Here is a 144,179-nt window from a genome sequence, read left to right as displayed (position 1 = left end):
TATTACATGCTCTAGAGACCTCTGCCTCATTACCACAATCAACAAAACAAGCTGGAGGGACAGGTTCATAACCCAGAAACTGCCCATGCTATGGAATAGACTTCCCATACATGTCAAGCAGAGCACCTCGCTGACCCCCTTCAAAAGAAATCTTGATGAGTGGATGGGAAATAGAAAATTCACCCTGGGGATAATTCCAGTGACTCTACTCGACAGAGGCACTGGGAACTAAGGTCGGGTGGCATGCTGCCAGGGTAATCCTATGGCTAGGCTTGTAAAGGCCCCAGGGCCATTAGCTTAGTATACATCTATGAACCTATGAACCTATGAGAAAGAGGAAGAGTGTAATACAGTATCCTGTGTTTGACTAAAGCATAGGGGGTACCTTCTTTCAACAGGATGTGAGTTCAGGAGGTCCACTGCAGATACATAAATGGTTGGTATATATATATATATATATATATATATATATATATATATATATATATATAGATAGGATTTTAGTTGGGTTTTGAAGGTGGATGTACATTTTGTAGTCTGATGTCAGGAAGCAGGGTATTCCATATTTTTTCAACTTGGTGAGTGAAGAGAGATTCACCAGAGCTGTTTTTTCACTAGATATTTTCTATTAAAGCTTTGCTACTGGATCATAACTGCCTATTTGAATTGTAGAAGGTTACGAGGCCGGTCAGGGCAGGTTTTTTTCAGGATAATATAAGATTTGGTGTTCCAGATTGAGTTGGTGGTATCGTAGAATTGGGAATTCTAATCAGTGTAGTGTATTTAGGGATTCACAGTGATGACAGCATGATCTAGCAATGGTAGTGAATCTACCAACTTTGTTATAGCATGTGGAGAGTTTACTAAAGTCAGTTTTATTTAGGTTTGTTAATACTGGGCATGCATACAGTGGTGTTGCTAGCAGATGGGCTCTGGCTATGGCGATTCTAGCTTTGAAAGTTAGCTATCGTTTACAGCAATAGAGGGTCCCTAGCTTCTTGTGGATTTTGGAGACAGTGAGGGACATATGTTTGTTGTATTTTAGTTGGTGGTCAATGGTAAATCCTAGTAACTTAGCTTCTGGGACTGGAGTGATGAGTGTCTTGTTAGCTGAGGATATGGAGAAGGTAGTATCATGGGCTGTTGTAGGGTGGAACAACATATGCTGTGTTTTATTTTGGTTTAATATTAACTGGGATTTGTTTAGCCAATTTTCTATTTCAGTGAAGGATTGTTGGGTTTTATGTTGGAGAAGTTCAATGTTGGATGCGGAGCAGATTATGGTTGTATCATCAGCATATTGGACTATTTTGGTGTCTGTTGTTGAGGAGTAAAGTTGATTTGAAAAGATGTTGAACAGGAGGGGACTGAGGATTGAGCCTTGGGGTATGCTGACAGTGACTGGGAGTGGGGGGATAGGGAGTTAAGCCATTTGACAGATTAATGGCAGTTGTCTAGATAGCTTTTAAAACAGTATTGGGTGGGGCTGTCAAGGCTGACATCTGAGAGGCAGGTTAGGAGTTTACTGTGGGAAACTGTATCAAAAGCTTTGAATAAGTCTAGAAAGGTGGCAGAGACAAGATTACCTTGGTTCCTGTATGTGTTTATGATGTTGGTGAAGTTAATTAGGGCTGCAGTGGTACTGTGGGATGGGTGGAAGCCATGTTGTGAGTTGGATAGAAGGTTGTTAGAGAAAAGGTGGGTGAGGAGTTGATGGTGAATGCATCTTTCTAGGATTTTGGATAGGGGTGAGAGGATTGCGATGGGTCAATAGTTGGAGAGATGGGTAGAGGGACCGCCCTTGTGGTGGGGGATAATGAAAGAGGTTTTCCACAAGGTTGGGATGCTGCATTCAGTAATAGATCTATTTATTAGAAGTGTTACAGGGTAGACTATGGTCCTAGATGCTAGTTGGAGGTATTCAGCAGGAAGACTGTCAGCAGCGAGGGTGGTTGCTTTAAGTTTTGCTAAGAGTTTTTGGAAGCTAGGTATTGATACTGATTTGAGTGAAAAGGGGGTAGAGTTAATCTGGTGTTCAGGAGGTTGGGGGAGGTTATTGGGGTTTGCATTGTTTATTAGTTTAAGTATAGAAGAAGTAAAGTAGCCATTGAACCTGGAGGCGATATTTGTGTTTGAACCGTCTATATTAGGTGGGGGAGTGGTTGCTTTACCGGGTTGGAGGATGTTGTTCACTGCGGCCCAGAATTTTAGAGGGTTGTTACTATGCTTTCATTGTAGGGAAATGTGGTGTATTAGCTTGTCAGTCTTAACTTGTTTCTTAGCTTTATTTCTAAGCTCAAGGTAGGCTTGCCTAGCTGTGAGTGCTTTGTGTTGGCGCCATGTTTTCCAAGCCTTAACCCTCTCTTTTAGTAAAGCCCTAGTGGTGCTTTGTAGCCATGGGTCAGGGTTGCTGCATATTCTAATTGTTTTAATTGGGGCTAGATGGTTGAGAATGTCTAGAAATGTAGAGTTGAAGTATTCTACTGCATTGTCTAGTGGGAGGGTTTTGATGGGAGACCAGTTACAGGATTCTAAGGCTTCTAAGAAGTGGTCAGTGGGGAAGTTTTTGTGGGAACGGGTTTGTAGTAGGGAGGGGGAGTTAGCTGATTTAATTTTGTGCCTGAGGATGAAAGTGGGGTTGTGGTCAATTAAAGAGTTAGGCAGTGCTCCACATTGGTGGGCAGTGTTGGGCTGATTTGTGAAGATCATGTCTAATATGGATTCCTATTTTGAGGACTTGTCAGTGCGTGTGGGTGATTGAATGAGTTGGGTAAAAGTATGCAGATTTATGTGATTGGTGGGTGTTGGGGAGATGATAGAGTTCCAGTTGATATTAACATCACCTAGGACTATGGTTTCTTGGGGAACGGAGTGGGAGGCCCAGTGGAGTATTGACTCTAATGTAGTTCGGTTGTCCCCTGGGGGTATATAGATCCCAAGTATGTTTAAGTGCTTGTGCTGGTTTAAGAGGAGTTTGGTACATACGATTTTGGCGTTTTTGGCATTAGGGAGTTCTTTTTGGAGTAGCTGGAGTGTTAAGTTGGTTTTGTAAACTAGAGCAATACCTCCACCTTTTTTGTGGAGTCTGTCTACTCTCTGAATTTTATATCCGGGAGGGGTTATGGAGTTGTCCTTGATATGTGGCTTAAGCCATATCTTGGTTATGAATATTATCTCAGGGTTGTATAGGGTGATGGCTGAGTGCAGTTCTTCTATTTTGTTCATAATACTGCAAATGTTTAAATTGAGTATTAGTAGGTCAGTGGGTTTGTGCTTAAGTGGTAGTTCAGTCTGTTAATAATTGTTGTTGGGCCGGGGTTGGGGTGAATATCTCCTCCTAGTAGTAGTTGGGTGGCTATGTTGCTTATTGTTCTGAGATATAACATCATTAAGCTGTGGAATTGGTGGCATGGCTGTTTTTTGGAATGTGGGGCATAGTGGATTGTGGAGGCAATTTGAAAGATGTTTTGGCTGCAGCTGGATGTGGCTGTGATTGAGGGTTTGTAGGGGTTTGAAGTTGTAAGGGTAGAGTGGGGGACTTTGGGTAATTATATGTGATGGGTGAGTAGAGATATGAAGTAATAACAGTGGTTGTGTAGAGGCATATGAGTAGGGACAGTAGTCAGAATGGAGTATTGTATGAATGGGAGTAAGGTGTATAGGACAGTGTTGCAGTGGTGTGTGCCTTTGAGGAGGGATTGGGTGGATTGATACTGAGGGTAGTGTTAGACTTATGAGGGGGTAGGTGTAGAGAGTAGGTGTGGATAGGAGGACAGAGTTGTGTGTTTTGTGTTTACGATTGTGGGGTGGAGTATATATTGGAGTGTGGAAGAGTTGTGAGTGTGACTGGGAGTTGGGCAGGTGGGAATTGGGGGCAGGGTAGGGAGCAGAGTTAGCCTGAGCAGTAGTGAATATGAACAGAGCGGGGATGCACCAGCAATGCAGGTAAGTGGTCACAAAAACAATCAGTGTGTTGGCCAAGAGGCTGTGTGAGGAATTTGGAGAGCACTTGACATGCTTGTAGTGACTGTTGGTGGAGCTTGCCTGTAAAGTAAGGTTTGAGTGCGCAGAAGTTCTATTAGGTATTGTCAGAATGGAGGTGGGGGGAATCAAGGAAAGACCGTGCTGTGGAATGGAAGGTCTGAGGAGGGTCCCAGAGTGATTGCAGTAGTATGCCTGGCAGGGGGAGTGGCTGTCTGGGGCTTGCGAGATTAGGGGGTTTAGGCTAATGGCTTAAAAAAGTAGTGCACTGTGGGCAAATAATAAACACTTTCCACTGCCAACCCAGTTGGTGTGCTTACAGGTACAAAAATAGATAATAACCTTGAGTAGTGTTTTTGATTTGGAAGCTTGGGTTGCTTTCTGACTCTTTTTGAAGTTAGGTGGTTCCTGTTGATCAGTTCTTTATGGGAAGGTGCTGGGCTGTTAACATGATCTTAGGTGCACTCAAGTAGTGTTTTTGATTTGGGAGCTTGGGTTACTTTCTGATTCTTTTTGGAGTTAGGTAGGTGGTTCCCGTTGATCAGTTCTTTATGAGAAGGCGCTGGGCTGTTAACACAATGTTAGGTGCATTAAGCAGGATTGCACATGCTGTGGGTCAGCAGGGCAGGGAAAGTGTTTTGCAGGCCTGTACAAAGTCTGTTCTGCTAATTGTATTTATGCAGGATTTAATCTGTAACAATTGTTAATGAAATAATTGAAATGGGATTTACTTCTGTAAATACTTTATAAATCTATTAACATAGTTTCTAAAGGATACTATAATGATCACTAGAACAGTTGTAAAATAATTTCTCTTTATCTGGTAAATAAACTTGCAATTTTAATTTTGGACACTAGGTGTCACTTGAGCATTTATGGTCTGTTAATTATTTGAAAATCTTTTGGATTGAAGTCTCTTAACTTTATCATTTATTTATAAGTGGGTAATCATTTAACACCTGCTCTGCCTAATAAACTCACTTTATTATATGCATCTTGAAGCATAATTACTATGTACTGTATCAACTTGTTCCTTCAAATCGTCAGCTAGATTTGTTACTAATAATCCTGTCTATTTACCTTTTTAATTTCTATGTGCTGTAATAGATGTCTGCCTTTTTTTAAGTTTGTGTCTTAAATATCCTATAAATATCTATGAGCTGTAATAGTAAAAGTGCATTTACTAAAAGCTATGCTTTCTACATTTCTGATCTATACCTATCTATTAACAAATTACGCCTGACCTGTCACGCCTTGAGTATATTAAATGATTATTAATGGCCTAAACTGCCCATCTCAATACTGGAAGATTGCCAAATTCCGGTAATAACGGCCACACAGGTAAAATACACACTCTCCAAAGCTAAGAATACAGCATCCATGGGACCAGATGACATCCCGGGCTGTGTATTACATGAACTACAAAATGGACTGGCACCTCACCTAAGTGTCATATTTAATCATAGCCTCACCTCAGGCTTTGTACCCACTGAGTGGTGCACAGCTATAGTTATCCCACTCCACAAAGGGGGATCCACCTTGGATCCCGGGAACTACCGCCCCATCAGTCTGACAAGCCTGATCTGCAAGGCCATGGAACGTATTATCATGGACCTTATAAACAAAGACACTGGCAACCTTCAAACACTGGATCCCACCCAGTTTGGGTTCGTGAAGGGCCGATCTTGTCTCCTGAACCTGACTGACTTCTTCAAATCAGTCCCCAGAGCCGTGGACGAGGGTAAGGTGGTCCACACAGCCTATCTGGACCTTTCCAAGGCCTTTGACACCATCCCCCACTCTGGAATCATAGATAGACTTACTAAGCTGGGCATTAATCCCTACGTCACTTGAGGGGTTGCCAACTGGCTTACTGACAGAACCCACACTGTAAAAGTAGCCAACTCCAAATCCAGCTACAGACAAGTGACAAGTGGAGTACCTCAGGGTTCAGTCCTGGGACTGCTCTTGTTTGGCATCTACTTCTCTGAAGTACAGGCCAACACTAAGGGACTCTGGCTAACAAAGTTTGCAGATGACTGCAAACTGGGAGCCATTATTGAAACACCAAATGATGTGGATATTCTACAAAAGGGCCTTACAGAAACAGATGCTTGGTGCCAGAGCCATGGGCTCAAACTCAATGCCAAGAAATGTATAGTTATCCCTTTTGGGAAAAAACATGTACCCATAACACCGAAAGTGTGATAAGAGACTTAGGGACACAGGTGGACAGTGGTCTCACCTTCGATAACTGGAGACAGTGGGAGGTTGGTGTAATGGTTAAGGTGCTTACCTTCAAAACACAAGGTGCAGGGTTTGATTCTGACATGGGGTAATTGGATAGGCTTAAAATGGCCCATAAGGTCAGTTAGCCTAGTACTAACCTACAGACACAAATACAGACACAAAACCACATCACCACAACAGTCAGGAAATCCTTCTATGTGGCACACCTCATCACTAAGTGCTTTTCATCTAGAAAAAAAGGAGGTCATTGTCCCACTGTACTCATCCCTCATTAGACCCATTATAGAATACAATGCCCCATTTGGTATGTACCTCTCAAGACATCTGCAACAACTGGAAAGGCCGCAGAAATACCTCACTAAAAGAATCACAGTCCTAAACCTGATGCCCTACACTGACTGCCTTAAAAAACTCCAGCTATACTCTGTCACTTATCATCTACTCAGAGATGATCTCTGCTTAACATACAAGGCCATGTCAAGCCCACAGCTGTTGGACATGCTACACTTAAAGAAATCCCAATCCCTCAGAGCCACATGCTCCAGGGAACTAAACCTTGTTATCACAATAAACAAAACATGCTGGAGGGATAGGCTCCTGACCCAGAGACTCCCCAGACTCTGGAATAGACTGCCCATACATGTCAAGCAGAGCACCTCTTTGGGCTTCTTCAAAAGGAACCTTAATGATTGGATGGGAGAAAGGAAATTCACCCCGGGGATCACGTCAGTCACCCTGCTAGACAGGGGTCCAGGGAAGTAAATAGTGTGGGAAGAAATAGCCAGGGAATTGTAATGGCTAGGCTTGTATAGGCCCAAGGCTGATAGTCTAGTACCAACCTATGAACCTATGAATCCTGTTAAAAATGTATAACTATGAATAATATTTTCTGAAATCTGACTGAAATGTACTATACTGAACTCATAACTGAGTATGAATGTCATATTCTGAAACTTGACTGAAATTTACACTAAAGTGATGCATATTTATACTGAACATCTAACATAGCTGTGTATAAATGTTATACTCTGGAAACTAACTAAACTAATATTAATAAATACCTTTTCTGCCAGTAATATCTGAACATAGATAAAATCATAAACTGAAATTTGGTAAATGTTATATCCTAGAAACTAAACTATTAGTTAAGCAAAATAAATTCTGCATACTTGGTTTAACTCTAGTCTGCATAAATGCACATCTGTTATATACACATTTTAACTCTAAAAAATATTTTTTGGATAACTGAAACACAATTACTGTATGTGTACTAAAAAAACAAATAGTGAAGAAAAAGCGTAATCCTTACCTCTGTCTTTGGTGGTCTTGCTTTTCTGTTGATACTTGACATGTGCACCATAGCTCTTGCCATATTTAGGTCTTACTCTGCATTGTCCCAATCACTGCAGAGGTATTGGAAGAGCCACCTTAATTTCCAAGGATCCCTTGATGTGTCTTTTTAATAATTAGGTTCTCCAATCCTCTCACCCATCTCTGGTGCAAGTCTGGGTGGCAGATGAAATGATTTTTCCTGACTGTATTGAAAAACATGTATTATGAAATATCAAACTGAAAATTATTCTAATATACAAAACTGACAGCGTGTCTTTTAGGAGCAATATTTGCAAAGCACAAAAAAGCATTATCAGGTCCTTAAAATAATATTTGCAGCTTTAACGATCATAAACCAGTATCATTGCTTTTTACCCTGACTTTATTTACATTTTATTTTTCTGCATGAAATAAACCTATGTTAATAATAAATAAAATCTTGTTAATCTGTAAGCAAACTGATAATGTACTATACTGAAACAGACCTATGCTACTAATAAATAAATTCTTGCAAGTCTGCAACTGAACTGATAATGTACTAAAGTGAAATGGAATGGCTATATCCTCATTATTAAACCATACAAGTGGCATTGTTTTTCCCTGTCACAAATTCAAATGAAACTAAAGTAGTAATCTGACACTATATTAATTTTTCAGCATTTTTTTGCATTTCTGCACCTTTATAAAATTAAACTTAACTGTTGAATTTTCTATGTTTACTGTGCGATCCTCAGGTCATAGTTTACAAAATAATTTCCTCAGTGTACAAGTCTGCCCACTGCCTTGCATGTAGCTGTTTTTTAGCGGACATCATTAACTCTTTCAGTACTACTGAATGCTGCAAGGATTTATCATTACTGTGTACAATTTTCTTGGCTAAATAGTAAGAGCTGTTACTGCATAAACGTGTCACTAATAATATTTATGTGATCTTTACCATGTTGTTTTACGGCATACAGTACTGCCTTTAATTAAACTTGCTGAGCTGGCTTGTAATCTGATATCTCAATTACGCATGTCTGTACTTCTGGTGTGCTCTGGCAAGCTGAAATTTCTGCATGAAAAATATAAATTCTTGACCCTTTTACATATACACATGTATTACTGTAATTAAACTGAGCTGATGCTGGAAATGTACTTATCTGTCCTTTACAAGTATGTGAAGTTTCCAAATATAGTAAAAGTACATTGCATTCTACATTTTCTTTTCCTAATGGCACTGTATTTAAGGTATATGGCTTTCTTTGCATGCTATTTTAAGTGTAATGGGGATTGCAAACAGGTGCTGTTGTTTTTCTTTTTCTCTCCTCCTCTCTCTTTTTTATTGTACAGTTTTGAGAAATATAGGCAATGCAATATAAAAAAGAGCCTGGTTAAAAAGGCATGACAAAGTTAAAATTAATGTGCTTTTTCTCATTCTCAATGGGGAAATGACTGGATTAAGGACCTCAGATTGATTAGTTTTAACAGAGAGCAAGTAAATGAAAAAGAATATTGAATATTATGAGGCTTTTTTCCCAGCAAATGTATGTATATTTAGTAGAAATTCTGCAGCTGGTCTTAATGTTTCCATGGAAACAATCTGATAAAGAGAAACTGGAGACAGTCTGGTAGAAGGGGATTGGCTGAGGGAAAAGAAAAAATAAAGAAAAGAGAAACTGACTAGGACATAATATTCTCTGAAAGCAATCAGGGAGTTTCCTAGCTGGGTTGTATTTAAAGAAAAGACTAAACCAATTAGACTTGAAGTAAAGTTTTCTCAGTTACTTATTTAAATGCAATGGAAATACTAATATAAACAGGTGCTTTTTACTCTCATCTCTTTTTCTTTGTTCAGTTTTAATAAATGTAGGCACTGCAATGTAAAAAAATGAAAGCGGAAAGAGGGAAGAGGAGAGGAGAGAGGAAGGGTAAGAGAGTATGACAAAAGAAACATCAATGCACTTTTCCCATGCTTGCATATGGAAATGACTGGGTTAAGACCCTAAGCATTATCCAATGACAAGTTTATTGCAAAGCATGCAAATGAAAAAGAATACTGAATATTATAAAGCTTTTTTCTGGCAAAAGGTATCCTTAGCAGTTTTGTGTCTGGTTTGCATGTCACTAGAAGACAATTTGATAAATAATGGCTTGGAGACAGTGGTAACTAAAAGCATTCAAGTGTTTTCTCAGCTGAGCTATAAAGATAGACAAAATCAAATAGCGCTTACTAATAGCACAGGCTGTACCATGTATCTTAGCATGACTAACTTTTCTTTTACTCTAGCCTGTCTGTGTGGCTATCAACTTTTGTTCTTATTAGGAAGCAACATTTTCAATATTTGAAGATATACATAGTTTTGTGTGTAATTATTAAGTTAATATGTTTTAGGGGGATTTTTAGGGGTTGTTGGTTCTGTTTGAGGGCTTTCAAAAAGGAAAGTTATGTAAGATGTGGCATAGGCTCAAATGAATATGACAAGAAACAACTGCATAAAATACCAAACTGCAGAACAGTATATGCATATAACATAAAAGGTGGAACTAGACATTTAACAAAAAAGATGTTGTATATAAAAGGTGGTAATAATAACTACATAAGAAAATTATGCTTTCTGTACTGTCTTTTAATCTGAATGGTGTATCTTACAGATAAATATAAAAAAGAGTAGTAAACTATATTAAAAATGTAGACTGCAAATAGCTATGCTACAGGAGACACAATTGGAAAGAAATGAACATAAGAATTTGATAAAGAATGTTTTCAGGGTGGTTATTCATGGAATATCTGGGACAAAGGAAAAGAGGAAAACTTAGAGTAATTGCAAGAGGAGCTCCAATAGTGATAGAAGAGGGAAAAAAGATAATAATGGAAGCTATGTAGTACTAAGGGGCTACTGGAAAAGGAGGAGGATTATACTGGCATACATTTACATTCCACCTAAAACTCCTATAATGGAGCTTAAGAAGATTCTGGAAGAAATAATCAACTTTCAGCAAGGAATATTACATATAGGTGGAGGCTGGAATTTGGTTTGCAACAGTGACAATGCATCTGGGGGTCTAAAAGGGAAAATATAACAAAGGAGGGTATATTTTTGAAGAAATTTATGAAAATATTTGGCAAGGAAGATGTGAATTCAGTACTAGGAGTTCACAGTGAATTAACATATTATTTTGCAAGATACAAAAAACTGGGCTAGGCTAGACAGAATTTATACTGAAGGTCTTGAAACACACCCAATAACTATTTCAGATTATGCACCAATAATAACTAAAATAAAAATGCAAGGTAATGAAATAAAAATGAGACACTGGTACTTTCCCACCTATCGGTTGAAAAGAGAGGAATTTAAGGGATGGGTTTTGGAATTAATTCAGGAGCTACTAGAGAAAACAGAAATTTCTTCTGAAAATATAGCTAGGCAGTAGAATAAAATTAAAGTGGAGTTTAAAACTAGGGTAGAAAGAAAGGAAACTGAGATATGGTTAAGAAAGTAACAAGAATTATTTAAAAGGACTGACAAATGTTAAGTATAGCAAAATAGGGAGAATCTCTCAGAACAAGAAAAGGAACAACTGTAGAATGCTAAACAGAAAATAAGGGATTACCTTGATAATATGCACGGGTTTAAGAATATTGCTGTTAAGCAACTGTTTTGATAATAATTCTAGAGCACAAAAACTTTTAGCACAATGACTCAGGCAACAGAAAGTGTAAAGGGCTGTCAACAAGCTTAAAGAGCCTATAACAAGGAAGGTAAGAGATCCAGTAGAAGTATTAGAAATATTTTGAAGATTTTATGAAAATTTATATAAAACAGAACTATGGAAATCAAGAAAAGGTACAAATGAAAATGTTTATGGAAAAATTAAATAAGCTAAGGTAGATGAGGCTCAATTACTAACAGGATATGAACAGATGAGATAAAAATGGCTATGTATAACCAATCTACAGAAAAGTCCCCCGGAATAGATGGTATTCCTGTGGAAGTTTGGAAGCTAGGAGCAAAAAACTGATAAAGATCTGGAAAGTTTTGTTTAAAAGTATTTTAAGACGAGGAGAAATACCAGCATCCTGGAATAAAGCAGTGGTCAGGGTAATACCTAAAGAGGGTAAAGATCCATCAGATCCAGCTTCATACAGGCCCATTTCAATACTAGACTATGATTATAATGTGTTCATGTCTATAATGGCTACAGGAATGGCACAAGTGATACCAAAATTGATAGATATGGATCAGTGGGGTTTTGTGGAGGGGAGGCAAACATTTGGCAATATTAACGGAACATTGATAATTCAGAGGGAATCAAAATGTAAGAAAATATCACTGTTATTGGTGGGGCTTGATGCAGAGAAAGCGTTTAACAGAGTAGACTGGAATTTCATGAGCAGGGCAATGGAAGCATTTGCTTTCCCTGATACAATTATAAAGCTGATTAGGAGTACATATGAGAGATCGGAGGTGAAAAATAAAGTGGGTGGGGTCCTCTCTGATAACTTCTGCTTGAATAGAGGAACCAGGCAGGGTTGTCCACTTTCCCCTTTGTTGTTGGAATTATATTTAGAACCATGGCAAAGAAAATAATGCACTCAGAAATTCAAGGATATAATTGCTATCAAAGGGGTTGGGAGGATGGCCTAATGGGTAAGGTGTTTGTCTTACAAACACAAGGTGCAGGGTTTGAGTCTCACAAGGGATAATTAACTAGGCTTAAAATGGCTCGCAAGGGCAGTTAGCTTAGTACTAATCTATGAATCTATGAATATGGTAGTCATGAAAAGCTGACTGCATTTGCAGATGATATTATTTTATGCATGTCAAAACGAGAAAGAGACATCACAGTGTTGTGGAATATTTTAAGACAGTTTCAAATCTTCTTGGGATACAACATTAATGAAGCTAAAACAAAGGCAATAGCGATAAATTATGTACCCACACATAAATTGGTCCAACAATATCCATATTTATGGGGACATGATAAAATGAAGTATTTAGGAGTATTGATTAGAATTGCCTCTGTTGTGGCAGCTAAGGATATGTGAGAAGAGACTAAACAGAAGATAATACAAAAACTGAGAAACTGGAAGCTTTGTTATATGGATATGGATATTATGACACAAGCAATTAAAATGTTTTTAGTTCCGTTAGGGGAGAAGCTGTGGATAGCAATTAAAAAAGAGTTGAAGGATTTTATCTGGGAAGGGAAGACAAAAAGGGTCAAGTGGGATAAAATGATTCTTCCAATAGAACAAGGCAGACTAGGATCACCCAATTTGAGGTGGTATTTTAGAACAACACAGTTAAGGATCTTGTACATAGCACAAGAAGAAAACTATAATTCAAAGTGGAAATGAATGATGATGATATGGGGAGAAATAAGGAGAGATTGGGATTTTGGATGCAGCCTCTTAAGGAGAATACCAAAAATTATATGGAGTATTATATTCATAAAAATAGCAGACAGTATTCTAAGAACTAAACCAGCACAAGAATGGAGAAAAGAGTGTCTGCCAATAGGGATGCCTGTGGTTAGGGATACAGATAACAGGCAAGAGGGGGCTGGAATTTATTGGAGAAAACTGGCAAAGGAACCAAGGTATTGGGAGGAAATAAATAGAAAGGGAAAAGTAATAGAATGGGAAGAGACCAAGAATTTATGTGGACTGTAGGTTAGAGATTGCCTTCCCTGTCAAGGATTGATATCAGAGTGTAAGCAAAAAGAAAGAGGGGGGTCCTAAATGAAAGACCAACACTAGTAGAGTTTTTAATAGAATCTAGAACAGGAGCTGATGTTAAAAAAGGAATAATTTGTGCAGAATATAAAATATTGCATGATAATTATAAGAATAAATCAGAGGAGCTTAGAAAGGATTGGGAAGAGAGATTTGATAAGCAATTCACAAAGAGATAATGGGGGGATATGTGTACATCTCCCAAATATGCAACAAAGTCTAGAAGATTTAGGATATTTGCCTGGAAGTCTTTACATAGGTATTTTTATACCCCAAGTAGACTCCAAAGGATTTTTCCTTAGGTGGATAGCAAATATTGGAGGTGTGGCAGACAAGAAAGAGGTGGCTGGGAACATATTTTTGAGGGAGTGTAATGAGCTAGCAGACTTTAGGGATTCCCTGTGGACCCCTCTGTCGGAGACACTGGGTGAGCGGATTGGACTGACTGGGGAGATGATTTATTTGAGCTATGATACAGAATCAGAATTACGTAGACATAGTAAAGCCTTGCTGAGCCTAATTATGGTGTCTGCCAAAAAGCAATTATTAGAAAATGGAAATCAAAGTCTAGACAAACTTTTCTAGAAGTAGTGAATATAGTAACAGTGATAAAACAACTGGAACTGGGACCTTTAGAAAGTGAAGGAATAAACTACATAGAAAAAATAGGAATTGTGGGAACAATATATGCAGAGATGGAATGAGGTTTAAATGGCAGCATTTGAATGAGCCATATAATGCTTAACTGACAATGACTGGATAGATTATAAGTGATGTATAATGTTTGCAGCTACAGTTGTTTCAATGGTGTCTGTGATGTATAATGTCTGCAACTAAAGTGGCGTCAATGTTGTTTTTCATTTACATAAATGTAAGATTGCCTATGTCATACATGATAATTTAATAAAGATGTTTATTGAAAAAAAAGTACATCGCATTCTTTTCCTGACACGAGATTTGAACTTGTGACTTTAATGACATATTTATGCTGCACTCTTGTCTTGCATGGGATCCAAACTTTTGACTGTACTATCACTTTTAAAATGCAACACTGACTTTAAATTCTATATTCTATAAAACTAGCAAAATTGCATTTAATATCTGTAAATGCTCTTCTGTCTCTGTCTGTACCAAGACATTATTTATGAATTGCAACACTTTACTACCATAGGTCTTAACAATGTCTGCTAAAACAAAACAATAACACATAAATTTAATTTGCTAGCTCTATAACTGTAAGCCATTTATTCTGTGAATTAACTTGACTGTCATTTCTGGTATACCATACACAACATGTGCTTCCAGAATGGTAAATACGTATACCAGTTTTAAATCTAGTACTAGCCTGAAACTGTTACCATTTTTCTTACTGGCCATACCAGTGAATAGAAATTTCCTTTCCAGTCTGTCTTTGCTTCTCTGAGAATAAGATTCCAAAAATGTGGTAACTTGACTGCCTACTCTTCAATTGTGGCAACTGAACCAGAATTTAACCCATGAAAATGCATGTTACTGTCATAACTGATTTTTCATTCAGATTCTCTACATTATTTGCAGAATCTACTACACACAAATTCTTAACAAGTATTGTCTGTGCGCACTGCTGTACATTCTGTAACATTTTTATTTTTCCATAAAATCTTGTTACTGAAGTCTAAAACAACATATAACTCTGATGACATGTCCTGACCTAGTACGCTGCTGTTATATGCAGAACTGCTAACGGATGTAACCTTTGACCTTTCAAATCCTGATTTAACTGCATTTGTGTCCTCTAGTAGAGATCTAATATAGACACATCAATTTCAGTTACAAATAATCAGTAGATTATTCCATAATTATTTTCTGTAAACAATGAAATATTATCATTTCTCTCACCCTAAATCATAAATAATCTGATTTGGTGCTAGACTGCCACACCATTTATAGATAAGCTGAAATAATTTTTATAGAACTAGCAACACTAACTTGAGCTATGGTATGTGTTTCTTCTTTATTTTGTCCCAAAACATTAGTAATAACACTGACTTCAGCTATGGTATACATTTCTTCATCATTTTACCCTAAAGTCTACATATCACTTACGCTGGTGGTTTACTTTATCACACTGATCAAAATCTGCACTACTTTATCAAAGTGATCAAAATCAGCACTCTGATCCCTCTTATTCCCATTCAGTGTAATACTTGCAGTGGCTTCTGAAAACAATAAACTAGAATTTATTACATTCTGATCATCTGTATTTGAAATAACGTGAACTTGAAACATTGCAAATGTTTGCTTTGCATTTTGTCTGGAAATCTGGGGTTAGGTACACTGACTGTGTTTATGTCTGCATCTGCATTACTGTGACTTAACTCTGTATTTTGAATTTCATGTGCTGTAGCATTTACACTGATTTCTGCAGACTGTAAACAAGAATTTGTTACAATTTCCATGTTGTTTAAGTCTGAAACCATACTGAAATTTGAAGCTGAATCATAACTGTAAATCATGCGAAACTGTGTCCATTACAGTGTATGTAACAGTGTGATCCTATGTTTTAACCCTTTTGCATCTAGAAAGATTTAACATTCCTGAAGTGATAACATTGAAGTTTAAATAAACATTTCTGGAACACAGTTTTTAGACTGCTTTACCTAATTTTTAACTTTAAACCACATATTCACTAGTACCTGTATTGTAAAAGTACTGTTTGACATATCTATACAATTTACATTTATTAATGTATTTAAACTTTTCTGAGATTTACTATCTGAATTAGCTAGAAAATGTATTGTAATAAAGTGAATGCTCATATAAGGAAAGTTGAAGTTGCTTTAACAAGGTGGCCAGGCATCTTGCAACTTTGTCAAACTCCATCTTATAAGGATTCCCTTGGCTCTGTGATATCACACTGGAAACTTGAAAGTCTGTTGCCTACTTTACAGATGGTGGAGTTGTCTGATACATTGCTGTTAATTAATAATGTCCTTTAAACTGGTACCTTGGAGACTCTGAAGTTCTTTGAGACTTTATTTTAGGTTTTCTGAAGTAATGTTCTGAAAAAATACTGCTGATCTGTAAAATACATGTGATCTATCTGCTGATAGATTTGCAAGGTTGCTATGGAGTTTGGGGCCTTCTTTTAACTGCAAATATTGCCCCCACCCCTGCATTAATGTTGGCTTGACATTGTAAGAATTAAAAGGACTGTAGAATACTGGAATAAACTGGAAATAACTAGAAGAAATAGGGATGATACTGGAATAAATGTCTTTATCTTTTAATTACCCAGAACTGTGCTGAACAGGTGCCATTCTCTTCTTTTATGCACCAAATCTTCTCAAACCATTCAGAATAAAAGTCTGCATACACTGTAGTTTGGTTAAGAATGTTTTATTATGTACAGTGGAGTTAGATGTCAACACTATCCAAATCAAATCTGTCTCCAGTAACAGTGAAGATAAAATTAATTAGATTGAATTAAAATGTTTATAGCTTCTGCACTCATTGTACTGTCCATAAATACTGTACTCAGAATATCAAATCTTACTGTCTCTAATACCAGTGCTGATAAACTGAAACAAACTGAGTTATAATGTCCATGGCTTCTGCACTCATTATACTCAGAATTATTTCTTTTCTCCTGAATAATATAATTCCAAACTTCTGTGGACTGAATCACAGTGACTCTCTGCTTATCCATCCAAATGAACTAACTCCCTGTGTCTGAAGTATCTCCTAATAATACCAAAACCCTGTAAATTTCTACATGCCTCTTTAACCTTGGTTCCAAAGCCTGTACTTAATATACTGCACATTCTGTTAGTACATTTTATTCTTATCAGTAGTCTTGACTGAAGGTTACAGAAACACTCCTTTCTTATTGAGTCTGCATGTAAAATGTGCTTTAATATGGCTGCATTTCTAGACTTATGAAGGAGAGCACTGTATTCTTGTTTAATAAACTACATTTAAATGAAACCTGATCTGACAACAACAACAAATAAATTTACTCTTTTAATAAAGATAAGTGCCATGGGGTTGTTCACATCTGCCCAAGTGACTATCAACTTAAGCAGATCCAGTTCTTCAGGTAAATGAAATCTATTTGTAGTTTTGTCTGCAAACCTTTTCTCCTCTATTCCCACAGCTAATCATCAGCTGCCACCAGCTCTTCTCATTCACAAGGTCTACTGGACTTGCCTTAGCCTCTCCCAAGCTCAACCCAGCCCCATATCAGAGGCTGGTAAGGAGACTGAGAATACTGGTGCAGCATCATACTGCTGCCAGGGGATTGCATCTTGACACTCATTTTCTTCCCAAGGCAAACTTTGCAAGCTCTGTACATCTGCTGTATTGGTAGGTTCATGTACAATTCAGCACATGCTCACCATCCGAATATGCGATATGCCAGTTCGCAGCATTGAGGCCACCAGGATTTCAGTGCTGCTACTATATTGCAGTAAGCCTAGAATGCCTCCCTCCCCAGGATTGAAGAGCCAATGTTGGCTGCTCACTACCACCCAACGAGACCCTTCAATGCCCATGCCTTTAGTCATATATGGTCATCTATGCTGCAGTAAGGTCTTTATCCTCCATGCTGTGGGACCTTTGCCTGCAAACTGTTGAGCAATATGTTAGAACTACAAAGGAGGATATCATCAGCATGCATAGTTAATTCAAAATGGAGGTCTAATAAGAACATTAAGGAAGAAAGATGATAGTATGGGTCCAAGTGTGAACCCCAGAGGAACTCTGCTAGTAAATGTATCTATGTCTGAAGAAGGAGATATCAGAAAAGTTCTCTTTGAAAGATAATTACAGAAACAGAAAACTACACCAGGTTCTAAGTTTAGTAAGGTTCACAGTATCAAAAGTTCTTGTCATGTCAAACACCTTACCATCAAAATGCCCATTATTCATGCTATTGTACAAAGAACTTGTTACATTATGTAGGGAAGTAGGGAAGTCAGGGTACTAAAGCCAAAGCTAATGCCATGTTGTGTATTCGAAGCCTCTGAAGCCTGAGAAAATTACCTGCAGAGTAATCTTAATGCCTGAGACATTGGAACTGTTATTATGAAGGATGGCAGCATCTTATCAGAAATGGCATAACTTTTTCTTCTTGGCTTTTCCCGGTTAGGGGTTGCCACAGCAGAACAATGGTCTGCAGAAAGATTGGTAGTGGAGTTTTACGGTTTCGAGTTGCCAACCTGGTGCCCAACCTTCCACAGACGGCACACACACGCACACCTAGAGCCAATTTAGAGTGTCCAGTCCACCAAGCATGTCTTTGGGATGTGGGAAGAAACTGCAGCACCCAGAGGAAACCCATGTGACCACAGGGCGGGCATGCAGACTCCACACAGAAGGCACCCCAGCCGAGAATCAAACTGGAGAACCTCTTGCTGTGAGGCGGCAACACTAACCACTGCACCACCGCGGCCGCCACAGAAATAGCATAACTAATGTCACTAAAAGTAGATATTTGGGTTAAATTCCCAGTATTATCAATATTCTCCTACAATAAGAAAAATATGATAAAGGTTTAAAAGACATGGTTGCCATGAGAGGCAGTCTTAGCAAGAAACAGATCCATTGGAGGGGAAATATGGAAAAGAGAAATAATAAAAACAGATTGGTCTTTCCGGCACACATTCAGACTACAACCCACGCAGATGAGAACATGGTCCAATAACCTTAAAGACGAACCACTGAGAATGAATGCCCTATACTGACTGTGCAAAAATAGAAATGTCCACTGCACACAAAGAAAAAGTGGGTAGAATATTAAGGAGGTCCTGATTAACACAGCCACAGAGCATAATCCCAGAAAGGAGAAGACCAGAGGAAGTTATATAGCTCAGTTAATGCAATGACAGAATGAAAGGACCAGCCTGGGGAGTCACCACCTATCAAACAACATGGACCTGGTCCTGGACTTTGACTGAGCCAGATACATAACTAGATACAAAGACTTTCTGGAAGTAGAGCTGTAAAGAGAAAGCATATATTTCTATGGGACTGATGCTACAGAATCCTGATAGTATACAGGATATGCTTGGTAATTACCTGGATACATGGAAACCTCTTACAAATAAAAGGTTACAGGTATGAGAAATAGGATAGACTTGTAGGTTCAGTTCTAGGACCCCCAAAAACTACGACAGTTGGCAAAGTAAACTCTAAAATGTTTAGGTCTGAAGAGAACTCATTTCATCCATATCACATAATGACTTATGCCCCCTGGTGTGAGTGAGAGAGAGAGAGCAAAAGAGAGAGAGAGAGAGAGAGAGAGAGTCCATGTTAAACAGAAGCTCCACTAAGTCAAAGGCCTAGTATGGTATAATATGGACATAACCATCAAGAAAGCAAATGGTCCTTTTCAACTGAAAAAGTCAAGGATAACAGGAAAAATCTACACCTAAGAGAGATCTATCCATCCATCCATAACCCCCTTTTTCCCATTTTTACACATGGGGTCGGAGTGTCACATCAACAGTGACCATCATCTAGAGTCAATGTTCACATTTAACACAGAGATGCAAGTGACTAGACTGTGCAAACCAGAGTCAGATACATTTAAAGATAATGCAAGCAGGCAGATATAGTATGCAAACTATTAAATTAAGGGAACAAGGCCTGGGAAACCAAAAAAGTAGGCCCAAGCTATGTTAAGCATAAGACAGCAATACAGCAGTCAATTGTTGAATTCAGACTGAGACAGGTTAAGCTACATAGACTGGAGGACTTGCATATTAACTGAGCACAGAGCCAGCCTTCTCTTGGTCCTCATGGATGGAATAAGGGAACAACTGCTTAAATATGGCATGTTGACCTATTCTGGGTGTTAAATGAAAGTTATGTATTGCCATAATGAAAGATCTATGCTGTCTGCTTCTGTCCTTCCTCAACAAATGGGTCTTCATATCAGAGTCAGATCTGACTGCAGCCACTCTCAGGCATTGGATGCAGTGTCCAGGCTCCTCCCCTTACTCATAATCCCCTTTAAGGAGAAAGATACCTCAGATCGAGTTTGCCCCCAATACCAGAGAAAGAAAGACTGCCCTCAGAGTTAATAATAACCAAGAAAACAAATAGTACAAGGAAACCATCTGTTATGCACAGACTTTGAAGAGTACATGGTTAAGTCAAGGCAGCTCAGTATGGTCACTCCAGGAACCAGCTGAAAAAGGATAAAGGACGGGGGAAGGGTGGGGAAGTTGAGGAGGGACAGAAGCAAACACAGCACTATCATTATAATAAGTACAGAAATTTCATATCTGATGTCTATTCCGTCCATTCCTCAATGTATGATACAGAGTCCCAAGCTACTGGAACACCTGGAAGGTCTCATGGAAGGATATAAAAAGTGATATAAAAGAACTTGAACAAGAGGGAGTGTATAATTATTTGGGAATTGATGAAGGATCAGCAATAAAACATGAACAAATACTAATAAAACTTAGTAGAAGACTTAAATTAATCCTGAAAACAGAGTTGACATCTAGGAACGAAATCCAAGCTATAAACCAATTTGCTCTTCCTGTCCTAGCTTACAGCTTTGGAGTGATTGATAGGCCCCAAAATGTGTTGGATAGATTAGATATTAAAACAACAAGGATGCTTCATACACATCAAATGATCTATAAAAATCAGTGCATATGAAGATTATATATTCCCCCCTTCGAAGGAGGGATTGGGCCTCCTTGAAATTGATTACATGTATAGATCTACAATCGTGGGACTCCACACATATCTGCTGACCTCATAAGACCCAAATGTAGTGAAAGTATTGAAACATGAGGAGAATATATCTAAGATGACTTCTCTGCTTAATCTAGCAGAAGCATATCGGCATCAACCACGAATGGAAATTAAACCAGAAGTAGATAAAAGTAAGGCGGCAACTGAATGTGCCAAAAAGCAAAAGAAAGAATATAAGGTGAAGGACCAGATGAAAAGGCAAGAAATGTGGAAAATGCATAAATATAGTTGCAAGTATAGAAAACCTCTGGAAGAACCTCATGTTGATCAAGAATGAATGCCGGAATGGTTAAGGTGAGGTGACTTCAAACCAAGAGATGAAAGGTTAATATTGGTGGCCCAAGATAGTGGGCTATGTACACGCTAGTTTACAAAGTCCATTGAACATGTGGGAGAAACAGACAAATGTAGGTTTTGTAAAACCGAATTAAAAACAGTCGCACACCTCGTTGCTGGTTGTGACATACTAATGGCAGAAGGACTGTATACTGAAAGGCATAATAATGTGGCAAGACTGCTGCACTGGGGATTGTGCAAACATGGTATTGAAGTGACTGAAAAACACAGGAAACATGAGCCATAAAGCATCACAGAAAATGATGAAGTCTACATCACATGGGATCATCCATTACCAACAGTTCAAAAGACAGATGCTAGAAAACCAGATATAGTGGCCCAAGAAAAGAAGACAAAAATAGTACTGATAATTGAAATCACCACACTCAGTGACTATGGTATCTTGCATAGAGAGAGACACAAAGTTATAAAATATCAGGATTTGCAAGCAGAAATGAGAGCAATGTGGAAGAAAGATACCCAAATAGTTCCAATAGTAGTAGGAGCAATGGGTCTTATATAAAAGAGTCTACAATCATATTTAGATATGCTACCAATACATGTAACTCCATACAAATTGCAGAAGACGTCATTACTGGGCACAATGCGGGTGCTGCGAAGAGCACTTTTGGCTGACATCAAAGAGTGAAACAATGCTAATTTCATGAGCTTTAATTGTATTCTGTCTTAGGAATGGGGTCCATTCCCATCATGGTATTAGAAAGCCATACGATTTGGAGAAATTAAAAAAGGATATTACAGAGCAAAGTAGGCTCTTAGCTTTTATTGTAAGCTCAATTTATATTAAGAAATGAAGGTAATGACACTGAACCAGTTAGAAGCAGCACAGATGTCATCAAGAGGTACTCTGGAGAAGAAAGCTGTAGCAGTAGCTAAAGATCTTGCTAGGTGAGCCTTAGGTAATCTGGATAAGGCTAAGCCCTTTTCTTTGCAGACATGGGAGATACGGTCCAAGAGCCAACAGGAAAGCATTACCTTAGATACTCCTTTACCCATCTTGGCTGAGGAAAAGGAGATAAATAATGATTAGTCTTTCTGATTATCTTTGTATGATGTAAATAGAAATAAAGCTGATGATGCCATCCAGCAAGTGTAGCATGTATTCACCCTTACTGGAGAGATTCAGGAAGACTACAGGAAGGTTGATTGATTTAGAGATGATTCAGAAGACAACTTAGGGAGAAAAGAAGGATTTGCTTTTAGAGATAGTCTGTCTGTGTGGAAGATCAGATAAAGGGACCTACTAAATAGGGCAAAAAGCTCTGAAATGTTCAGGGCAAAGGTGACAGATATCAAATAAAAGTTTTCAATGGCAAGAATTTTAAGTCAACTTTAGCCACAGGTTCAGGGGGATAGTTAAGGCCTGCAACAGATTCTAAGGGGGACTAGTTAATGCCTGCAACAGATTCAAAGGGAAGAGTAGTTAAGGCCTACAACAAAACAGTAATGTACCAAGGAGGTACTGGGTTCCTGAGTGGGGGGTGAAGAAGAAGGGTACTCCTGAGAAATAATTCTGACAGTCTGAAAGAAGTGACAGGGAGTGATTTTCCCCAGTATGAAAGCTGGATATAGCAGCTAGATGAGCTATGTGTACCTCAACAGTGGAGAAACTGGCTCCATCATGAAAGAGAGATGTTCAAAAATCCAAAATGTCCAGGAAAGGGGCTGAAAGAGGGGTTAAGGTTTTGCTGGAAGCCCAGAAACAGAATCGTTCTCACTTACTTTTATTGACACTCCTGGTGGAAGGTCTCTGAGAAGAGGTCAAAATGTGAATAACCTGGGAAGAAAGCTTGGACTGCCTAGCCATCACTAAAATTGGAGAAACCATGGGGTTAGTTTGAGTCTGGGTGAGGTGACCCTGACAGGGTGAAACGGGAGATCTGGCACTGAGCTCAGCACCCAGGGACGGTGAAAAAGGTGATGAAAGATGAAGGGGAAACCCAATCTGTCAAGGCCAAAAGGGAGTGATGAAGATCACTGTAATCTTTCTTGCCAATACTTTCTGAAGGAATTCCTTGTATCAGAGGAGTGGAGGAAAGGTGTACAGGAGTCCAGAGGGCCAGTTGTGGCACAGACCATCCCTCAGTGAATCATCCTCCTGGGGGATCAGGGCAAAGTACCTGCTGCATTTGGTGTTGTAGGCAGATGCAAAGAGGAGGCAAGGATGAACACATCTACTGAAGATCCAATTTTCTACTTCTGGATTGATGGACAACTCATGAGGGAAAAGGAAAGACCTGCTCAATCTGTCCAGTAGAACAGGAAGACTTGCATTACTATCAGAAAGCAGTGAGAAGACATCACCCATTGCCACACTCTCATGGTCTCTTGACATAAACAGTAGGACTGTGTTCCTTCCTGTTTGATGTACCAGACCACAAACATGCCATCCATCTGAACTGAAATCACACCTGAGGGGAGAGTGTCCTGGAATGCCTGCAATGCTAGAAGGACTGCTTACATGTCTGAAATGTTGATGTGAAGACTTGCTTCTTTTGAAAACCACATGCCTTGGACTGTCCTTCCCAAGAAATGTCCCCTCCAACAGGAAGTGTCCATGGTCACTGTGGCCTGAGGTGAAGGTAGAACAAAGGGGCATCCTTGAGAGACAAGTAAATACAGCCACCATTGGTTATGACACCTGCAGATCCTTCTCAGCAAAACCTGAAAATTAATGGGTTGATGTGTAATAGACCGCTATGTTGACAGGGGTTCACTAGAGTATTCTCGTGTGATACATGGCAAGAGGACTCAGAGTGATAGCCACAGCCATGGAATCTAGAAGGCATAAAAGCAGACTTTCTGATGTCTTCTGGCATGAGAGAACAGCCAATGCCTATTTGTAAGCTGCAAAAATCCTAGCTTGAGAAAGTTTTGTGTCCAAAAGTGCTCCAATAAATTCCAAGGTCTGAATAGGCTGAAGCTTGGATTTTGTTGTGTTCACTGTAATGCCCAAAGTCGAACAAACATGAAGCAATGAGTCCCTGGCCTGAATAAAGAGATTCCTAGAGGACGTGGTGATGAGCCAGTCATCCAGGTAAGGGAACACCTGGAACCTTTGCAGTCTGAAATGAGCTGCAACCACCACCATGCACTTGAACATCCATGGGACTGTAACTGGACCAAAGGGCAGGGCTCTGGATTGAAAATGGCTGGTGCCCAGACAGAAGTGAAAAAAAAAACTGGAGCATCTGTCCATCTTTATATGGTGGTACTCTTGCTGGAGGCTGATCAAGCACTTCCAGTGTAATCAGTTTGCAGATTTAAAAAGTTCCCTACAGAGTACTGTCAGAAAAAAACTGGGGAGCAAATGGCTATAACTAAGGAGAATATTCATTTTAGCTAGGACACAGGATGTGAATTGTTGAGACATAGTGAGTCCTTATCATAGTAGACCTTAGGCTGGATAAATGAATGGCTGGTTAATCAGATAAAGCTCACAAAATAGCATTTATAGCTTGTAAATCAGATTAAAAATTTATGTATGTATGTTGTACATCTGTTGTGCCTGCACAGCAATTTGCACAGGTTTCTTTCCTGAGTGACCCCCCCCCCACACCCCACCTGGGATTCACTGCATAAAGCAATTTCTACCTTCTCCACTGAAGTTGGCTATCTTAACTAAGTAAAACCTCTGGGAAGCAAGAACCTGACTCCCTCCAGCTTTTCAATTGTAATAGTTTGCATGGGTTTCTTTCCTGAGTGACCCCCCCGCCCCCACCTGGGATTCACTGCATAAAGCAATTTCTACCTTCTCCGTTGAAGCTGGCTATCTTAACTAAGTAAAACCTCTGGGAAGCAAGAACCTGACTCCCTCCAGCTTTTCAATTGTAATAGTTTGCATGGGTTTCTTTCCTGAGTGACCCCCCCGCCCCCACCTGGGATTCACTGCATAAAGCAATTTCTACCTTCTCCACTGACGCTGACTATCTTAACTAAGTAAAACCTCTGGGAAGCAAGAACCTGACTCCCTGCAGCTTTTCAATTGTAATAGTTTGCATGGGTTTCTTTCCTGAGTGACCCCCACCTGGGATTCACTGCATAAAGCAATTTCTACCTTCTCCACTGAAGCTGGCTATCTTAACTAAGTAAAACCTCTGGGAAGCAAGAACCTGACTCCCTCCAGCTTTTCAATTGCAATAGGTGAACTACAATTAAGTTTTTGTAAACTGTTGAGGCTTAATGGTGTATGCACAACAACAGTGAATGGATCTAGCCAATTGCCACTGGATTGGGCTATGCTACTTTGAATCAGCCTTACACTCACACAGTGTTCCAGTCCCAAGCATTTACTTTTTAATTTGGTAAAGTAATTTCGCTCCATCCTTAATGACTTCATTTGCTAGTTTATCCCTAGGATCCAATTTAAATTAGCCTGAAATTGGTGTAAAATAAAAAAAGAATAAAACAAATTAAAGTACAGCCAAAAACATTGCTTACATACAATCATACAAATCAAACCAAAAGCCCAAGGTAACTCTCAGAGTCAGTATTCAACCATGAACTTCTCATTCTTTTTCTAAAATCTATTCCCTCAACAAGCCTGCTATCCAGTGGTTCCAGTCCTACCTGACTGGTAGACAGCAGGCGGTACTATGGCAGGGCAAACTCTCCAGCCACACTTGGTGTCCCTCAAGGGTCCATACTAGGTCCACTACTCTTTTCTATTTTTATCAACAACCTCCACACTGCTATCCCTAAAGCCACCTGCATTCAATACACGGATGATCTCACTCTCATCTGCTCAGCCACCTCCCCATCCAATTTGCAAATCTTAACCCAAAATACATTTAACACTATCGAGAACTGGCTCACCAACCAACGCCTACTTCTGAACCCCAATAAAACTAAACTTCTTCTCTTCTCTCCCACTAGTAGATCCACCACACTTTCATTCTCTTTCACATCTAACAATGGTACCACTATTTCCCCAGATAATCACACCAAACTGCTAGGGGTTATCATAGACAATAATCTCAAATTTGACCTACAGGTCAACAAAACCATACAGACCATCAATAAGAAGCTTGGATCACTGTGTAGAAACAAGACATTTTTAACCCCACTGGCTAGGACTGCAATCGTCCGATCACACCTACTCTCTACTCTTTTATATGCCTCACCTGTACTCTAAACCTCAACAAATCTGAACTAGGTAAGCTGTCCCATAGCTACAATCATATTGCCAGATTCGCCACTGGGTCCACCTATAGAACCCACCACTGCCAGAACCTTAAACAACTAGAGTGGCTAGAACTGCCCAGCTTAATTCAATTCAATCAACTCTTAATAGCACACAAAATTTTGTACCACCTTGAGGATACCCCTCACTTAAAAATATTATTAAGCCACATAGCAACCTAAGATCCCTACGGTCAGCCAATAAACTACTGGTCCAAACCCACAAAGCTAATAACTCTGCTGGTGAATCCCTATTTGCCAACTTCAGTGGCAAAATCTGGAATTCATTGCCAAACTATATAACCCTACAATCCTCCAAAAGTTTCTTCAAAAAAAACTCAAACAGTATCTCAAAGTGAATTGGCTATGCCCATGTACCAACCCTGATTAAGTTATAAACTAAAAGCATATTCTGCAATTATCATAACTTGTAACTACATCACCAAGCTCTGCTTCCAATCTGATGTCTCTTACTTTTAATTGTCTGTCCATGAGAATTGTGAGTCCCTACTAGGGAACACTACTAACCCATTGTATATAACCACTTTGTTTTTATAATTGTTTGCTAATTTCTGTGTAATCTATGTAAGTTTGTCTATGTGGAGCTTTTCTCCCCGGGCCTCGGCTGAAAATGGACATGTATCCAGTCGGACTATGGTAACAAATGTAAAATAAAATAAATAAATAAATAATAATAAAATTGTATGTAAATATTTATTAAACATTTATTTATTTAGTTGAAAAAACAGTAATTTTCATTTGTTTTTTATTACAATTCTTGTTTTGAAGCAAAATCATGCCACTTTTTCATAAAGATAATATCAATGTCAGATGAATCGTTTTGCTGTGGAATATATCTAAACACAGTTTCAAGAGCTTTCATTCCTTCAAAGTGATGTCTTCTTTTGTAATCATTATCTCCACTCATAGCTTCTGAGTCCTCTTTTTCTTCTTCTTCTTCCGCCATTTCTCCATGAATAACTGCTTCAATGATTTCCTTAACTGTTAACACTTCATTCTCTAGAATGTTATTGGCTATAATCCACTGATTGATGTCCCTTTCTTCCAGTCTTTGAACTGTGATAAGTGCTAAAATTGTTAAGTAGAGCAATGTTGTTGTGGTCTGTCAGATCTTCTTCATGTAGATCGCAGTTTGCAGTTCTCTTTTTGACGTCAGGTCATCGATTTTTCCATGACTTCACAAACATTGATGACACCATTTCATTAAAAGCAGATGCCAACATGTAAATCACATCCTTAATGTTAATTTGCTTAAGAGCATTAATGAGTTCCACTTCTTCATTAGCATTTCTTTCAAGAATTTCTAAAAGAAGTTTTCTTCTGAAATGTCTTTTCAGACTATCACACCTTGATGCATAGGTTGTACCAAAGGTGTAATGCCAGGTGTTAAAAATATTATTTTGATATCATCAGAAGATAGGCTGGTGGGATGTTTTAGAGCATTGTCAAGGACAAGAATAGCCTTTAACGGTAATTTTAAATGCTTCAAATGAGCTCTAACTTTTGGAACAAATACAGCTGAAAACCATTCTTTAAATAAAAAAGAATCCATCCAAACTGACCTCTGGGCTTTATAGTAAACTTGTAGCGCACTGCCATTTACATTTTTAAATGTTCTGGCTGATTTACCTATAATGACAAGGGGCAGTTTGTGACTCCCATCAGCATTTGTACAAAGAGCCACAGTGATTCTCTCTTTATTCATTTTGAAACCAGTAGCAAATGTTTCTTGTGATGCTGCTAGCATTCTTGATGGAAAAAGCTTAAAACTTAAACCTGTTTCATCCAAGTTATAGATTTGTTCAGGAGTAAGGTTTTCATTCTGTATAACATCTAAACATTTCTGGGAAAATTCACTTGCAGCATTTTGATCTGCTAACAATTTCACCCCACAAACACCTAGATAATGAATTCCATGGCAGTTTTTTCATCGTGAAAACCATCCCTCACTGGCTAAGAATTCTTCTCCACTGTTAACTTTCTTGTGCAACTGTACTGCCTAAAATCAGCCTGCTCAAAGGTGTTCCTTTTTGTCATTTTTGCATGAACCATATCCATAATGCATCATCGATAACTTCATTTTTTGGGGGGTTTCTTCATAGTGTACCTTCTTGAAAGCACCTTTTCCAATTGTATTTGCTTAGTGAAATCTTGAAGGGATTTTTGGTTTCTCAGCCAGTTATTCACTGTACTTTTTCTGACATTCAATTCAGTATATATCCAATTTACAGGTTCTCCATTATCAATATGTTCCACCACTTTCAGTTTCCTTTCAGTAGTTAACATGTTCTGTTTCCACTTTTTCGAGTTCATCATTTCACAGGCACAGATAACAACCATTAACTGAAGTGTAAGCTCGAGAGCTTTCAAAACTATGATTACCAGTGCTCTTATTTAACTTTACTGTACTTTCTGGACAAAGTACTGAAGTAATATGTTGTCTCTGAGTACAGTGCGCTGTAACAGACAACATAGAAGAATAGGGAATGACTGACAAACCCACAACAGGTTCATAGTTACTAGGCATCTCATACAAAAGAGGGCACAGTTAGGAGTGTACAACCCCTACCCCCCCTTAAAATGCATCAAATAATCAGCAATTGAAAGGGCACTGCAATATCACCACTCCATATACATGGTGTGGGAGTAGAATCTACAGTCTTTTGCACCAAAGACAATTACAGTATGCTACTAACACTGCAGCACAAACAGTGACTGCCATTTGCTAAACAAAATTAGATGCACCATTGAAAAAAGACTTAGCATGAACAACAGTAAACTTCTCTTCCTTTTGAAACCCACAATTCCATGAAATTAACTGAAACTCATAATCTCTTGGAAATGCACTGAAACGTATAATTCCCTGTAAATGTACTGAAACAAACACAATTCCTTCAGCCCACAAATGACAGATTTTAAATATTGCTCTAACATAATTAGAAAGTTGCTAGAAAAACAGCATTTGTCTTAGCATGCATTTTCTGAAGGAAATGAAGTCTGAAACGCAAATGTTTAACATTGACTTGCCAGCAAACCACAAATTTTATGAGAAACAGGCCAAAAATATGAGGCACAAATCTGGACAGCTGAGAGATATGCATACCTCTCAACCTCTTAGTGAAAGTAATCTGGACAAAGTCTGAAATAATGGGAATACTATGGCCCAAAAATAAGGATAAAATTTAAATATAGTAAAGTGCTGTTTTTAATTTAGAAACTTGCTAGAATAACAGCTAGCTTAAATCACACAAACACACTTAAAATAGGGATAGATTTTAAATACAGTATTGCTTTGGGTCCCTATCTATGAGCAATGTCTATTTTAATTGTATATTTTGGAAGGGATTTGTAGATGAAGAGGGAGACAGAAGGAAAGGAAGTGTCAGACCATGATCGGAAATTGCTGCAATGCATCAAATAAAGAAATATATAAACCTACTCATCCAAGCTTTTTCCTGAACACCTAATAAAATATCTTGACACATTGTCTGATTAGAATATGATGACAGTACTCTCTTAGTCACAAGCGTATGCAGACTACTGCTCAATAGCCACAGTAGTATTAGCTAACTCTGTTACCAAAAGTAGTGACTCAAAGGCAATAACAATTATTGATCTAAATCAGTCTAACTTGTGCTAAATAAAACATAAGAAACAGAAATAATGCTGCTAGCAAGAACTACAGAGAAACCAGTCATTAAATAAAATGCTAAAACCTAAAAAGACAAAGTTTAGCTGGTCTGAAGGCACAAATGCACATGTAATTTTTATCTTTCTTCTGTGGTCCAGGTTCAGGAATGAGTATAAATTGTCAGAAGAGCTGGCCAGAGAATAAGCTGAACCAGCCAAAAAGCCTCCTCTAGCATGTCTTCTGGTGAAGATTATGAAGATATCTACATTCTTGTTTCAATATAAGAGATGCAACCGATTCCTATGACATCGTGTTGCAGAAGTGAACCTGGTATTCATATCATTGCACATTCTTTCCTCTAAGGTAGGGAAAACAACGAGCTAAACCAGAAAGGTGAAGGAATTCATCTCTGATTCACATCTCTACTGCATCATAATACATACAGTACTGTAAATGGGTCAGGCAGCTTGATGATCCTGACCACCTAATAACATTTTTAACTTATAAAGTTGCTAGAATAACAGCTACTGTACTGTAGTTTGCATCTCACCCACACACACACACACACACAGACACACAAACACACTTGCCCTCCCTCTCATGACTACATAGTTTAAATTCAGCTCGCAAATGTTTAAATCCATGTTGACGTGCGTGGTTCAGTAAGTCAGTCTAATCTGGTCTTGCTTTAACCTGGCACTTAGGTACTTCTCGGCTTACTTTGTTGAATGTTGTTAATCTTAAAATGTTAAAATATGTACTGAAATAAAAACAGACTTGCAGTTTTTATTTTATATATTGCAAGTTCATTTTTGTTTCAATATTTTAACACTTTAAGATTAATAACATAAGCCAAGACATTCAGAAATACAAGGCAGAAGTGTTTTTCTTATCTGTTGTCTATTACTAGAGCAATATGTCCGGTTAAAGTGGAATCCGGTTAAAGCGAGACCGGATAAAAGGGAGTCTACTGCAAGTTTAATTCTGTTGGCTACCAAAAAAAGCAATCACTAGAACATGGAAATCAAAGTCTATACCAAATGTATATGAGGTAAGGAATATTATAAAAGAGATAAAATAACTGGAAGATGGATCTTTAGAAAAGGGAAGGAGCAAATCCCATTGAAATAAATGGAATTTGTGGGAAAGATAGATGTAGAATAATGTTCTATAGGAGGTTTGAGGTTTAAGGGGAGGCAGAAATTGAGTGATTTATGTAATAGACTGAAATGCAGTTGTTATAAAGAAAGAAAACTTGTATGTGTGTAAATGAAAAAATGTTAATATGGTTTGTTTTCTATTAATTTATATGTGCCTGTGTCTTAAGTGATATTTTAATAAAGGTGCATAAGAAGAAAAAAGAAAACATGATAAATATTTATAGACATACAGCTTTTACAAAAGAAGCATTAAGCAGCCTTTAAAAAAAGTTTATAGTAGGCAAGGATGTCAGTTATAGAGCCTCACCATGTAGTGGTTTCAATATAATTGGTTTCACAAAACTTAGTATTGTGTCAACACAGAGCTGCAGTAATGATAAGAATACTACTCGATAATTTGTCAAAACAATAACCATGTACAGTGATAAAACAACTACTTCCCACATCCTGAAACAGGAAATCCCTCCTGTATTAATGGTAGACAATGCAGATCCTGGAGGAAATAAGAAACCTGCACCACAGGTTATGATGCACAGAGAAGACATTTTAGAAGTCCTCCTGACATGCCATCCAAAAACATCAAGCACCAATGTCTACTGCATCAAGAAGGCATAAAGTTATATAGTTGCCAATCTTCTGCATCATATGCTGCATTTAGTAGGAGTCAGAACTACTCCCTTAATAGAAAATCATTCTTAAAGTAGAAAAGACCTTTGGAACAATGACAGCCACTGTACTGGATGCAAGCTTCATTACATTAATGTATATTATTTAGCATCCTGTGCTGTTTGCTCTTTAATAAGGAGGTACTGAAAACAGGAGGAAATTAGCTCTAAAACAGAACTAAGCAGCCCACATCCCCTAACAACAGCTTCACCTGCTGGAGCTAGTGCAAGAAAAGGAAGAATTGCCAACAGCCAAATGCTTAAAGCCAGTCCCAACAAACGTAAATCCTCAGCTGCACCCACAAAGTAACAAAGGAACACAGCCAAACCATGCAGTCTCACCAATACTACTCCTGTCTACTGCATTGTAAGATGGGTGGGGAAACAGCCAACTATTAAAGCAGAGGCTACAGTGCCCATGCTTGTGATATTTGCATCCTCCCTTGTCGGTACATGTGACAAAGGGAAATACTGCCAGCCCAGCTGTCTGGAATTTTGTAAATAATTATATGTCATTTGTGAATATTAACATGATTTATACAGAAATGTGACAGAAGGAGATACTGCCAGCCCAACTACTGGAATTTTGTAAGTGGCTGTGTGTTATTTTATGAATAGCAACATGATTCATATGGCTGTGTTACAAATATATTAAAACTTTATGTTATGTGTATATCAAACTGCTGGAACAGAAGAGATATTTTTAAAGTACTGAGCAGAAATGTATATGCACTGTTGAAACAGTTTATACATATATATATATATATATATATATATATATATATATATATATATAATGGGGAGACTGAAAACACATGAGATTAACTTGCAAAACTTAAGAATAGTTGAGATTGAAGTACTTTATTGCTGGGCCATAAACAAAAGTGTTTTTATCTTTCAGTTTCAATGCAGCAATGAGACAGGATGTCTTAACTTCGGAGCCTTCTGCATTGTCTTGTAAGTGTTTTATTGTATTATGTCTTCCAATAGCTGCTAAAAGATCTGAGGGCTATGTATTTGTAACAGGGAGATGCTAAATGCTGGCAGTTTCTAGCAATGGGGGTTTTCACCTGGGATAGTCAGATGACAAGAAGTGATGTCAAGCTACAAGAATCCCAGCAGTAACATTTGAAATATTAATTTAAGAACTCTCTGAGAGAGAGACAATTCATTCTGTATTTGTCTTTGACCTAACAACATCAGCTGGAAAACCCCCTCACCACATCTGTCTTGCCTTGCTATGAGTATGTCAGGCTAGGATACAGTAATTGTTTTTAGACATAGTCAGGAATATAGTTGAGCTTAATTTAGATGTTTTTCTTTATTTATTTGAGACTGTCCTGCAATGTTGTTTTAAATATTTCCTGTGATTTTGAACTCTGAAATAACTGTGATTGTTTACTGAGTATTTTCTTGTCCTTTTGTTATGTATTATTAAATATATTTAAACCTTTCAGTTGTGGCTGGTCTTTCTAGAGATATTTAAGCTCTTAGAGTACTTGCATATCTATTTGGTGACACTATGTGGGCCACTCCTAATAGCCTTACTCTTGGTCAAACTACCATTTGGATTAATAGTAACATTACACAGTAAGATTGGACACCCTTTGTTAAAGGCCTTAAAGTAGCTGATAAGGAGTGGCTGGCGGCAGTCAAAACTACCTTATAGTCTGGACAGAAGGGGGAGAGCTAGTAAACATGTGCCATCTTTTCTCAGGTGTGTGTGTGTGTGTGTGTTTGTATATAAATCAAATCTCAAAGTGTGTGTGTGTGTGTGTGTGTGTGTGTGTGTGTGTGTGTGTGTGTGTGTGTGTGTGTGTGTGTGTGTGTGTCAGCTACTTGGGCAGGGACATGAAGCACTGGTTGGACAGAGAGGGTAGTGGAGGTCTTGGCCTGGCCACTGAGCTGAGATCTCAACTCTATAGCTGTGCCAGTGGGAAGTCTTATTGAGGATCTGGAGAAAGATGGAGAAACCAGCCCCAGATTGACTGTGGTCTCTGTGAGCTTTTAAGGGAAATTGTACTTTACTGTGTGCATACGTGTCATCCTCTCAGTGTATATGTCCCCCACTGTTGCCAGTGGTGAGAATTGAAGATCCTTAATTACTGGGCCAGTGGTGGGGCATCACATATTAACTGGTGGCAGTGGTGGGATATCCACATATTAGGATTCAGTGGTGTGGATATTTAATTCCTGTAGCCTGTAAACAGGGGTCACTAATGAATGTGTTTGTGCTCTCTATCAGCCAGTGAACATTCAGAGTTTCATATATATATAAAAACACATATTATATATATATATATATATATATATATATATATATATATATATATATATAAACTGTTACAATAGTGCATATACATTTCTGCTCAGTACTTTAACAATATATCTTCTGTTCCAGCAGTTTGATATACACATAGCATACAGTTCTAATACATTTGTATCACAAATGACGCACAACCACTTACAAAATTCCAGACAGCTGGGTTGGCAGTATTTCCCTTTGTCACAATACCATTTACTTAAGGGGACTAATGAACTGGCCCTTCTCACACCTTTTACAGCTTCAACCTGGAACAGAAGGCAAAGGTTAAGTGCAACAAGTATATGGACAATATAGTGTATCCAATCAACAAGTATGTAGTGAGGATATGGAAGGAAGCTGGATACCCGTGGAATACCAATGCAAACATATGAAGACCAGGCAACCTTCATACAGATAGCAACTAGAGGACAAACTGAACACTAGACCCTGGAGGTAGGCGGCAGAGATCTCACTAATGAGCCAATGTGTTGCACAACTTTGGAGGGGGAGGGTTACATTAGCACTATAGAAGTTAAATTGCTATGTAAATTATGAGCATGAAGTCCAGTTGGAACAATTCTCAATTAATTTGTTTTTCATTGAACCAAAGTCTATATCACTTAATCTGTTACAGTTTAGATTCTTAAAGAAATGGTATACAATTGCTATATAAAAACTTGCTAGTTTAAAAGCTATGGGAGATGCATTGGTCCTTTCTATAGGAAAGCCTGGGTTGCAGTGGTAATATTTATCTTGACACATCACTTATTAAAACAGACCAGACACCATAGGTTGCTGTGGTATATTTATCTTGACACATCACTTATTAAAACAGACCAGACCCCCTAGATTGCTGTGGTATATTTATCTTGACATATCACTTATTAAAGCAGACCAGACCCCCTAGGTTGCTGTGGTATATTTATCTTGACACATCACTTATTAAAACAGACTGTAACTCCTTCCCTGCATAGCCCTCCTCCTGTTCTCTTTGTTATTATGCCCATTTAATTGCAATTCTCTTCCACTGCTCCTGTCAGGCTTGTCTTTAATGCAATCCTAGTGCCCGGTACTCGCACCCCACCTCAATTCTCAGGGGTTGACCTCTTTAACACCTGGGAAACAATGGATCCCACAGGAGACACAAGACACAGGAGTGGGAGCCACCATGTGCACTACAGCTAGTTAACTGTCCCTAGCCTAATCACCCTTCCCAGCATGCTGCCATGTGATGTTTGTCTTGATGAGCAAAAAAGAGTGGCTTAAGGACACATCCACCACAGCTCCTTTAAGCATCCCCACATCCTAGTCCACCTATGTGCTCAGCCTGGTGATCTGTCTCACTCTGAACTCTAGCCTCCATCACAGCTCATCATGATATCTGGCCCAGCATGCACACCTCTCCCCCCAGGATAGGCACACCAACCCCCCCCCATCTGCACTATCAATCAAACTCAGAATGCCTGGGCTGTAGTCAGGTTCTTCTGTATGCCACTGGCACGGGCACAACAAACACCATTTTAGAAATGCAGTAACTGTGTGTAAAAAACACAAATTGCACTCTCTAATATGTTTGCCTTGGAGAATAACAAAGTAGATAGCAGTCTTGCATTTCTATTCTCAAAGTCTGCAATGTATATCTTACTTACTGCCTCCATTAACTAATGTTTTATAGAGCCCCTTCTGAACAACTTATTATACATTTAAAAAAAATCTACTTTGAAAACACAAAGATTTAGCCCTTATCTTCTCAGTACATGGAACAGAAGCAGTCAATCCTTTAGGGTGGTCATTCTGGGCATATATCAGAATAACAAGTCCCTAAATTTGGAAAATATCATATACCATCCCACTACATAAAAATGGAAACTTGATAGAATTATCAAATTACCAGCCAATAGTTATACTATCACCATTATCAAAAATACTTGAGAGGTGCATCCATTCACAAATATTGAACTTTCAAATAACCAACAATCTTCTAACACTCAGCATGGTTTCCATCCTAATCATAGCACCGCCACTGTCCTTGTTAACTTTACTGACATTATTAACCACCATTGCAATGATGGCAATTTAGTTTCCTTCATCTTTCTTGATCTCTCCAAAGCTTTTGATACAGTCTCTCATTTTAAACTCTTAACTACACTCTCAGCACTTAAACTTAGCCATTCTGCACTTACTTGGTTCCAGCAATATCTAACTGGATGCCAGCAAGCTGTAAAATGGCAACAAAATCTCTCATTACTGCCTGTAACTTTGGGAGTTCCACATGGATCTATTCTGAGCTCTCTCCTTTTTATTATCTTTACAAACAATCTTCATAATGCATCCCACTTGCCTCCACAGTTGAATATGCAGATGATTCTACCCTGATTTGTGCCACCCTAATACTACAAAAACTCCAAAAAATCACCCAGCAGTCATTCAATGCTGGGGAATCTTGGATAAACAATGCATGAGTTATACTAAACCCTAACAAAACAAAACTCATACTCATCTATCCAACTAAAGCTGCAGATGCCCAGTCAACATTCAATATCTCATCATCAAACCACACAATTATTTCTCCAGTTTCCCAAACAAAATTACTTGGAGTGGTCATTGACCATAATATAAATTTTGACATATACATACCACAGACCATAAAAATGTTCACAAAAACTAGGAACCCTGTACATAAATCAACAGTTTCTAAATAAATCTTCAAAGGTCACTATTGCAAGTACCCATCTTATCTCTACTCTACTATACGCCTCACAAATTCTTATAAACATTAAGAAATCTGACCTAGCAAAACTAAAAATTTGCTATATTAAAATTTAAAAGGTTTTCACAGAAACAAATTTCAAATCCTATCATTGTTTGGCTTTAAAACAACTATCTGGGCTCAAACTACCAAATCTACTTGCTTATAATCAACTTACCTTTGCCCATCCATAAAAAAACACCAGTACTTCAAAATCTACTAATACACTACTCCAATAACAGGGTATTGCATTCCAGTAATAAATCTTTCTTAAATATATCCAAAATTAACAATGCAGCTGGAGTTTCCCTTTACTCCAGCTGCACAGCCAAAACTTGGAATTCCCTGCCATTAAATTTCAGAACTACTACTAACACTTTCAGCTTTAAAAAACTTCTCAAATCACACCTATCAGAATCATGGACCTGCTCTTGTACAAACCCTGGTTAGGAAATAGATGCCTTAAGGCAGCTAAAGGAGCATAACCTGTTACTTTCATATTTGAATAGTATAGCTCTACTAAGCATTTGTGTACTTAACTTGCTTGTTTTCTACCTACAATCACAGTACTGCTATTCTTTGTATCCTACCTAGACTATATGATTGTATCAGTGAAATGTATAACATGTATTTTCGTTTGAGTGACGCTAAAGACATGCAGGTCGGTGCAAGCGTGAATGGGCATACCTTCTTTGAAGGCTGGGCATCGGGCTGGCAACTCGGCACTGTAAAAATCCACTGCCAATCATGAGCTAACCGGAGTTGCGCTGTGGCGACCCCTAACTGGGAAAAGCCGAAAGACTTGTATCCAAGATCAAATCAATATTTTTATCTGGATGTTGTATATGTATCTTACTGTTATTTACAAATGTGGAGCTTTTCTCCTCGGGCCTCCACTGAAAAAGGACATTTTGTCCAGTCAGACTTTCCCGGTAAGCAAATCTAAAATTAATAAATAAATGAATCTTCCCATCTCAGACACAGGATATCAGCCATCTGTGTCACCACTATTTACCAGAGAAATATGAAAATAGTACTCAAGTTCTTTAAAAAGATACATAAAGTTAAAGGGGGAGAAAGGTTTCAAACCTTGTATCCTTTACACAGAAAGTAGGAGCATTAACCCAATATACTAACTAATTTGTGAGTGTAGTTCCTTTTTTAAACATGATAAGTGTAAACCTCTAATGTCTGGCATGATCCAATGCTTGATACAGTAGGTGAGTCACTAGGGCGAGGAGGCTTTAGTAAAAAGCCAGGAGGAACACTATATGATACCAGGCACATTATTGAAACTATTACCAGGATTCACTTAAAAGGTTAACACAGCAACATCTCTAGCATCAATACGCAGGAAGGAACGTGGGAACACATATTTTGGAAAGGTGAAGAGCTGCATCAATTCAGACTGGACCTTAGTGTGATTATTGAAAAGGTAAGTCATACAGAGGTCAGCTTCACTAAGGATCTGCTTCTATCAATTCGGGGAAGAGGTGATGAAAAAATAAACATGTCAAAGCACTGATTTCTCTGCTTATGACTGTGGTAGAAAACTATTACTAGAAACTGGAAATCATAAGGAAAGAAACACAAATAACTGAAGTAAAAAAATGATGGAAGAAATAAAAGCTGTTGAACAGTGAAGATTTGCTATGCAGAAAGGACAGCACCTTAAACAGAAGTGGAAAGTGTGGAATACTTTGGAAATATAGATTTGGGCACACTGTATAAAAAAAAGGCAGGGAGAGAAAATCAAGTCTGATGTAATAATCCATTTAAGTCTGTTCTCTTAGTTAAAGTTTAATTGACTGTGTGCATAGTTAGCCAATAAGTAAAAATAGTAAACATAGTAAAAAATTAGAAGTTATGTACCTACCATAACGTTCCATGTTAGTTGTCTTCTCTCGCCTTCTTTCTTGCTGGATGGGTTCGGAGCCGATCCTCGGCTCCGACTCGGCACTTGCTTTAGCTCGAGAACTCCTTTTACCAGCTCGAGGCAACCCTATATCCCATGATGCAAGGCGGAACTACCTCAGATCTCATTTGGCAGCTAACTTACCCTGCTAAAGGTTATCCTAACCAAATTAGGAACAAAGTTTCCTAAAAGAAGTCCTCATAACAAAGATCCAGAGGAACAAACTATTAGGAACTCTTCAAGATCTGTCCAGGCCAGGGGGAAGGAGGGAGGGACGCAAGAAAGAAGGCGAGAGAAGACAACTAACATGGAATGTTATGGTAGGTACATAACTTCTAAATGTTAAGTTGTCAATCTCACCTTCATTCTTGCTGGATGGGACCGCGTCCCTAGCACCTGAATCCCGGGTGGCTCAACGGAACATACTCTTGAGAATTGTGGAACCAAAACTGGCCCTATCTCTGGAGGCCAAATCCAACTTGTAATGAGAAACAAAGGTATGAGGCGTGGCCCAAGTAGCTGCTGCACAAATGGTATCAATGGGAAGTCTATCCTGAAAAGCTGCAGAAGTGGATAGACTCCTGGTGGAGTGTGCTTTTGGCTTAGAAGATAGTTGTTTGCCTCTGAGAGAGTACACATAGGAAATGGTGGAAGTCAACCATCTGGATAAGGTCACTTTAGAAACTGGAAGACCTAACCTGTTTTCTGCATAAGAGACAAACAATTGGTCCGATTTTCTAATTTGTTTAGTCCTATGCAAGTAGTACCTGAGCTGACGATGGACATCCAAAAACTGCAATTTCTGTTCAGCTCTGTCGGAATAGTTAGGGAAAAAGACTGGTAGATCTATAGATTGGTTAATATTGGTTTGAGATACAACCTTGGGGAGAAAGGAAGGGTTAGTTCTTAACGATACCCTGTCCTTATGAAAACCAAATAAGGTGAACGAATACAGAGAGCTTGAATCTCGGAAACCCTTCTTGCAGAAGTGACAGCCAGTAAAAATATAGTCTTCCACGTCAATAACTTCAAAGAACATGAAGCAGACGGTTCGAAGGGAGGTAGTATCAAGGATGCCAACATTAAGTTTAGATCCCATTGCGGAGGAGGATGCTTTATAGGTGGCTTTAGGAGAAAAACTCCTCTCAAAAAGGCCTTGCATAATCTATGAGACATGATGTTATTGTCATGCAAGCCAACATGATACTTGGAAATAGCAGCCAGTTGTACTTTGACTGTAGATGACGAGGATCCCGAATGAAAAACCTCCGCTAGGAAATCTAAAACAGAATGTACGGGAGCAGTAAAAGGATCAATATTTCTGGAGTTTGCCCAAATCGAAAATCGTCGCCACTTGCTAGCATAAATAGTCCTAGTGGACGACTTCAAAGAAGACACTATAATGTCTCTGACTGAGTCAGAAATCATTGGTAGCCTGGCTAGGGAAGGAAGTGGAGCAACCAAGCAGTGAGGTTGAGAGAATGAATGGCCCGGTGCTGCTGACCCGACTGGTGGATCAAAAGATCCGAACTGGGTCCAGATGCCAGGGCTGCACCAGAAGGTGACGATGCAGAGACGGAAACCAAATTTGTCGAGGCCAAAAGGAGCAATGAGGATCAATTTGGCTCTCAAAACGGTGGCTTTCTGAATGACTTGTGGAATCAATGGAAAGGGAGGAAAAGCATAAAGAAGTCCCCGAGGCCAAACCTGGGTTAGAGAGTCTCTCAGGGGTTGGCCTGGAAGGGGAAATAGAGTGAAATAGTCTGGGCACTTGTTGTTTTGAGGGGTAGTGAAAAGATCGCAACAAGGAGTGCCCCACTTCAGAAAAATCTGATCCACTACAGATTGATTGAGAGACCACTCGTGAGGCATCAGAATAGATCTGCTTAGCCTGTCCGCCAATAGGTTGGACCTGCCGGGGATGTGCATTGCTATCAGAAACTGCTGAGAAGAGATCGCCCATTGCCAAAGTCTGAGAGCTTCTCGACATAAGGGATAGGACTTGGTTCCGCCCTGTTTGTTGATGTACCAGACCACGGACATGTTGTCCGTCTGTACTGCAATAGTCCCCGTGGGAAGAAAGTCGTCGAGGGCTTGCAACGTTAAAAGCACTGCTCTCATCTCCAGGACATTTATGTGCAGATGGTATTCTATGGGTTGCCACATCCCGTGGACCATCCTGCCCTGATAATGCCCCCCCACCCAATCAGAGAGGCATCCGTGGTGACTGTGGCAACTGGAGGAGGGGGAACAAAGGGTCGGCCCTGATGAAGAAGAGGGGAAGATATCCACCAGCCCAGATGAGCCCTGCATGACTGTGTCACTAAGATCTCGTGTCTCATCGGAAGATTGTGATACGACCACTGCGTGAAAAGCATCCACTGCAGGAGATGCATGTGAAAGCGAGCCAGTGGTAGAAGAACAATGGCCGCAGCCATTAGACCTAGAACTTTCAGGACAAACCTGGCTTTGATCTTTTTGCTTTGTAACAGAAGCCGAACAAATTTTTGGATGTCCAGAATTCTTTGATCTGTTAGTCTGGCTAACATTTTGACGGTATTTAACTCTGTGCCTATAAAGGTGATAGATTGGCAAGGCAGCAGAGAAGATTTTATGAAATTTACTGAAATTCTCAGATTCTTGCAAAGCTGAAGGGTGTAGTCTCTGGACTGAAGAAGCTGACACTTGGTGGTGGCAGAGAGGAGCCAGTCGTCCAAATAAGGAAACACCTGGAATCCTAGACGTCTCAGGTGAGCTGTGACCACTGCCATGCATTTGGTAAACACTCTGGGGGCTGAAGTGAGGCCAAAGGGCAGGGCTGAATTGGTAATGACTGGTCCCTAGCCGAAAGCGGAGAAACCTCCTGGAGCGCCTGTGAATCTTTATGTGATAGTACGCATCCTGAAGGTCTATCGAGCACATCCAGTTGTCCTTGCCCAGAAAGGGCAGAATGGACTGAAGCGTGACCATCCGGAATCTTGCCTTTTTGACAAATCTGTTCAGATTGCTGAGGTCTAATATTGGTCTCCACTCTCCCGTCCTTTTGGAGACCAAAAAGAATCTTGAGTAGACGCCGGATCCTACTTGGTCTGCCGGCACTGTCTGGACGGCTCTTTTTTCTAGGAGTTTTGAAACCTCCTGTTTTGCCAAATCCCTTTGACCGGGTGAGATGTCTGGAAGGGATTGTAGAGGTATGGGAAACCTTACGAAGGGGATCTTGTAACCCTCGGATATAATCGACTGTACCCACTTCTCTTGGGATAGGGATTGCCAGGCTACTGGGTACAGTGAAATCCTTCCCCCAACTGCCTCCAAGGGTGGACAGTCGGGCAACACCTCAGGGATGCTGAAAGGGCTTCTCAGGAAGAGACTCCCTGTTGCCCTGGTTCTGAGGACCCCCCCTGCCTCTAGGGCAGCGTCTATTATTGTTACCCCCTCTGCCTCTGGGGGTAAACTGACCACGTGTGTCCGGTGTAGCTCCTTGGGCTTTACAGAACCACATCTTCCCCCCTTTCTGACCCTTGGGATATGGTCTAGAAGGAGTGGAAAATTGGACTCCAGCGGCAGAAAGAGTCTTACCGTCCTGCTCACACCTGGTCAAGGTATCCTTCACTTGAGGTCCGAACAAAGCTGAACCATCAAAGGGGGTATTAGTGAAGGACGCCTTAAAGGGGTCCGCAAAATTACACAGCCGCATCCAGGCTTGGCATCTAAGAGCAACTCCTGTGCCTGCGGCCCTGCTCGCTCCATCGGCCGCATAAGATATGAGCCGCATGGAGGAGTTAGATATGGAATTCAGGATAGTAAGCTGTGAGGCAATCATTTCCTGAGCCCCAGCAGCAGAAGGATCCTGGACTACTTCACCCAGTTCCTTGAGAATATCTCGTTGAAGCCTGGTGAAGTGACAAAGGTAATTCAGCGAACGCATAGCAAAGGTCGCTGAAGAAAACATCCGCTTTCCATACCTGTCCATGGTCCTAGAGTCCTTGTTAGGAGGATGGACAGGTACTGAAGGATCCGCCAGTTCCTTCTTAGTGGCCGCCGCCACCACCATAGCATCCACAGAGATACCTTTGGAAAGGAACTGTTTATCCGACGGGGCCGTAATGAACTTGGATGGTCTTCTGGGGACAGGTTCCACAGAATCTGGAGCGCCCACGCCTTCCGAGCCACTACCTGCATGAGTGGGTCGAAAGGCGGAGACACCCAGGAGGTGGAGGGTCGGGATCCAAAAGCCTCCAGGTATACCGACTCATCCTCGGAGGGGTCAATGGAGGGCCAATTCCCCCTCTGTTTGAGGAGCTCAAGGATGTCTGAAAAGGAGACATCCTCAGAGGGGGACCGTGGGGAACCCTCCGACTCATCTAAGTCGGTATCAGATGTAGTAGACTCAGGGGAGTCTGTGTGTTTCCTCTTACACGTCCTCTACCGAGGGGGTTCTCCTGCAGGGTCAGGAGAAACCTCGGAAGAGGAGGAAATTCCCAGTGGGGAGACCTGGGGCGATGGATCCCTGGGCCTGAGAGCAAGAGGCTGGCAAGAGGCATCTGCAGGCACTGATGAGGGAGGAGCTAGAGGGATGGACCGTTGACCAGGCTCAGAGGCCAGGACACTCCTCATCACCTCAAAGGCTCCTCTCCCCGGGAGACCAGAACATACCCGCTCCGAAGAGACAGGAATGGTCGGCTCCAAGGAGAGAGAAGGCTCCGAGGCCGATGTCGGCGCCGAGCTTACCAAAGCCGAAGCCCAGAGAGGGAGAGCGGGTCGGACAAGGGTCCGATGCCACTAGCCCCTCGGAGCCGACAGTGGAAACCCGACGACCGGATCCCTCCAAGGAAGGTCTCAAGGAGGAGATCGGAGCCGAGGACGATGGAGCCGAAGGATGTATCGGCTCCGGCATCGAAACAGTCGCTGTCCCAAGAAGCTCCGGCTCCGAACTCTGGTGTGGAGTCGGAGGAGGAAGTTCAAGAATTGGGGCTATAGCTGAAGTCTGTTGAGACGGGCTATGGAGCATTTGAGCCAGTGCCTGAGACTTCAACAGCCTGCTTACCACCCTCTCCAAGTCGTGGTCAGACAGCCTGGAAGATCTCGAAGATCGGCTCCGATGGCTCCGCTCCGACAAAAGAGGAGATCCCGGAGCCGAGTGGATACTCATAATAGAGGGGGACTGAGATCTCTTACGGGTCGAAGCCATCGGAGCCGAAGTTCCTAGAACTCCAGATGGAGCCGAGGATTTCTCGGCTCCGATGCTGGATAAAGTGTCAGCTCCAGCCGGAGCCGAGAAGGCCACAGTAGTCAGGGTATCGGAGCCAGCCAGCACCGAACCCACTACTCGAGTAGAAGAAGTATCGACTCCAGCCGGAGCCGATATCGGCTCCGACGGAGCCGGAGCCACCGGAGGAGGCTTGGACACTGTAGCCTGAGCCTTCGGTGGCTTAAGAGGTTTTCCTGACCCTGATTTAGGAGGAGAACCTTCAGGTTTAAGTAAACCTCGGAGGATGAGTTTGTTCCTCCTTTCCTGCAGGACTCTCTGGCTAAAAGCATGACACAACGCACAGGAGTCCTGCAGGTGCAAAGGACCCAGGCAATAAACACAAGAAGTGTGACCGTCTGTCAGAGACATTTTCTGACAGCACTGGTCACACTTCTTGAAGCCTGAGACCTTGCCTTCTTTTGACATCGTAGGAGGATAGAACACAAACAGTCCCAACAAACACACAAATTAATCCCTTACACAAACACACAGGAAGGGATAACAAAAGGGAACTAGGCCTGACTAAACTACTTTAGATTAAAACTTATAAAAGTTTATAAAAAGGTTGAAAAATAGGGAATAGGGTGGGCTGTAACTAATTACAGACTACACTAACACTAACAGGGAAAAATAAACCCCTAACTACACTTTTTCTTATTTGACTAAGAAAAAACTTACCTCAGCTGGCAAAGGAGACCTCTTTAGCTAAGCGGCAAACGAGATCTGGGGTAGTTCTGCCTTGCATCATGGGATATAGGGTTGCCTCGAGCTGGTAAAAGGAGTTCTCGAGCTAAAGCAAGTGCCGAGTCGGAGCCGAGGATCGGCTCCGAACCCATCCAGCAAGAATGAAGGCGAGATTGACAACTTAACATCTTACAATGAATAGCAAAACATATTATCAAAAATAAAAATGTAACCCTCTGTCCTGGGTTGAGTCCAGGTTGTAGTTAAGACTTACACTTGGACATTTAAGTTAATGTATTTCTATTAGCCACCCACTGCGAGGAAAAAACTACATTATGCATGGGGACCGCACAATGGCTGTAAGAATTTTTTTGTTTGTTAATAAAATTATCTGAAAAAAATTACAACATACTCCACCATGTTACATAAAAAGACCCAGTGTTAAACAAGTGATTTATGTAATTAGAGTAGTTTCAAGGAAGAACTGAACATTGCCTCAAAGGGTAGCACTTACTTTCTACAAAGTACACTCGGTATCTGTGCAGAACAGCTATCCCAGCTTCATTTTTTTGTGCTGTCATTGTTGAGCATACTTCCTTTTGGCTAGGAACCATGGTTGAAAAGTGTCCACTGATTAGTAAGTCCACCCAACAATGACATGAATCCCAGTCACTTACACCCCAGGTGGCTCTGCCACATGTAGGGCTCACAGTATCTCCTACCACATGTACTATCACTTTTGTTTCATAGCATGGATAGATTCTCGATAATCAAAATCTAAGCCAAAGTCCACAGCTCAGTAAGCAAGAACTAAAGACAAGTAATAAGATTAGAAAATGAGAGCAGCTGGGCATAGGGCTTCACCCGTATTAAATCAAATAATCCTAGTACAAGTTATGTTTCCTCAATCCTAACTTAAAAAAATTGACAAAAAAAAAAAACAGCACACACAACAAACCACACTTGTCAGACTTTTCTGTCACTGATGCCTATAAGCAACCTCACATATAATGTTAGAAAGACCATATTTCAAACAATGAATTAATGGAAAAGTTTGTGAAGAAGTCTGTCGTGACACTGCAATATGTCACGGATCTTGGCAGAATGGACACATTATTAAAATGTCTGCAGAAAACATGGCAAGACAGATAAGGCAGAATTTACAATGCAACACAGTTACAGAAGAATTACATGGGAATCTGAAAAAGTTATGTCCATGAAGAGGACCAGGGATGAAGCCTTGTACCCTCTAGAATGTCAAGTCTGAAAGTATGTACAGGATGTTTTTTAATTCTGTATTAGTCTTTGCTGGCCAATAATACAGAGCAGCTGCACGCTAAAAGGAAAACAAATAGTAGTACTGTTCACATGAGAATAAATGAAGCTTGAAAATATGGCATGTAACTCACATACATTGTTATAGTTAGTTTCTCAGTAAAATAATTGCCTTTAACAATTTATACAGCCAGTCATGGTTGAAGTATGATTTACTGAGACTCTATTCACCAATTTTACATGCAGTGAACCAAACCATACCTGATCATCTAAAACAGACAGCAGATAGATGAGACTTTGGGGGTACACAAATCCCCTGCACCTGTCATGTGGGGGCCCTATCAAAAACAATGTACTAGCACATTCTAACTTTAAGGTTTCCAATTCAATTAAAGAAGACTATAGCAACACCTGACAAATCCTGCTTTCAGTATGTCTCCACGTTTTGAATCCTTCATGCAAAATTTGGACTTTTGCTTTACAGCTCATCACCATCCAGTTCAGTTCTCAACTGGGTACCTTTCTGTATGAAATATGTATATCATCCCTCTATCCACATGGGTTTTCTGCCTGGTGCTCCTTTCCTCACACATCCCAGGAACGTGTCATAGGTAAAAATTATGATCCTTCTAAATGCCTTAAGGAGTGCTTACTGAGCAAGATTTTGTATCTGTCTGCCTCAGTTAGCTAAAGTAGCTTCCATAGTTGGTGTCTTGGCCTTGTGCCTCTAAGCACCAGGACAGCTCCTGACTTCCCAGTAATACTAAATTGGACTTCCAGAGACTGACTGACTGAATGAATATATGAAATAAATGCAGACTTAGTAAGTCACATGACAAACTCTGCATATAATGCAAAGTTTTTAAAGGAAGCTTAAAAATTAAAATGTTTTATTTAAACTGAAACAAAATGACAACTGTTCAAGTTTAAATCCTTAGTAAAAGCATGCATACATCTCTTGCTAGTTGCGTGAATCTTTGTTTCTGATTTAATACCTGATCAAACAAATGTACATATTGCAAGTGATAAAAAGTACCAAAATACTATTTCCACCTATTATTTTTATTTTTTTAACCTCACATGCAGCTTAAAACTGATTCTGGTGTATCAGTGCTCTGCTGAAGTATATAAACACCAATAAGTATATAGATAAAGTAAATACACAGTATTAATATGTCACCCAACACCAAGTGCCCTTTCATTTACTTATTAATGCAATAAATTAATTTGTCAAGCTTGGATCCCTTTCAGACACAGGCAAAGTAGCAAATCAGTATATTTTTAGAAAACCAGAGTAACTGAAGAAAATCCTTGCAGGCACTTGGAGAATAACTAAATTCCACACCACACACAGTGACCAGAGGTCAAGATTGTAAAACTGAGAAAGTTATCTTTTTTTTAAACTTTTATTAAATTATCACATAAGACATAGGCACATCCAGTAATAGAAAACAAATCATATTAACATTTTTTTTCATTTACATACATTGTACATCACATGTTTTCTTTCATCAGTCCAACATCACATAAATTGCTTAATTCCTGCCTTCTCTTAAACCCCACTGTTTTTCCTGAACATTATTTAGCATGTATTGTCCACACCATTTCCATTTATTTCTACATAATTTGCTCCTTCCTTTTCCTAAACATTCTTCTTTCAGTTCTTTTGTCTCTTTTACAATATTCAATACTTCAAATACAGTTGGTTTACACTTTGATTTCCATTTTCTAGTAATTGCTTTTTGGCTGCTAACAGAATTAAACTTAACAAGGCCCTACTATGTCTAGGCAATTCAGATTCTGTGTTCCAGATCAAATGAATCATTTCCTTAGTTACAACCATTTGCTTACTCAATATTTCTGGCAGGGTACTCTGTAAGGAATTTTTAAAATCCATCAATTCATTACACTCTCAAAACATATGTTCCCAGGTACTTCTTTCTTTCCCATCACACCTCCAATTTTGCTGTCTAGCTGAGGAAAGATTCTTTGAAGTACACTTGGAATATAAAAATACCTATGCAAACACTTCCAAGCAAAAATCCTAAACCTACTGGACTTTTTTTGCATACTTGGGAGCAATATATATATGTCCTGTCATTGTTCCCTTGTAAATTGCTTTTCCAGTCTGTCTCTTCCCAATCTGTTCTAACTTCATCTGATTGATTCTTATAGTTATTGTGCAATATTTTATATGTCCTAATTGTCCCTGTTTTAACAGTAGCTTCTGTTCTAGATTCAACTAAAAGCTCTGCCTGAGCAGATCTTTGACTTAGGGTTGCACTACTTCTTTCTCTTTGTCTGTATTCTGATATCATTCCCTGATAGAAAAGGCAGTCTTTAACCTGCAATCAAAACTCCTTGGCTTTATCCCACTCTATTACCTTTCCCTCTCTGTGTATTAGCTCCCACTACTTTGGTTCGTTTGCCAGTTTTCATTCACAATTCACAATATCAAATAATATGCTAGATTTGTGGACTATGTCGTTCTTTTGTGGGAGGGTACTCCACTTTCCTTAACTCAGTTTATAGCATATCTAGAAACCACCACCAACATTTTAAGGTTTACGTTTAAATTTTTCAGCTGATACAATAGATTTTCTAGATGTTACTGTTAGCAAGGATGCTGTTGGAGGCCTGGATAACAAACTCTTTAGGAAACCTTGCTGGAAAAATGGATTGGTGCATAGTACCAGCGTGCATCTGCATCACATATACTCTAACATATTGAAAGGACAGTCTATGTGAATTTCTAGAGTCTCTACTGATGATTCTAAATTTGAAGCTACTATGGCATCTTTATGTGATGGTTTTATTCAAAGGGACTATTCAAGGACAGCTGTCCATAATTCATTTAATGATGTTAGGAGTATGAGAAAAGTTAGAGCACACCTTATTTCACAGCAAATAGGAAAGTAGATATACATAGTAAAAGTGGTTTAATGCAACATACCCCAAGGGTTTTGTTTACTTATTCTAGCAATATTAATCAATTTTGTGATATTATAAAGAAAAATCGGCCTATTCATCTAGCAGATGGCAAAGTTAGAGAAGTAGTTGGTGACAGGCCTAATTTTATCTTTACAAACAGTCTCTCTCTTAAAAGACTTTTGTGCTATGGACCTTCTGGCCATTTATCTATGAATAAATGTTCTTATGCAAAAATGGGCACATACACATGCTATAACTGTAAAGCTTGTGAGTTTATAAGTGAGACCAAGCACTTTATACATACTGTAACAGGACGTGAATTCTTACCTTGTTTCTAGGCTGACTGTAGGAGCACTTCTTTAGTTTATTTGGCTACCTGTTGTAATTACTCTTGTTTTTATGTGGGAAAAGCACAAGACAACTTAAGAAATGGGTCTTGGAACATGCTGGGGACATTCGTAAGAAGTTAAAAACTAATGCATTAGCCTGTCACTATCTTAGAAAAAGGACAATATATATTTTGTTTTAGAGTTTTACAACTGGTTGAGTTTGATATCAGAGGTGGGGATGTGAATAACAGCATAGAAACAATTGAATTACAGTGGATTTCAGCCATGTAGGCACATAAGGAACCAGGTCTAAACACTACTGTTTAAAATCTGTCCACAAAGAAAGGCGGAAAAGAGATGTTTTAATTGATGTTTTAATTATTTTAAATTATGTTTGATTGTCTGTATTATTTAAACTCAGTTTTGTTCACTTTTGTATGGTCTGAAGAAGTGGTAACCTCACAAAAGCGATCATTATCATTTATTAAAGTAGCTGTGTTTTTACTGTCTTTTTAGTTGGTTTTATTTCTTTTTTGGACATTTCATTAATATACTTAACCAACCTTTAGCCAAGAGGATTCACAGTTTTTGTTGCATTCTCCTTAACAAACTGCATCCAAAATCCTACTCTCTCATTTCTTGAACTGCCCCCCCATTTTATCAATCTCCCTTTCCACTTAGAATGATAACCTTCTGTTTATGTTATGTAAAGGAGCCTCAACTGCGTAGCTCTAAAACATCCATTCAAATTGGGTAATCATAAACTACATTGTTCTGCTGGAAGGATCAATTTATCCCACTTAACTCTTGCTTTCTTCCCCTCCCCGATACATTCCTACATTCCTTCAATTCTTTATTTATTATTACCCATAACTCTAAGAAAGTTATCTTAACTACAGAGTCACTGTGCTATTATAATACATGAGAACCCATATATATATATATATATATATATATATATATATATATATATATATATATATATATATCTTAGCTGATTAAAGTCAGAACTGTGATTGCACATGTAAACTAAAAGAAAACTGGAGGAAGGATCTTCAAAACAGTACCCATGAGTAAAGTGTATTTATCTTTATTTACTTAACCTTTGTTGGTCAGGTTAGTCCCACTAGGCTAGTAGAGTCTTTTTAGGGGAGACCCGAGTTGAAAAGGCTGCTAGAAATCGCAGTCTTTTTTTTTTTTTTTAATTCTTCCTACAGCAGACTATCAATTGCTCAAAGGGACTTTTCCTCTTTCACTGGATTGATCAAACCAGACTAGTCTCTCACAGACATCTGATTAACTATGTTCAGGGCCAAAGAGAATATTGAGACACCCAATGTCACAGTGTTGCTAAGGAGAATTTTTGTTTATGCTCCTATGTTCCTGTCCTCTGTGCACACCCATCCCAGGGGAGGATATGCAATGGGCATTGCTGGCATATTATCCCACCTCTGCAGCAACTTGACCACAACCAATGTCCACAAAGACAGCACCCCAGTCTCAACCATGGATCAAACATGTGGTACCCAAAGTGCACGTATCTGCTTCCCAGGATAGGCATACCTACCCTCCTCACCTGTGCAGTGGAATTCCCAAGCTACTGATGGAAATTTGGTCATCCAGGCCACAGCTATGGTTCCTTACCTCTATGCCACTAACAAAGGTTTGCTATCAGATGCAGTTTGACGCATACCATTTAACTGAACAACATGACAAGTGTTTTGTGAGGTACAAATCAGCAATAAACAGTAATAAACATACTAAGATTATGGAGAATACCACTGCTTAGACATAAAGCAGTTTACAAAGATGTGTAGGGTGTAGATTTTAAATATGCAGTCAGTATCCATCCCTGAACCCCATGTGACCTTTGGTAACTAAATTTCAAAAATTTCAAATAAACCATTTGTGGACGTTACAAGGCAATTTAGTGTCAGAATCATTGACACCCTTCCAATACTGACTTTCAGGCTTTATCCCTTTATCACGTAGAACAAGGCCACGAGCTAGCAATTGTTTTCCAACACACAGAGAAAAAGAAAGTATATGAGGACCAGAGATGCTCCAACAACATAATAACCATCTCTACCAGCCAAAGTATATTGCGGCTATTGCGTTCTTTCTTTTTTAAAGAAAATTTTTATTAATTTAACATATTTACAATATATACACAGGAAGAAAGAAATTCAACAATGCATACTGTTATACAATGCTAGGAATACATCGAATCATCAATGTAATCTTATACAACTAGCACATTAAGAGTTTTGGTATTTCAATAACAACATTTCAGGACTATTCCAACCACTAAAAGTCTTAGTATGATTTACAGATTTTATTCTGATCACTTCTTTTTCAGTTTTATATAGTACTGCTGTTAAATTTTAAAATTCATTGAATGTAGGTACTGAATTTGATTTCCAATTTCTTGTAATAACATTTCTAGCTACTGCCAGAAGACTCTAGAACATTTTTGTTGTTTGGCTTTTACAGATAAAGGAAATAGAATATTCATTATTATACAATGACCCCCCCATTAATATTCCAAAACGTGCATGCTGATTGGTCAGCGTGCCAGTTCTAAATCTGACTTATACTGAAGGAAAAAGGTCCGGTCGCCCAGACTTTTTCCATTAGTATAAGTCTTTACTTTTTTTGTGTTAGGCAGCAACGGAGAATGGAAGAGCTCCGTTGCTGTAATCTCGCTATGTTAAACAAGTTTAACATTGTGAGATATCTTAAAAAAAAGCAACGGAGATCTTCTTTTCTCCGTTCCTTTTTTTAAAGCTGTCTCGCTATGTTAAACTCGTTTAACATAGGGAGACAGCTTTAAAAAAAGGAACAGAGATCTTCCTTTCTCCGTTGCTTTTTTTAAAGATATCTTGCTATGTTAAACTCATTTAACATAGCAAGACAACTTTAAAAAAGTTACCGAGATCTTCCTTTCTCTGTTGTTTCCTCTACACACAGCTCTGATGTACTGCGTAAGCATACACATGTGCAGTACATCAGAACTGCTCCAGGACAGCTGCGGAAGGGTAGCACGGTGGCGTTATACAATGCCATTATTTAAGAAAAGTAAGTTTTTTTTTTCTTAATATAATGCCATTGTATAATAGCAATAACCCACTTCTGGGTGTGGGTAATGCTGGATTTACCCACGGTTGTCTTTGTTTGGCCACTCGGGCTTTGCTCTCGTGACCAAACCACACCAACTGTGAGTAAATCCAGCATTACCCACACCTAGGAGTGGGTTATTGCTAAAGTATTACTGATCTAGTGAAAGAACAATTATCAGACCATAACCCCATAAAAAACATACTTATCACTTCCCAATATACATTTAGTTTTTCACAAGCCATAAACATGTGTCCAATCAGCTTTTACATCTTTATATATCTTCAACAGCCTGAAGACATTATTTTACTAAACTTAGAGATTTTATAAGGAGTAACAAATATTCTATGCATATATTTCCACATAAAAATTCTCCAGTATAAACTTGAAGAAGTTTGACTAGTTGATTTAAGTAACAAAAATGTTTATCCTTACCATCTATTGAGTCACTAAGTCAACTACTATCTAAAAGTATCTATTAAAGTAATTGAATGCAATATATACAAGTGTATATATGTATGTATGTGTGTGTGTGTGTGTATATATATATATATATATATATATATATATATATATATATATAATCTTGGGTAATATAATCATTTTAATAAGTACTAACCTATTCTTGAAAGTAAAAAAAATATTCAATTTATTAATAAGAAGTAACACAAACTATTCTTCAAAATTATCATTAATAATCTTACTCATATCTTGATAGATTTTTATTCCTAAATATTTTAGTTCTTTCCTTCCCAGTTAAATGTATATCTATATTTAAACTCACTATCTAGTAATCAATTTAACACTAAAGTTTCTGTTTTATTATTACATTTCAGCAAAGATACTTCTTGAAGCTTTTCAATTTCCTCAACTATTTTTTCAACTGAAGAATTCAAATCACCTATAGTCAGTAAAATATCATCTGCAAATAGTTGTGGTTTAGATTGACAATCCTTGTTACTTCAGTATCCATCATTTTTTTATTGCTTCATAAACTATTAGCTAAAGGTTTCATAACTAATGCAAATAGTAGAGAGGACAAGGGACACTCTTGCTTTGTGCCATTATTTAAAGTGAATCCTTGAAAATTTTAAGATCCAGTGGTCAGATATGCTTTGGAGTCTCTGTACAGTTTTTTTTTAATAGTCCAATACATTATTCAGAAATTACAAATGTGTCTAAAGTTTTAAACAAGTAGTTCCAATCTGCAGAATCAAAAGCTCTCTCAATATCTGAGCTAATTAGTGCCCATTTCTTGTTAATTCTTTTTGCTACATCTACAATAGTTACTACCCTTTTTATATTATATGTTAATCTATTGACTATAAATCCTGTTTGATCTTTATTAGTCTACTATAACTCTTAATCTTGTAGCAAAGATGAACGTAACTATTTTATAGTCTACATTCAATAATGAAATAGGTCTATATGAGGAAACTAACTTATTATAGGTTCATAGGTAGATACTGGGCTATCTGCCTGAAGGCATATATTAGCCCAGCGACATTGTGCAGTATTCACCGCCCTTTGATTAGTTCCCTAGGCCCTTGATCTAGCAGCTAGTACCCTTGGCCCCTATCTAGTAGAGCTGTTGGTATGATCCCTGGTGTGAACTTTCTGTTACCCATCCACTCGTCAAGGCTCCACTTGAAGAGTGATAGTGAGGGGTTCTGTCTTATGTAGATCGGGACCTTGTTCCATAGCATGGGAAGTCTTTGCGAAGGGAATCTATCCCTCCAGCATGTTCTATTCATTGTTGTGCTGAGGTTTACATCCCTTGAGCATGTAGCTCGAGTGGATTTGGTTTTGCTAAGATGGAGCATGTTCAACAGTTCTGGGTTGGACATGGCTCTGTATGTTAGACAGAGATCGCCTCTGAGAAGGCGGTATGCAACAGAGAAAAGCCTTAGTTTTTTCAATCATGCTGCATAGGGCAACTGTTTGAGGCCAGTAATCCTCTTAGTGAGGTACCTCTGTGGTCTCTCCAGCTGCTGGAGATGCCTAGCCAGGTACATTCCAATTGGTGCAGTGTACTCAATAATGGGTCTGATGAGGGAAGAGTAGAGGGGCACCACTACATCCTTAGATCATGATCAGATGGGTCACATAGAAGGATTTTCTAACCACTTTGGCAACATGGTTATTAAAGGAAAGCTGACTATCTACTTGGGTCCCTAGATCCCTTATTACTACTTCAGATTTCAGAGGGTTACCTCCTATGTGGTAGTTCACGGGTACTCTGTTTTTTCCAAAGGGGTTTACTATGCATTTTTTAGCATTTAGCTTGAAACCATGGCTTTGACACCATGCATCAGTCTCGTTTAGGCCCTTCTGGAGGATATCCATGTCGGCCGGAGACTCTATTATAGCACCCAGTTTGCAGTCGTCCGCAAACTTGGTCAGCCACAGCCCTTCAGTGCTCACCTGTACTTCTGAGAAGTATATGCCAAACAGGAGGGCCCTAGGACAGAGTCCTGAGGCACACCGCTTGTTACTGGTCTGGATTCGGACATAGATCCCGCTACTCTTACTTTATGGGATCTGTCTGAGAGCCAGTTTGCGATCCATCTTGTGACGTAAGGGTTTATGCCCAGGTTGGTGAGTTTATCAATAATATCTGAATGGGGAATGGTATCAAATGCTTTAGCAAGGTCAAGGTAAGCTGTGTGTACCTCCTTTCCCTTATCTATAGCCTGAGTAACTGTCTCAAAGACGTCCACCAGGTTCAGGAGGCATGATCTGCCCTTGACGAAGCCGAACTGTGTGGGGTCAAGTGTTTGGAGGTTCCCAATCTCTCCATTTATGAGTTCCATAATAATTCGCTCCATTGCCTTACAGATTAGACTGGTCAGGCTTATTGGTCGGTAGTTCCCAGGGTCGGTTGTGGGCCCACCCTTGTGCAGCAGAACCACCGTTGCTGTGCACCATTCTATGGGCATATATCCTGTCGAGAGGCTGAGACTGAACAGGGTATTCAGATGTGGGGTTAATTAATTTTGGAGCTCGCGTATGACACAGCCCGGGACACCATCTGGTCCCATGGAGGCAGTGTTTTTAGCTTTAGATAGAGCCTTATTAACTAACGTATCAGTAATAATTGGAGTTACACAATCCCTTGGAATAGTAATAGACCCTGTGGAGAAATTTGCACTGAACCTGTCAGCCAAGATGTTGGCAATGTCAGTGGGGTCGTTGTATTTTGTTCCATTTTGTACTAGCTCAGAACAGACCTGAGCGTTGCCATTTAGGTTTTTGACATAACCATAAAAGGCCTTATGGTTATCCTTGGCAACTTTCTTTTTGAAATTTTCTTTAGTTGACTTGATGAGGGCCCTCTATTTCTTACTAAAGCTGATCAGGGAAGCTTTTTCTATTTGAGATTTGGCCTTTTTTTGTAGAAGTCTCCTCCTTTTATTGTATAGTTATGGCCGTGGTCCATCAGACTGGTTTCTTCTTGCTTGAGGAAGGAGTCTTGGTTTTATTTGGGATAGCACGGTCCATGCAATCCTGAAGATGTATATAAAGTGCCTTGGTGTAGGATTCTGCATCCTGGATATCATTATCCTTCTGCAAGGGGATAGTGAAGCTTTCCACTTCTGACGCAAGTAGTTTGAAGTTTGCTTTGGAAAGGTTTTTTATGATGGTTTCTTTGACTGGGGGAGGTGGAGGGGTGAGGATGTCTAGGGTTATCAGTTTGTGGTCTGATTTGACCAGAGAGGGAGTGATAACGGGGGTGGTAGAATGGGCGCCCATATTTGTGATGACTAAATCCAATATGTTGTCCCCCCTAGTGGGAGAACATACCAGTTGTTCAAGGGCATTTGAATTTATAAATTCTATGAACCGCTGGGCATAGGAGTTACAACTTTGGTAGTTCGCCCAGTCTATACCAGGGTAGTTGAAATCACCCAAAACTATGGTGTTGGGTAGGACCTTTATATTTTCCAATGCCTCAAAGAACACTGAGTGAGCATCTTGGGACATGGTGGGCAATCTATAACAGGCTACGACTTGAAATGTGGTTTTGCCTGCTGATAGTTGCGCATGGATGATCTCTGGGGCATCATGCTGTGCCACTAAACTGGAGATGTGGGTATCCTTGATGAATATGGATACACCTCCGCCTTTTGTACTGTGATCCGGTAACTGAGGCCGGAAGGTATGATATGAATTGTAACCTGATAGTGCTGGGGTGGTCTCTGGAGCCTTGAACCAGGTTTCCGTCACTGCACAAACATCGATTTTCTCCATACTGAGGAGTGCCTTGAGTGCGTGCATTTTGAGGTTGAGACTTCTGGCGTTGAGTAGCATTACCCTGAGTTTTTGGTTACCTGTGCTGGATATGGTGGTTGGTTTGTCCTTTGAGCCCTGCCTAAAAAAGGCACTATGGGGACGGCAAGAGCCTTGGCCAGTATTCAAAAGCCTAGGGGTGACAGGTGCAAACCATCTCTGGCGAAACAGCGAGGCTTATCTATCATATCATCCCAGGCAGACAGACACTGGATCCCCTTAGAATGACACCAGAAGCTTAGCCAGTTGTTGAAATTGATAATTTTGTCTTTGTATTGTGGTATCATTTGAGGTGAAGGTAATATGCTACTCAAGGTCAGGGTCATACCAGCTTGGGCTACATGATCAGAGAGCTCCACAATGTCTCTTTTCATGTAGTCCAGAGAGGTACATCTTAGATCATTCACACCAACATGTACAATGACAGTGTCATATTTGTATTTGTTCTGGAGTGACCTAAGTGTCTGTGTTATGTGGCGGATCCTAGCACCTGACAGGCAGCTTATAGTAACCTTCTACTTGTTCAGCCTGGTGAGTGGAACATCTGTGTGCCTTACTATAGAGCCTCCTATTACTAGCGAGTGGGTATGGTGTTTTGCCTTAGGGGCTGTCGTGAGGCACACTGACTGCTGAGGTGAATTATATGTTTTCTGGCTTGTGTTTGGAGGTGCAGGTTGCTTGTTTGTCTGCTTTGGAGGGCACTGTTTCTTTTTCAGATTGGTACCTAGTGCCTCCGAATATGTTTTTGTGTATTTATGTGTATGTTTTGCCGGTGCTTGTTCTGTAGATCCATGTGTGACTGGTGGTGTGATGCTAGTGTGTCTCTTCTCCTCTTGACTGTCTGTTACAGTCATGGGTTGAGAGCGCTTAGCCTCCAGTCTGGCTGTGTATTTGCATCTCTCACAAGTGTTTGTGTCTAGAGGTAAGAGGAGAAGGTTGTCTGTATACATGAGGCAGTTGTGACATTGCCTCAGGATGCCCGATTCCACCAGATGAACTGGAGAGTACACCTGAAGGTGACCTCTGGGCATGCTTGGAAAAGTAAATTTCACTTGTCTTGCGGACAATCGAGGGTCTTATGCTGTATTATAATAGCGCTGTCTATGAGATTTGGAAAATAATAATGCTGTCTAGGAGATTTGAACAAGTGCTGATTTGGGTTATGCAAGTGCTGCAATAAGAGCAGTTGATCTGAAACACTTGAGTTGAGGCTTGCCTAGTTCTAAGGGAAAATTTGCAGCGCAGACTTTGTGGAGCCAGGAATAGTATACCACAGCCACCTGGCGCTGCCCGATGCTGCTCTGTGCGCAAGACCGCGCAAAAAGAGAGTTGCAGGGTTTTAAGAGAGGGAGATCAAGGAGTTTGGAATTGAACCAAAATGGCCAATAAAACTACAGTTTCTAGGCAGTAACCACTCCTACAGGGACAGGCAGGCTGCTCAGTGTTAACCACTGCCACTGGTGAACACAGAGACTTCCCTTTAGCCCAGGTAAGCACTGGCCTCCAAGAAACTTACAAACAGTTCAGAACAGCAACTCTGTAACTGAACTTTTTTTAAATTATAGAAAGTGGGAAAATAGCAAGATTTTTTGGGGGTTTTTTTGTTTTTGTTTAAGGATAGCAGAGACACACAAGTAGCAAACTAGTCAGAACAGTGCAATAAATTACCCCAACACGTGTGTGCTAGGTCAGAGGCAGGTAAAATGCAATTTTAAGAAAAAACAATTTTAAATTAAGTGCAACACAAAAAATGCAACAAACAGGCTCTAAATACTGTTTCTAACACAGATATCAACTTTTGCAAGCAAGAAAACGCCGAAAAGTAGGCGGCAATGCAGTTTTTCTAAGAAATAAATCAGAAGAAAATACTTAAAATCTCAAAAGTGGCTCCTTTCTTCTCTCAGCATTTTCTCCTCTTGGTAGGTGCTTCAGCAACAACTATCAAGCCTGGAAAGACGCCAAAACCACATGGCTGCAGGGTTTTAAGAGAGAGAGATCAAGGAGTTTGGAATTGACCCAAAATGGCCAATAAAACTACAGTTTCTAGACAGTAACCACTCCTACAAGGACAGGCAGGCTGATCAGTGTTAACCACTGCCACTGGTGAACACAGAGACTTCCCTTTAGCCCAAGTAAGCACTGGCCTCCAAGAAACTTACAAACAGTTCAGAACAGCAACTCTGTAACTGAACTTTTTTTTAAATAATAGAAAGTGGGAAAATAGCAAGATTTTTTGTTTTTGTTTAAGGATAGCAGAGACACACAAGTAGCAAACTAGTCAGAACAGTGCAATAAATGACCCCAACATATGTGTGCTAGGTCAGAGGCAGGTAAAATGCAATTTTAAGAAAAAACGATTTTAAATTAAGTGCAACACAAAAAGTATGTTCTAAATGCTGTTTCTAACACAGATATCAACTTTTGCAAGCAAGAAAATGCCGAAAAGTAGGCGGCAATGCAGTTTTTCTAAGAAATAAATCAGAAGAAAATACTTAAAATCTCAAAAGTGGCTCCTTTCTTCTCTCAGCGTTTTGTCCTCTTGGTAGGTGCTTCAGCAACAACTATCAAGCCTGTTTAAGTATAGTTGAGATTACAAAAAATGACATGAGGAATTATTTTGCCACTCTGAATTATCCTGAAAATGTCACTCAGTAATTCTAAAATATTTAATGGAAGCAGACTATATAATTCCATACTTAAACCATCTAACCCTGGAGCTTTACCATCTTTCCCTTTTTTAAAACTTAACTTTTAATAGGGTAATATGTTTATTCAGAGATATTTGTTGGTCATTAAGTTTATCAACAACATTTTCTATAAATACCTGACAATTTTGTAATCATCAGCATTATTATTTTTATCTTTATTAAGACCCTCATGGATTTAAAAAAAATATTACACAGTTCCTCTATGCCTGAAGCAAGCTTATTAGTGCAAGGATTTTAGATATTGATCTGTGCCATTTTGCTTAACATCTTACTTCTGTTAGCTACTCTATGTAGAGTTTTCTGAAGTCATTGCATAACTGTGTATTTTTTTCTAAAGCTATCTCCACTTTATATATTGTTACTATTTCTAATGACGTCAGTGCTGCGGTAGCGTTGTCGCCTCACAGTAAGACGTTGTCCTGTTCGATTCTCAGCTAGAGTGTATTCTGTGTGGAGACATGCGTGAATGGGCGTACCTTCGTTGAAGGTTGTGCATCAGGGCTGGCAACTCGGCACATAAAAATCTACTGCCAATCATTAGCGGACCGGAGTTCCACTGTGGCGACCCCTAACCGGGAAAAGCCAAAAGACACAACAAGTATTATCTAATTTCATTGCTTGTTGTTCAGACCTTGCTTTTATTTCGTCTCATATTTATAACAAATTTTTATCCCACTCTTTCATTTTATTACTAGCCCATCTTCCCATTCTATCTTTAATTTGCATTTTTAAGGAGTCTCATACTATGACATTATTAAAATGAGCATTATCATTCAAAGATAAAACAAATTTAATTTATTCCTTAAGATAACTCCTAAATTCTTTTAATTTCATCATATATACTAGGATTCTATAATCTCAAATTTCCTTAAATCCATTAATATATTTTATATAATTAATATATACATATATCTATATATATATATATATATATATATATATATATATGCATTATGATCAGATAAAGGACAAAGAATAGTTTTAAAATAAGTCAGTTTAATAAGTAAATATGTAGAAGCTTAAAGTCTAACAATTCAAGTTTGTATCCCATGCACATAACAATAACGAGTGAAGTACAATTACTTAACTTCAGCATTTTACTATTAAATCAACTAAATTATTATTACTAATCCATCTTGTTTATTGCTTTAGCTGATGCCAGAATTTTAGCTTTCTTCTGTTCACTTATATCTTCTACACTAGATATGCAGTTAAAATCCCCTGCTAAAATTAAACTACTCTTTCAATAACTTCATAGTAAGCTTAAGTGATCTTTAGTCACTCGCCTATTCCAGAGATCCAGTAAAAAATAGCTAGTGTACAGAGTTTGCCATTATATTTAATTATTACAGACATATATATTCCTTTGGGATTATTAATGAATTAAATGACCTTAGGCATTACTTCTCCAAAGTACAGTTGTTCCTCTCCTCTTTTTGTTAAAAGAAGCAGATGATAACATCTCATAACCTAAGTTATTTGAATACAGTATATCTTTAGCAAGTGAGTCTCTTGGAAGGATATAATGTCTCCTCTATTTAATTTTAGATATCTCATTCATTAATGATTTATTTTTGTTGCCATCATTTAATCCATTCACATTACTAGATAACAGATAAAAACTATCCAGCCTGTGTATTTAAAGATTTCTTTGAAAAGATAATATAACACAGTTATCCACCATATTAATTCAACTGTATATATGACTGTAATGCATTCCTCTACTGTCTTAACATTTCACATTTTTTTACCTTTTCCTTTCTAAAAAAATAAAAATCCTAAAACTCACAAATAAAAAGAAAAGCAAGTCTACAGCTGTAAGTGCATATATTACTAATAAAACACAACCTACCATGGATACCAAAAGTTTCTAGTTTTCCTATCGAATACACAAACTACTATACTATTTCTCTACCTACCAATACCTAAAAGTTCATCAAAGTAGTAACCAAAAGCTACAGTGACTTACAAATAATTAATATTATATACAAGTAAAAACCTCGGCAGGGCTAGCCACAGGGTGGTGTAAACCTTGGCTCTAGATGGTTGTCACTGTTGAAGTAACATCCCAACCCCATGTGCAAAAATGGGAAAAGGGGTTGAGGATGGATGGATATGCAAGTTAAAAACAATAAGACCATTTAGTTATATATTTTTGAAATTTAAAACTATCCCCCCTTTACTACATTAAAGTTTAACAATCCTCTTCTATCACAAATATGAACTAATCCAACAAGTAGTGTACTATATACCTATTTATGTAAATAGTATAAATTACCCATTAAATATTCCTAAATTATTTGCTCATTCAACATTATTATAACTAAATCTTTAAATAAATACGTAGAACAAAGTGGGACCTGAAGAAATATAGATATCTGTAAACTTACAGGTGTGAGGTAATCTTATCTTACTATGCTATTATGCAAAAGAAAAATCAATGCATGCATATTCTTGCTAAAAGATACGCACATATTTTATAGAGCTAATAAAAGCTCTGAATTAATTTTAAAAGTACAAGTGTCTATATCTCAAAATTGTGTAACATTCTTAATATGATAAATATCAAAATATTTAAAACTCTTTAGTGGATTAAACTAATTCATAAACATATGTACATTACTGAGGTCGAAGAGAATGTCTTGCTATTTCTATGGAGTAAAAAAAACAAACATTTGCAGTCTATACTGTATTCAAAAGTTACAATGTGCTTAATTAAAATCATATTCTCCCTTCCTTGGTTCAAACATATTGAAAAATCTACTTCACTTTTATCAAAATGGATGTACTGATTTAGCAACATAACATTCAAATTTCAACTCTGAATTATGAAATTAGATATTTTAGGTAGTTTTAGTGAATCTAATAACATACAATATGCAAAATAACTTCAAAGTTCATATGGCCAACCTTCAAATTTCAACTTTCAGGTTATTTTCAAATATTTTGTATGATTTTCTATGTAAATTATATGAGCTCGCACATTCACATTTCTGCTATAGGCATGTATATGTAATATATATCCTTCTTATAAGTAGTTTGTTATATAAATATATTTTTCTCCTATTTGCCCACTAATATTCTACCTTATTCTATATAACTTGTATTTCTAAAATCTCCCATTAAAGAGCTATTTAATTATCAGCTCTCTATTGGAGATTAGAGCATGTGTATATATTTCTTAACTTACTGATACTGTTATTTTATTAATCTTACACAGTAGATATTTCATTCCTTGTGCATATGCATATTATTCATAATATGTTTACTCATCTTATTAATTCTAATATTACAAGCAATCCACACTTAATATAAAATAATTCCTGCTTAAGTTGAATGTGTGTTATAGCCATTGTGAACTGCTGTTCTGATCTAAGCTTCAATCCTGACATTAGAATTTGATTATAGCATGTGAAAATGACAACTCAGAGTACACAGTAGCTGCCAATTTCCTCTGGAAGTTTCTCATTCTTTTTTAATTCTTTAAAACTGTTATAATCAGTAACAAATGCCCAACTTTACTTCTTTCCATTAAGATGTGCAGTTAGAGTTAATAATACACTACAGTATAAGCTGTTAACATTCAGCAAAATGTAAGCAAATTACATGCCAGCAACAGCTCAGTGTAGAACATTACTATAGTTTTTTTGTTTTACCAATTCTTCACTTCTAGGGGAAAATGTTATTTTAGTAGATTTATCAGATATATACTTGAAAAAAGAAAGAAAAAGAAAGTTCCTTTCTGTTTTCACAGACATCCACGATGAATTTTGACCTAGATGTTCTTTCAAAGCAGTTCAAGAAGTAGGCAGGAAGCAAGGCAGACAAAAATCCAGCATTCTCATTCAACTAGAACATTATTTTGTTCTCAAGCTTTTTTATGTGTTACTTGCTTCATAAAAAAACTGTGAAAGGTTACACATGACAAAGAAAACAAAATCACCAGAACTTTAACACTTCTAATTAGCATATTACTTAAATCTGACATTCAGTTAATCCAGCAATGCACATACTAGGCAAAGCTAAACAAATACAATAAAATTCTTAACATATATAGTCTTTAAGTTACCAGAGTTATTGCTTATAATTTAATTATATTCTCCTGCAGGTAGCATTTGTTTAACATTTATGAATACATTTATAAGTTTAGTTAAATTAAATATTTAAAGTCTTTCACTGTAAATACAGTAAATCAGTAAAACTAGCCATTTATGCCCCTTATCATGAAAATGTTTTAGCTTAAATATAAATACATATTTACATATGTTTTGAAGCTTAAAGTCCAATACAAATCTTTTACTTAAAGGGCAAATCTATTGTTTCAGAAAATAAAAGTCCTGTAATCAGAGAATAAAAGCCACTGTTTTTTAAACTTTTTGTCGTAGAAGCAGTTTTCCAGGAATTCAGCACACTCTGTCTCTTCAGGAATATACTGTTCTAAGCCATTTCTTCAGTATTATGCCTCCTCCTGTGTATCAAATATTTTATTTCCTGGCTTAAACCTAAAGACTTGCTCAAAAAATATTAATTGTTGTTGATATGTATAATTTTGATGCATTGATCAGCAGTGGATCTATGTACATAGTTATTTGTTTGTTTTATAATTAGTTTATTTATTGTTTTAAAACCAAATAAAAAATGAAAAAATATATTTTATTTTATTCAAAAAGAAATAATTTGAACTTTGCAAGAAACACCAAACACCAAAGTGGCTTTAAGTTCCTTGTTCAGTGGTAAGTAGGATTTTATTTTTACTCATTACTGGAGTAATCATTGTCAGATGTTCACCCATTTTAATAAATGGGCTGGACCATGCTGATTTTAATATTTGATCTTTTTTCTAAGCTAGACATAAACTTAACTGTAACTGAATGATGTGGTGGTGGGTTTTCATTCTTCAAATGTGCTGTTAGGGAACTATGTGCCCTTTCAATTCCAAAAGATAATGTTTTATGTAGCCAAGTGTTTAAGGAGTTTATTATATTGTCTCCCTCATACTTTTCAGGTATAGCATAAATTATAATGATATTTCATGTCAGTCTATTTTCGAAATTATCAACTTTGTCTATAAGCCAGTTATTTTGTGTTAAAAGAATTTAATTCTGACACTCACCTGCAGTTATTCTCCCTTCATGATCATTTAAAACATCTTCCATACTGCTGATTTGTGCACTTGGTTGTTTCATAAGAATTTTTAAATGTTCCATCTTCTTTATGGTCTCTTCTTTGAAATTTTCCATTTTGTTAATCAGTTTGTCCATTTAAAGTAATACATCCTGTATACTAGATATTAGTGATTGATGTATTTTTAACACAAGAATACTGAGCACCACTTCTTCAGTGGCTCATGTTGAAGTCTCTTCTCTCTTAACCAAGCAGATGAAAGTCTGACAGGAAAATTACAGCTTTTGAAGAACTTGAAGCTATAAATATTTTCTGTATTAGTGAATAAAATTAGCTAACAAGTACCTCCAAATTTTCAATTTTATTTTATATATATATACGGGTGAATTTGAAAAGCAATTTATTTATCCAACAACTTTTTTGGTGAGAGGGTTATTTATTTTAAAAGGTTTACAGATGGCTTATTTTTGTCTGTAAGGATAGTCAGGAACAGTTTCAGATGTTTATGGAAGAAGTAAATAGTAATTCACATGGGTTGAAATGCAACTAGGTAATGGGCTCCAATTCTACTGTATTTCTAGATGTATAATTTTAAGTAAAAGAGGATATGACAATTCAATATAAACTTTACAGGAAAAACAGCTGTTAATAGTCTTCACCATGCTGTTAGTATGCATCCCCCCACTTGATTAAATAACTCCCTTATGGTGAGTTTGGTAGAGTTTATCATAATACACCAGACGACAGACTTAGAAAGAAAAGTTTGGATAAGGTTAATGACAGGTTATTATCCTGGGTTATTCATGTGATTTATTAAGTAATACTAGAAGGAAGGCCCTTCAAAATTTTGAGGAACAGAGGAAACTTTATGGAAATAGGAATGTTAGATATAAATTGAATTATGAGAGAAAAGAAAAAATGATGAAAGGTTATTTTTTGTTTCAAGATTTTCTCCCTTTTCAGGAATTCTGGAAAGGATAGAGATTTATGGTACATCATGTGCCAAGAAGTTCAGCTGGGTAGAGGCTGTTCCCTAAAAAGGTTATCTTCTCCTATGGATGGTATAGTAATCTGGAAGAATTGCTAAATTTTAACTCAAGGACTTTGAATAAGGGAGACAAAGTGGGGGCTAGAGCTTGTGTTAAATGTAAGGTCTGCCAGAAGATTAGGAATTTAACAGGAGAAAAAATTAATGGCAGGAAATATTTAGCTATGGAAGGATTAAGCTGTGAATCCTTCTGAGTAGTGTATTTAATTGGGTGTGGATGTCAGAATATAAAGTGGTATACTGGTCAAACTAAACGTAAGGTTAAGGTTGGAATTATGGAGCATCTGGGTGATATAATGAAATTTAATATGGATAGTCCTGTTGCTGAACATTTCTCTACTGTATATGGGTGTTCTAATTAAAGTTTCTTTTTCAGAGTTTTGGCTCATCCCCACCCACTTACAGGGGGTAATTGTAAGCAAGAATTAGATAAACTTGAGAGTAGGATGATTTTAAATTATAAAACACTATCCCCTAGGGGTTTGAATTTGGGTGTCAATTTAGTTATTTAGACTGAAAATGGAAATAGAATAAAAAATAATAAACTGATACAGGAAGTTTAAAAAAAATATGTATGTATATAAATGAATTTTGGAAGAGTTTTTGGAATTTTGTAGTTCAGCATGAAATGTGTCTGTAAATTATTTATTGATTGTTTAATGAAGTTGTTTAATGAGCCTACTGGGGTTTGTATAAATGTGACCATGTTTGTTTCTTTGTGTCTTTCTGCTTTTCCCGGTTAGGGGTCGCCACAGCGGAACTGCGGTCCGCTAATGATTGGCAGTTGATTTTTATGTACCGGCTTGCCAGGCCTGATGCACAACCTTCAACGAAGGTACGCCCATTCACGCATGTGTCCACACAGAAGACGCTCTAGCTGAGAATCGAACCGGACAGCGTCTTACTGTGAGGCGACAACGCTACCGCAGCGTGAATTATTCCTAGAAGGCGAACAACCAAGATACCATAATTCACATTAAAAGGTGGTTTTCTGGGTATTTGTGTTGTGGCCATTATTTATTTATTTTATTTTATTTTATTTTATTTTTTTACAGAAAATGCTTCATTCACAGATCTTTCACCAGTTGCTGCTTTCAGTTAGCCATCATGGTCATGCCCCCTGGTTATTGCTTCATAAAATTTGAATTCAAGCAGGAATACACCACAATAAGAAGGAGCCAAAAACTGTTTGGAGTGGCTCATTACTGTTTTTTTTTAATACTTTAGACAGACTTAAGCAAATCAGTAAAAAAAAAAAGATAAACCATGACAAGGGACAACCTTAGGTGAAAAGAAGGCCATAATGAAATTCTCAATGGCACCCTTCCACTCACTGTCTTGTCTTCCTATCCACAAAGCCCACTAACCCAATCTGACATGCAATCTCATATAATGGAACACAGCAGTATAGTGCCATGTATCCATCTGTGCAGAGTCTTATGTTTAGCATGCATTATCACTGCAATGCTTAGGCAGGGATTCATGATGGGTAGAATACTAAATGCACTTAAAGTATGGACTAGGCCATTTATTGTCTCCAGCTGTCAATAAAATACAATAGAATTAAATAAACAAACTGTTAGATAATAAATTCTTATTTGTGTTATATAGTTTAATTCTTAAAATCTTAGTGATTATATTAGTTCAGTATGTATTTTGTCTTACCTTAATCGTGCTTCTTACTTTAATTACAGCTCACTATTTGTAGAAGACAGTCTCAGGTGAAAGGGGCCACGACAATAACAAATTACTGCTGCTTTAGATATTTTGCAAACAATAACTCAGAAAGCAACTGACCCTACCAATAATGATTACTCTATAAGTTTATTGTTTTATCAGGCTTCTACAAATTTGCTCTGCACACACTTGTTTTCTGCACTCCATTCCAAGCAATGATTCAAGATGGAGCATAAACAGTACTACATTTCTTTGCAATGACCACTCTGGAACTACTACAAAACATGATTGCACTTTACTCTGCCAAAAACTTTGTTTTATAAGAATTATTATACTAACAAAATACATTTATCCCACTGTAATAGTGATAGATGGTTCTACTAATACTGTATATGGGGACACATCAGAAGCATATTCTGATACATAAAAATATACATATTAAAGTCACACTGAAAAAAGAAAAGCCTAACCTCCTTCCCTCAAAAAATGTGGTTGTTTGTATATGCCAACTAAATGTTCCCTTTTAGTCTAATGAGAAAACATCTTTTTTTCTGCTGTCAAATAATTAAAATATATATTCAATAATTAAAAAGGCATAATACTCAACACTTAAATCCATTTATAAAAAATATTTTAAATTCTTTGGTAAATCCGAGTAACAGTAGACTATTTATTTGCATCCCTCCCAGAACCAAGGCCAATGGCTCCTATACCTCATGTGCTCTGTGGTTGGGGAATCAAGGGATCCCCTGGCAGGTGAACTCACTCCTGTCCAAGAATCCCCAATGAGATCATCTACTTGTGGAGAGAGTTGGGTTGTAAGAAGTAAGATGGCTTTGCTTGTCCTGTAGGATGGCCTATCCTTCCACCCCCAAAGAACTGTTTCTCCCATGCAGTGCCACTTTCAAGGTTCATATTAGCTGCCACACAAGGAATCCCCCTGGCCCCCACTGTCACTTGCACATGTAGTGAGTCAGGGCCACCACCCTCTCCCCAGTATTGGACAGCAGGCATTAGCCTGTCACTACCATTTTCCTTGGCATCTCCTACAGGTAACCAAGATGCTATTCAAACTCAGGTCCCCCATGATACAGTCAGGTCAGGGCATTATTCCTCTACACCAGAGAGGTGTTACTTCCTAAGCCACTGATCAACAGAACCTTATAATTTCTTATCTTCTTATTGCTTCAACATCTAATTCACCATTCCTGGGGTGCAAACTGAATGCAACTTTTATTTCTCTTAATCTGATTACTCCCCACCTCTTTCTTAAGAACTCAAAAATTAGTTACAATATGTCCTTTAGCTAAAGGTATTACAGAGGAAGAAGATACTTATTTTTCTCTCTCTTCCTGCTTTATTTCCTCTGTATACTTTCTCCGTGTTAAATAATGTAGTATTCTCTATACCCCCACATATACTCAATAAGCAAACTGGTAACATTGCCAATTACATTGTCCCTCATCAGTATACGGCTGAACAGAGCATTCAACCTCTTCAGTTTACTGCTCTCTTTCTTACTCATCTCATACTAGCTCGTTTCCCCCCTGCTCTCCGTTGGCTTATACTTGTGCCCAACTCTCTCATACTTCTCTTCTGCATGCAAATTGTCCTTATCATTACTTGCACTAGTTTATTTCTGAAGGAGTTTCTTAATGAGCACACCTCACAGGCCTCAAAAAAGTCATATACTCAACGTTCTCACTATACTTTTAGAGACACATTTCATCAGTCACATAAATGCTCCTGCTATGAAAATGATATCACCTTCTCCACCCATTGGGCTTACAAAGAAAGGACAAAGGAGCCAAAGTTCTACCACCTGCCCATGTAATTTTAGTAGGACAATTCAAACAGTCATCCTGCTCCTTCATCAGATGAAGCCTATTAATGACAATTTGCTGTTAACCTAGATTATTAGACAAGCATAATTTATCAGTGACACATACAGAAAACAACCCATCAGGACTAATATGATGCAAGTTAAATCACCCTAATGAAAAAATGAAACCTCCCACAAGTACTGCCTAACACTTTGTAAATGTACTTCATACTTTTACTGTCTTAATACTCACCTACTTAAACTTATCAGCATTCAACTTTCATCCCTAAAAATAGCTGTACTCACTAACCTTCATGATAGGCTACACAAGTATTTATATTAACTAACAAAAATACAAACAAATTAAAAATGTCCTCATGTAGAAAAGTAAAATTTTTACCCATCTTTATCAAACATGACATTTAAAAAAAATACATGTTTGTGTGCAGTAATAGAAAAGAAAATAACCACAATTCCAATATTATTTTCAGGCAATACACACATATGTTTTAACTATCTCGATTCACTCCAGTGTTACAGAAATTCCTCATTTCCTGCATTCTCTTAAATTTCATCCCTCTTCCTGAACATTATTCTGCATGTATTGCTAAAAGCAAAATCATTTTAGTCTTCCCTTTTACTCACGAGTACTTCAGTAACACTAAATACATTTAACCAGCTTTTGTGTACATTTAACGTATGCTTTCTTAAGTAAACTAAACATTTTCATTTAGTGATTTTTCCACAGGTAACCAACTAGGCAAACCACACAGGTATCTATAGCTTGAAAATAACTTTAAAACCCTTAATATAACATATACACATTCAGGTTCAAGAGTTTCAACAGTTAATACACTTCTTTCTTTCTATCATTCTTTTCAACTAACATTTCTTCAGACAATATTTACATATAAAGTAACACATTGTGTTAACTTGAACAGTGCTGTTGAACTGTAGTACTACTTTATACCTAAATTTCTAATAATACCATTACAATTGAATCATACTACCTCTGTGGAGCAGCCTTGGGTCAACTGGTTGCCTAGGCAAAATGGGCTCCACGGCGCCCCCACCACACCACCCCAGTGCCTCCATTCTGGTCTACCTACACCAAATAAATACAGGAAAAGTGTCCCTACTAGAACAGCACCCTAAGCGACCGCCTAGCTGGCCTATGCCTAAGGCCGGCTATCTGCAACTTAACTTCATTTCATGATTATTGGTTATTATACAATGACACATCATTTACATTCAAAAACATGCACAGTGATGGGTCAGCCCAAATATCGTGCCTGTTGTAAATCGAACATATACCAATAGAAAAAAGTCCGGTCACCCAGACTTTTTTCTATTAATATATGCTACTGGGCTTTCCAGTAAGTCATAGACAATCAAGTCTAGGAAGAAAAAAAGATCAGACACAGACGCATTGCTCAGAAGTAAGAAGGGTGGAAAAGAAATGAGTCTTCTTTCCCCACGAAGAATGAAAAATGCTTCAGTTTTGTTAAGAAGTATGGAGTTCCAGAAAAAAAAACCTGACAGATGGACCCCACCCATCAGTTCCAACCAGGAAGCTTAAAAAAATCTTTTTGCGTACAAGACAACAGGGAATACATTTTTTTTAATGCAGGCACATATTAATACAACTCCTTCACAGCAGATTCAGCAGATTGCTAAGTTGGGATGAGTCATGAAACTGAATATTAGCACCACCCACTGCATATTCAATCAGTCTGAGTCTGGGATCTTTCATTTTGAGTCTGGGATTATTCATTTTACCACTGCACACTCAAGTTCACAATTTCTGTCCATGGCAAGTTTAGGAAGTTGCAACCCAATCAGTGCAATTTCTTTCATATGCCAGTGTTTCAGGTGTGCTTCCTTTTCAAAGCACTGATGTACTACATAAGAGTACGAACGTAATCCTATACGCATGTGCATTTCATCAAGAAAGCCCCAGGATATGGAAACAAAGTGGAAGAACACCGCAGCACCACAATACAATGACATTATTTAAGAAATCTATTTTTAGCAATGTCTGTAGTTTTTCTCCAGTGGATGTAGTTGATCTTGTTAGTTGCATTACACATTGTCTTCTTCTCCTTCTTCTTCTTCTTTCGGCTGTTCCCGTTAGGGGTCATCACAGTGGATCACCTGTTTCCATTTCTTCCTGTCCTCTGCATCTTGCTCTGTCACACCAACCACCTGCATGTCCTCTCTCTCCACATCCGTAAACCTTATCTTAGGCCTTCCTCTTTTCCTGTTACCTGGCAGCTTCATCCTTAGCATCCTTTTCCCAATATACCCAGCATCCCTCCTCAGCACATGTCCAAACCAATGCAATCTCGCCTCTCTGGCTTTGCCTTCAAACTGTCCAACCTGGGCTGACCCTCAAATATACTTATTCCTAATCCTGTCTACCCTTGTCACACCCAGTGCAAATCTTAACATCTTTAACTCTGCCACATCCAGCTCTGACTCCTGCCTTTTTGTCAATGCAACTGTCTCTAACCCATATAACATAGCTGGTCTCACTACCCTTTTGTAGACCTTCCCTTTCACTCTTACTGGTACTCATCTGTCATAAATCATTCCTGACACTCTTCTCCACCCACTCCACCCTGCCTGTACTCTCTTTCTTCACCTCTCTTCCACACTCGCCATTACTCTGAACTGCTGATCCCAAGTATCCACCTTCACCAACTCTACTCCCTGCATCCTCACCATTCCTCTATCCTCCATTTCATTCACACACATATAGTCCGTCTTAGTCCGGCTGACCTTCATTCCTCTCCTCTCTAGAGCATATCTCCACCTTTCCAGGGTCTCCTCAACCCATTCCCTACTCTCACTACATATCACAATGTCATCTGCAAGCATCAAAGTCCACGGGGACTCCTGTCTGATCTTGTCTGTCAACCTGTCCATCACCAGTGCAAATAAGAAAGGGCTAAGAGCTGATCCTTGATGTAATCCCACCTCCACCTTAAATGCATCTGTCACTCCCACTGCAGATCTCACCACTGTCACACTACACTTATCCATATCCGGTACCACTCTTACATACTTCTCTGCCACTCCCGACTTCCTCATACAATACATGTTTGTGTGCAGTAATAGAAAAGAAAATAACCACAATTCCAGTATTATTTTCAGGCAATACACACATATGTTTTAACTATCTCGATTCACTCCAGTGTTACAGAAATGCCTCATTTCATGCATTCTCTTAAATTTCACCCCTCTTCCTGAACATTATTCTGCATGTATTGCTAAAAGCAAAATCATTTTAATCTTCCCTTTTACTCATGAGTACTTCAGTAACACTAAATACATTTAACCAGCTTTTGTGTACATTTAACGTATGCTTTCTTAAGTAAACTAAATATTTTCATTTAGTGATATTTCCACAGGTAACCAACTAGGCAAACCACACAGGTATCTATAGCTTGAAAATAACTTTAAAAACCTTAATATAACATATACACATTCAGGTTCGAGAGTTTCAACAGTTAATACACTTCTTTCTATCATTCTTTTCAACTGCCATTTCTTCAGACAATATTTACATATAATGCAACTCATTGTGTTAACTTGAACAGTGCCGTTGAACTGTAGTACTACTTTATACCTAAATTTCTAATAATACCATTACAATTGAATCATACTACCTCTGTGGAGCAGCCTTGGGTCAACTGGTTGCCTAGGCAAAAGGGCTCCACAGCTCCCCCACCACACCACCCCAGTGCCTCCATTCTGGTCTACCTACACCAAATAAATACAGGAAAAGTGTCCCTACTAGAACAGCACCCTAAGCGACCGCCTAGTTGGCCTATGCCTAAGGCCGGCTATCTGCAGCTTAACTTAATTTCATGATTATTGGTTATTATACAATGACACATCATTTACATTCAAAAACATGCACAGTGATGGATCAGCCCAAATATCGTGCCTGTTGTAAATCGAACATATACCAATAGAAAAAAGTCCGGTCACCCAGACTTTTTTCTATTAATATATGCTACGGGGCTTTCCAGTAAGTCATAGACAATCAAGTCTAGGAAGAAAACAAGATCAGACACAGACACATTGCTCAGAAGTGAGAAGGGTGGAAAAGAAATGTCTTCTTTTCCCAAGAAGAATGAAAAATGCTTCAGTTTTGTTAAGAAGTATGGAGTTCCAGAAAAAAAAACCTGACAGATGGACCCCACCCATCAGTTCCAACCAGGAAGCTTAAAAAAATCTTTTTGCGTACAAGACAACAGGGAATACATTTTTTTTAATGTAGGCACATATTAATACAACTCCTTCACAGCAGATTCAGCAGATTGCTAAGTTGGGATGAGTCATGAAACTGAATATTAGCACCACCCACTGCATATTCAATCAGTCTGAGTCTGGGATCTTTCATTTTGAGTCTGGGATCTTTCATTTTACCACTGCACACTCAAGTTCACAATTTCTGTCCATGGCAAGTTTAGGAAGTTGCAACCCAATCAGTGCAGTTTCTTTCATATGCCAGTGTTTCAGGTGTGCCTCCTTTTCAAAGCACTGATGTACTACATAAGAGTACGAACATAAGTGCTATATGCATGTGCATTTCATCAAGAAAGCCCCAGGATATGGAAACAAAGGGGAAGAACACCGCAGCACCATAATACAATGACATTATTTAAGAAATCTATTTTTAGCAATGTCTGTAGTTTTTCTCCAGTGGATGTAGTTGATCTTGTTAGTTGCATTACACATTGTCTTCTTCTCCTTCTTCTTCTTCTTTCGGCTGTTCCCGTTAGGGGTCGTCACAGCGGATCACCTGTTTCCATTTCTTCCTGTCCTCGGCATCTTGCTCTGTCACACCAACCACCTGCATGTCCTCTCTCTCACCACATCCATAAACCTTATCTTAGGCCTTCTTATTTTCCTGTTACCTGGCAGCTTCATCCTTAGCATCCTTTTCCCAATTTACCCAGCATCCCTCCTTAGCACATGTCCAAACCAATGCAATCTCGCCTCTCTGGCTTTGTCTTCAAACTGTCCAACCTGGGCTAACCCTCAAATATACTTATTCCTAATCCTGTCTATCCTTGTCACACCCAGTGCAAATCTTAACATCTTTAACTCTGCCACATCCAGCTCTGACTCCTGCCTTTTTGTCAATGCCACTGTCTCTAACCCATATAACATAGCTGGTCTCACTACCCTTTTGTAGACCTTCCCTTTCACTCTTACTAATACTCATCTGTTACAAATCATTCCTGACACTCTTCTCCACCCACTCCACCCTGCCTATACTCTCTTCTTCACCTCTCTTCCACACTCGCCATTACTCTGAACTGCTGATCCCAAGTATCCCCCTTCACCAACTCTACTCCCTGTATCCTCACCATTCCTCTATCCTCCATTTCATTCACACACATATAGTCCATCTTAGTCCAGCTGACCTTCATTCCTCTCCTCTCTAGAGCATATCTCCACCTTTCTAGGGTCTCCTCAACCCGTTCCCTACTCTCACTACAGATCACAATGTCATCTGCAAACATCATAGTCCACGGGGACTCCTGTCTGATCTTGTCTGTCAACCTGTCCATCAACAGTGCAAATAAGAAAGGGCTCAGAGCTGATCCTTGATGTAATCCCACCTCCACCTTAAATGCATCTGTCACTCCCACTGCAGATCTCACCACTGTCACACTACACTTGTCCATATCCTGTACCACTCTTACATACTTCTCTGCCACCCCCGACTTCCTCATACAATACCACAACTCCTCTCTAGGCACCCTGTCATATGCTATCTCTAAGTCCACAAAGACACAATGCAACTCCTTCTGACCTTCTCTGTACTTCTCCATCAACACTCTCAGAGCAAACATCGCATCTGTAGTGCTCTTTCCTGGCATGAAACCATACTGCTGATCACTAATCATCACCTCCCTTCTTAACCTAGCTTCCACTACTCTTTCCCATAATTTCATGCTGTGACTGATCAGCTTTATCTCTGTAGTTACTACAGTTCTGCACATCACCCTTATTCTTAAGAATCGGTACCAAAACACTTTTTCTCCACTCCTCAGGCATCCTCTCACTTTCTAAGATTTCATTACACAATCTGGTTAAAAATTCCACTGCCATTTCTCCTAAACACCTCCAAGCTTCCACAGGTATGTCATCTGGACTAACAGCCTTTCCACTGTTCATCTTCTTCATAGCTATCCTTACTTCCACCTTGCTAATCCATTGCACTTCCTGATTCACTATCCCCACATCATCCAGCCTTCTCTCTCTCTCTCATTCTCTTCATTCATCAGCCCCTCAAAGTTCTCCTTCCATCTGTTCAACACATTCTCCTCGCTAGTGAGTACGTTTCCCTTATTATCCTTTATCATCCTTACCTGCTACACATCTTTCCTAGCTCGGACCCTCTGTCTAGCCAATCGGTACAGGTCCTTTTCTCCCTCCTTAGTGTCCAACCTTTCATACAACTCTCTATATGCCTTATACTTAGCCTTTGCCACCTCTCTCTTTACCATGCACCTCATCTCCTTATACCCCTGTCTACTTTCGTCATCTCTCTGACAATCCCACTTCTTCTCTGCCAACCTCTTTCTCCGTATACTCTCCTGTACTTCCTCATTCCACCACCAGGTCTCCTTGTCCTCCTTCCTCTGTCCAGATGTCACACCAAGCACCTTTATAGCAGTCTCCCTCACTAGCTCTGCTGTAGTTACCCAGCTATTCGGTAACACTTCACTGCCACCCAGTGCCTGTCTTAACTCTTCCCTGAACTCCACCTCACAATCACCCTTTTTCAATTTCCACCATTTGATCCTTGGTGCTGCCCTCACACTCCTCCTCCTTTTCTTAATCACCAAAGTCATTCTACAGACCACCATTCTATGCTGCCTAACTACACTTTCCCCGTCACTACTTTACACTCTCCAATCTCCTTCAAACATGCCCTCCTGCATAGGATATAATCCACCTGTGTGCATCTCCCTCCACTCTTGTATGTCACCCTATGCTCCTCCCTCTTGTTAAAATATGTATTCACCACAGCCATGTCCATCTTTTTTGCAAAATCCATTACCATCTGACCTTCTGCATTCCTTTCCTTAACACCATACCTACCCATCACTTCCTCATCCCCGCTGTTCCCTTCACCAACATGCCCACTGAAGTCTGCTCTGATCACCACTCTCTCACCCTTGGGTACAGTCATCACCACTTCTTCCAACTCACTCCAAAATTTTTCTTCCTCATCCATCGCACACCCAACTTGTGGAGCATATGCACTAACAACATTCATCATTACACCATCAATTTCCAGCTTCATAAACATCACTCTATCCGACACTCTTTTCACCTCCAAAACACTCTTGATATACCGTTCCTTCAGGATAACCCCTACCCCATTTCTCCTCCCATCCACACCATGACAGAACAATTTGAACCCACCTCCAATACACCTGGCCTTACTTCCCTTCCACCTGGTCTCTTGTACACACAATATATCAACCTTCCTTCTGTCCATCATATCAACTAGCTCTCTCCCTATACCAGTCATGCTGCCAACATTCAAAGTTCCTACCCTCACGACCACACTCCTAACCTTTCTCCTCTCTTCCTGCCTTCGGGCATGCCTTCCCCTTCTTCTTCTCCTCCTTCGGCCAACAGTAGCCCAATTTCCGCCAGCACCCTGCTGGCTAACAGTACGGTGGTGGTCGTTGTTAACCTGGGCCTTGAGCGATCTGGTATGTAAATCTTTATTGGTTTCCACATATCTCATTTGGCAGATGTTTACACCAGATGCCCTTCCTGGTGCAACCCTCCCCATTTATCTGGGCTTGGGACCGGCACGAAGAAATGCACTGACTTGTGCATCCCCAGTGCTGGACTCAAATTATTTCGTTCGGCTATTACTGACTTGATAAATTTAGATGGTAGTACTATCAATTTTATCATGGATAGTAAGGAACTCATTTTATGGAACAACTTTTTATTTTTTGTGGGAGAATTTTTCTGCCAAGTTCAAGGGATGGCTATGGGAGCTAACTGTTCACCAACTTATGTGAATTTAGTTATGTATAGTAGGGAGAAACAGTTTATTACACGTACTGTTTATGAGAATTACTGACATCTTTACTCTTTGATATCTTGAAGATATTTTTATTCTATGGAAAGATCAAGATTTAGAAGCACAACAATGTGTTTCCTACATTAACAGCACTACTTTTTTTTTAATATACACACAGCCACTCATGTGATTCTACTGATTTTTTATACGTCACTGTTTTTAAGAATGAATTAAAAGGGTGGTCTTGCTCAAAGATTTATAGGAAACTTACATTTTTGTTACTTAGAATACAATAGTTGTCATCCTTTTTTATGCTAAGAAAAACATCTTTAAGGTCAGCTAGTGAGGGTGTCTAAGATGTGTTCCAATTTTGAGAATTTTAAAATCGAAGTTGACTATTTAACTTTTATGTTTTTGGAGAGAGGATACCCTGCTAGTTTATTAGTCAATGCATTTAATGAGATTTTAAACTGTTGGGGGACAAATTTCAAACCATTGTTAGGTTTAGATGGTACTTTGTTCCCCCTTCTGCCACCTTAAATTTTTCTACGAATAATACATTTTACTCATATGCTTTGGTCATTACTTTTGCTCCTCTGTCAAAGACTATTATCACACAAAACTGGAACATTTTTGGATGAGAATATTTATAGTACTTTGGGAGAACATCCTTGTTTTGTGTATAAAACTGGTTGTAATATGAAAATTCTTTTTGAACATCATTTTTTTTATAAACAACTCCAAGTTATATAAGGGTACGAGAAAGTATGGTGCATGCACTCAATGTCAATATGTGCTTGAACAGGAACACATTACAGCGGGGGTCCCACGTCACTGTATTAATTTAGGGGATGGCAATTGTGCCTCCAAGGTGTGGTCTATATTGCTGTATGCAAAGACTGCCCAAGTTTTTATGTGGGCAAAACTGAAAGTTATTTTCAAAAAAGAATTTATGAACATTTTTATTCTATTAAAAGGGGAATAATACTAATTTATTATACAAACATGCTCTGAACTGCCCTACTTATTCGAAATTTCTTTTAGGCATTTTAGAATCAGTGCCTAACAATAACTGTGGTGGTTCCTGGGAAACTAAATTAGAATTTAGAGAACTTATCTGTCAGCTTAAGCTCAATGCTCCTGTTAACCCAGGACTGAATGAGCATATTTCTATCATACCTGTACTCAAATTTAGAGCGGCTAATTTATGAACTGTATATTGCGGTGGTGGTGCTGCGGTAGCGTTGTCGCCTCACAGTAAGACACTGTCCGGTTCGATTCTCAGCTAGAGCGTCTTCTGCGTGGAGACATGCGTGAATGGGCGTACCTTCATTGAAGGTTGTGCGTCAGAGCTGGTAACTCGGCATGTAAAAATCAGCTACCAATCATTAGCGGACCGGAGTTCCGCTGTGGCGACCCCTAACCGGGAAAAGCCGAAAGACACAAACAAATAAGGTTTTATTATTATGTACATTTCAACTGTTTTATTTATTATATATTCCTTATTGGTATTAAATATCAAATAATTTTATTACTTTATACTTTATTTTTACATTTTATATTTTATCTCTAAATTGATTACAATTGGCTTGTATATACTTGTCTATGCCAGCTTTTCTATTGTAACTTATGACATTTTGTACCTTGTTGCATACTGTCTCTTTAAAAACTAATTGCCAATGTTTTATTTAATTAAGTGCATTCACTGACTTGATTATTTAACTACCTAGATATGTTCTAACAGCGGTTCTGAAGAAGACCCATATATGTCAGGAAGAAAGCGCTTAACCATTTTTACTGTTATTGTCTGGCTCAGTATTTCAAGTTTTATGATTAAAATTTATATTTTGTTTTATTCTGGCTTGGACTGGTGTTCTGCTAGGCTCCCTTTGAGTAATTGTGGATGGCACAGTGGTGCAACGGTAGCATTGTCACCTCACAGCAAGAGGTTCTCCAGTTTGATTCTCGGCTGGGGTGCCTCCTGTGTGGAGTCTGCATGTCCTCCCTGCATTCATGTGGGTTTCCTCTGGGTGCTTGGGTTTCCTCCCACATTACAAAGACATGCATCTGGAGCAGTTCTCCCCAGGCCTCCACTGAAAATTGGCTTCGTTCCAAGTCGGATTTTCTCAGTTAACAAATATTAAATAAATAAATAAAAATAAAATAATTGAATAAGTTGGTGTTTTATTCAGTTTGACACTATGTGAGCTGTTATTTGCGTTTATTGGTACTAGGTTGGGCTGCATGATCATACACTTTGGTTATTTTTTGGTTCCTTGTTGCTATATTAAACCTACACCTGCATGATTGAAGACTTCACCAACTCAAATAATTATGCTACAAGTTAGAATAATATTTTTCAGCTTTACATTAATGAAGCCCATCCAATAAGTACTTATTTGTATAAGAGGAACTCCGTCAGCTTTGACCTATAGTGAAAACAGGCTCTGTCCAGTCAGGTCAGACCTTCATGATTAACAAATACAAACTAATAAGCTTGAATGCAAACCAATAAGATCAATCAGATTAATATGTTTTAAATGTTGAGTAGTCCTATGAAAATAGCATACCACAAGAACAGTCTACAAGGAGCTGCTGATGCCAGATATAACATCAGCACAGAACAACAGGAGTACCAAAACTGGAAGAATTATCAAAATTGAACTTTTCACATAGTGGCCTGCAAAACACTATCACAGAGAGAAAAATCAGATGTGTTATTGCCTTGAGACATGCTACTCCAATATATGTATTAAAAAAATCACATTCAATGTGGTTATCAACTTTGTCTAGAATTATGACCAATCCTGATCAAGATACCAAAACCTCTTCCTGAGGGGAACATCAGTTGCTTAAGTGACAGACATTTAGAAACATTTTAAAAATATCTGACCACTGCAAACACATCTCAGAAGACTCCTAGATTAGTTAAAATCAGGTCTGTTGTCAAGATAACCATCATTAAATAAAAAAACTGTATAATAAGAGTAGTACTTTTAGAGATAGGTATGTATCCCAGAGATTACCCCTTCTCTGGAACAAGCTCCCCATTTATGTGAAGCAGAGTTATTCCTTAACCCAATTCAAGTGTAACTTGGACAACTGGATGGGGAATGGGAAACTCATCCCTGGTTTGGCACCTATGTCTCTAATGGACACAGGCAGCTTGCAAATGGTTCATCTCACAGGCCCCTGCTTGTAAATATTTCTTCCATCAAGTCCCTGCTTACACTTATCAATGGTATCAGAACTTGTCAGAGATTGGGGATGATTGACTAGGTTTAAAAAGGCCCTTGTGGTCATTAGCCTAGTACACAACAATGAATCTATGAACTTTTAGGCATGTTAATGCTATGTGCTAGTAGACACAGTCCATTGTTTTAATGGGTAAATAACAGAATGCTCAGCGATAGTTTATAGAGAAATTATATATGTACACAAGGAATTATTCATGACAAGTTTTAGATATCATTCTCATTGCTTACAGTAAATCTAATATGTGATTAAGACTTAAATGATATTCCACACACTGCTTCTAAGCTTTCAAATTGAAAATTCTAATAAAATCAAAGATTTTCACAGACTTTTATATCATATAGCTTTTAGCATATTATTGCTCAGTTAATGTTAAGCTATAACGGAGGCTGGCTTAAAGCACATGTAAGAATTTAAAAGTATGAATGCAAAAAAAAAAATAAATAAAAGCTAGACCACTTTTTACTACAAAGCAAAATCATCCTTAATTCCATGACAGTTTAGTTTCATACAAGTTTCTTTGGACTCATTGGTGAAATAAAGGAACATATCTCCCCAATTTTCTAAAAGTATAAAAATGTATGCTTTGTTTATTCTTTATGAAACCTTTTCTTTTGTGGGGTGCAATGTGGAATATATATATATATATATATATATATATATATATATATATATATATATATATATATACACACACACAGCTACAGATGAGACTTTCTAGATCTTCTTAATGGAAAAATAAAAACACTGCACTGGACTATTTTATTTTTATTTCTACTTTTGCATCTTCTTAAAGTGGCAAAATTCAGTTTTAACTTAACAGCAGCACTAACTACATGGCAGCATGATAAATCTGTGCGAACATGTGAAGCAATGTGTACACGTGTAGATGCAAGTACATTCTCATTTTTCCCTAACAAATCAGTACTGGCAGGATTTCATAACATTAATGGAAAAGAGAAAATAGATGTCAGTGATTGTATTTTGCTAGTAATTCAAGTATAGCTAAGAAGTAATAAACAATGTAACATATCTGGCAAAAATAAAATGATTTATGTTCATCCTGGAATCATTCCCCGCTTGGGATATTTTCTGCTTGTTTCCCTATAGGCATAACATACTTTTTAAGAGTGTTTTATCATGAAGTAATTGTTGTAAGTTATTTCCAATTAAATTAACTTAATTACTTAGAAATGTAGAGGATATGATGCAGGAATATTTTTTTTCTGTTTCGTATACGAGTGCTGTAGACAAACAAATGGAACAAAAATACATATATGTGCACCAATGATTCTTTCTAGTAAAAGATTAGTCATTTAATTATAATAAGTATAAGCATGAGATTTTTAAGATAATGTATAATTTGCATGTTCTCCCTGTGCCTCTGTGCGGTTCCTTCCATCTCCCAAAACATGCTGGGTGTTTTGACCTCAAACCCAAGATTGATTGGAGTCATGGCCAGCAGCACATATCAGGCCGGCACTGTGTAGAACAACTGGTTTTGGCATCAAATGTGGTGCACAGCATCCTCTAGATAGGAGAATATGGATGACAGACTGCATGCCATGTTAGGGCTAGCCATATAATAGTGGAAAATTGGCTGTAGGTGATTTGGTCTTGTTGAGTAATGTCACCAATAATGGGCCTGGGCAATTGCTAGTGATAAGTGGGTTAAGGACCAGGCCTATGCCAGGGACCAAATAGTGGGAGGGATTTATGTGCTTGCATTGATAAGTGTTTGCCCACAATAAGGCCCAGTAACCATAAGTCAATGAGTTACTGGCCATTCAATGTGTAGTTGCCTAGCCTGGATTACCTGGTATATTAAAGTTAGATGCAAAATGATTTAACCTGTTAAATATGAACTAAGGATCAGTGCACTTAATATAGGTTCACTGACAGGATTCAGCTTGGAAGTGGATAACATTATGGTAAGGAGGTGGCTGGACATACTGTGTATCCAGGACACAAGGTGGAAGGGCTGTGCAGCAAGGCCACTTGGTTTGGGTTCCAGAGACTGCTATGCAGGGGGAGGACAGACTAGAAATAGTGCTGGAAATGTGGTGAGGCAGAGTCTTCTGAAGATAGAGAGAGATGTCATCAGAACTAGTGATAAACTTTTGGCAATCAGATTCTATTGTAAAGACAAGGCATTATTAATAATCTCCACCTAGACTCCACAGCATTGCTGTGATTGAAAGGAAAGTAGTACATTCAGGCAGCAGCTGCAGGACCTACTAGATAAATCAGGACAACATGAGTTGATATTGATAATGGAGGGATGCATGCTTATATCAGGACAGACAGAACAAGATGTGAAGACTGCCTAGGTCCACATGTGTGTCAAAGGAATAAAAAAGTAGAGGCCATTTAGACTCATGTCCATCAAATAGTTTAAAGATGGCCAACATGTGGTTTATCAAGCGAGAGACAGTCAAAAAATCACATATAGTGGCCAGCATGCAACTCAGGTAGAGTTCCTCCTAGTAATGAAAGGGCACTGGAGTAGAATGAGAGATTGTAAAGTCAATCCCAGTGAAACAGTTGGCCCACAACTTAAACTACTGGGGGTCACAATTAACTGCAAGCAATGGTCATAAAAGGTTCTAAGGTCAGCAAAGGCTGAAGACCTGGAACTTGACTGGAGAGAAGCACAAGAGCTCAAGCAAACAGTCAGGGTTCTAGCACCTAAGAGAGAAGAGGAGATAGGTGGAGTTGAAGAATGAATGCACCTCAAAATGACATGTTTAAAGACTACATAACAGATAAGCAGCCAGACCAGGTATGGAAATAAAGTACATAAGGAAAACTGGTGTTGAAATGCAAAGAAGTCTAGGAGGTTATCAAAAGAAAGGAGTGCATGAAAATTGGGAGATAGTAAAGATGGACCAGGTTAAGAAGGAATACTGGTTGGCTAACAAACATGCTAAGACAGCAGTCACAATACCTACAAGATGACTGCACATTGAGTAACAGCTAACTCTCCCAGTGTGAAAACAGAAACTTAGCAGAGAAAGCCAGTGAACCTAGATTTTTGGGTAAATTTCAGTAACTGACTAGTGAGTACACTGCCTGGCTGTCAGGAAAAAAGAAATACAGAGAACTTGAAGGAACATCTGCTACAAAAGACAATGAAAAAACATTGACTGGGATAAGTACTGTAGCTGTTCAGCAAAAAGCAGTGTAAGCTCCAGACATGACTTCCAGTAACCTAGAGGAAAGTATAAGGCAAATGCACAGACCTGACAAAAATAAATGAAACACTAATGGAGTATATTAACTCAAACAATAAAAGGCTGGAAAAATGGAAGACACTTTAAACAGATAAGGTGATAAAACTGCAAAATTCAGAGGTTGAAATGAAGAAAAGGCTGGTTGAATATGAGACTGCACAAGAAGAGATGTTTAAAAAAAATAACTGAATTAGAGGACATAGCATGTAGGGGAAACCTGAGATTTTCTGCTGTACCCATGAAGCTGGAAGGAACAGACTGTATCAATTTTATGAAAGCACAAATAAGCAACTGCAATGATATTCCACAACATGAATTGTTAATTGAAAGGGCACATTGTGTGTATTCTCCAAACCTGGCTATGAGAAAACAACCTAGCCCCTTAATATAAAGATGCTATCTTACCAGCAGAAGGAGTCGATTCTGACAAAACTGTGGCAGAAGGACAAAATACTAAAAGTGGAAGACAGCAGAGTGTTTGTGGAGAATGACTACTCATTGTACACCAGGTAGAAGAGAAGTAAATTTATCCCACTATTCAAGGAATGTTGAGAAGCAGGTGTGAGATTCAAACTGCTCTACCCAGTTATCTTCAAAATATTTTTCCATGAAGGAACAAAATCATTTTTGATGGAGTACATGATAAGGAAAAAAAAATACAAAAGTTTGTCCAACAAAAACTGAGCTGTGAAACGGAAGGAGGTTCTGCTTCTTGTTAATCTGGTAATAAAGACCTTAGACAGACTGTGCCAGTGAAACATTTTCCAGTTTTCAACAGAAAATGCTTGAGAGAGGGAAAAAAAAAAGCACAAGTGTTGACTAGAAGAATCAAAAGTACATTAGAAATAAAACAGAGACAGGGTTTGAGAGAAGGAGATGAACAGGAATATAATAAAAAATCTGGAAATATTGGACTTTCTTGGGCTTTGTTGATAATTGTAGGGGACTCTAAAGCATGTGCCTTACTTTATGTCATTAATGTTTGGAGAATAAAGTCAGTAACTTGGAAGTTGACAAATGTGAGATCACAAAGCAATATTTATATTTGTGAAATATGACAGAACAAGAAAATCTGGAAATGTTGGACTTTTTTGGACTTTGTTAAAATTGTAGGGGACTCTAAAGCATATACCCTACTTCATGTCATTAATGTTCAGAAAATAAATAGGAGAGGGAAAGAAGAGGGAGAATGTTAACTGTAAGTAAAACAATTTATTTCTTAATAGTACTATTTAAATGGGGCATGCTTTTTTGCATGGTATAAATTTTTTTCAGTTATTTTTAAATGTAATGGAGATACTGTTCTTGTTTTTTTCTGTTTCTTTCTCCTTGTTCAGTTTTAAGAAATGCAGACACTACAATGTAAAAAAAAAAAAAAAGATCTGGTTAAAAGAGTATGACAAAAGAAAAATTATTGTGCTTTTTCTTATTCTTGCATAGGGGAAGGTCTGGGTTAAGGCCATTAGCTTAATCTTGTAATACATTTTATGAGAAAACAAGTAAATGAAAAATAATATTGAATATTATGTTTTTTTCTAGTAAAGAGTTTTTTGTCTGGTTCTCATGTCTCTAGCAGATAATCTCATAAACAGAAATGACTTGGAGAAAATGTTTTCTGAAAGCATTCAAGTGTTTTTCCAGCTGAGAGAGCTATAAAGATAAGACAAAACCAGACAGCATTTAATAGAACCACAGGCTATAACATGCATTTCAGCATAGATAACTTTTCCTTTAGGTTATCTCATGTTTGTCTGTCAGTTTGGAATTTTAAAGATGTACATAATTTTGTGTGTTATTATTAAGTTAATAGGTTTAAGGTGGGTATTGGGTGTCTGTGTGTATTTTTGTTTATGGGTTTTAAATAAAACAAAAAGTTCTGTAAGATGTGACATAGGCTGAAATGGAGATGATAAGAAACAACTCCATAAAAATGTAACCTGCCAAACAGTATATGCATGTAACACAAAAGCTGAAACAAGACATTTAACAAGGAAAGCTGTTATACATCAAAGGTGGTAATAATAATCTCTCAAGAATATGATGCTTTTTATAATGTCTTTAAAATTTTAATGGTGTCACAGATAAACACAGAAAAGAAAGAGTAATGATCTATATTAAAAATGTACAGTGCAAATATTTATGCTATGGGAGACACACTTGGAAAGAACTGAACATGTGAATTTGATACAGAAAGGTTTTCAGGATGGTTATTCAGAGGAATACCTGGGACAAAAGAACAGAGGAATACTTATATTAATTGCAAGAGGAACTCCAATAGTAATAGAAAAGAATACAAAAGACAATGAAGGTGGATTTGTAGTACTAATGTATTTATATTCCACTAAAAAAACTGCTATAATGGAGCTTAAGAAAATGCTTGGAAAAATAACCAGCTTTCAGCAAGGAACTCGCAAGTCACTGGTTATTGTTTTTCACCTCTACAGTGCTTTTGTTTTCGAGTTTGTTGGTGAGGAACTTCGGCTCTACACTTTGGGAACTCCGAGTCTCCTTGAGTTTTGTAGTTTTCAGCAAGGAATATTACTTACAGGTGGGGATTGGAATTTGATATGCAATAGTGAAGATGTGGCTGGGGTGCCCAGAGGGGAAAATGTAACAAAGGAGGTTAGATTTTTAAAGATATTTATGAAAATATTTGGCATGAAAGATGTGAATTCAGTACTAGGTGTTAAGAGTGAATTTACAGATTATTCCCCCAAGATACAAAAACTGGGCTAGGCTAGACAGAATTTACATTTCACAGGAGCATGTGCATTTAATTGAAGGTCTTATCATGCACACAATAACTATTTCCGTTCATGTGCCAATAATAACTAAAATAAAAACACAGGGTAATGAAATAAAGAATGAGATACTGGCACATTCTCACCTATCATTTGAAAAGAGAGGAATTTAAGGAACTGATAGTGAAAATTATTCATGAGTTATTAGAGAATATAGTTTTTTTCTGAAAATATAGCAAGGGAGTGGGATAAAATTAAAGTGGAGTTTAAAAATATGGTGGAAATAAAAGAAGGGGAGATATGGTTAAGAAGTATTGCAAAGTAGGGGGAATCTCAAGGAACAAAAAGAGGAGCAACTGCAGAATGATAAACAGAAAATAAGGGATTACCTCAATAATATGCATACATTTAGAAAGATTGCTGTTAAGCAACTGTTTTTTTTTTTGATAATTACTCTAGAGCACAAAAGCTTTCAGCACAACAACTCAGGCAAGAGAAAGTAGAAAAGGCTCTCACCATGCTTAGGGAGAATATAACAAGGAAATAATGGATCCTGTGGAAGCATTATAAATATTTTGGAAATTCTATGAAAGTCTGTATAAAGCAGAGATATATGGAAATCAAGAAAATGTACAAATGAAAAAGTTTATAGAAGAATTAAATATGCCAAGGTGAGAGGTAGATGCTCAATTACTAACAGCTAGGATAGCAGGAGATGAGATAAAAATGGTGATGTATAACAAATCTACAGAAAAGTCCTAAGGAATAGATGGTATTCCTGTAGAAGTTTGGAAGCTAGGAGGGAAAAAACTGATAAAGATGTGGAAGGTTTTGTTTAAAAACATTTTAAGAAGAGGAGAAGTACCAACATCCTGGAAGAAAGCTGTGACAGCTGTAACACCTAAAGAGGGTAAAGATCCATCAGATCCAGCTTCAAACAAGCCCATTTCAATACTAAACCATGATTATAAAGTGTTTATTTCTATAATGGCTAAAAGAATGGCAAACATGATGCCAAAATTGATAGATATGGATCAATGTGATTTTGTGGAGGGGAGGCAAATATTTGACAACATTAACAGAACATTGATGATCCAGAGGGAAGCAGAAAGGAAGAAAAGACCAGTGTTGTCAGTGGGTCTTGATGCAGCAAAAGCATTTGACAGAGTAAGCTGGATCTTTATGACCAGTGCAATGGAAGCATTTGTATTCCCTGATAAAATTATAGTGTTGATTAAGAAGATATAGGAGGGATCAGAAGTTAAAATTAAAGTGGGTGTGGTCCTCTCTGATAATTTCTGCTTGAGCAGAGGAACCAGGCAGGGGTATCCTCTTTCCCCTTTGTTATTTGCATTATATTTTGAACCACTGGCAAAGAAAACAAGGGACTCAGAAATTTAAGGATATAATTGGTATGGTAGTCAAGAAAAGCTGGATTTGCAGATGACATTACTTTATACCTGACAAAACCAGAAAATCACATTACAGTGCTGTGGAACACATTTAGACAGTTTCAATTGTTTTCTGGTTACAAAACTAATGAAGATGAAACAAAGGCAATAGTGGTAAACAATGTATGCAGATATGAATTGGTTCAGCAATATCCATACTTATGACGATATGATAAAATGAAGTATTTAGGATATGGATTAAAAATTATTCTGGTGTGGCAGCTATGGCAATGTGGGAAGAGACTAAACAAAAGATAATACAAAAACTGAGAAAATGGAATCTCTGTTATATGGATACCAATAGTAAGATACAAGCAGTTAAAATGTTTTCAGTCCCTTTAATCTTATACACAAGTCAGGCACATTTTTATCAACCAGAGGAGAAGTTGTGGATAGGAATTAATAAAGAGTTGAAGGATTTTATCTGGGAGGGGAAGGCAGCAAGAGTGAGGAGGGATAAGCTCATTCTTCCAATAGAATGAGGCGGATTGGGAATACCCGATTTAGGGGGGAATTTCAGAGCAACACAGTTAAGGCTCTTACATAGCATAAGCAGAAGACTATAATTCAAAATGGAGAGAGATGATGATGAAACAGGGGGAAACTCAAGAAACAAAGACAGACTAGGATTTTGGATGCAGACCTTTAAGGAGAATAACAATAATCATACAAAATATTATATTCATAAAGTAGCAGAAAGTATAAGGGGTCTATATCATAAGAGCGAAAGTTCAAAAGAACGAACGCTCAAACATTGAACATTATATTGTGGGGGGGGGGTTGTGCCCCCCACACCCCCACTAAATATATATTCCACCTCCAAGGTCACACTACAGTGAGCAAAAGACAAATATTCCTATCCTCACTGTACTGCGATCCCAGAAAAAGTGTTTTGATGTCCATCATTTTCGATCATAAGAGCATTCATTCTCTTGAACTTTCGCTCTTATGATATAGACCCAGTATAAGAACTAAAACAACACGGGTATGTAGAAAGGAGATTCTGCTGATAGGGATGACTGCAATTTGGGATACAGACAGTAGGCAAGAGGGGGCTGGAATTTATTGGAGAAAACTGGCAAAGGAACCATGGTGTTGGGAGCAAGTAACTAAAGAGGAAAAGGTAATAGAATGGAAAGATGCCAATAAGTTATTTGGACTGCAGCTTAGAGACTGCCTTCCCTATGAAGGATTGATATCAAAGTATAGGCAAAGAGAAAGGAATAGGGGATCCTAAATGAAAGACCAACACTGGCAGAGTTTTTAGTAGAATCTAAAACAGAAATTGTCACTAAGAAAGCAATAATTAGCAGAGCATACAAAATATTGCATAATAAATGTAAGAATCTATCAGCGGAGGTTAGAAAGGATTGGGTAGAAAGATTACATAATTCACAAAGAAATAATGTAGGGGATATATGTATGTCTCCCAAATATGCAGCAAAGTCTAGAAGATTTAGGATCTTTGCTTGGAAGTGTTTACATAGGTATTTCTATACCCCAAGTAGACTCCAAAGAATTTTTCCTCAGGTAGTCAGCAAATGTTGGAGGTGTGATGGAGAAGAAAGAGGTAACTGGGAACATATTTTCTGGGAGTGTAATGAGTTGGCAGACCTTAAATATTCCCTGCAGACTGCTTTATCAGAGATGCTGGGTGAGCAAATTGGTGCAACTAAGGAAAAAAGATTTTTTGAGCGATGATACAGATTCAGGATTGCAGATATATTAAGGCCTTGCTAAGTCTAATTATGATGGCTACCAAAAAAGCAATTCTTAGAAAATGGAAATCAAAGTCTAAACCAACTTTACTAGAAGTAGTGAAGATAGTAACATAGCTAAAACAACTGGAATTGGTATCTTTAGAAAAGGGTAGGAGCAAATTGCATAGGAAAAAATGGGAAGTGTTGGATCAATACATGCAGAGGAGAAGTGAGGTTTAAAAGAAGGCAGGAACTGAATGAGCTATGTAATAGTTGGCTGACAATGACTGGATATATTATAAGTCATCTATAATGTTTGCAGCTATAGTTGTGTTAGCATATTTTATAATGTTTAATGTTTGCAACTCGGATTGTGTTGGTATGGTTTATTTTCACTTATTTTGGACGGCGCAGTGGTAGCATTGTTACCTCACAGCAATAGGTTCTCTGGTTCAATTCTCAGCTGGGGTGCCTTCTGTGTGGAGTCTGCATGTCCTCCCTGCGTTTGTGTGGGTTTCCTCCGGGTGCTCCGGTTTCCTCCCACATTACAAAGACATGCGTCTGGAGCATTTCTCCCCCGGCCTCAACTGAAAATTGGCTTTGTTCCAAGTCGGACTTTCCCGGTTAACAAATGTTAAATAAAAATAAATAAAAATGTAAGATTACCTATGTTATACATTATAATTTAATAACAATGTTTCTTGTTTAAAAAACATAAAATGTTCAACAGACAAAAAAAAAGCAGTTACAATACCAAAGGCAACAGAGGCACATTACCAGCTTCTTGTAAGTGACTCAGCAGATGTCGCAAAGAAAATCTATCAGGTTGCAAGGCAAAGACTGGAAGATAAAGAAGACAGTCATCAGATACCATTCAAAAGGGATGCCAGCACCAGCAACAACCTGCTCATCAGTCCACAAGACATCAAAGGTAGACACTTCAAGCAGCTTCTTAATGAAGAAAACCTTACAGAAGCTATACCACCCAACAGACAAACTAAGATGAAAGAGGAAGAATCCACCCTAGAAGAAGTAAAAACAGCACTCAGGAAAATTTAGTCAGAGAAACCATCAGGATCAGATGAGGTTATGATAGATGTGATCAATATGTTGGGTGAGTTATTGGAGAAATAGCTCCAGGGGTACTCCTAGCAGTATGGAGATAAAGGCATATCACATATGGCTGGAAAATATGTATTTTAGTCCCAGTATACAAGAACAAAGGAGATGTTCACAAATGTAAGCTATACAGAGGTATCAAACTCCTGTCACGCTGTACGAGAGTGCTGGAGATGGTTACTGATAAACAAATATACAAAACAGTAGAGAGTAAAATAAGAGATGAACTGTTCGGATTCAGATCAGGATGCAGTACAACTGACCAGATGGTTTCAGTTCGACAATTACTGGAGAAGGTAGCTATGAGGAAAGAGTCCAACTAGGCATTCCTAGACATGGAGAAAGCATATGATAAGCTCTCAAGAAAGCTGATTTGGGCAATGATGAGATGGTTCAAAGTCTTGGAGACACTGGTAGAATTAGTGCAGGCTATGTGCTAGGACCCAATGATACAATTGTTAGCAGTGTTTGGACTCATAGAGGGGTTTCCCAGTGAGAGTTAGTGTGCATTTGACTATATAGACATCCCTAACAATTCTGATATGCACTGCAAAAGTCAAGTCAGAGTTGTTACTAAATTAACCTAACAACTTATTAGCCTTCATGTCAAGTCTAGAGGCTATTGAAATATGGTCACTTAACTCCAAAATACAGTGGAAGTACAAACTGATCTACCAAATAAGTTATTTCTACAGTAAAGTTCTTTCCCTGACCCCCTCCCTATTTTTAGCCACATTTTTCTAAAACCAGTGAATATAGAAGAATGTTCAAAAAAAGCATTGTTACCATCATTTTTTATACTCAAAGTGTGTTCATAGATCCTTTGTTGTAGCTTTCTTTCTGTCTTTCAGACACATAGTGCCTTACATTGTAAACAGATGGCTAAATACGCCAACCCAGCAGTACTGAAACTGTATTTAGTAGGACAAGGTACCATCCTAGGATAATGAAGGGCAGTAGTGTTCTGTCCTTCCATTATGGATCTACACTGTTAGCATGTCCAGCATTTAGACATGATACCAAAACCAACTGAGAGAGACATCTTACATTTCAAAAAGCTATCAATGCTATAGATGGTTGCAAACATATCTGAATCAAATATTAATGTCTTGTTCTTTTCCATAATATTGTGGACAACATCAGTGTCCAGAGAATGATTTAACAGTATAGTGCAGACCAGGCTGTTACCAGAATTTATCCTTCCAGAAAAAGGATTTACATAGAATGGGAGTAAATGTGAGTTTCTGATAAATGGCTGTCTCAAAACAATTACACTCACAATTCTTATATAAATACACATCCAAAAAGTAACACTATTATATTCAAAACAATTACACTCACAATTCTTATATAAATACACATCCAAAAAGTAACACTATTATATTCAACACTAAATGAAAAGTTCAGAAAATTCAGTAGAGTTATCTAAATAAAGTTCAAGCAATCTCCATCACCACTCCATTACATAAAAATATCATCAGGAAACCTAACATAAAACTTGAAAATGATTTGTAAAGGTGGTGGGAGGGTGGCCTAATGGTTAAGGTGTTTGCCTTACAAACACAAGGTGCAGGGTTTGAGTCTCACATGGGATAATTGGCTAAGCTTAAAATGGCTCACAAGGGCAGTTAGCTTAGTACTAATCTATGAACCTATGAACCTATAAACACTATGTTCCCAATGGCAGAGAACCAAATTCACAAAATTAAGTTCCACATTGGTAAACCAGATATTTGCCTAAAATATTCACCTTCAAAGGTGGAGAAAATAATTTTCAGAACAATGACAATGAAACAACACATCCTACTGATAAGATTACCATTAGGATTAAAGAGATCTACTATAAATGTCCTGAAATATTCAAAACCTAACTGCTGGGGATAACAGTAAAAGATCCTTGATGTCAGCATTAATCGGTAAGTCATATACTTTAAAAGGTACTGAAGATATTTTATCAAGAAAATTACAAGAGTCCTTTAATACTTTTGGGATCTTACCACTAAGAAAAAAACTAGAGTCACTATTTTGCCCCCTCTCCATCCCCACCCCTGAATGGTCTTAATGGTTGATCAATTTCATTTTTCTACATTTTTGGAATTCTGAAAAAATCCATGATTTTAGGCTTTGTGACACTGTAAAATTTATGTTCTTGTGGTTTACTAATCCCTGTACACAACATATAATTTAAAATCAAATTGACCCCTTTAGGACTGGCAAAGCTCATTAATGGAAACAACCTGATAGAATTCATCATCTATAATCATGTTTAACATCCTACTTGAATAATTAATGGGATTGATGAAAGACACCCCACCCTTTTCGGGTTTCATGATCCTGACATTCTTATTAGCATATAATCCATTTCATAATTATGGAGTTATAAAAGTTTGTTCTTACTGAACAAGAGAAAGATGCATTGACTGTATCAGCAGATGGATGGAAGATGGAAGTCCCAGTGAGGATTACGTCATGATTACAAAAATATATGATTATTTCAATAATTATTCTAAATACTTCACAGTGTAATGCAGAGTATCTAAACATAAAGTAATCTTGTTGAACTGGTTTGGAGTAGAAGACTCTGATGTCACATCACATCCAGAGCCTGTTTTTTTGGTTTGTTGAAGTTAATCTATTGCCTAAATTGCAAAATGTTGATAACATACATTAAGTCATATATCTACTTGATTTCTAATTGGTAAAGTGTTCTACAGTTACACAATGCATGCCTAGTTAAAATCTAAGTGGTAAAGTGCATTTTACAGTTACATGAAGCATACAGCCAAATTCCTAGCTGCAGTCTAAAGTGACAATAAAATACACAGTGAAAGTGGCAAAATGTGAATAAGGTAAATGGAGTTTTAGGGTTGTAGGCTATATTAGTAGTTTCATGAAATATATAGTAACATTTCCATATTTCTAGTTGGTGTCACAATTATGTAAATGCCAACAAAACTACAAAACCCAAAGTAAAGCTCAGCTTCAGAGATGGACTTAAGAATGTTAAAACATAAATGTGATTTTGCTTGCTAAGTAAGATTTCAAAAATACCAGAGTAACTACAAAGGTATGAGTTTCGTCACAGTATATTATTAATGGCAAACATTTGTTGCAAGTCCTAGAGAAGATAGAAAGACAGGAGTTAAAAAGACTGGAAACATCTTTTGAAAGGATTATGCCAGGCAGACTCAAACTTCTTAGTAACAAGAGCATGTCTCATCACTCTCACTCTTTAGACAAGAGATAGATCAGACTATGTGGCTTTATAGTAATATAAATATATTTTATATTTTAGTAATATAAAAAAGGGGTGGCAGTTTTTTCTCTAAAGAGACAATTTATGTGAGCAAAAATCAGGCTGGAACATGCAATTTAAATGCAGAACATACACAGGAAATGAGGAAAAGGAAGTCTCATGAGATAGCATCATGCATACTTTTAATTAAATAATTGACAACTGTGTGGAAGAAAATGAATAAGATTAGGACAGAAATAACAAATTTTTGGATATGTAGTTCGGTTAAAAATGTCCATCTTTCTAACTGAATGCAAATTGTGGAGCAAAGTAGACACAGGAAAGCAGGTCAACCACCTGCTTATCCCTACTTAATGAGTTTATGGTCATGTTGGAAAGAACATAAAACTATAGAGAAGATGGCAAAGCAGTATAAAAACACAAAGGAAGTGCTGAGGAATCAGACATCTAAAAGAGAATCAAAATGAGGCAAAACTATTATATGAACTAAACTAACACTGGCATGAGAAGAAACAGAAATATGAAAGAAAATCAACTAAAAACCCAAGGTCATCAACACCAAAAGTTGCAAAAGTGCATAAGATAACTTGAAAAGGTAAAACACGACTTGCAGGACATTCAAAAGTACCTCAAAGGTAAAGCAAAACAATGAGTGGAGAGCATAAAGGATACTATAGTGCAACTAAGTTAGGTCTTGAAATATCAGTTCAGTAAATATCAGAAGATAAAAATGCTAAAGAACCATGAAGAAAAAAATAAAACAAGTATGGGGAATGCTGTAGAATTAGGTTGCAAAGTCACAGAGGTTGAGTAGGACAGCCTTCAGTGGCATGCTGGGATCATGGGGGTCCAACCCTGCACCAACTGCACAGATTTATAACACCATTTAGACTTACCAGTCTCCCTGTAACATATCTGAATTTTTCATCACCTGCTACTCATGTAATCTAACAGTCAAGTAAGGCAACATTAATATCATCCCGTCTTTCTCAAAATACCCAACCAAATGTAGTATTCATAATGACAAAGTCAGTTATAGTGCAAGGAATCATTTTAACCTCTTATAAACCACAAACACCTTATGAGTTACAGTCTGCTTTAGCTTCTGTGGGCAGTAAAATGGGAGACTCAAAGATTCTTAGATAGAGAAGAGAAAGAGTATAGAGACAGAAAATGAAGTTTTTGGTTTATATGATTGTGATTTGCATTCAATTATTATTGCAGTGATTCCTGAAAGTAAAACTAAACTTCCATAAAACATATGGGAGAGATAGAAAAGTTGGGAACAGGATGAGGAGACTCACTCTAACCAGGTTGCAAAATGAAGACTGTGAGATGAGACAGACTGAGCACATGCACAAAAAGTGGAATGCATATAAATATTTTGGGGATAATGAAAATCCTGATTATGATGATCCTACCTTCTTGGGCACAGTGGTGGATTGATTCTCTAAGTGACTAAGACAAGCCATTTAATTCAGATTTTTCAGCAATATAGTTATAAAGCCTTGGGCAAAGCTTTTTCTAGTTTGTGGTCTATCCATAAGGATTTGACAGACAAGAACCCCGAATGTCTCATAAAAGAGGAAGTGGAAACAGTGTATATAAATGGAGTGCCCACAAAGCAATAACTTAGAGGTTTTAAGTATAATAATCGTCAAAAAGAGGGGCATATGGCTAAGGATTGTTGGTCAAGGGGAGATGGAAAAGCTGAACAAAGCCATAAATGAAAGGCTTTACATGCCAGACATGGTGATGAGTGACAACCTTTGACTAAAAAAGGCCAGGCTTTATGCTGACTTGTGGAATATATTGGATGAGTTAGAGAAAGATTACAGATGCATTGAAAGTGATGTAACTTTCATAAGCTTGAGAAAAAAGGGGAATTAGAGAAAGATGCAAGTTATGCAGATGCAGTTACTAGTGGCCCATCTTCTGCTGCATCTCAAAATATTAATCCTTACCTACTTTGCCAGTTCAGACAGGGAATTAGTGGTGTCTGTAATTTTCCTCTGTACCCATGGAGATGGAAAATTACAGAATTATAAGTAGGAGCCAAAAAAGACATATTTGACTGACACCAGAGGTTCTGTGAGCATCACTACACAACTCCTGCCTAAAGGTGCAACAGAACTCCAGAGACGAGCAGGGTGTATTGCTATAGCTTAAGTTAGTTAACATGTACTATGATAGGCTATGATGAAGGAGTGTGTTGCCAACCATGAGCTACAGAATATCCTTGGATGCAATATACTCCAAAAAGAGGACATATTGTTGAGCTGTATAGCCATGAACTGTTAAATGACCATCACAGCCTCAAGTAATGGCATCATCTAATGGTCTCGGGGCATACAGTGCCAAAAAACCCAGGACAGCATCATTTACTGCAGTTGTTGCAGACATCTCATATAGTGTAAGCAAATCTGACCAGCAAGTATGAAGACATTTTTGCTACACATCAAAATAACTGTGGGTTGATTCCAAACTTTGAATTAAAGTGTGAAATGAACCCACAGAAGTTGTAAAATAGTAATCTAGCATCTTATTAAAAAGGAGGCAGAATGGACAGTCCAGGAGATGGATGGGGTCTTACAGAAGCAAAGGATATTTAGAAAAATGAATTTATCAGCCACTAGTCCATATTAGCCAGTCAAGAAACCAGGTGGATCCAGACTAATTACTGTTGACTGCAGAGAACAAATTAAAGTTACCCCAAACCTTTTCTATTCACCCATAACACAGCATGCATGACTGTGAGGATATCAAAGTATTCTTCAACTCTCAGTTGCCCCATATTTGCCAAATAATACCATATTTTCTTACAAAATAAAAGGATACCACAATATCCCAAATGGACCCACTGATCATAATTTATTTTTACTCTTGTCACATCATCATGCTGAATGGACAGCTCCACAGAGCCATGACCATCTAAATGGGAGGCAGTTGTAAGGTTGCAACCTCATTTAGAGCTGTAGGTAAGTAAACAGCTGCTAAATCACAACAAGGCTTTTTTAAAAGTGTTCTGACCCACAGTTCTCTTCTAGTTCCAGTCCACCAAATTTTTATTTGCAAGTAGGATCAAATGACTGATGACTCTGTATATGTCTTGCAGCCTAGCAGATGGTTGAATTGAGCCTTTGAACTAGTTCACTTACTCACAAGTAAGTGAAGTATATATCATTGGAGAAAGTGCCAGTTCATTTACCACTACACACACAAACACACATACACGTGGTGGGCTGCCAGCATTTGAAAGTATTTTAAGGTAAGGAGGAAAATTGGCAGAGTTTTCGGACACAGATGTTCTGCAAGGAGTTGAAAGTTAAAATACTGTGAATGATGATCTAATATGGACATGCAGGACCTGACTGCTTCTCACATTTTTTTTTATTTTGGGGGGGGGGGGATTCCAAATGTGTAGAACCTATTTTCAGCAGACACCTTGCATAGAAAAATTCCACCATTAACACAATTAGTTTACAAGTACAAGCATATAAAAATAAAAATATAACATTCTGTGATAAGGTACAATAAAATACAGTACAACTTAATTCATAAATGTTCAACTTGAGAAGGAAATTCCCATTTTATACACAGTGTAATAAAACCAAAGTGGAAGGCAGTAAACAGTGGATTAGACAGCAAACAAAACATCTAAGTAAACTAAAAAACATCCAGGGAACAAAATACAAAGAACAGGTGATATAGCAAACAGGGGTGAAAAAAATCATGTTATGCCCTGTCTACAGCTATAGGACCAACTTGGAATTCCATTCCAGGATCGCACTACCCTTTCCATGGAGCAGTATTTTCTCATGTCCTTGCCATTTTCCTTGCAGCTGCCACCCCGTCCTCTTTTCCATCATTTACCCTTTATCTTCAATTCTACCATCCAGATACTTTCTTTTCTATTCTAAGGCACAAGTGCCTTCCCTTATATCACAGATCTTCCTTCAATAAATTGTACATTACATGCTTTCTGCAAGCACAACTTCCCCTCTCGATAGTTCACTTTTCCTGTAGTCTGTCACAGTCAAAGTTTAATAAAACACAATTATATTTTAAACCATTTGGACACTTCTGTTGTCTAATCATATAAACCTGCATTTCTGTATGGTGGTATCCCATAATTATATTTTAAGTGGGAGAATTTGTTCTATTAGGTATGCAGATTTCATGCTAATTAGCTGTCCAAATGTGCCTTCTTTTCAAAAGCTTTTGTCCAGATTTTGAATACAGGTTGACAGGTATGATCCAGATTCACAGTGGATGCTTGATTTCATTGTATAACAGCACATATTGGAAAGAACTCCTAAGGGCTTCAGCCAGTCTCCATCAGTTTAGGGTAATCCAGGCATTTTAAGGGCAATAAATTATTGATGGAATATTACTGCAGTGGAATTTGGTTAATACGCAGCAGCTGGGAGTAAACGTTTTAGAAATGCGTATTACCACAGTGTGTACAAACAAAATTTCATTAAAATATAGTGCTAGGTAGTAAAACATGCATACAGTTTTGTACTGACAAGATGTGCAAGTTAGAAAAGCCACAGAAACAGAAATAGCTAAAATACGTTTTACTTATATGCAGCTGAGTGTAGATCACAAATATAAAAAAATAAAATAAATAAAATCATGTTATATGAAAGAAGGAAAAGCTGTGCTTACCATGTGCTAACAGTAGAACAAAACTGAAAGTATCTGCATTTTAAGCACTGCAGGCACTGATACCTCTCCAAGCTAACATTCACAATAAGACTACCACTGCATTTATAAAACAGAACTAAAAATAAGGCTGCACTGATAGATTACTTGGTACTAATGTGTAACCCCAGACATTAACTCAAATAAATAAAATAATAATGAAATATTACTGTACATCTTGCCAGTATTGTGGTCAAGCTGCTAAAGACATCTTACCTTTCAGTCAAAAAAGAAGTTCCTTCACCCATGTCACCACATAGATAGTATTTCTATACCACTGCTACTAATGCCGGAGCATCAGCCAAGGTCTTGGTAACTTTTTGCCACCCAAGTACATGCAAGTACATACCAATGTACTGTATTTTAATGAATTACATGTACTAATTTCGCAATCATGGAAGGCAAGTCTTTACAGTGTATTAACCGAGCCCGTGCGCAAATAAAGCACATATTAACGAAGTTCCACTATAAGTATGTAGAGGACATTTTCTTGGGTACATACACACAGCAGCAACATTTGCATGCAAAGGAACTCTTTGAATTCTTAAGGAAAATGGACTAAAATTAAACACCAAAAACACCTACTACTCTAACCATCTGGGTTCTTTAAGACAACTAGTTAAATATCCATCTCTCAATATAAAGAGTTATAGTGAGATTCACAAGTCTGTCAGTAAAGCTTGTAATGGGTATGGTGTCAAAGGCCTTGGTCATGTCTAGATATGTACTGCATAACCACTATCCACATCTTCAGTTACTTTTTCAAAGAAATTAGTGAGGTTCTTGAGGCAGGAGCTTCCTTTGATAAACCCAAATTGATGAGAGTCTAGGGGTGAAAGATTTTCAATGTCCAGATTAATGAAATCTTAGACAATGTGCTCCATTTATTTACATATGAGGCCATTGAGACTAAAGGGAATATAGTTACCAGGATCAGTGGTTGAACCACCCTTGTGTAATGGCATTACAATAGCTGTTTTCCAGGCGTCAGGCCAATGGAGAGGTTTACATTAAAGAGTTTAAGTAGGGGTACAGAAAGGCCATATTTGTCACCTATAATTAAGTAACCTGATATGTTGTCAGGGACCATGGATGAAGTATTCTTAGTTTTTGAAAGGGCTGAGACAGCTTGTTCCATAGTAATTAAAAGGGGTGGCTGAGACTCTGGAACTTGTGGGAATAGCTATAACAGTGGGTGGAGTGATTTTTGCACTAAATGTGTTAGCTAGGCTATCAGCTATTTCCTTTGGGCCTGGGTGTAGTATTACTGTGGACTAACTCCAAACACTGTTGGGTGATAGTTTTTAACTTCCTGCCATAGTTAAAGAAACATTTGCAGTTATATTTGGTTTTAATGGCTATTTTAAGTTCATACTTAGTTTTGAGCTTACTAATGGGTCCCTTAAGTTCATTTTAGTTTGCTTAATTGCTCTTAAAGCAGGCAGAATGAGACCACTTATAAGCTTTCTTTTTCTCTTGGTATAGAATTTACTTATATGACTATTCCACACAACAGAAGTTTGTTTTTAAACTTCTCATCATGTTCAATGTGGATAGGGACTGCCTTATCAATACAAACATTTAAAGTGGGAGGAGAAGTCAGAGGCATAGGCAGCAGCTTTAGAAACAGAATCCTTCAAAGCAGGATTACAGCAGACTTCATTTTAAGTCAAGTAACCGAAGAAGGTTTGCTTTAAAGAAGCCCTCAAATACAGAGTTACATATAAGGGGAAGTAACACCAGTTTTAAAGGAAAAGGTTACTAAATTATGGGCTGATTTAAAAAGACATGACGACACCTATGAAGCTGCAAGAATTGCATGTTCAATCAATAGGCTTTATTCTCTCATTGAGGATTTGCACAATCTGGGGAGTTCCATAAAAAGTCCATAATGACCAAGGAAGCCATTTTACAAGCCATGCTTCCGTAATGGAGAGTAAAGCAGAAATTTCATATTCCTATGCCAAACCCCAAGCAGAAAATAAAATTACCTTAAAGTAAGGCTTCAAAATGATGACTGCAGAGAATAGAGAACACTTCTGCATAACCAATGTGTTCACAAAATTGAGAAATTCCCCTCAGAAATGTGGACTAACACCACATGAACTTATGAATGGACAGCCCAGTGTACCCACATGAAAGGAAATCCCGTGGGATACCCTTGGAAGAGAACAGACCACCTTCCAAAAATGGCTGGATTCATCTTGCCCACCTCAGAAAGTTAAAATGGAAGAGACAGTGAAGAGAAAAATCTGAAAAAAAATACAAATGTTAAAGGCAAGACATATCAGATTAAAGCCACCAATCATTCATTTTTTAACACATCATTAAGAACCTAATCTTTATCGTCTTTCTATCAAATATCTTCATCCCAATGAAATCCCCTAGAGACAGTTAACATCTTTCAAGGGGTCTACTTTTAATTTTCAAATTTTCAAAATGTCAATTTTCTTATGGTCATGATGTTTTGAAAGTCTGAGAAATAAAAAGTTTTGCCCCCCTGCAAAAACTTTTAAAAAAGTTTTTTAATTTTTTTTTTATTTCAATTTTGAAGTTTCAAAACTTTGATCTTATGGTGTTACCATCAAATTGATACCAATCCCAATCACCACACCAAAGTTGGACAGAGTAATTGAAAATGCAAATATGTTTTAAAAGCTTATATGGACAAAAGTTTAGTTGTGACTTTTCTTCAGGAGTAATGACTGTAAACAAGTATTAAGTTTCTGTGTTGTGTCTCACTGATATTCATCCATTTTATCACACACACAGCCAAACTGCACAGACTTTGATTATATTCATATACCAAAAGCCATGGGTCTATGTCATCTATGGTAAGCATGCTTACCACTGCTTCCCCTAAAACTTTTTGGGGAGCTGCCACCTGACCTATGTATCCCACAACATTCAAGTGACAAAGGAAAGACCTAGAAAGTTTAGGTAAAATGGACCAGGTCCTCAGCCACTGTCATAAATGACAAAAATCATAATGAGGTCTCTTTTTTTCTTGGTATGGGGCAGGGAAAGCTTTATAAACAATTAAAAAAATTGTTTAGCTCCTTCAGTTAACTATGAACAATGACAAAAGTAATCCTGCAAAATAAAATGGCCCTGGACTTCAAACTTGCTACTAAGGAAGGGAAATGTGCTCTGCTTGTTTAAGAACTGTGTACTTAAATCCCAGACTACAAAACCAAGATAAGAGAATATTTAGATCAGATTAAATAGGTAGCACAAAAAGCTCATACTGGACAGCAAGACAGCCAATTTAACTGGTTGCATGCTACTTTTGAATCATTTTGGAGCAAGATTTCATCTTGGCTCCTGCTCACCCATAAACCACAAAAGGACAACTGAAGTAGATAAATGACCAGAACCTCACAAAACTTCAGTCCAAGGTTTCTGATGAAGTTTCCTGTTGGAAATGAAAATGTTTAATCCTTTTTATGTATTGTCAATTGATTTGTTTGAGAAGTGTGTGTTAATAAACCTTTTGGAATTATTGGCTCTCTACATTCTTTTTGGAGGGATAGCCTTACATTGGAGCCTTGGACTGAAGTTTTGTGGGGTCCTGCTCATCCATGTCATCCTTGTGGTTGCTTAATTCCTTTTTTAATTTGCAAATGCAAATGTGTTATGTCTTACAGCATCATCCAGACAAAGCTGTATACAGGAACAAGCAATGAAGATAAGAGCGTATCACAGACACACAAGCAGAACAAATAATGTCACAGAAGAGTCTAATAAAATTCTGGGACAAATAAAGGTGGTAAGTAAAAGAATAAACGGCATTTTCTAAATATACATGAAAACGCAACATTTACCTCTACTTAATCATGTTTGGGGAAGAACTGTTCTTCATTATCATCAACCCCCTTTCCTCCATTTATACATCGGATGAGGTGTTACATCAACTGTTGCCGCTTCTTATTCAGAGCCATTATCCTACCTTATTTGACAGTCATGCCTGTCACAGGTTTTCTCTTACATCATCCATAGCTTGGCTGGATGCCCTTGCCTCCCTTTGCCTTCTTTCTGTTTCTCCCCAAAATATTTTTTTAACAAACCATCTTCTGCTTTCCTGCATGTCACCAAACCACCATAATCTGTTCTGCTGTACCTTCTCTGCAATTAGAGGTACTTCATCTTCTGCTCTGTTGTCCTTATTTTGGAAAGTATGCCACAACTGGCGTCCTACTACCCATCTCAGACACTTCATCTCCATCACCACCAGCTTCTTTAGCTACTCTGCCTTCACTGCCTAGGTTTCTGAACTGTAAATTAGCACTGGTTGAACTACTGGTTTGTACATCTTATTCTTCAGATGTGTTGGCAGTCTTCTGTTATACACTACCCCTGACACTTTACGCCATTTGGCTGCAACACCTTTTACTATACAGTTTTCCTTCTCCTCAACCACACCTCTGGTATACTCGAAGATGGTACACTGTTACAGTATTTTCTCTTCTATCCCAATTTTCAGCTTCTTTGGATTCCATTCACTATCATGTCAGCTGTCTTGTCTGTACTCAGTTTCACTCCACATGCCTTCAGTTTTGCATTCCAGCCCTTATCATTTGCTGAAGTTCCTTTTCAGAGTCATCTCTTAGTGACCCTACAGTCTTCTCTGACCAATACTTGCATACAGCAGGTTTGATGACTTGTCCTCTCTAAGCTGTTTGCTAATGTAGCCCACCACCAGTAGCAACAGGACTCAGCTCAAAGCTGATCCCTGATGCACACCAGTTCCCACTGGGAGCAGCTCTGTGAGTCAGAACGCTGTATGTACTTGTCCTGGTTGTCTTTGTACATAGCTTGCATTAATTCAACCAATGTTTCCAAAACATTAAATCCCTGCAGAGCTGTCAAACTAACTTTATTGGAATCTCATTATAGGCTTTCACCAAGTCTAGGAATGCCCAGTTGGACTCTTTCCTCATCTCCAAGTTATTTTCCACTATTTGCTCCACTGCAAACACTGGGTCAGTTGTACTGCATCTTTATCTGAATCCAACCCCCTCATTTTCCTTTCTGACTCTGTGTATTCATTCATCACCCTCTCCAGCACTTTCACCCAATGTGACAAGAGTTTGATATCTCTGTACTGTCCACAGTTAAGAAATAACCCTTTGTTGAAGTAGAATTGTACTAGAATACTTATTCTCCAGTTATATTGTATATAAAATTCTCTTCAGACCATGATGAGTACTTCAGAAACCACTTCTCCCCTAATGCACCCAACATTTTGATCATATCTGCTGCTACTTCAGATGAGCCTGCTAATTTCCCTAACTTTATTTTCCTTACTGCTGTTCTTACTTCTTCTATCCTGGCTTCCTTATTCCTCTTTTACTTTAGGATATGGTTGGGCCAGTACAGTTTCTGTGGGATTTTCTTCATTCCTACTGAAGTACTCCTTCCACTTGCCTTTGATGGCCTTTGAACTGGTGAGAAGATTGTTGCTGGTTTCCATTATGAATGGTATCTGATGACTATTTTCTTTATCTTCCTGTCATACCTCTCAATTATACAGATTTTTGCAGAATATCCAGATTTTTGCTTAATATTTTTGGTCTGTTTCTCATAAAAATCATGTTTTTTTATAACAAATCACTAAAGGACGAAGTCAGAAAACAATGACAGACATTTGAGTTTCAGATTTCATACCCTTGAAAAAAAATCATGATAATGCAAAATCTGATATTATATCAACTTTCTGAGTTTGTAATTGCAATATTTAAATAGTTTCCCTATTTCAGTGTTTTGCTCACCCCATTATTTATGGCTTTGTTCAAATTTCTTGTTCTAAGAGGTTGAGAGGTATCCTTTCTATCACAGGAGATTACTAGGCTAATGAATTGAGAGCTTTTACAAGCCTAGCCAATACAACCTGATTTACCCGGTATATGTCTGCTAAGGGCAGGAAGAAGGCATGGGTTTGTGGCTATGCATTGGTATTTTCAGATTTTTACACAGGCCATGGTTCTGACATCATTTGTCTGGTTTAGACCTTCCTGAAGGATATCTACATCACTGGGGAAATTCAGTGATACCTCCCAGCTTGCAGCCATCTGAAAATTTTGTCATCAAGAGGCCTTCCACATTTGCCTTGGTGACTGTAATGCAAATTCTGAACAAGAGTGGTCTCAGCACTGAGCCTTGTAGCACACCACTTGTAACTGGCCCCTTGCTGAAACGTGGACCACCCACTTTGACCAAATGTGTCCTGGCCTTGAGCCAACTGGTGAACCCTATGTCACCAGATGGATATCCAATTGGCTATCCATCTGATGACATAGGGATTTATGCCCAGTTCTGTATGTTTATTTATAATACCTAAGTGAGTATTGTGTCAAATGCCTTAGCTAGGTCAAGGTATGTGGTATGCAGTGCTTTACCCTCTTCCATAGCCTTAGTGACTTTCTCAAAGAAGGTTTAGCAGATATGATCTACCCTTAATGAAGCCAAGTTGGGTCAGGTCCAGTGTTTGGAGGTTTCCTATGTCTGTTTGTTGGGTCCATGATTATTCTTTCCATGGCCTTACAAACAAGGCTAGTCAAGCTTATGGGATTGTAGTTACCGGGGTCGGGTGACGGACCACCCTTCTGCAGGGTTATGACTGTAGCTGTTCTCCACTCTGTCAGAACAAAGCCTATCTACAGGCTATGGTTAAATAGCAAACTTATTGGACCTGATAGGCCACTATTCAAATTATTTAAACAGGCTTCCCAGTATATCGACAGGCCCCACTGATGGCATGTTTTTAGCACTGGAGTGTGCTGTGCTACCTGTTCTGTAGTGATAATTGATGGAGGAGTGGTGGGGGTATTACTTGGGGGAGAACATGGGGTGATGGGGAGTGAAGTTTAAGATAAATTTATCAGCCAGCAGATTAGCTATGTCAACCAAATGGGTGTAGGAGATGCCATCGATAACTAATTCTGCACATTGTTGGGTGTTGTCCTTAAGAATACAGACATAGCTGAAAAATGCCTTATGGTTATCCTTAGCTTTGGAGGCTATTTTTGTCTCAAAGTTAGCCTTCAAATACTTTCCCAATTTCCTGATATGCTCATTTAAACTGAGGGATGTATTGCTCTATTGTGCACATTCCCTCCTACTTCTTGACAAGGTTTTCTTTCTTCTGTTGTACAAGCTATTAAGACCAGGGGTCCATCAGGGCGGCTTGTTTTTGAGATTTGACCTGGGCTTATTTTGGTTTGGAACCACCATTTCTATGTTTATGTGGTCATACAGGACTGTAGTATACTGTTCTGCATAGGCTACTGTGTTTTCAGGATTTGGCAAGCTTAGAATCTAGCTATGCCATCGCTTAACAGGGGTAGTTGGCCTTAGAAAAGTTTTTAAAGTTCTTGGGATTTGGTGGAAGGGTTGGTGGGTTCTAGTCTTACCTTAATTTCCAGAGAGACCATTTTGTGATGTGATCTTACCAGTGAAGACATGAACCAAAAAATAACCAGCAGATAGTGGAAGCCATAAAAATATACTATATCACTTGAGTCAAGACATCAATATACAAAACTACAAACCGGTTTCGGCTTATAATTAACTAAGCCTTCATCAGTGTAAAGATACAATAAAGTGTCATGCATTTATATACTGTGTCACTAGCCCATAAAAAATAGAGATGTTCATTTAATCCTGGGGCAAAAAGCCTTCCCAGTTTAATGATCCATTTTCTCTCTTTGGCATTTAGTAACTCATGCCATCCAGATTTATTATATTTCATACCCAAGATTTTATCAATAATCATAAAATGAAAATATGCTGTTTGGTGAACTTCAGTATGTTTGTATAGAGCATTTGTGCACTTCAGTGTTTTCCCAGTTAGGAGGCTCCTTATGAGTAAAGTGTTTACATCATTTTCCAATGGTAGAAATGTTGGGGCACTTAGACAGTGTACAATTCAATTGGAACATCCTTAAGGCAGATAATAGGCTCTTAGAATTATTGGGAGCAGACTGCCTATTTTCCTTTAGGAATGGGAGGAACCTGGCGTCCTTCTTTAACCATTACAAACAAGGAAGATATAAACCTAAGGTAAGATTGCAGAGTACTATTGAGGGACAAATTGCTACAGGATGTTACCCATGTGGTCATTGTACACATTGCAGTAGAATATTAAAAACAAACAGCTTCACTACAACAATACTAGTATAGTTTATGACATTTCCTTCTTTGCGAACTGCAGCTCAGATTGGGTTATATATTTGGCCACTTGCCAGTGCTCCACTTTTTATGTAGGCCAAACGTCAAGAGCACTTAAATGTAGAATTTCAGAACATCTTAGTGAAATTAAAAAATAAAAAATACACAAATGCTCTATACAAACATACTGAAGTTCACCAAACAGCATCTTTTCATTTTATGATTATTGATAAAATCTTGGGTATGAAATATAATAAATCTGGATGGCATGAGTTATTGAATGCCAAAGAGAAAATGGATCATTAAACTGGGAGGGCTTTTTGCCCCAGGATTAAATGAACATCTCTAATTGTTTTATGGGCTAGTGACACTTTATTGTATCTTTACACTGATGAAGGCTTAGTTAAGTATAAGCTGAAACTGGTTTGTAGTTTTGTATATTAATGTCTTGACTCAAGTGATACAATATATTTTTATGGCTTCCACTATCTGCTGGTTATTTTTTTGGTTCATGTTGGTATTTTGAGACCTTGCAGACGCCTTACTTGCAGGAATCAATTTTGGTCTGGCTTACCAGTGAAGACATCACACATGGGGAGGGGTGCAGGGCTCTCCCATACTTGTGAGTATCAAATCTTGGGTATTTGTTACCCTGGTGGGCATGCAGACCAGCTGCTCCAGGGTATTTGTATTTTCAAAGTCAAGGAATCTTTGGGCCTGTGTGCTAGTGGTTGTGTATGCTTCCCAGTCAATAGAGGAGTAATTAAGATCACCCATTAGTACGGTACTGGCTGGATAGTGAGGGATTCAAGCAGCTCTAGGTATCATGGAAGGTGACCTGTAGCTAGCAAGAATTTGGTAGTTTTTTTTTTTCATGGACAGTCAGACATGGAGTAGCTCTAGCATATCATATTGTTTCCTGTTGAGACTCCTAGCAATGAGCAGCAACACCTTTAACTCATCCTGAGTATCATTTATGTTAGAAGGTGTGACGTCTCACCACTGGCAACATTAATCAAGGAGCCTCAATCCTCACCACTAACACCAGTGGGGGGGGTGTACATTGGGAGGATGACAAGTACACACAGTATTTCCAGATGCAGCTCTCTGCATCAAGTGCAATTTCCCTTAACAGCACACATACACCACAGTCAGTCTGGGGCTGGTTTCTTCCTCTTTCTCCAGATCCCCAATAAGACAGCTGGCACAGCTATAGAGTTGAGATATCTGCTGAGTGGCCAAGGCAAGACCTCCAGCACCCTCTCTGTCCAACCAGTGCTTTGTGTCCCTACCCAAGTAGCTGACAAACACACTCTTTGAGGTTTGTTTTACACAGACACACACACACACCTGAGAAAGGTTGGCACAGGTTTACTAGCTATGCCTTCTTCGGCCCAGACTATAAGGTAGTTTTCACTGCCACCAGCCAACTCTTTATCAGCTACTTTAAGGCCCTTAACAAAGGGTTTCCAATCCTACTGTGTAATGTTACTATCAATACAAGTGGTAGTTTGACCAAGAGCCGGACTATTAGGAGTGGCCTACACAGTGTCACCAAATAAATATACAAGTACTCTTAGAACTTAAATATGTCTCACAAATATCAGCTGCAATAAAAGGTTTAAATATATTTAATAATAAATAATAAAATAACAAGAAAATACTCAATATACAATCACAGTAACATCAGAGTTCAAAATCACAGGAAATATTTAAAACAACATAATAAATAAAAACATCTAAATTAAGATCCGCTATATCTAGAGAACTACTATATCCTAGTTAACTTGCTTACATAGCAAGCAAGGAAGATGTGGTGAATGGGTCTTCTAGCTGATGTTGTCAGGTCAAAGACAAATACAGAATACTCAGTCTCTCTCAAGAGAGTTCTTAAATTAACTCAAATATTACTGCTGGGATAGCTTGCAGGATGACAACACTTCTTGTCATTTGACTCTATCCCAGGTAAAACCCCCATTGATGCAGCTGGTAGCATTTAGCATCTACCTGTGAAAATACATACACAAGGGCTTTTCCCTCAGATTGTCAGATCCTGGAAGTCATAAAACAATCACCTTCCTACACATTTCAAAACTAGTAATTGTTTCACAATATAGAAATCTCCCTAGAATAGACATTGTGTCTGTTACTGCACTGACACTGAAAGATAACATCTTTTTATGGCTTGGCCATAAAGTAATTTAATTTCAACTATTTTTCTGAAGTTTTGCAAGTTAATCACCTGTGTTCCAGTTTACCCTGTCGAGCAGAGCCACAGAAGTGATCCCCGGGGTGAATTTCCCATCCAATCATCAAGATTTTTCTTGAAGAGTGCTAATGAGGAGCTCTGTTTGACATAGATAGGTAGTCTGTTCCAGAGTATGGTAAGTCTCTGGGACAGGAATCTATCCCTCCAGCATGTTCTGTTTATTGTGGTGACAAGGTTTATGTCCCTAGAGCGTGTAGCTCGGAGGGATTTGGATTTCTTTAAGTGGAGCATGTCCAACATCCCTGGGTTTGAAATAGCTTTGTATGTTAGGCAGAGATCGCCCCTAAGTAGGCGATATGCGATGGAGTAAAGCTGTAGTTTTTTGAGACTGTCTGCATAGGGCATCTGTTTGAGGCCAGTAATCCTCTTTGTGAGGTATTTCTGTGGTCTTTCCAGTTGTTGTAGATGTCTTGTGAGGTACATACCAAAAGGGGCATTGTACTCTATAATGGGTCTAATGAGTGATGAGTACAGGGGAACAATGACCTCTTTTTTTCTGGATGAGAATCCTTTTGTGATGAGATGAGCCACGTAGAAGGATTTCCTGACCATTGTGGTGATGTGATTATCAAAGGAGAGACTACTTGTGTCCCAAGGTCTCATCACATTTTTGGCATTAAGTAGACTACCAGCTATGTGGTAGTTCATGGGTACAGAGTTTTTACCAAAGGGGATGACAATACACTTTTTGGCATTGAGCTTCAGGCCATGGCTTTGACACCAGGTATCTTAGTGAGGCCCTTTTGTAGTTTGTCCACATCGTTAGGAGTTTCGATTATGGCTCCTAGTTTGCAGTCATCTGCAAACTTTGTTAACCAAAGACCTTCTGTGTTGGCCTGCACTTCAGAGAAGTAGATACCAAACAGGAGAGGACCCAGGACTGAACCCTGTGGTACTCCACTTGTCACTGGTCTGATGTCGGATTTGGAATCCGCTACTTTCACAGTGTGGGTTCTGTCTGTGAGCCAGTTGGCAACCCACCTTGTGACATAGGGATTTATACCTAGTTTAGTGAGCTTATCTATAATTCCAGAGTGGGGGATGGTGTTGAAAGCCTTGGCGAGATCTAGATAAGCTGTGTGAACCATTTTACCCTCATCTATGGCTTTGGTGACTGCTTCAAAGAAGTCAATCAGGTTTAGGAGACATGATCTGCCTTTTACAAATCCAAACTGGGTAGGGTCCAGAGTTTGGAGATTACCAATGTCTTTGTTTATGAGTTCCACAATGATACGTTCCATGGCCTTGCAGACCAGGCTCGTCAGGCTAATGGGGCAGTAGTTCCCGGGGTTATCGTGGCTCCCCCTTTGTGGAGTGGGATAATCATCGTGGTGCGCCATTCAGTGGGTACAAAGCCTGAGGTGAGGCTATGATTGAACATGGTACTTAGGTAGGGTGCCAGTTATTCTGTAGTTCATGTAGAACGCAGCCTGGGATATTGTCAGGTCCCATGGATGCTGTTTGGCTTTGGAGAGTGTGTTTTTTACCTGTGCAGCTGTGATTATAGGAACTTTGCATTCTTCCGGTATAGAGATGGGCCCTCTAGGGGGTGAGAGGAGGGTAAAGTTAGCACTGAACCTATCTGCTAGGATGTTGGCAATATCAGTTGGTTCTGTATATTTAGTGCCATTGTGCTGTAACTCAGAGCAGATCTCAGTGTTCCCATTTAGATTATTGACATAGCTATAGAATGCTTTGTGGCTGTCTTTAGAGTCAGTGGCAATTTTGTTTTCGTAACTAGGTTTTGGAGGATTTTATGAGGGATCTCAGCTTCTTACTGAGGTTGACCAAGGAGTTCCTCCAGTCATGGGATTTTACTCTTTTTTTGCAACAGTTTCTTTCTTCTGTTGTAGAGTTTGTTTATGGCAGAGGACCACCAGATTGGCTTCCTTTTTTTGGAGGATAACATCTTGGTTCTATTAGGGATAGCATGATCCATGCACTCGTGTAAGTGCTTATAAAATGCATTTCTGTAGGATTCGGCAGTCATACCTCTATTGCCCGTCTGCATGGGTGTCATGAAGTTTGCCACTTCTGTCTTAAGAAGTGTAAAGTTGGCTTTGGAGAAGTTTTTTACGATGGTTTCCCTAATTGGGGGTGGGGGTGGGATGTGGATGTCTAGGCCGATTAGCTTGTGGTCGGATCTGACCAACGAGGAATTGACCTCTGGTGTGGAACACCGGTTTCCCATGTTGGTAATGACCAGGTCTAGGATATTGCTGCCCCTGGTGGGGGTGTGAATAAGTTGATCCAAGGCGTTGGAATTTATGAATTCTAGAAAACGTTGAGCAAATGAGTTGGTACATGAGTAGTTTTCCCAGTTAATGGTGGGGTAGTTGAAATCGCCCATTATTAGGGTGTTGGGTTGTACCCTAATACTTTCTAGTGTATCAAGAAATGAGGAGTGTGAATCCTGGGGCATGGTGGGGGTCTGTAGCAAGCTACAATTTGGATTGCGGTCTTGCCCAGAGTTAGTTGCACTTGGATAATCTCGGATGCATTATGCTGTGCAACTAGCCTGGAGGTGTGGATATCCTTAATGAATATGGACATGCCTCCGCCTTTAGTGCTTCTTTCTGGGTTAGGTGGCCGAAAGGTGTGGTATGAATTGAAGCCTGGTAATGCAGGGGTGCTCTCTGGAGCTTTGAACCAGGTCTCTGTCACTGCACAGATGTCAATGTTCTCCATTTTAAGGAGTGCCTCGAGTGAGTGCATTTTGAGGTTTAGACTTCTAGCATTGAGTAGCATTACCCTCAGATTTTGCTTGCTTGTACCTGTTACGGTGGTGAATTTGTCATTTGAAACTTGCCTAAAAATGGCACTATAGGGGTGGCAAGAGCCTTAGCCAGTATCCGGAATCCTAAGGGCGACAGGTGCAGGCCATCTCTGGCAAAACATCGTGGACTGTCAATCATGTCGTCCCAGGCAGACAAATACTGGATCCCCTTAGAATGACACCAGAAGCTTAGCCAATTGTTGAAGTCAATCATTTTGCCCTTGTACTGTGCTATCATTCTGGGTGATGGCAGGATGCTACTCAGGGTTAGGGTCATACATGCCTGGGATACAAGATCGGAGAGCTCCTCCATGTCTCTTTTCATGTAGTCCAGGGAGGTACGTCTCAGGTCATTCACACCAATATGGACAATGACAGTGTCATATTTGTACTTATTGTGAAGTGACCTGAGTGCATGCATTATGTGGCGGATCCTGGCACCTGACAGCCAGCTGACAGTAACTTTCTCCTTGTTTAGTCTAGTGAGTGGAACATCAGTGTGCCTGAGTATAGAGTCACCTATGGCTAGAGTGATGGGTACATTGTTATGCCTTATGGGCTGTGGTTGAGTGGCACACTGTGTTTGTGGGCTATGTGTCATTTGGGTTGTGTTGGGGGGGGTTGGAGTTTGCTTGTGTTTATGCTTTGGATGTCCCTGATGCTTGGGCAGGTTTTTATTGAGAGCCTCCGCGAATGTAGGTGTGCGTTTTGTGTTTCTGTGTGTGTGTTTTGGTGGTGTAGGTTTTGAGGAACTATGTGATGAGTGTGGTGTAAGTGTTTAACTTCTCCTCTTGACTGTCTAGACCAGTCTTGGGTGAAGAGAGCTTTGCTTCCAGTTTGGCTATATAAGTACATCTCTCACAGGTTGTAGTGTTGGGTGGTAGGAGAAGAGGGTTATCTGTGTACATGAGGCAATTGCTGCATTGCCCCAAGATGCCCAGATTCATCAGGTAGACAGGAGAAATCACTGGGAGCTGACCCTTAGACATGCCTGGATAAGTGCTTATTTATTAAGTACTAAAAACTGCTTTGCACTAGACAAGTGAGGAAAGTTGAGTGCTGTAGTAATTTGCAGCTTATGTAGTGCTTACAATGAGTTCTGAACAAGTGCTGAGTTCAAAGAATTTTATTTGAGTGCTGAAACTAGAAAACTGGCTAGTTATAAGAAACAAAAGTAAGCTAGAAGGCTTCCCTCCAACATAGAAGGGCTTGGGGGGCGCAGAAGCCTACAAACAGTCTAGACCACTTAACAGGAAAGGCAGGAAACAAGCTTAAAATTTTTTTTTGTTTTCTTTCCCAGATGCTCTCTTTGTACACAGTAGGAGTGCCTGAAATCAGAATATGATCTCTCTGCACTCAGTTGAGTGAGCAAATGAGATGGACCCAGAAGGAGTATCCAAACACAAATTTACAAGAGGGGCGGGCAGTTTCAAAGCCACTAAGATTAACACCAAAACAGAAACAGGGAGGGTGAGTGGGAAACCTAACTGAAGAGCAGAGTCAAAACTTCCAGTTCAGTTAATAATCATGCAACACAGTTAAATCAGTTTAGATACTGTATTATTTCAAAAAAAGTGCAGATAAAGGTACTTAAATTCTCTTATACGCCCAGTTGCATACAGCTAGATGTTAGCCGGCCAAAGCTGAGGTTTTTAAGCAGAAAATATTTCAAACTGTACCACTTAAATAGGCAAGGACAGGAAATCAAAGAATGTGGCTACCCCCACCTGAATAATTTTATTTTTGTATAGCTGAGCTAGGAACATGCTTATATCAGGAGAAAAAAATAACATTTAAGTGACTAGATTGCATTTTAATTCAAGATGGATTCCACTCTTTTTTTTCATAGAAAGTCTCATTCCTTCACAGTTCCCTAGCTAGTGCTTTATATTTCTGTTACAAACGTGAGAGCTGCAAACATGCACAGGCAGCATCTGACATTTTAACAGACTTTTTTTACAAGCTGTACCAATGCAATCTTTGCAGGTACATTTTTTTCAACTTTTAATGAAAATCATTTTATTAGCAACAAAAGCATCCTGTCTACCTGCAATGGTAAGAGTTCAACAAACTTTTTTGGTTTATTATTGTATCTAAAAAAATATATAATTTCTTTCAAAACTGTTCAGTCAAACTGTCTTACATGCTGCTGTTTACTCTTATATCAAATGCATAAAACTAAAACTAGAAACAATGCAAGAATAACTGCATCCAGCATGATTTCTGATCCATAGCACAAATGCCCTAATAGCAGTCAGTTTAATGGTGATCTGATGAACAGACTCAAAGGCTACATTACCCCAAAACATTTAAAGAGTCTATAGACATTTTTTTAATTCTCAAACAGTCTCTGATACCCTACAGCCTGGAATCATGTCTGCCCCAGACATGATATCATCACAGTCTGTGTGAAAGTCCTTTAAATGCAACTTGTTTTAGATTGTGGCAGTAAATTATGCCACAGTTTTGCTGACTGGATTTTTAAAGGTGAAAGCATTTGCAGTCTGAGGTTTTTTTTCTTTATATTGCATGTTTTTGATTTTTTTTGGAAGATAGGATGTTTGGATATGTACAGCCAGCTGTTCCTCAATGTAACAACCCTTGACAATCTTTTTTGGAAGCCATCAGTAAGCTTTTTGGCACAAATAAAGTACATTTTGCCACACAGTCCAGTAGACAAGATTGCCATGCTGTAACTTAAGAAAAAGATAAGTTTGTTTGTGTCATCTCCAGTCACGTCATGGGGGGAGTCCTGGTAAAGAGTCAAGCAAACAATACAGTCAGTGCAGATTAATTAATCAACATGATGTAGAATCTATTTTAAGATATTAATCAATGTTTCATGTGGGGGATGCCTGCTTACTGCTGTCAGGTTGGCAGTAAGAGTTTGCAGGGAAGTACAGTTTACTTTGCTGCAGGTTTGGTTAAGAAAAGTCTCACACTGGCTTGTAGTAACAAAGTAAGTTTTCTTGTTGCTGAATACATGTAACCATTTTTTGATGATGAAGATGAATGCAAGGAATAGTCTGTCATTGCTGTCTCCCTGGTGGTTTGCATCTACGGTTTACAAGACTTTGGGTATTTTGCATAGGATGGTTTTCATAAATATGCCTGCTTCATGAGCAGAAGTAATGAAAGAACATGCCCAGCAGTTTGACACTTTTAAAGTTTTGGCAGTGGGGATGCCAGTATGTTGCACTTATCTTGGCGGAAGAAAAAACAGTATTTGCTTTTTATCTTTAAAAAAACAGTAAGTAAGAAGTACAGCAACAGGGCAAAGATGATTATAGCATTTTAAAGTTGCAGCAGTGTTGAAATGAAAATAACTGTGATGGCTGCTCGAGGAATTGTTGGCAAGGGTAAGTTATTTTGGCTTGATGACCATTTTGATGACTCCAAATACATTTTGATCTTATGCATATGGCATAACAATTTCCACAAGTGGCATTTTGTTTCTTGATTCACAAGATATATTTAAAGTCAAGTCTTCTGGATCACTGGGTGAGGACATCACAGGTGGCATCAAGTGAAATAATCCTCCTATCCAGTGAAAGCAGATTGGGTCTGGTTGGAAACCCCAGGGTCCTTTTGATGGTGGCCATAGCTACTCCTTACACTAATGGCTTTTGTCATTTTTCAATTGGATCTATCCATTGGTGTAGATATTTCTGATGTGGGAGATCTATGTTGTTGAACCCTCAGAATGAATGGCTGTGGCTGCTGCTGCAAGGATGACTAAGAAAGTACCCTTTTATCTGAGTTGAAGTAAATGCTGTCAGGTAAATGCTTTGATACAGAACCAATCACTGGGCCTGATGTCATGGCTGCAGGAGGGGATCAGGCTGCTGTTCACTGATATTATTTGGGAGTGGATTTATTGCAGATAGGAAATAAGTTTTTTTTTTTTTTACAATACAGAAATTTTGCTTTATCAATATTTTGTATCTTTAAGTTATGAGGCAGTGGTGTAGCTGGTAACCTCAAGGGGCATTCCAAAAGAATTTCACAAGGGGAATATTTTGTTGAAAAACATGCTGAGAAGCTGATTTCTAGTAATTCTATAACTGTCCTCCTCAGAGATTCCTTGGCCTGTAACTTTGCAATCATATTTTGCTTTAAAAATGAGAAAATATCTATATCAAACGTATAGTGTCAGACAAATATAGAAGCAGTCCCAGTTATAGTCATATAACCAGCCAAAAGACCTTCTGAAATCTGTGACTATCTTTACTAGATCACCGCTGCAATAGCCTAAGCTATATGGGATGTCCTACCAAGAACTGCCCCCCATCATCCCACCTCCAAAGCTTTAGGGCACCTTCCACATGCCATAGTTGCTGCTTGTGTAACACAGTATATAAAGGGCAGCTATGGTGCCAATCTTCCAAGCTTTCTTGCAGCAGAAGACTGAAGAGTACTTCTGTGCTTTGGAGACTGTCCATTGGTTCTGGTTTTTGGGCTAGGCATACAAGTTCCCCATCGGGGATTACCTTCCACTGAAAAATATTTCTTTAGTTCTGGTATGGTAGTTTCCCATATGAAGGCTTTCTTATTTTTGGTGCAGCATTGTCATGACTGATTTGTTTTAAAAGGATAGTGTGTTTTAAGGGTTTCCAAACACACTCTTTCTTGAAAGTAAGTTTTCTGTATTCCTCTTCAATAGATATTTGTTATTGTCCGGCAGCTTGTATTACTGACATTTCTGTAGGGATGAGCACTGGTTGTGCTACATGTGCTGAGTTTGCATTGGGTGCTTTTCTTCACCTGCTATTTTTTTTTAGAGAATCCTTCTCCTGCTTTAGCGTGAGTATGGGTTTTAGTAAGATATTTAATCCTTTCCCACTCCGCAAGAAAACAAACAAAAAAAAGTTAGCAGGGAGGCTTTGTTTTTTATTGCAGCCTCTGCCACTAGTGAACGACTCCACTGTGATCATGAGTTTTCCTCAGATCTTTCATTTCTTTTCCTCTTGATCCCTCTAGTGTTTCTCCTCAAAAATACACCAAAGATGGGCAGGCTGGCACATCCTCTGTGCCTGCTCAGATGCTCTTACCACCAATTACGCACACTGAGTATCACCTTTAAGATTGCTGACATATCTGAAGAAAGTCTTGTGATTGTCCTTAGCCTGGGAGGCTATCCTAACCTTGTAAACGGTCTTGCCAGACTTTATTACACCTTTTAGTTTCTAGTTTAGCTGAATCAGAGAGCTCTAGACTCTGAGAGTTGCTCGTTCTAATTTTGGCTATGATTTTTTTTTTATTTAGTCATATAGACTGTTAAGGTAAGGATTCTACTAGTATGGTTAGTTTTTGGTATTAGATCTGGGGCCTGGTAGATACGGCAGCCTCAATGCAGCTATTTATGTTTGTACAGGGTTTCCACAAATAATTCTGCATAGGTAGCTGTGTTCTCATGGTTTGGGGGAGCTATGAATTTTGACAAACCATCACTTAATAGAAGGTAGTTTGCTTTGGTATAGTTCCTAACTGTTACAGGTTTAGTTGGGTTTTATGGGTTGAATTTTATTTTGAGGGAGTCAGGTTTATGGTCAGACTTCAATGAGGATATGAACATGGGGGGAGGGGTGCAACACTCTCCCATGTTGGTGAGCACTAGGTCCAGTATGCTGGATACTCTGGTTTAGGAATGCACTGCATGGTCCAGGTTGTTTGTGTTGAAGTCCAGGAAACACTTTGCCTGTGAGTTGCAAGGAGTGTACGTTTCCCAGTCCATAGAGAGTTAAAGTCTCCCATGAATAGGGTATTTGGTTGGATGGTGAGTACCCCTATTAAGTCTAGGCAAGAGTTGCAAGCTTTGTGGGTCATTGTGGGTGACCTGTAGCTGGCCAGTACATGGCAGGGAACTTTGTCTGTGGACACTTGGATGAATTCCAGGGCCTCATCCTGTTTAACAACTTAGAGCTGTATTTGTTAACATAGATTAAAACACCTCCACCTTTAGCCCCTGTTTGTGCTGTGGTTGGTCTAAATGTTTGGAAGGCACTGTAGCCTTCCATTGCTGAATCACTTTCTGCGGCTTTAAAAAAAAGTCTTGGTAACAGCACAGATGTCTAAATTCTCCAGAGTGAGAAGAGCTTGAAGGGGTAAAGTTTCTTGTTTAGGCTCTTAGCATCATGAGTGTTTTTTATGTTGGTAGTTTTGTCAATTTGACATTGCCTAAAAAGGCTGTAAAGGGGTGGATAGAGTTTTATCCAGTATCCAAAAGACCAGTGGGGACAGGTGCAAACAATCTTTGGTAAAGCAAGTGGTCTGTTAACCATGTCGCCCCATGCTGATAGATATTGGATTCCCCTAGAGTAACACCAGAAACTAAGCCAATTATTAAAATCAATCATTTTCTGTCCATAGCCTAGCATCATCCTTGGTGAAGGAAGAATGCTGCTCAATGTAAGGCATGCACCTGTCTGTGACACACATTCAAAGAGATCCATAATGTCTCTTTTCATATAGTATCGTATTATGTATACCTCAGGTAATTTATAGCCATATGAACTAAGACAGATTCATATTTGGTCCAGGTTGTTTGTGTTGAAGTCCAGGTTCGTATCTGAAGGCTGCCCTCTCCAAAACAAAAAAACACTGCTTCCATGGGACCAGATGGCATCCCAGGTTGCGTCCTACATGAACTCCAAGAGGAACTAATCCCTCAAATAAAACAGCTATACAATCTCAGCCTCACTACAGGATATGTGCCCACAGAATGGCGTACAGCAACAGTGGTCCCACTCCACAAAGGTGGAACCTCTACGGACCCTGGAAACTATCGCCCCATAAGCCTGACTAGCTTAGTCTGCAAGGCTATGGAGAGGATCATCATGGAGCTCATAAACAAAGACATTGGGGACCTACAGACACTAGATCCTACCCAGTTCGGCTTTGTCAAGGGCAGATCCTGCCTTTTGAACCTGGTTGACTTCTTCGAAACAGTCACCAAAGCCATAGATGAAGGGAAGGTAGTCCACACAGCCTATCTGGACCTTGCAAAGGCATTTGACACAATACCCCACTCAGGCATCATAGATAAGCTATCCATCTTAAATATAAACCCCTATGTCACAAGATGGGTCGCAAACTGGCTCAAAGACAGAACCCACAGAGTGAGAGTTGCTGGAGCCATGTCAGACTCGAAACCGGTCACAAATGGCGTCCCACAGGGTTCTGTCCTGGGACCACTCTTGTTCGGTATATACTTTTCCGAGGTACAGGCAAACGTGGGAGGACTATGGCTCACCAAGTTCGCAGACGACTGCAAACTGGGCGCCATAATCGATTCTCCAGCTGACACAAACATCCTTCAAAAAGGTCTCACAGAGACAGATAACTGGTGCCAGCGCCATGGTTTAAAGCTAAATGCCAAAAAATGTATAGTCATACAATTTGGCAAAAACAATGTGCCCACAAATTACCACATAGGCGGAAACCCATTAAGTACAGAGAAAGTTATTAGGGACCTGGGGACCCAAGTCGATAGCAATCTCTCCTTTGAAAACCACATTGCCAAAGTGGTTAGAAAGACCTTCTACATAGCCCACCTCATCACGAAGGGTTTCACATCTAGATCAAGAGAGGTAATCGTGCCCCTTTATTCATCCCTCATCAGGCCCATCATAGAATACAATGCCCCTTTTGGGATGTACCTTACCCGACACCTGCAGCAATTAGAAAGACCCCAAAAGTATCTCACCAAGAGGATCAAGGGTCTCAAACAGATGCCATATGCTGCTCGGTTAAAAAAACTCCAGCTCTACTTAGTTGCATACCGCCTACTTCGAGGTGATCTATGCCTGACATACAAAGCTATGTCAAATGCAGAATTAATGGACATGCTCCACCTCAGTAAATCTAAATCCCTTAGAGCCACACGCTCGAGGGACTTGAACCTCAGCACAGAAATAAATAGAACTTGCTGGAGGGATAGGTTCATAACCCAGAGGCTCCCTTCGCTCTGGAATAGAATTCCAGTTCATGTGAGGCAGAGCACCTCACTGAATTTCTTCAAGAAGAATCTCGATAGGTGGATGGGGGATCGTAGGTTTGTCCCAGGGATTACTCCCGTGTCACTATTAGACAGAGGCACAGTAAACTAAACCTTAAAAAGGGCACAGTATACTCAAATCAAGGGGTGGCGTAAGCCATACAGAATCGGGCTAGGCTTATAATTGCCCCAGGGCAGATAGCCTAGTATGAACCTATGAACCTATATTGGTACCTGTGATGCAGTGACCCGAGTGTGTGTGATATTGTGGATCCTAGCTCCAGATAGGCAACTAACAGTTACCTTCTCCTTGTCATCCTGGTGAGAGGAGTATCTGTGTATCCTAAAACAGAATCCCACATGACAAGTAAAGTGTATGCTTGCCTTATGGGCTTTGTTTTTGGAGGATCATTGGGTGTAGGCTTACATGTTTTATTGGTCACTGAGGGTAGGTGTTAGTTTGATGGCTTAGGAGGTCTTTGAGGTTTGTAGAGGTTTCTTTTAAGTGTCTCTGCATAAGAAAGTCTATGTGTGCGGTGAGCAGTACATGTGAAAGATGTAGTGTACGTGTTTTTGACAACTTTGTCCATAAGTGAGATTTTTGCCTATAAGGAAGTTATGTAAATCTCTCACATACTGAGTTAGTTTCTTAAAGGATTAAAAGACTGAGTGCACAGGACAATTGCTGCATTGTCTTGGGATGAACATTTCTACCAAGCTGGCCACAGAGACATTAGGAAGTTGCAAATCCAGAATGTCAGGACCTGTATTAGGGTTGGACTAGTACAGTTTAGGGTCTTGGTTTTACAAGAGTCACCCGATTGGTGTATAGGGTGAAAGCTAGATGTCTGATAGTGTCTTATGGCACTACGATTATAGCACTATCTAGCTGCCCTAAGCTTAGCTCCATCCAAAGGCTGTTATGTGTTATAGTCCTAAGTACTAGTTTTATAGGTTTGCTACTACACAGGGTACTGCTACCACGACTGAGCAGTGAACAGATCAAAAGAAAACACGCTTAATTTATTTCAGCCAGAAAAAGCTGAAAAGTAACTCCTGTGCCTGCTGGCCAATAAAAATACTATACTTTAAGCTCCCTGGAGTGCCTCCCAACTCAGGGAGACCAGGTAAACACCTTGTACTACAAGATGGATGATCCTGGAACTTCTTCATGTAAAAGTGAAACTAAAGTAGGTCTCAAGTGCAGATTAACACCCAACCAAGTCCTTAAAAAGCCCTCTGGCTGATAAAACAAACTCATTTTAAGCCTCCCTGTGCATTTTCCAACTCGGACTGACAGTCTACTTTACTGCTGCCACTAGAATAGCAGTTTCAGTCTTCTTAATTTTGAAAAACACACTTGGGTAGGACAAACGTGAAAAGGTACCAACTAGCTATAATGGTGCGCTTCCCAACTCAGACAGACCAGGCTTTCTACTCCCACTAGAATAGCAGTCCCAGTCTTCCTAATGTAAACACACACTTTAGTTAGCCACTAGTGAAAATATACCAGAAACAAGACTAATAAGTAATTGCAAGGGGATTCAAAGGCAAACAAAACAGCAATGGGGAACACACACACCAAGGCAATGTCAATGTACACTAAGTCTAAGGGGATGGACTTCCCAGTTCCTTCTGTCAGTAACCAGTAAGACAAGCAAAGGAGATAAAACTGGGAGGAGCTTCTAGAGCCAGCTCCACAGTGCAGGAAGATGAAAAGCCTCCAAGTATAAAACCAAAATAGGTATAGGGAGGGAGAGAGGGAACCAAACTCAGAAAAACACTTAGGCCCAGCATAGAAATCAAAACACAACACAGACTATAAAAATGCCTTAACTTATCAGTTTTAACTTCAGATAAAAAGCAAGAAACACAAAAACTGATTTATAATTGTATTTATTTTACCATTTAAATGTACTTCTCTAAATGCAAAAATGTAGCCCAAATGCTTTTGTTATCAACTTGCAGCAGTCTTGCTTTTTTCTGTCTCTCAAGTATTTTCCTTTGGAACACTAAAAAAGGTTTCAATGGCAAAGTCTCTCTATGAGCCTTACTCTAAGAAGAATGAGAAGCAGAGTTCCCATCTACATGGTGGCTCGGGTCCCCTTCACAACATCTCATAACATCTAATTTCATAACATTGAGACCAGAACATCTAAAATCCAAAACATCTAAAACCCACATCTAACAGCACAAATCACATGAAAACAATATCCCCTCCACATATAATGACACCAAACACACTTTTTTGCTACATTTCTGCAAGGGGGCTTGATACAGTGGGGTTAGGAAATTACCTTTTTCTCCACTGTAGTCCGATCTTGGAGTTGGTATATTTAATTTAAAGGGGGTGTGGGGGCAGAGCCCCCCTGCAGAAATGTAGTAAAAAGTGTGTTTGGTAGTTTGGTGTCGTTATATGTGGACGGGATGTTATTTTCTTGTGATTTGTAGTGCAAGATGTTATGAAATTTGATGTTATGGGTTTTAGATGTTCTGGTCTCAATGTTATGAAATTAGATGTTATGGGTTTTAGATGTTTCAAAGTAGACCCAGTGGTTCATGCCTTGTTGGACAAACGTTTTTATTTCTCCCCTGAGCTTGGTCTGCATAAAAAATTAATTTGATCCCAAAACCCTGCACAGTTCCTACAAGTTCTACATGCCTCTCTAACATTGGTTCCTAAGCCTATTTGTACCTAATGTACTGCACATACTGTTATCACATTTTATTCTTATCAGTATTCTTGACTGAGGGTTATTCATTTGTACTGAAACATTCCTTTCCGCATTTCTAGGCCTATGCAAAGAGAATAACAAACTACATTTAAGCGAAACCTAATCTCACAAATCCACCTGAGACACCTAAACAGGGTTATATTCTTGTAGCTACTTTAAAATATGAAATGAAGACCTAGGTCTGACCTTACATTTTCAGGCCTATGTAAGGGCAATTTTGCTAACTGTAATTATGTAGAACGTATTAAAATATAATAATAATCCTTGAAGTTAGGTCTGACCTTACATTTCTGGGCCTATGCAAGGACTATTTTACTAAATGCATTTATGTAGGATTTATTAAAATATTATAATGGTCTCAAACTACTGAATTGGGATTCACTTCTGTAATTACTTTATAAACTTATGAATATAGTCTACAAATGATACTATAATGACTAATGGAACTAAGATTACAGCTATAAAATAATTTGTCCTTATCTGGTAAATAAACTTCCAGTTTTAATTTTGACCACTACTAGGTGTCATTTGAGCATTATGGTCTGTTAATTACCTGAAAAATCTTTTGAAGCCTTGTAACTTTATGGTTTAATTATAACTGGGCCATATTTAACAGTATTATTATAAACTCTCTTTTTACATCTATAATATATGTATATTGAATCATAATTACTATGTTAACTTGTTTCTGTAAATTTTCAGCTAGATTTGTTACTAACAATCCTGTCCATTTACCTTTTTAATTTCTATGGGCTTTAATAGATGCTTGCATTTTATATTGGTCTCTCAAATATCCTGTACATACTTGATGTGCTGTAAAAGAAGTAGATTTAATAAAACATATGCTTTCTGCATTTCAGATCTGTACCTTTGCATACCCTGTCAGTGTCTTTTTAACTTTGTCTGATGTACAATAATTATGTGCACTGTATTCGGTAACAAATTAAGCCTGACCTGTCATGCCTCGAGTATATTAAATAAGTTATCTAGAGAATCAGTAAAATAGTCCTCAATAAACCTGTTACAAATGACTGAATTGTGTGAGGTGTGACTTAATTCTGTTCTAATTACATATGCATACTATTTATGCACGTTGTAAACTGTCTATTAGAAATGTATAACAGAGTATGAAGATTACATTCTGAAATGTATTATACTGAACATTTAAAATGGAGTATGAATGTTATATTCTAAAACCTGACAAATGTATACTTTTGCAATAAAATATTTATTTTGAACTTCTGAAAAATAACTAAACTAACATTAAAGGAATACCTTTTCTGCCAGTATCATCTGAACACAGATTAAAACATAAAATGAAAATCAATACTGTTATATAGCGGTCTGAAAATATAACTTGAAATTAAAACTTCAGCTTGAAATACTTGTCCATATACTTTTGAATACTTTCTTTAGCTTTAATACACAACTGCATATCTGTTGTATATATACATTTTAACTCAAAAAAATACTTTTAGATAATTGAAACATTTACATAAATGCAGTTAACATACTTTATGTATATATATATATATATATATATATATATATATATATATATATATATATATATATATATATATATATATATATATATATATATATATATTAGAAGTTATGTACCTACCATAACGTTCCATGTTAGTTGTCTTCTCTCGCCTTCTTTCTTGCTGGATGGGTTCGGAGCCGATCCTCGGCTTCGACTCGGCACTTGCTTTAGCTCGAGAACTCCTTTTACCAGCTCGAGGCAACCCTATATCCCATGATGCAAGGCGGAACTACCTCAGATCTCGTTTGGCAGCTAACTGACCCTGCTAAAGACTATCCTAACATAATTAGGAACCATGGTTCCTAAAAGAAGTCCTCATAACAATGCTCCAGAGGAAGCAATCTAATAGGAACTCTCCAAGATCTGTCCAGGCCAGGGGAAGGAGGGAGGGACGCAAGAAAGAAGGCGAGAGAAGACAACTAACTTGGAACGTTATGGTAGGTACATAACTTCTAAATGTTAAGTTGTCAATCTCGCCTTCATTCTTGCTGGATGGGACCGCGTCCCTAGCACCTGTATCCCGGGTGGCTCAATGGAACAGACTCTTGAGAACTGTGGAACCAAAACTGGCCCTATCTCTGGAGGCCAAATCCAACTTGTAATGAGACACAAAGGTATGAGGCGTGGCCCAAGTAGCTGCTGCACAAATAGTGTCAATGGGAAGTCTATCCTGAAAGGCTACCAAAGTGGATAGACTCCTGGTCGAATGTGCTTTTGGCTTAGAAGATAGTTGTTTGCCCCTTAGAGAGTACACATAGGAAATGGTGGAAGTCAACCATCTAGATAAGGTCACTTTAGAAACTGGAAGACCTAACCTGTTTTCTGCATAGGAGACAAACAATTGGTCTGATTTTCTAATTTGTTTAGTCCTATGCAAGTAGTACCTGAGCTGACGATGAACATCCAAAAATGCAGCTTCTGTTCAGCTCTGTCAGAATAGTTAGGAAAGAAAACTGGTAGATCAATAGATTGGTTAATATTGGTTTGAGATACAACCTTGGGAAGAAAGGAAGGGTTAGTTCTAAGCGAAACCCTATCCTTATGAAAAACCAGATAAGGAGAACGAATACAGAGGGCCTGAATCTCAGAAACTCTTCTTGCAGAAGTAACAGCCAGCAAAAATATAGTTTTCCACGTCAATAACTTTAAAGAACACGTAGCAGACGGTTCGAAGGAGGTAGAATTAGGGATGCCAACATTAAGTTTAGATCCCATTGCGGAGGAGGATGTTTCACAGGCGGTTTTAGGAGAAAAACTCCTCTTAAAAAGGCCTTGCATAACCTATGAGACATTATGTTATTGTCATGCAAGCCAACATGATACTTGGAAATAGCAGCCAGTTGAACTTTGACTGTAGATGACGAAGATCCTGAATGAAAAACCTCCGCCAGGAAATCCAAAACAGAATGTACAGGAGCGGTAAAAGGATCAATATTTCCGGCGTTTGCCCAAATCGAAAAACGTCGCCACTTGCTAGCATAAATAGTTCTAGTGGACGACTTTAAAGAAGACACTAAAATGTCTCTGACTGAGTCAGAAATCATTGGTAGCCTGGCTAGGGAAGGAAGTGGAGCAACCAAGCAGTGAGGTTGAGAGAATGAATGGCCCGGTGCTGCTGACCCGACTGGTGGATCAAAAGATCCGAACTGGGTCCAGATGCCAGGGCTGCACCAGAAGATGATGATGTAGAGACGGAAACCAAATTTGTCGAGGCCAATATGGAGCAATGAGGATCAATTTGGCTTTCAAAATGGTGGCTTTCTGAATGACTTGTGGAATCAATGGAAAGGGAGGAAAAGCATAAAGAAGTCCCCGAGGCCAATCCTGGGTTAGAGAGTCTCTCAATGGTTGGCCTGGAAGGGGAAAAAGTGTGAAGTAATCTGGGCACTTGCTGTTTTGAGGGGTAGCGAAAAGATCGCAACAAGGGGTGCCCCACTTCAGAAAAATCTGATCCACTACAGATTGATTGAGAGACCACTCGTGAGGCATCAGAATAGATCTGCTTAGCCTGTCCGCCAATAGGTTGGACCTGCCGGGGATGTGCGTTGCTATCAGAAACCGTTGAGAAGAGATCGCCCATTGCCAAAGTCTGAGAGCTTCTCGACATAAGGGATAGGACCTCGTTCCGCCCTGTTTGTTGATGTACCAGACCACGGACATGTTGTCCGTCTGTACTGCAATAGTCCCCGTGGGAAGAAAGTCGTCGAGGGCTTGCAACGTCAAAAGCACTGCTCTCATCTCCAGGACATTTATGTGTAGGTGGTATTCTATGGGTTGCCACGTCCCGTGGACCATCCTGCCCTGATAATGCCCCCCCCACCCGATCAGGGAGGCATCCGTGGTGACTGTGGCAACTGGAGGAGGGGGAACAAAGGGTCGGCCCTGATGAAGAAGAGGGGAAGATATCCACCATCGTAGATGAGCCCTGCACGACTGTGTTACCAAGATTTCGCGTCTCATGGGCAGATCGTGGTACGACCACTGCGTGAATAACATCCACTGCAGGAGACGCATGTGGAAGCGAGCCAGTGGAAGAAGAACAATGGCCGCAGCCATTAGGCCTAGAACTTTCAAGACAAACCTGGCTTTGATCTTGTTGCTTAGTAACAGAAGCTGAACAAATTTCTGGATGTCCAGAATCCTTTGATCTGTTAGCCTGGCTAACATTTTGACGGTATTTAACTCTGCCTATAAAGGTGATAGATTGGCAAGGCAGCAGAGAGGATTTTTCGAAATTTACCGAAATTCCTAGTCTCTTGCAAAGCTGTAGGGTGTAGTCTCTGGACCGAAGAAGCTGATGCTTGGAGGTGGCGGAGAGGAGCCAGTCGTCCAAATAAGGAAACACCTGGAATCCTCGACGTCTCAGGTGAGCTGTGACCACTGCCATGCATTTGGTGAACACTCTGGGGGCTGAAGTGAGGCCAAAGGGCAGTGCTCTGAATTGGTAATGACTGGCTCCCAGCCGAAAGTGGAGAAACCTTCTGGAGCGTCTGTGAATCTTTATGTGATAGTACGCATCTTGAAGGTCTATAGAGCACATCCAGTTGTCCTTGCCCAGAAAGGGCAGAATGGATTGCAGCGTGACCATCTGGAATCTTGCCTTTTTGACAGACTTGTTTAGTCTGCTTAGGTCTAGTATTGGTCTCCAATCTCCCGTCCTTTTGGGGACCAAAAAGAATCTTGAGTAGAAGCCGGATCCTACTTGGTCTGCCGGCACTGTCTGGATGGCTCTTTTTTCCAGGAGTTTTGAAACTTCCTGTCTTGCCAAATCCCTTTGACCGGGTGAGATGTCTGGAAGGGATTGTAGAGGTACGGGAAACCTTTCGAAGGGAATTTTGTAACCCTCGGATATGATCGACTGTACCCACTTCTCTTGGGATAGGGATTGCCAGTCTACTGGGTACAGCGAAATTCTTCCCCCGACTGCCTCCAAGGGTGGACAGTCGGGCAACACCTCAGGGATGCTGAAAGGGTTTCTCAGGAAGAGACTCCCTGTTGCCCTGGTTCTGAGGACCCCCCCTGCCTCTAAGGCGGCGTCTATTATTGTTATCCCCTCTGCCTCTGGGGGTAAACTGACCACGTGTGTCCGGTGTAGCTCCTTGGGCTTTACGGAACCACATCTTCCCCCCTTTCTGACCCTTGGGGGTATGGTCTAGAAGGAGTGGAAAACTGGACTCCAACGGCAGAAAGAGTTTTACCGTCCTGCTCACATCTGGTCAAAGTATCCTTCACCTGAGGCCCGAACAAAGCCGAACCGTCAAAGGGGGTGTTGGTGAAGGACGCCTTAAAGGGGTCCGCAAAATTACACAGCCGCATCCAGGCTTGGCGTCTAAGAGCAACCCCTGTGCCTGCGGCCCTGCTCGCTCCATCGGCTGCATAAGATATGAGCCGCATAGAGGAGTTAGATATGGAATTCAGGATAGCAAGCTGTGAGGCAATCTTTTCCTGAGCCCCAGCAGCAGAAGGATCCTGGACAACTTCTCCCAGTTCCTTGAGAATATCTCGTTGAAGCCTGGTGAAGTGACAAAGGTAATTCAGCTTAACGCATAGCAAAGGTCGCTGAAGAAAACATCCGCTTTCCATACCTGTCCATGGTCCTAGAATCCTTATTAGGAGGATGGACAGGCACTGAAGGATCTGCCAGTTCCTTCTTAGTGGCCGCTACCACCATAGCATCCACAGAGACACCTTTGGACAAGAACTGTTTATCCGAAGGGGCCGTGATGAACTTGGATGGTCTCCTGGGGACAGGTTCCACAGAATCTGGAGCCACGCCTTCCGAGCCACTACCTGCATGAGTGGGTCGAAGGCGGAGACACCCAGGAGGTGGAGGGTCGGGATCCAAAGCCTCCAGGTATACCGACTCATCCTCGGAGGGGTCAATGGAGGGCCAATTCCCCCTCTGTTTGAGGAGCTCAAGGATGTCTGAAAAGGAGACATCCTCAGAGGGGACCGTGGGGAACCCTCCGACTCATCTAAGTCGGTATCAGATGTAGTAGACTCAGGGAGTCTGTGTGTTTCCTCTTACGCCCTCTTCCGAGGGGTTCCCCTGCAGGATCAGGAGAAACCTCGGAAGAGGAGGAAATTCCCAGTGGGGAAACCTGGGGCGATGGATCCCTGGGCCTGAGAGCAAGAGGCTGGCAAGAGGCATCTGCAGGCACTGATGAGGGAGGAGCTAGAGGGATAGACCGTTGACCAGGCTCAGAGGCCAGGACACTCCTCATGACGTCAAAGGGTGCTCACCCCGGGAGACGGAACACACCCGCTCAAGAAACGGGAATGGTCGGCTCCAAGGAGAGAGAAGGCTCGAGGTCGATGTCGGCGCCGAGCTTACCAAAGCCGAAGCCCCGAGAGGGAGAGCGGGGTCGGACAAGGGTCCGATGCCACTAGCCCCCTCGGAGCCGACAGTGGAAACCCGACGACCGGATCCCTCCAAGGAAGGTCTCAAGGAGGAGATCGGAGCCGAAGACGACAGAGCCGAAGGATGTATCGGCTCCGGCATCGAAACAGTCGCTGTCCCAAGAAGCTCCGGCTCCGAACTCTGGTGTGGAGTCGGAGGAGGAATCTCAAGAATCGGGGCTATAGCCGAAGTCTGCTGAGACCGGCTATGGAGCATTTGGGCCAGTGCCTGAGACTTCAACAGCCTGCTTACCACCCTCTCCAAATCGTGGTCAGACAGCCTGGAAGATCTCGAAGATCGGCTCCGATGGCTCCGCTCCGACAAAAGAGGAGACCCCGGAGCCGAGTGAATACTTAGTATAGAAGGGGACCGGGATCTCTTACGGGTCGAAGCCATCGGAGCCGAAGTCCCTTGAACCCCAGATGGAGCCGAGGATATCTCGGCTCCGATGCTGGATAAAGTGTCGGCTCCAGCCGGAGCCGACAAGGCCACAGTAGTCAGGGTATCGGAGCCGGTCGGCACCGAACCCACTACTCTAACAGAAGAAGTATCGACTCCAGCCGGAGCCGATATCGGCTCCGACGGAGCCGGAGCCACCGGAGGAGGCTTGGACACTGTAGCCTGAACCTTCGGTGGCTTAAGAGATTTTCCTGCCCCTGACTTAGGAGGAGAACCTTCAGGTTTAAGTAAACCTCGGAGGATTAATTTGTTCCTCCTTTCCTGCAGGACTCTCTGGCTAAAAGCATGGCACAACGCACAGGAGTCCTGCAGGTGCAAGGGCCCCAGGCAATAAACACAAGAAGTGTGACCGTCTGTCAGAGACATTTTCTGACAGCACTGGTCACACTTCTTGAAGCCTGAGACCTTGCCTTCTTTTGACATCCTAGAAGGGAAACACAAACAGTCCCTACAAACACACCAATTAATCCCTTACACAGACACACAGGAAGGGAATAACTTGGGGAACTAGGCCTGACTAAAACTTTAAACAGAAAACTATTTATAAAAGTTTAAAAGGAAGGGAATAGGGTGGGCTGTAACCAAGTACAGGCTAAACTAACACTAAGGGAAAAAATAAACCCCTAACTAAACTTTTTCTTCTTTTACAAGAAAAAACTTACCTCAGCTGGCAAAGGAGACCTCTTTTGCTAAGCGGCAAACGAGATCTGAGGTAGTTCCGCCTTGCATCATGGGATATAGGGTTGCCTCGAGCTGGTAAAAGGAGTTCTCGAGCTAAAGCAAGTGCCGAGTCGGAGCCGAGGATCGGCTCCGAACCCATCCAGCAAGAATGAAGGCGAGATTGACAACTTAACATCACATATTAAATAAACATTGAGGAAAAAAAGATTAATCTTCACTTTTTGCTTCTGTGATTCTCTGTTCTTGAAGATCTTAGAATATGTATGGGCCAACACAGAACTTGCAAAATAGACAATTTACTCTATATTGTTCCAAGTCACTGCTAGCATATTGGAAGGGCAGCCTTAATGTCCAAGGGTCCCTTGATGTGTCTCACACAATTAGGCCCTTCATTTCCCCCATCCATCTCTGGTACAAGTCTGGATGGCAGATGTAATGACTCCTTCTGACTGTATTGAAAAACACACATTCTGGAATACTTAGCTGGAAATTGTCTAAAAATCATAAAATGGCACAGAGTCTTTTTGTAGCAATATTTGCAAAGCACAAAAATATGTTGTCTGGTCCTTAGAATAACATTTGCAGCTTTATAGCACTGCTTGTTTCCCTGACCTTACATTTTCTGCATGAAATAAATATATGTTACTAATGAATAAACTCTTGCAGGTGGTTGTTGTGTCTTTCGGCTTTTCCCGGTTAGGGGTCGCCACAGCGGAACTCTGGTCCGCTAATGATTGGCAGTAGATTTTTACGTGTCGGGTTGCCAGCCCTGACGCACAACCTTCAACGAAGGTACGCCCATTCACGCATGTCTCCACACAGAAGACGCTCTAGCTGAGAATCGAACAGGACAACGTCTTACTGTGAGGCGACAACGTCTGTAACCAAATTAAAACATACTACAGTGAAATACACCTACATCACTAATAAATAAATTCTTGTAAGTCTGCAACTGAACTGATAACACATTACAGTGAAATAGTAAGGCTGTAACTTTATTATTAAATCAAACAGAAACTTTGGTGGCATTGCTTTTCCCTGTCATAAACTCAAATGAAACTAAAGTAGTAATCTGACACTGTACTAACTTTTCAGCATTTTTTTACATTTCTAATCTGCACCTTTATAAAATTAACTGTTGAATTGTTTTATATTTGTCAGGTCATAATTTACAAAAGAATTTCTTCAGTGTGCAAGTCTCTATCCACTGCCTTAGTTTACACATAGCTGTTCTTTTAACTGACATCATTTAGCTCTTTCCGTACTACTGAATGCTGAAAGGTTTATCATTATTGCCTAAAATGTTCTTGGATAAATAGTAAGAACTATTACTACACAAAAATTGTCAATAATAATAATATTTAACTGATCTTTACCATACTGTCTTTTGGCATACAGTAATGTCTTTAATTTAGCTCACTGAGCTGGTCAATAATCTGATAACTCAGTCGTGCAAGTCCACACCTCAGGTGTGCTCTGGCAAACTGCAATTTCTGCATGAAATATATAAAATCGTGAACCGTTTGCATATACACATTTATTACTAGAACTGATCTGATTCTGGAAAATGTACTTGTCTGTCCTTTACAGGTATGTGAAGTTTCCCCATATACAAAAAAATTCATTGCATTCTTTTCCTGACATGAGAGTTTAACCTATAGCTTCAATGAGACATAATATATATGATGCACTTTTTCTTGAATGGGATATGAACTTTTGAGTGTACCGTCACTTTTAAAAAATGTAACTTTGACTTTAAATTTTACATTCTGTAACACTAGCAAAACATAATCTGCAAATGCTCTTCTGTATCTGATTTAAGACATTATTTACACACCAGGAATTAATTTCCTACTCCTCATCCAAATGTCCAAGTTAAACTTGGACTGATTTAGGGAGGAACTCTACTTCACATGGATGGGGAGCCTGTTCCCGAGAAGGGGTATTCTCTGACATACATACCTGTAGCTCTAGGAGATCCTATTTATTTTACAGGCAATATTTAAGTCTTTAGAATGGCTAATTCTGGTGCTACTTGTTTTGAGATATGCAGGAGTTCCATCACGGTGGGTTCTGACAATGCCTTGTATGACAGGCACAGATCTCCAATCAACAGATGGGAGGAGACAGAACACAGTTAGGGCCTTGAGGCGGTCTGCTTAGGACATATTACTTACGTCCTGTATTCTTTTAGTGAGGAACCTCTGTAGACATTCCAGTTGTTGGATGTGCCTGGTTAGGTACATACCAAACGGGACACTGTATTCAATGATAGGTCTGATGAATACCAAATACAGTGGAACAATTAACTCAGACCTAAATGCCATACCTTTGTTTATAAGTTGCACAACACAGAATGCATTCCTCACTGCTGTACACATGAGATGGTTAAAGGCTAGATTACTGTCTATGTGTGTCCTGAGTCACTGACTATTGGGTTGACTCTTATTGGTGTATTGTTAATATGATAGTTACCAGGGATGGATGACTTCCTGAAGGATATTATTATGCATTTCTTGGTATTTAGTTTTAGTCCATGGCTCTGACACCAGTTATTAGTCAGTCAGTCCTCTCCAGAGAACATTAGTGTCAGTGGGAGAGTCTAGGAGTGCTCCTAATTTGCAATCATCTGCAAATATATCCAGAGACCACCGATTGATCTTAAGTGAAGTAAATGTCAAAAGGAGCATCCTGGGAAAGATCCCAAAAAAAAGACTCTTGCTTGTCACTGCTCTCTTTGTTGAGGTGGACTCCCAAATTCTGACTTCCTGAGTCTTGTATGTAGGCCAGGTGGCTATCCATCGGCTGACTTAAGGGTTTATACCAAACCTCTTGAATTTGTCAACAATGCCCACGTGGGGTATTGTATAGAATAACTTGTCAAGGTAGGCAGTGTGAACAATTCTACCCTCATCCATTGCTTTGGTGACCATCCCAAAGATATGTAGGCATGAAATGCCCTTGACAAAACAAAATTGGGTTGGGTCTAGTTCTGAGGTTTTCTATGCCATTATTGAACATTTCCATGAGGATTCTTTCTTTGGCTTTGCATATGAGACTAGTGAGACTTATGGGCCTGTAGTTTCCATGGTCTGTAGATGTTCCAGCTTGGTGCAGAAGGATGACTTGTTGTTCTTCATTTGTGAGGTATGAAGCCTGTTTTAGACTACAGTTAAACAGCAATTCCAGAGTACCTGATAAGTCATGTTTCATGCAATTCAGAAGGCATCCAGGGATACTGTCTGGGCCCACATGAAAGAATAATAGTAACTGTTGCTAGCATGATTATTAGCCCGAATAAAAAGCTGCAAAAATGATATGAAATATAAAGGGTTAATTTAGAAATAATATAAAATGCTGAAAAATAAAAAGTAGTAAGTGTGTTGGCATACCTTAGATTTTGGCATCCATGTAAAGGAGTATGTTATTGAGAAAGTCTGTAAAAATAACTGCACAGATGGCAGCTGGAAGGACATCAATGAAGTAAAGAGATGTAACATCAAGTTTCAGATAGTGCTGGAACACCACGTTTCAGATAATGCAAGACTGAGTTTCCAGGGATCATCAAACTACAAAGAACCAAGGACAAGGGAACAAAGGAAAACTGTTATACAAAGAAAAAACTGTTACACATCAGACTGAAAAAAATATCAGACTTTTTGGTATAAATATGAGTGTAACAGTAAACAAGCTTTGGGAATTTGCCACAGAGAGCTGACAGCATTTGTGTAGCATGCTTGTAGATCCAAAAGGAAAATGTAATAGTAAAAAATGCATATTAACTGAAGCAGTGTCTCGGTGTATTTATTGTACTTGGTACAATACAGTAATAAGACTAGTTGATCACAATAAGTAGTTAAATATACTTTGGTATGCTTGCATGTAAATGCAAGTAACAGCAAGAAACCAACAGAAGACGTCATATAATTTTTCAATGGTGAGCCACAGTTGACGGACCGAATGGTTTCTTATTGTGACTACAGCAGCTTCTTTACTTTATTCAGTTAGTATGTTCAGTTCCAGTGCAAACGTTTGCCTCCTCCTTCCAATGCACAGTATCCAGAAGCAGATCAGTACATCTCTGCAAGTTCCACAGGTCCTGTACATTCACACAGTTGAATTTGAATTTGCCGGCTGTGTTTGACCACAATCAACGAGGGACTTTCTACATTTTCTTGACAGAAGATTTGGCCACCTTCCACACAGAAACTGGTAATTCTCTTTTTGTTTCTCATTCTACAGCATGGATGCCATAAACAAAACAACTGTAAAGTGCAAGACTACCTTTCAGGTAGACAGTAATAATAGTCCAGCACATGTAAGGTCAGGACTTAAAGATTGGTATAAACAGAACTGTAGCACATGCAGTACTTTATTAGTTAATGTTGATGTCAATCCTTTATGTAAATACATTATGTTTGACTGGCATCTTAAACAACAACATAATTTGTATGACAGTAAATCTTTATTGTGCAAGTCATATAAAACTGCTTTCTGTGTGCAATGTCATAAAAGTAATGGTAAACACCCAAATGCATTATGTCCTGTCACCATATGTAAAATGTTAATTTCACAGTTACAGTATCAGTCAAGTCAGTTATTTACAAAATCTTCTGTACATCTTTTATACAAAAGTGGCATAAAACCACTGCACATTACAAAGCACAAAGACAGAGACGAGGTTCATGGTGAACTGACAAAAAGATTTAATAAACTTCTAAGACACAGTCAAAGTGAGTTCAAAAAGTTCAGACAACATATGCAAACACTTTTTCAGAAGTGCATAAGAGCTTCAAGGTCAGCAAAACAGAATACTGACAAATATAATCTGGTTAGTAAAGAGTTAAAGCAACAGCGGTCCACTATGCTGACACAAAATAATTTACGACGTAGGATTATACCTTTAGAAAATGGTTAAGCGTACACAGCACAAACTTTCACTCATTTAAAGCAAGGGACTTAAATAGTGACTTTCAAACTACTTCAAATAACAAAACAGTTCTAGGGCAGAGAAATCAAATGAGAGTAATTAAACACAGAAAAGACATGACGTCACAAGACTGACATGCATGTATTTTCTTTTCACCTAAGGTATAACAAAAGGCAAATGACAGTAAACGTAAATCATGTAAATATATTTGTTTTAAGCATGTGTTAGTTAAGCCAATATATCTCGCTTCTTACAATGTTTTGTAATTGTACAATGGCAAAGAAAAATAGCACAGACTCCAGCAAAAACAGTATTCAAAAGCAATATTATGCATAGTTAGGCAAGTTAATGTTTATTACAAATGCATTCTAATATCAAGTTGCACGTATATTAATGAATGACTGAAGGTACGAGTAAGTGCTGAAGGAGTTATGGGTTAAGCGTCTGGAACGTGCAAAAAGAAAAAGTAAGTAATGTGAGCTCAAATCTTTCCAGGCTGGAATAGGTTCATAGGTAGGTACTAGGCTATCAGCCCAAGGGCCTACGTATGCCTAGTCAACAACGTTCCCTGGCTTACGCCACCCAAGAAAGTTATTTTCCTGTGTTTTCTATGCTATTATACAATTACAAAACATTGTAAGAAACAAAAGAGATATTGGCTTAACTAATACATACTTAAATGGGTAGTTACAAGGAATGTTGCATAACATATAAATTTTAGTACCAGTACCATTTTAAGGTCAAGGAAACAAGACTGGTTGTCATGCCAAATGGCTTACGTTTTTCTAAAACATTATTGTTAAGTATTCACGTTCAGCATTAAGCAAAAAGCACAAATGTCTAATCTTGTTTAGTAATTGTAATAAGATGTCACAATTGTGCATACATGTGTTTGCAAGTAAATACTACACCGAGTACAGTCAGTACATGGGCTATGGTATGCAGTTAAAATAAATTATGCAGGTCCCTTTACAAAAAGAGAGGGTACAAATAGCTAGTAGTAACAGTAAATGTCTTTTCAAAATGGGTAAAAGCAATTGCTACAACTTTGACAGTATAGGCAACAGCAAAAGCTTTATAAATTTGTTTTCTGTTTTTGAAAATGGCCAAAAAAATTAGCAAATGTCTAAGACCAAAGTATCACAGTCTAGGTAACAGCCAAAGGGCAAGCATACATTCAATTTTCACAGCATAAAGCAAATAAACAATACTGCAATAAAATTATGTATACTACCGGGAAAAGGGCATACTTTCAATTTTACACTAACTGTATAAACAGTACTGCAAAAGAGATGCAAATAAAAGCGCAAAGTGGTAATACCAAAAATACATGTTTCAAGTAATGTAATTAGCAGGCTTCAGTTTAATGCTGTTTGTAAACTGAACTGCGTGTACATTACAGCCATGTATATACTAATGCAAAACAATCTGTACAAGCAAGTATATTCTGTACAGTATACAGTAAATAGTTTATGTAAATAGAGTAACAAGTCAAAGCTTGACATTTGTGACATATGTTTTTTATTTTCAAAAAACAAGACTGCAATGCCTTTGCAATAAAATCCTCAAGCATTGTCAATAAATTACTGTATAGAACAACACTGTGTAGAGTAACATTCAAATTCATCCAGTTCTAATAGTAATGGTTGTCATCATTGTGTTGACAATATTAAACTGTGCTAATTTGCAGTATTAAAAAAAACTAAAGGTTTTGTTTCCCAATGTGTTTCTATTAATAGCAATATAACTTGACAAAAAAGTACATACGAATGCAAACAGTTTAGATTTAAAATAAAACAGAGGAAATGTATACAGTGATAGATGTGTTTAAAATGTATAAATGCATGTGCACATCTATTTGCAAGTTAGATGCATATACACATCTGTTGCCATCATATATGTAGAAATAATATAGTTAGTTAAATACATGTATTTCTGTTTAGTAGTAGTATATTCTGGTACAGCTTGAGACAAGCTAAATGTTCAGTGTCTGGAACATGCTTCAAGGACTATGGATAAAAATGCAGCTGCGAGACAAGGCACACAGCATTCAACACAGACATCTGCATTTCATTTGCATCATTCTGAACATCAAAACAGAGGGAATTACAATATTTCACAAATAAAACAGTTAAAAAAATGCTACACAAAACAGAACATGACAATTTTAGTTGGAAAAAGCATATAGCATGTACCTTTGGGAGAATAACATTTAACACAAATATAACAGCATGGTTAGCTAAACAAGGTCAGGCATACAAACGTAGAAAAAGAATCCAAGACTGACAAACATTTCAATAAACAGCTCTATCCCTATTAGATGCTGTACATTATCTCAAAAATGTAATAGATCTGACAAGAGAAGACATGTAAAAATGTCACAGTGTGTAGACAATAACATAAAAATAAGAATAAACTCAACAGGGGAAGAAAGGGGTATAAGTTCTACCAATACTCTGTTTGTTTATATAAGCAACACAGTAATACAAAGAAAAGGACCATGGGTTAAAATACTTAGCATTTTGAGTAACAGGCCAGTATTTCATACAGATCAAATGGTACAAGCATAATAAAATCCTACTATTTAGTAAGTCATTACAAGTATCTTTGATAGATTATAATTTAGTACTAACGTATCTAAATTTGTAAATTAGACAAAATGTTGTGTAAATGGACAATATTGCCTTCAAATTTCAAAACGTTTTTTAAAGTGGCACCACAGTTTGTATGTGTGGTTTCAAATAACCCAGTGTTAATAGCAAAAGACAAAAACAGAGGCTGACACTGCCCATAATTGGTGGGACATATTCACAAAATAGTCATCATCTGGGACCAAATTGCTAAATTGGTTAATACATCCTGTGTTGGTAGTTTTAGGGGTAATAATAACAACTTGAAATTGCTTTATATACTGCAGGTTACAAAGAGTTGCAATAACTCAGCAAATCATAATTGTAAACATGAACAAAGTGGTAAATACTGTAAATAGCAATGCTGATGAAACAAATGCAGTATTTTCTTTAACTAAAGTTTAGTCCGTTCCACAAAAAAAAATTTAAATGGGGGGGCCTGAAAGAATAATAGTAACATTTGCTAGCATGATTATTAGCTTTAATAAAAAGCTGCAAAAATTATATGAAATACAAAGGGTTAATTTAGAAATAATATAAAATGCTGAAAAATAAAAAGTAGTAAGTGTGCTGGCATACCTTAGATTTTGGCATCCATGTAATGGAGTATGTTATTGAGAAACAAAGTCTGTAAAAATAACTGTGCAGATGTTTGATGGTATTTCCTGAGGAGATGTTAAGGGGAGACAAGGGCAAAGTTAGGGCTGAATTTGTTGGCCACTAGGTTTGGTGCATCATCTAGCTTAGGTGTAGGTGGCTACATTAACAATGAGCTCCACACACAAGTGTGTATTGCCTTTGAGGTTGCAGACATAACTAAAGAATACCTTGTGGTAGTCCGTGGCCTGGGAGGCCAAATTTACCTCAGATTTGGCTTTAGTAGACTTTGTTTTCAGAGTTACTTGTTTACTTTGATCATGTGCATTTGTCCTGTTCAGTGCTGCACCTTCTATTTTTGCCATGATATTCTTCCTTCTGTTATACAACCTATTGATTTTATACCACCAGGATGGCTTTTTTTTTTTTAGTTCTGTGCTTCTTCCCGGTGTGTACAGCTGCCTCTATGCAGCTATTAACATGCACTTGTATAGGGTTTCTGTAAACAGTTTTGTGTATGCTGCAGTGTTCTCAGGGTTTATGGGGGCATGGAATTTTGCCAGGTTATCACTTAATAGTAGGAAGTTTGTCTGGGAGTAGTTCCTGAACATTCCAGGGTTAGTTGGGGTTCCAGGTTTTATTTTTACTTTAAAAAGACCATTTTGTGGTCTGACCCTTACCAGAGAAGACATTACACTAGGGGGTATATAGCATTCTCTCATCCCTGGTTGGTGTATAAACAATCTGGTCCAGGAAGTTTGTGCTTACAAACTCCAGGAATCTCTGTGCCTGCATGTTTGGTGTCTTATAGGTTTCCAAGTTATTAGTCAGGTAATTAAAAGTCACCCATGAATATAGCATTGGGTTGGATGGGAAGTGTTTCCAATAATTTTAAAATACAGGTTATGTTTTTTTCTGGGTTATAGAGGGGACCTACAGCTTGCAATGAAGTGGCATGGGATCCTGCTTATACATATCTGAATGTGGAGAAGCTCAAATGCACTGTCCAGTTTGCGAAGCCTTGAAGTATACCAATTTTATTAAGTAAATCAAGACACCTCCCCACCTTTAGTCCCTGCCTGTGTAGTAGCCAGTCAAAATGTGTGGAAGGTATTATAGCCTTGCACTGTCAGTGTGCTCTCCAAGGCTTTAAACCATGTCTCAGTGACTGCACAAACACTAGCATTCTCTATGGTTAGGAGAGTTTGTAGGGAGTGGAGTTTCTTGTTTAGACTACTAGCATTGAGCAGTACCACCTTTAGATGTTCTTGGTTTAGATTTGCTATGTTGGAAGTACTTTAATTTTGGCATTGGTTAAAAAGGCACTATGGGGAGGACAATATTCAAAAGTCTAGACAGGAAAGGTGCGACCATGCCTGACAAAGCAGTAGCAACTGTTGACCATCTCCTCACATACTGACAAATATTGCACCCCCTTAAAATGGTTGAGAGGTTGGCATAATGGTTAAGGTCTTTACCTTACAGACACAAGGTGCAGGGTTTGATTCTTACATGTGGTAATTGGGTAGGCTTAAATGGCCCACAAGGGCAGTTAGCCTAGTACTAATCTATGATCCTATGAAAACTAAGCAAATTATTAAAGTCAGTCAGTCATCTTCAGTTTGTATTGTGACATCATTCTTGGAGAAGATAAAATGCTGCTCAATGCTAGGCTCATACCAGACTGGGAAACACATTCTGAGGGCTCCATGATGCATCTCTTCGTATAGTCTAAGGAGGTAAGGCTCAGGTCATTTACACCCAAAATGGACTATGACTGAGACATACTGGTACTTGCTATTCAATGACCGAGTGCATGTGTAATGTGGCAGACCCTGGAACCTGATAAGCAACTGTGACTGTCTCCTTATCCTGGACAGATGGACATCAGTGTCTCACAATGGAGTCTCCAATGACCAGAATGTTGGATTGTGTGGTGGCTTGCCGTATGTTCTTAGAAATAGACACTCCATGAGATGTGGCTGTATGTGTTGATGTGGATGTTGTTTTTTTAAAAAAAAAAAAATATATATATTATATATATATATATATATATATATATATATATATATATATATATATATTCGGGACTGCTGAGGATATCTGTTATATGTACTTTATCTAGGAAGTCTTTGGGGTTGTTGAGGGTATGTTCTGTGTACTTTATCCAATAAGTTTTTGGGGTTTAACAAATTTACATTTAAATGCTGCAGCATATTTGTGTCTATGGGTCTGCTTTGAACTGTGTGTGTGATTGGTGCAGCGTGTGTACTACTGACATAAGGAGTGCTTTAATGTGAAAGCTTTGCTTCCAAAGACATTGTGTACATACATCTCTCACACACTGTATCAGTCTGGTTAAGAATCAGCTGGTTGTCAATAAATGTGGTAATTTCTTCACTGCCTCAGGATGCCAATATCCACACAGCCGGTAACAGAGATAGTGTGAAAGTTCATATCCATGGCAACAGGCCCTTTTGTATTGCTTAGACAATTGCAGTGAGAATATAAAGTAATGCCAGGGGTTTGCAACTCTGGGGACAGTGCTCATTACTGCACACTAGTTGCCCAGTGTGAAATTAGGTATTGGTGAATTTTCATGGGTGCTTTTACAGGAAAATGCCAACTCAAGGTGTCTGCAAATATACAGGGCACTTCAAACACTTAAGGGGAAACTAAGTAGACCCCAATGACTTAAGGATGACGTATGTAGGGAGATATTATGAAGTTAGGTTAGGCAGCAGCTAATCAAGCAGTACTTACTGTGATGCCTGTGCACTGGCCCAGCAATCTAGGAGCCTCAATCCTCACCATTAACACCAATGAGGAGTGTTCACATTGGGAAGGATAACAATTACACACACAGTAAAGTACAATTTCCCTTAAGAGCACACAGAGATCACAGTCAGTCTGGGGCTGGTTTCTCCCTTTCTCTCCAGATCCCCAATAAGACTCCCCACTGGCACAGCTATAGGGTCCAGATCTCAGCCTCGTGGTCAAGCTAAAACCTCCAGCACCCTCTCTGTCCAACCAGTGCTTCGTGTCTTTGCCAAAGTAGCTGACACACACACACACTTTGGGATAAGAGTTATATACAAACACACAGACACTCCTGGGGAAGGCTGGGACAGCTTCTCTAGCTATGACCCCTTCTCTGCCAGGCTATACTGTAGTACCACTTGCCACCAACCACTAATATCAGCTACTAATAAGGCCCTTATCAAAGGGTGCCCAATTATTACTGTGCAATATTATTATCCAACTGTGACTGAACAGCAAGGCTTATTTGGGGTGGCTTGGACAGTATCACTATATACATGCAATGTACTCTACAGCTTAAATTATCTCTACACAAAACAGCCACAGTTGAAAGGTTTAAAAATATTTAATAATAATAAATAAAAACACAAGATAATACTTCTTACTACACAGTGCTAGTCAAGAGTTCAGATATCACAGGAAAATGCTTAAAATAATACAGTAGAATAGTTCAGACATCAATACAGAAAAAAAACAACTAGTCTAATATTCCTATTCCCTAGATATATTTAAGAGCAAACACACTTACATATACAGCACAGGCAGAGTGCTGTTGAGTTGGAGGTTCTCAAGAAAAATACAAAATGCTGTAAGTCTCTCTGTCCTTAAAGTGATAACACAGTACTACGGACTCATTTCAGATTACATTTCTCTCTGGTTCCCAGGCTAACAGAAACCCAGAGTGTAGCAGCCCTTTTGATCTTGCACCTGGTCAGGAAGCTACAGCAATAAAAGACATTATACAATGCAAATTCTACCAATTAACTCTGGTCTCAATACAACAGCAAGAATTCCTTCATCCAGCCTTCTCGGCACCAAGTTTGAGATCAAAGAATTATACAATGCTTGACTTATCTGCTTTCTTGCAGCAGAGTGCACTGTTACATTTTTGCAGTTCAACATCTAATACAGTCTTTTCACATTTGAGAGAACAAGCCGTGGCTTATATTAATATTTACAAATGACAGAATTATCTATAAAAAATTCTAACTAGCTAGGCTGGCAGCCTTCACATATCTTCACACTTACTGAAAGAAATAATTATCTTTGTGAAGAATGATGAAAAGAAGGCATTTGCGTGACTGCTGGTATCACCACAGCTTCATGCTGCTGGGATACAATGATGCTTTGGGTCTTCTCTCACTAGAAGCAAAACAGTAGCACCAGTCCTAAGATGAGAAGCAGACCACTGGCTCTTTGGTGATTGACAGTCTTGTGCCAGATGAGATAGGGGTCTGTATGTTTCTTATAGCCTTTTTCTGATAGATACCTTGAATAGCAATGATACCAGTCAGGAAGGTCCAACACAGACACTCAATGCCCAATCAGAAACGGTCAGGAATCAATGCACTCAGGTCCTTATCTCCCCAGGAGCAAAATATAAGCATAAATTGGAAGCTGACCCCTATGAAGTGGTTGGATGCTCCTTCTTTCACCAGGAGCAAAACAGAAACATTAATCACAAGATGACTACCGAAAGGCAGAATGTGGGAGTTTCAATAACTGGTGATCTTGGACTTTATGTTGTAGATTTTACAGGCAAGATGAAAAATAATGGGTTACTATCCTAAGAGCTGCAATGTCCACTAAGCAGTTAGACATAAAGGGGTAACTTAAGATTTAGCAATCTAAGTGATGAGCCACTAATTTTAAAAACACAAGAAAGACTGAAGAGGATGGGCACTTTGTATTCTGTTTCTATGGAATACAGTAGGACGGGCAATAAATTTAAATAGCTGAAGGGAGTGATTACATAAAATGATAATGCTGTGCTTACTCACAACAGCCATGGAAAAAAAAGAGGAAAGGAAATATGTGGTCAAACTAATATAAAGGGCAGGCAGCTAGAAAGACAATTGAGTTTAAAAACACAACAGGGCCAGGGTGGGAGGGGGAATTTTTGTGTGTGCTAAAGAGGCAAAGCTGTGGTCTCTTTGCTAGTTTAAATAAGTAAAACAGAATAAAGAAAATACTCCACAATATACAAAGCAGAAGACAATAAAGTAATACAAAAAAAAAAAAAAACAAACTGACCGTTCTCTCACAGCAATCTATGGCAGAGACTGAGTTAGCTTTCAGTAATGCCTTGAAATGTTCTACTTAACCGTTAAACAGAAGGTTTAGTTCCTAGCTCTGCCCTCAGTTCACAGGTAATTAACTGTCCTGCTATAATTTCTGTGTGACTCACAAGAGACACAGCTGTGGTCTCTTTCCTAGTTTAAATATGCAATCAAAAGCAGAATACAAGAAAAACACAGTGTAAAGAAAATACACCACACTATACAAAACAGAACACACTAAAGCAATACAAAATATAAGAAAGCATTACAAAACACAGGAAAGCAAAAACAAACTAACCTTTCCATCACAGCAATCTATGTCAGAGTCTGATTGACCACATTTGACTTATTTTTCCTCCAAATTACTGGAAGCCATCTCTTGTGCCAACGCTCAAACTAGAACTTTTTTGCTGAACAGCTTCAGGATTCTTCAGAGTCACGTGTTTTCTCTTCACTTTTGCTAGCTGATGCTCTGTAAGTAAGTGTCTTCTTTGCTGTCATCCTGTCAGTACACTTAATAGCCAGTAACGGAATTTAACTAAAATGAAAAGTACTACTGGCCCTGCTCTATCAGTTTTT

The sequence above is a fragment of the Protopterus annectens genome, chromosome 4.part0 (genome assembly GCF_019279795.1).
Source record: "Protopterus annectens isolate FY-2018-M chromosome 4.part0, PAN1.0, whole genome shotgun sequence".
Taxonomy (NCBI): Eukaryota; Metazoa; Chordata; order Ceratodontiformes; family Protopteridae; genus Protopterus; species Protopterus annectens.
The sequence above is the reverse complement of the archived record's forward strand: the minus strand, read 5'-3'. Positions refer to the sequence as shown.